Source organism: Pieris brassicae, chromosome 7 (assembly GCF_905147105.1).
Source record: "Pieris brassicae chromosome 7, ilPieBrab1.1, whole genome shotgun sequence".
Classification (NCBI taxonomy): Eukaryota; Metazoa; Arthropoda; class Insecta; order Lepidoptera; family Pieridae; genus Pieris; species Pieris brassicae.
Genome location: NC_059671.1, coordinates 4180239 through 4313895, shown reverse-complemented (window position 1 = coordinate 4313895; position 133657 = coordinate 4180239). Strand labels below are relative to the sequence as shown.

The window sequence follows — 133657 nt, the reverse complement described above, 5'->3', positions numbered from 1 at the left end:
ACACTAGTGTAACTTCTGAATGACCTTATTTTTCGAAAAATTATCTTGATCTGAATGAATCTTTACAGAAATTGGTTAAATAAAGTTAAATTAGATAAATTTTACCAAAACGCTTTTATTATCTTTATTTTATTACAAGAATACAAATAATACAATTATTTTTATTTCATTTCTTTATACCTTATTACTACTAAGATTATTACAGAATTTCATTAATTGTTATAGAATTATTACTATCATTGTTATCTCTTCAAATCAACTGTGGTAAGGACAAGAAAAAGATGGCTCGTTACGGAAGAATGTGACGCGTAACCGAAAAATGTGACGGCAATTTTTTTACAACGCATATAATATTTACATATAAAGATTAGGTTTTTATAAAAAAAATACATAATCTGAATTTTGTATTTAACTTAATGATTATATAAATGTTGCCGATTGACGTTTAGGAATGAGTCCTCAAAGTAGGTGGAGTCGAACTTCCAGCGATTGATTTAGACATTTTCCATGCCCATCTTTGTATTGGTCCCCGTCTAGTTTCGGAACTTAGAACATTATATGACGGCCAATACTATTGTAGGTGAATATCTAAACACTTATACGTTAAATGCCAGGTTTAAAAAAAAATATAATTGTGATTACGTAATTATTATATTTACTTTTTGTAAAGATTACTTTTTAGGGAAATAGTATCAGAATCAATTTATGGACAAACTTATAGACAAATATAATTAAAGATCATATGAAGAAATCTCGTCTCGTTAATATGGTAAATTTTTCTTTGTAATGTACTTCTTTGTGTAAGCTTAGTAACATTTTCTATGAGATTAAAGGAAGAGTGTGTTTATTTATGATAGTATCTCACTGCCCTTTACCCTAGAGACTAGAAACCGGTCTTATCTTTACATCTTAAGAAAGCTCTGCTACATTGCTGTACATTAGAGGAGTAATAATTAAACTTTGGTTTAAATTATTTTTTCGTAGAACTCTTGAGACTTACGTAATGTTATTTGTGTTTTCATTATGAAATTGGTAGTGTTGCTGGTAGGTAATAAAATTGGGTTAGTAACTATGTTGAGCTTCACGGATGTTGTGTCGGGAAGCATAGACAAATTCTATAGACTATAGACCTATAACTAAATTTATCAATACGCCAAAGGGCAACCTATCCACCAACAATTTAGAACAATTAAACCGACTTTAAAAACCCGTTAACATTATTATTATACCCCTCCAGAAACTTAAACGGTTTATTTACTTGGAATGTAAGAAATAACGATCGAAATGACTTTTAGTTTGCGAGAAATTTTGTAAACAAACACTTGCAATTTACCATGCGTGCTTGGAAGCCTATATAGATTATAATACTCAAAAAATTATCCAATTCAAACAATGTCATACGTACAGGACTGTATAACATTATATTAAATCGCAAAATGAGTCTTTGCTTTTACCTACTTTTCAATAAATGTCTATTTTTTATTTACCAATAAGGAAACACTGAAACATCACAAATACAATATATGTTATATTTACCAATAAGGAACCAGAGACACACATCACAAATACAATACAAGTTAAAGCCAAAAAGAAATTGTTTCACAGAGAAGATTGTTAAAAAAAAAGTTTGAGTAACACTTCTAAATAAAAAAAATAAACAGCAATTTAGAGTACATACACAAAATACAATTTTAAAGGACGCTTGAAAGCAGGAGCAACAAAACATTTATTTATATACATGTTCCTGAAGTACTGGTCATGACAATGGCATACATAAAAGTATTGGCGAATGTCATCGCATTATAAATTCAGTATTTTTAAAGATGTGTTCTTTTAGATGTGATCTTTTAGAACGAATAAAAAACTTCAATATTAGGTAATTCACGTAATGTTCGATAACTACATAATTTTAAGGCATCTTCAAAGTAACCTATATATATGAGAGTAAAGTTCTATTACTCTCAATTAGAATGTTCTTAAGGCAGACTGCTTTACTAAATCATAATTTCGTTTTATTTTTAATAGCTCCGAGCCGTGGCGAAGGGGCTAACCTGATGTTAAGTGATACTGTTGCCCATGGACACTCTCAATGCCAGAAGGCTCGCGAATGCGTTGCCTTTTAAGAATTGGTACGCTCTTCTGAATGATCGAATTGGTTAGGATTGGGCAGCTGGTTCTACAGTTTTGTTTTTCAGCACCACACACAAACTGCCTTAATAAAAACCTTAAGTCCTCAGTTGTCGAAAGACTAGCGTCGAGTCGACTAAAAAAATTGAATAAAAAGTACTATTCAATACTCTTACCAGGTTACAAAATATTGTATCACATTGATTCACAATAATAAACTAAAATATATTACGTTATAAAAAAAACTATTCGACTGTACGGAATCGTAGGATTTGAGGCAATACCTTAACCTTTTTTATTATGTTGAATAATGTCATTATAGTTCGATAGTTTTGTTATGAACAAATTAATAGTATAATAAATATACTGGATATTTGTTTATATGTATAATATAGAAAAGTATTTGATGCTTGTATATTACCGTGCCTGATATACGCATGTTAAACCAGGTCACTCACTGACAAACAAGAAAATAAACTAAGAGTATGTCAGAATAATATCGATAGGAGTGTTCTAGGTCTGCAATTGATAGGGTAAAACTAGAAGAAATAAAGGACATGACAAAGTTTAAAAATGCTGTTACTTCTAGTGGAAGATTGAAATGGAAATGGAACAGACTCATTATGAGAGAAGATAAAGATAAATGGACGAAGAAAGTAACGGAATATCGCTATAACAAAAGAAAACGAGGAAGACAAATAAAAAGATGGGAAGATGATGTGCGAAGAGTAGTTGGCCCTATGTGGATGCGTAAAGAATCAGAGAAGAGTGGACGCCCTTAGAGGAGGCCTATGTCCAAGGACAAGATGTTTAAGGAAAACCAACCGGCTTGCCGATTAATTATTAATACTAATTTTTATTTTTTTATTTTTAGTACTTCACGTTGCCTATGTTCTAGGTGTGAAAACTACAGCAATAAAGGCCTCAATTATTATTATTATAATAAATGAAACGTGTTGCAATTATATCAGTTTGGATAACCGCCACGCTGCACAGACGCTACCAGCATTTATTGCTTTTAATTCATAACTTCGAAGAAGCTTTAATCACAAAAACTTTTTACATCATAGCATATTTGTTTATGGCCATTGTTTTCTAAAAATCATTACCCCAGTTTTCACTTTCGAGAACATAGTCTTGTGACATAGGAACGTCGTATTTTGTGTAATTAAGTAAAAGTTATAAAAGAAGCGTGCGAACTTACCGAGGCTAAGGTCACTGCCTTTTCTTTGACCTTTACTTGAATTAGATAAACTATATCATATTTAGAAGTAGACGGCTGGGTTTCAGTATCTTAACTATTGACGAGTCGTTATTTTTCTATATAAGAAAACGGTTGTTACATGGGCTCTGCATTTAAATATTTACGACGAATTGCTGTTCGTTTGTCTCGCAATATCGGTCGAAAACAGCAGGGCAGGCGGGATATAATGATAATTATTATCCGTCACATTTTTTGGCTACGCGCCATCTTTTTCTTTTCCCTACCACGGTTGATTCGAAGAGATTCGAAGCGATTAATAACAAAAATATATAATAACGATAACAATGATAGTAAGAAATTCTGTAGTAATCTTAGTAGTAATAAGGTCAAATGAAATAATTGTATTATTTGTATTCATGTATATGATAATAAAAGCCTTTTCTTAAACTTTATCTAATTTAAATTTATTTAACCAATTTCTGTAAAGTTATATAGTAGATCATATAATAGATCATTTTTCGAAAAATAAAATCATAAAGAAGTTATGCGTGCACACTAGGTACACGCACACATTTTTTTTACGATACGTATGTATGTCACTGAACTCCTCTGAAATAGCTGGTCCGATTTGAATGCGTTTAGATTCACAAATCAGCCCGGCTGATGGCGCTGTAGTCGGTATCTAAGTTATTTATCTATACAGCAAATTAACAGCAAGTATATATAAATCATCTGTGCATGTGTTAATCTTAAACTTCTAAACGGCTGGAGATATTTTGATAAAAAGTATCTAAGAAGAGTGCACGGCTGCCGGATCCGCTAGTCTTTATATAAAACGCTTAACCAAAAGCATGATTTTATCTACAGCGTGTAATATGTTTGTGTTTGAGTTGCTTATTTGTAATCGAAACATTGAAAATTAATATTTATTGTATTATATATGTATTAAATGATATAATAGTCTTATCAAAATATATTCGTGAGACACGAAATGAAATCGAAAGTGGTCCCCGATCGTGTGATCGCTGACTCACTCAATAAATCTCATTTAAAATTTTCGTTTTTCAAAGTCATTCCCGTGAAATTAAGGGACATGTCGGGATCTAATCTTAATGGGATTATTAAATTTTACAGCTTTTAAGGAATGTGGAACGCGTAGACATAAATAATTATTATGAGTTTTAATTCAATTCATATGTAACGGAGCCTCAGGCTAGACTTATAAGTTTTACGTCAAGGTGGTATAACACTATAATGAAATGGCCATATTGAGGCATCGAATCTATGACGCATACAGTTAATACTTAATAACGACTGTAATTAAAAATAAATCTAGACTAATATTTTTTTTGGCACTCGGCATTAGATTTATTTTTCCGTTTCCCTTTTAAATCTACATATTTTTTTAATAATGATTATTGTACGCGCGTGTTAAGTGCGTAAATTTAAAAATCTCACAGTGTTCAAACACGATATCAAACTTGATTTTTTTATTATTAGGTACATGACTACCTAATAATAAAAATAAATCAATTGCGCACAAGCACTTTAGGTCTGGGCCTCAGATTTTTGAATCTGTTTCATGATCCTTTTTAAATCTAATTGGCAAGTAGATCAGCCTCCTGTGCCTGACACACACCGTCGACTTTTTGAGTCTAAGACATGTCGGTTTCTTCACGATACTTTCCTTCACCGTACGTGCGGGTGTTAAATGTGCACATAAAGGGAAGTCCATTGCTGCTCAGCCGGGGACCGAACCTACGACCTCAAGGATGAGAGTTGCATGCTGAAGCCATTAGACCTACACTGATTCTATGTACCTATAATGCTATGTAATATTATCTTGTATTCACAAAACATTTTTTTTTATAAAAAACATTTTATCAAACCAAAGAACTAGTGTCACCGCTTTGACACATTAGTCACACAATAATCTATGCGCTAAGGTGGTTTAATTACATCTATATATTTACCTTAGTGTTCCTTTGTTATCTTTGAACGAACATGCCATATATTATGGCTATAACAAACAATGATGCCCAACATTAAATTTACATACACCGTGTGTAATAATAATAATCGTTATTCACAGGTGAAAGGTCTACGTAACTGACATAATATTTAACAGCCATAAAATCTATTTTGGTCCATCGCGTAATGATAATGATATTTTGAACTACACTTTCCATTTTCAAATATTTTTGCTTTGTAAATTCGAATTTAATTTTAGAATAATGGACTTCCAAGAACTACTTGCTACTAGTCTATCTACTTTATGGTGACTAGGTCCGGTACATTTCATACTTCGAGATTTGGACTGGCTACTTATAGGCCTCAACTTTTTAATATACCAAATCACATAGCACTGACTTCGGCGATACTTTTAAATGAAAGCCATCAAATTACATGAATAATGTAATAAATGCGCGTTTATATTCCTTAAAGGTTTTGTTTAAATGAACCACATTAGACATTAAGCTCAATTTTACGTTTGGTTTCGAACTTAAAATTTCGGCTTTAAGTTCGAAACTTTCACGGGAAATACATATTAAACACGTAATACTAAATCATACCGATGTCGTATGCTTTTAATTCATCAAAGTTTATAAATCTTTAGACGCATTTGAAATAGGTCCACTGTGGTCACTAATTCTCGTGGAGGACATGAAGAAAGATTCTCAGCAAAGTTATATTTGTGTAACTATTTCCTAATTTAAGCAGATAAATGTTAATTTGTGTTAAACCGGCAACAATTTAAGTTAATTGATGTTAACTTAATCCTTGTGTTTAAATTTATTTGACTTAAATACAATTCCATTCAGGAGACACACTTATTAAGCACTTAAATTGTATAAATGTTGTCAGCACGCATGGTAGAACGCGAAATTTTAAACATTAAATATTATATCTTTTACGAGCTGGGTGAGAAAATACGCTTTCACGAAGGTAAAACAATTGTGTAGAACAATGATCTTCGAAGCCAGGCTTTGTGATCCAAGTTAAAATGAATCCACTCGTGAGGTATACGAAAATAGTACAAACACGAAACAAACATTAGCTCTCATTGTATACTCATCGATTTCTAAAACATTTAATTAATGTGTTGATTTTGTGCTATTATTAAAGTATGATGTACTACAAGGACTTATATTAATATCAAAATGATTAAAACAGGCTGAATTACTTGAAACATTAAAGATTATGATAAGTAATATCAAATTAATATGTTGTGGCGTTGGATATTATTTAATAGGCTAACGTACACTGTTCATAATAAATTAATTAATGACTGTAGGAATGTAGGTAATATAGAGATATCTATTAATAGAATTATATTCTTTTTCCCTGGAAGCTTTTAGGTTTATGCGCGTAAACCCTATCTCCTTGTAATAATAATTTCGTTTTTGTTTGAATTAGTCTATTTACGGATTACAAAATATTTATAATATCGATTTATAGTGTCCTCGTCAATAAATATTATGTGTATTAAACTCAAGCGGAATATACAAACAAATCAAGATTTTTTTTGTGTAAGTGCGTTGCCAAATTTTTATGAATTGTATTTATAATTTCGTTTATAATATATGGATAATATTTCGCTGTATTATTTATTGCCGTCCAATAGATGTATTGGCATATTACAAAACTCTCCCGGCCGAATTTATATGGTTTCACACCGAGGTGTGAATTTGTGATTGTGTGACTCCTGAGGAATGTTTAGGTAAATTAACTTAAATATAAATTTTCTTCACACGGCTGGACATTTATAGAGGTACTGTCTATGTTCTGCCGTCAACATTACAAAGGTACACTGCCACAGGGACCAAACTTTTCTATTTGTATTTATTTATTAAAGTTTACTACATCATACATTGTTCTTGATCTAATGCATAGTTTACAAAATCTAAAATGTATGACAATTGAAGTCAACATAAGTGTTTCAAAAAAGAAATTAAAAATTAAAAAATACAATTAAAACATATAATTTTAAAAAAAACATCAGGAAAACAGCAAATTAGGTTCGAGATAGGCTAGGTGCCTATGCTTGCCAATGCTTTCTCTAAAACCGATCAGCCCACAACGGAATATATCCAGCTCCGAGTTTTAAATTTGTTTTAATTTTCTACTATATTTTTGTTGAGGAGAATGTTGCCTATCACGAAATCCACGCGGATGTAGCTAAGGAAGCTATTATATAATTATAGATTCTTAGTTTCTTACCGGTAAATATTAAATGACTTTACACATCTGTCACATTTCTCTTTTCTGATATGACATAAATTTTTGTTCATATCATTGTTTGTGAGGCATAACTTACGTAATATACACGAAATTATTTTCTCGTATTGTCCTACTTGACGCCATAGTAAACATAGACCTAACAATGAATAAAATAATAATAGATAATCTTAGTATGAAAATGTATCAAATTGTTATGATTGTAATAATTTTAACGATCGCTATGAGCTTTAACAAGATTTTATTCTAAAGATTCGTAACGTAGTAGCTTCATAATAATTTGTGTTCTTTTTGTAATGATTAATATTTAATAAAAGAGTTTATTACGGTATTCTGATAGAATATATTGAGTCGGTCAAAGTTGAGGATTTAATAATATTTAAAGGTAGAATTATTTTAACAATTCCTATTAAATATTTGATTGCACAAACATGATACACGCTATCTATAATTATGATAACACGCCCTTAAAAGATAAAATTCTCAGAATCCCGAACTTACCGTAGACACAGCCATTTCCGTATATTTTCTCACTATATATTGTTCATCACTTGCACCCACTCACTTGTTAACTTATTGAGTACTTATCACATAACGTGTTATCAGTGTACGCTCTGAAGAGACATGAGTTCGAGTAAAGCACGAAAAAGTCGACAGTTCCCACGCAAGAGAAATGCGTTAAACGAACAATGGTGGAGGCTGCGCGTAAGTCGAAAGGTGGGCAAAAAGTGAATGAGTGCAAGGTGAAGCGATGCGCACGAGTCGAACGGGCGGGGATTTTTACCTGCTGACCTATTTCGTTACTGGAAACCAACCCCTGACCAACATAATTCAATCTATCTGTTTTATTTTAATCATTTACAAGAGAGTTAATTTATTACGTAAAATTAATCGACTGAACTAATTCTGACACCGGTTAAAAAATTACCTTTTACCGCTTATATAAATATCCTTCAAGGTATCTGCAGTGAGGCTATGGAATTCACTTACCGTCCCTATCCGCTAAGCTCCTTCTCCATCATAATTTAAAAGTTTACTGAAGAAGCTTTACCTGTCTACATCATATCCCTAACTTTAGTACAAACAGATCCGAAATTATCGACTACTTCTTTTTCATGTGTCATTTTTCTATGATTGTCCTTTTCACTGTTTACACGTGTTTTCATTGCTTTGTTTTGTTCTATTAGTTTTGTGTAAATAACTATAAGTCTTACGTATTTTTTACACAGATGCCTGGATGAGATGGCTCGAAAACGATAAGGCCGCCAGATGACTTTTGATTTAATTATGTTAATTGTACTATATTTTTTATATGCATGCAAAGAAGTGTTCATAAATAAATAATTAATTCGCTAATATTAAAACCTGAATCCCCTAAGCTAAACCTGATGAATAAGCGTATTAAAAAACGCTTGAACAATTGAGGTAAATACACACAGATGGTCATTACATAATAAATAAATGTAAAAGTATTGTTTCTACGTGTCGATGTTCATTCTTTACCATTTTCTCTTATCTGCTTATCTATGTAAATGTAAACAACATTCTGAACAAGACACCACCAACCCCTTGGGTCAGAAATCAATCCAGAAAGATACCTACCAAACCTGTACTTATCTTATCAATCTGTTTGACTAAGAAACTTACATTCTTTCTGGGAAGCTTAAGTTGTAGCTTGCTTTTTTGTACAGAAAAGGGGGCCCATGGTCACTCTCAATGCCAGAAGGCTCACGATTGCGTTGCCAGCCTTTTAATTATCTAAATATTCTAAAAATACAGAACCTAGATAAAGTTTCTCCCCTTATACTTTAAAATCGGTTGTCCATTTGTTTTTATAATTAAATTTTCTGGTTTAATTTTTTTATCTCTTCGTGGTATGTTTGCCTATTTCTTGTCACATTAAATACTGTATTTTATTTTTCTTGTACCTATGTATCAGGGTGCAGAGCGTTGGTAAGTTTTTATGAATAAATAAATAAACCTACTTTTTATCAAGAATATGTGCTGTCGAGTTCCAAGTTCCATGCAAAGAAAGTCACAAACAAAAGCCTTATAAAGTATATTTGAGTCACCTAAAAGGCTTTGAATGCTGTGAGCTTTTTAAGTGTGTCGGGAGTGTCAGTTTTGAGGACTTCGCCGCAATTAAGGCTCTACAAATATAACAATCGTGACGTGATTGTAGAGGAATGTGTGGGGTCGTGAACTCTTCTAAAAATATATATCTACAAACAATTTTACTTCGTTTTAAAAGACGGAGTAAACGACGTAATAATTATAACGAAGATGTTTTATAATTATTATCTTAAAAGGCTTTTGAGCTATTGTTTTGGTTGCAACCAGCTTATTATATAATATATACCACTACGAGGACTTGAAGTCGAGACTAAAAAACATTTATTATACTTTATAAATATTAAATAATTTTGCAGTAATTTTTACACATGTGTCTTTACTAAGACATCATGGAACATGGATTTTTAACACAATAAAGTGTCCAATAACACTACTCACAGTCCCTATTAAAGGAAAGACAATCTGTTCTTGTGTTCTATTCTTTCACTCACTGTTTAGCACTTAATACTAACCGTACACTAGTTCAAAAGATTTGTCCTTTTCACTCTTCAAACTAGGTCCGTGGTGTGAAAAACTTCGACACTCACGTGGGATGCTATATTCGTGGGCTCCAGTAGTCTTTTTTACTATTGTGGCGACGTCATCTACGTTAAGGTCCCGATGCAGGTCCTAAATGCGAATGTACCAGTAAGCATTGACTATTCTCCTGAGCAATTTGTTTTTGGCTATTACTGGTACAGCCCCACAGCTGGCAACCATAAGTCCATACGTCTGTCAGGACTTGTTGTTGTAGATCGATAATTAAATGTGTACTAATAACGTGGAATGCCTTCCGAGTAACTAGTACAATTTAATCTAACGGAGATCCAAGTCTTCGAGCTTCTTTATAACATGGACCTTCCATCGGAGTTTGGTATCCAGCGTCATACCTAGTACTTCGCTGAATTTTGGAACTGCACTTTGACGGTTTTAATATATACTGACTGGTAAATTTTGCAGTGACTTAGAAAGTTATTTTATCATCTACATAGTTTACTCACAAAAACACAATTCACACGTACAGTATAAAACTATTTGAAAAAGTTAAAAAAATGCTTTAACACCAAACTGTACCAATATTGGTAACGTTTCCATATACTTAACAAAAATTAATACATCTTTGCAAAGTCTCCCATATAACCAGTAAAGCATAATATTATTATAATAAAGCATTATATTTAGAGCATTCTAATGGTTTACATTTTTAAAATCGGGCCAGAAGTTGTTGAGTAAATTCGTTGAATTAAATAGACTTTATTAGTATAGAAAGTGTACGAACAAAATACCGGAATTACATGCATCATAGTAAAATTATAAACAAATCTTAGACAAGATAATCTTCTGCCTTCCTTACTTGCACTTTCCTTATTACCGTTTATACATTCTGTCACGATATATGATGCATGATTACTAAACTGCGTTTTTACATTATTTACGATATGTTCCGTGCAGAAAATGTTTTGCGGAAGCACGTTGTCCGCGTTACATTCGTATACATAACATTATTCCATTCATTAATCATTGTAATTATCCACAGATAGAGATCTATTATTTCGATTATGTCATCTGTCAAGTATCGATTATTTTTTGATTGACATTTCACTCTGTAATTGACCCTCAGAATTTGATGGAATCTTAGAAGAGCTTGTTTTTGACACCTCGAAAAGTAATTTATTTTTGTTGTAGTCGCGTAACATTATTTAATCGTTTATGAGTGCGTGCCTTTTAAGAATTAGTACGCTCTTTGTAGGACCCTAATTCAAATTGTTTCGGAAATACTTCAGTGGGTAGCTGGTTCCACATAATGGTGGTGTGCGGCAAAAGCTGTGGAACGACGGACGTCAAAGTAATAGAATTTCGTATTCCGCCTCGACGACCGATGTTTAATCCACTCGGATAGTAAAGTTACTGTTCGTCGACGATTCGAACCGCTCTTCTTTGAATACGGTTAACCGGGAGCTCTTACCGAGGAGCTCCCGCCCAGAGGTGAGAACCATCCATTTGCCGCCGAATTAGAACATAGAAATTACCAACAATCAAGGTACATATATGAGCAAAACAGCAAAAATTAAACGCAAATTTATCTGAACCTAAATAAAATCTTACGAACAAAATTACGGTATTAAATTAGGCCGTATAAATGCATTAAAACTTTGCATGCCAAGTTATTTAGTGAAATTGTACAATTTCGTTGCGAAGTGGACAGTTTACTAATCAGATACTTTGCGAAAGCTATACTGATTCCGTTCACGTATACTTGAGAAACTTTTACTTGTATTTGCCAGCTATTGACGGGTTGTTAAGTAAAATTATGCTTATTACGAAACTCAATTGCGTATTTAATGTATGAATTAATCAATAATTTTTACGAAAGGAACTGTGAATTTAGTTTTAAAGTTTTATTAATATTGCTTCTTTGCAATTTATAGTTTTACGCGTTTGTTGTGACAATTTTTAAAATGTTTTCATGCGTTACGTGAACTGTCGCTGACCGCGTATATTATGTTATCTTTAGTTTCGCTCTGTTTTGGTTTGAAAGTTACTATTTATCTTTATATGTTAGAATTTCAGTTAGCATAGTCAACATTTTAAAATAGAAAATGTCGATTTCTTTAATTATGTAGAAATATGTTTTTGTGATATTGAAATAAACTTTATCGTAACTAGATAATGCGTTATAATAAAACTTTCAATGTATTAAATACCTTTTTAATGAGGCGAAAGATACAATTTTTTTAAAGATTTTTATCTTATAGTAGAACTTCTAACGCGTGTACATAAGTACATACACATATATGTTTTTTAATTATTATTATTACATGTAACAAAAGAGTTACCATACTGCTTGCTATGCATACACTTAGCATTGAATGAATCAGTCCTGGTACACTAACACACTGGCGTATTATCTTGTAGAAATTTGGGGGCTATTCTTGGCGTATTCAATATAACTGATTTTTGAAGGATAAATGGATGGATTATTATTATTATTCTACTTTAAATTAAGTTTCGTACTTTTACACTTCTTGACACTTCTTTTTGTACTGTTTCGTTAGGGCTGTTACTGTTACTATTTTTAGAGTTAATTATCAATTATTATTTTATTCTTGTGCAAAAAATGATCAATAAATAATATAATAATTAACGTAACGTGATTTGTTTTAAAATATAATTAATGCTTATCTTGTCTTCTGAATTTCTGTCAAAACTCCGCATTGCTAACAAAAATATATATAAAAATCAATCAATAAGAATTTTAAGACACGCTAGTGAAAGCGTACATCATACTCACGATAGCGGATTAAAGTACGCACAAGAATGTAATGGAGTCGATACAAACTATACTTTTACATATAATAAAATATAAACTACAACTTTAACTATTATAGAATGTTTCCCATATTTATACGGCTTCATTTAGCCCTGTTTGAGTTGAATCTATTAATTAAAGTTTGACCGCGTTCCAGTTGACGTATTGATAGTAAACTATAGTTCTGACAATATAATTTAATATATTTGGTATCTTTATAAATCCAAGATAGCCGCGGCTACAACATGGCGGATTACATGTATATTATGCCTACTTCCTTAATATGGGAAGGGCTTGATAAGCAAAATATAGTTCATTACGTAAAAAAATAAAAGTCAACATAATGGTAGATTAATTATTCTTTTTACAACTCCTTCAATATGGCAATAAACTAAAAAGGGCTTGTCTAGTAGAATAGATCACACTATAAATAAAAATGAAAATCCAATATGGTCTCCAACAAAATGCCAGGGGATTAATTTTACTACCTCTTCAATATGAGAATCAAAAGGCTTTAGCAGTAGAAAACCGTAATATGCTTACACAAATTTAAAATCCTAAGTAAGTTTAGAAGTTATTTTGACTCTTGTTTGCCTGTTGTAGAGCACCAACACCCCCAAATACAGCTTTTCTAAGACAACAACCACAAAAACAATTAATCTAGATCAAAATAACTTTCGAATCACATGTGGTTTGTTATTATTACTGTTCAGAATGATGAAAGAAATCTATAATTTAAATAAAAACAGTTTTATCTAACATTTTCCCAGCACTTATAAAGAAAAATGCCCTTATTCATAAAACTACATCAGTTTTCACTCTTTTTTTTCTTTTTCATTCGTCTAATGCTCTCAAATTGCTTTTTCGCTGTGATAAAAATAGACATATATACATAAAATAAAAATGGTATAAGTTTGATTTAGTAAATATAAAGATAAAATGTATAGGCACAAAACATTTGCCTAGTCTCAAACCATATAAAAGAAACCTATACTAAACACAACAAAATAATCGAAATAATATAGTACAAAACGACTCATTAGCTTTTGTTTCTGTAACGGAAGCAACAATTAAGAATTATGTACTTGATGGCATTGAAAACAATAACATCGGGGACGGTCTCATGCTCGTTTCCCCGACAATTCACAACTTTTTACAACGTTCTACTAAAATTAAATATGATTAAGTATTGATAAAAAGACAAGCGAGTGTATGATCGTTTAATTATTGTATTTATTTATATATGTCCGAGGGAGTAGGCAGAGATCTCCACATGCTACGATACATACTTCATCCTTCATATTTTAATTAAATTAAACGACTTCACAAGGATCCAACCAACAACGCATTTTAAGCGAGAAGGCGTATGCGATAAAATAAAAGTTACAACATAATAATGTGTATTATTTTCTAATTTCGTATTTGGTATTGAATTTTGCATTTTAATGAAAATTTAATAAATAGTCTAATTATGTTTTCGTTTTTCAAAATAATAAACAAATAGGTTCACGGTGTTGGCGTATTAAATGGGACGAAGATATTTATTAAGCGTTAATGTATGTCCAAAGTCATTAGCAAGATCGTGTTAAGCGGGTTTTAGTGTAGGTATTATAACATTATGCTGCGACATAAAAAATTCAGTTCTCGTTACTATACAATTTGTAAAAAGGGTTTTTAATCACTGAGTTTAATAAAATGAAACTTAACGTCACTTCGACTCCAAATGCGCAATGCAAGTGCTGTCACAGATAAGTTATAATTTGCCATAGACTACACTAACAATATTCTGTAAAACTTTATAGACATAACCTATGACCGTTAGATGTCGTTATTATTAATTAAGTCAATATTTACATACAGTATTGGGATCCCCAATTCCATCTGATAGGAGTAAGTGGCGTTATTTTATTTCGTTTGATATTTAAAATAAGAGTTTGATATATAAATAATATTTAAAAAAAGAATTTAAGTAAATAAAATATTTGACCAATTATTATTTTTATGTCTACAGATGGTCTATTTAGAACGGAGGTTTTAAGTCCATTTACAACTGTTTGTCAATGTCAAGTTGACTTTGTTTTTAATGGTTATGTTAATCAATAAGAACTACAAGAAATGTAATGAATGTATTTAGTAAAATTCTTTCTCCTTTATCAGTACGTATTTAACACGCTTATAAACAAATGTAACACTGTGAAGAATTATCAAGTAAGACGCATTAATGATACAACATACTTAGTAACATGTTATCCAGAAATAGATTGTTTAGATTTCGAGCGGCAAATTGTCCCCGTAAACGACAAACGTTATACTGCGTTTGTCAATACATGGCGAGAACCCACAACAATAACAGTCGGGGAGAAACCAAAACATAAACCACCTCCAGCCTCTTTTATAAATAAAGTGCGAGAGAATTATTTTCGTCATTTCTTTGCCACGAAGAAAACGCCGACACCTAGTGATGTAGATAACACGTATGATGCGTTTTCACTTGATCGGAATATTCAGAAAGCAAGACGTTTAGCTTCTTTACTAAAAGCAGAGGTCCCGAAAGATGTGATCCAAAATCCGGAAGTGAAAATTCTCCGTAAGAGGGGAAAACGTCCTATTTAAATACACTTGATTTTGTACATAGCAGTTTTAGAATAAAGATATTAGATTTTTATTTGTCAATATAACGTATTAAACAATATTCTTTTATTTATAAGTATCTGTTCATAAAAGGCATTGATAATTAGATGAGCTTGTACAGATTCCGGAGTTAGGATTAAACACAGAGAAGGGTGGGCATGTATATGGATACGGTACTATGGACCCATCTGACGCTCTGATGCACAAAAAGTACCTCTGACAGGTAATGTCTAAAGGGTCAGCTATACGCCCTACTTTGTTACAGGAAGCTGGAGGGTCATCATTAGTAGAATCGCACTTGTATTTGTTAGAACAAACGGCGTTTGCAGGGTCGAATAACGTTTTTTCCGGACAGGTAAAGTTGTATGATTGGTAAGAACTGTCACTGGCAATGAAAACGCATAAATCGTAGAGTTTACAAGTTGTGTCTGTGGGGTCTGCAAATCGGCCGGCTCCTTTCTCCGTACAGTTCACACATAATGCTCCCCAAATATAGCAGCAAATCTAAAACAAAATTGTAAATGACGTTACAGTTGACGAATGTTCCTTTGTAGTCACAAATAGACTTCTGGATCTGTGTTGATAATCACAGACTAGTAAATTAATGTCTCTTTAATTCTCAGGCTAATATGTACTTTGAAGCCTAAGGTAACAGGAACGTACCAACAAAATAATAACCTCAATCTTTACGTTCATAGTTCTTTTGTAAACTGAATAAAAAATCAAAAGATGCTCTTTAAAAAGCCTTGATGTGGTTTACAGTAGGTAATAATAAGTGATTCTTCTGATTATTAGCTATCATAACACTAATTATGTGGACACGACGGCATTTTATAGCTTACCAAATTGAATCTAATAAAATGATGACGGTATTAAGTGCAAGCAAGATAAAATTAAATTAAAGCTGTAATGTAAAATTCAAGGCTATTTGACAGCATGGAAAATAAAAAAAAATCAATGGCGACTCACACGCTGAAGCCACTAGGCCAACACTGCTCATGGAAAATAAAGCGTTATTGAAAATCATCATCATCAATGGCTATGGCCCTTGTGGGCCTTAGCATCCCCAAGTACAGTTCGCCATCGGATTCGGATAGATTGTATCCAGTGCTTCTTGCGTCCAACTTCGAAACCCTATGTAGGAACCGCATTTTAGATCCTTAATATTATGAATGTTTAAAGTCAATTATACAAAATTATTATATATTATGTTCTATAGTTTTATAAAGTATCTGAAATTATTTTTTTAAATCTTGCCAAGTAGATCATTCCAGCAGCATAAGTAGTAATCATACTTTTTATCTCAACTAAGTTTACAAAAAATTTAATGAAACAACGCATTGCTTGCAGTTATTTATTTCTCGATTATAAAAATATAACATTGCTTAATAACATCGCATCGGTCATTTTTATAATATTCTTAAGATAGACTGAGACTGATAGATCTATATGCCAAAAACCAATTGATACTACCATATGACAAATGCGAAAAAACTAGTATGCTATATAGTATTGTCTTTTGTTAACATAGCTTTTACACATAGAAAGAAAACACTTTTTTACCGGATTGAAGGAAACCGGATGAATATAAATTTTTCCGACGTTTCGCGTGCTTTACAGCGTGCGTGGTCACCGTGACCTGTAGCTTCAATTCGGTAAAAAAGTCGACTTCAACGATTATGCTATATGTATATAAATATAGTATATAGTTATATATAATTAAGGGCAAGTATATGTAGTTGTACACAAATTCGAAACGGGACTAAAAACAGATGTAGAAGGGCACGTATAGGAATATTGTAATAATGTGCCATTCGCAGCAAGGACACACAAAAAGTATCTTTGACAGGTTGTATCTGTGGTGTCCGCTATTCTACCAACTGATGAACAAGTTACAGCTGAACTACAAGTATAACTGGCGTCACAAAGTGTAGTGTTGGGATTGTAAAATGTACCATTTGGGCAAGACAGGACCGTTTCGATGAAGGTACCGTTTATTTGGACGCATTGAATGTATGAAGTACAGTCAATGGATGATGGATTTGCTACGAACCCATCGATTGTACATGTTGAAGTAGTAGTTGTATTGGTTGTGTTACACACATAATTTGTTGTGCAGGTACGGGAAATAGGGCTGAAAAGGGAGGTTGTAGGGCAGGTGTAGTCGTAGGATATAAATGTGTTGCCCGTGGTTAATATACACAGGGAGTAGTTTTTGCAGGTGGTATCATTTGGGTCTGCATATCGGCCTGCTGAGGTACAATTGACAGCTCCATGAACCTGCCACACAACGCAGAATAGCTGAAACGAAAGTAATGATTAATATTACGAAGAATTTGAATTGTGTTCGTGTGAAAAGCACAATATAATATGGCTTATACTATATATACTACCAGCTGCTAATTCTTTGATAAGAAAGTTGGCAGGCCACCTCCATTATTTTTTATGTGTAAGCTGATCTTATTATTACTGTAACTCAATAGAAAACCAGGGCACTAGGGTTTTAACTCTCGCACCGACTTCAAGTTTTCGTTAAAGGCTGCCTTCGCCATATTCTGGGTATCTTCTGACCCGAGAAGATGGAACTGGATAGGCAACTCCGAAGAAAGTCCAATCATATCTTCAAGCAGGCGATTGATCTCGCAAGGAAAACGGGAGCGTGGCGAACTTGGCGTCGTACAGATGAGGCGAAGAGACCCCGAAAGACTTGAAGCGAGGTGAGATAGCGAGGCTACAGATCAAACGCGGTGGAGCCTCACGGAGGTGGAGACGCTCTCTATTCCATGTAGGGGCTCAAGGACATAAATTCAAGTCAAGTAAGTCAGGCTTTTAACTGGGTATTGTTAATAACTGGAGCTAGTGTGAGCGACCCTGGAGCCTTTCTAACACGTAACCTTGGAACTACCTGAGGTGGTTTCAGTTGGTATTGCCTACCCAGTCTTTGACAGCAGAGATTCTGGTGTGGGTCGACATACCCCTGCTACATTCCGGGGGTACATTCGCAGTACATTTAGGAGCAGTAAATACATAATGGTAAAGTGAAAGCAATATAATACATACCAATACAGCTATACAAATTTGATTCTGCATTTCAAATTCTTTCAAGTCAATAAAGATTGAAAGCAGGCTGGTATTTATAGTTTGGTCATTTAAGCCTAAATCTACATAATCATCTTTATTGCGACGCAGTATTTCTAATGTCAGTTTGTCCTTCTTTTCGTAAAACCAAAAGTACGCGTGCATTATGTTTGTGTTGTAATTAATATCCTTCTTAAACATTTGTACCATATTCTTGCAATAATTTAGTATTATTATTATTAATATCGCTTATGTTACCGACTTTTAAACTATAAGATATTGTTCGGGACAATATAAGTTCGCATATTCTGACTGAATTTCACATTATTAGTCATATGAATTGGTCAATTCTTATATTATTTATATCGTACATATCATATAATACGATATTAAATTTATATCAATTATAGTGTCTCACGCAAATAATCATTTACACATTCACAATCCTTTACGGCACAGCCAATTTCTCCTCATATCTACGTCTTACTTCGACTTAAAAATATGTTTGTTTCTGTGCACGAATAAGGACATTTCTAAAATATCTATACAGGGAAGGGATAAAATGTTGAGCTTCTTAGATCAAGACAGTTTGCTCCACAAATTGCTCTAAAACATTTCTTTTGAGCCTGAAATACCCTATTTATGTCAACTGAATTTCCCCAATTAGCAATTAAGAAGGCGAAATAGATGGTCTCTGATGGACTGGTCGAGGGGCAATCGTGCAGGAGGATCACCTGATGTTAAGCGGTACCGACGCCCATGGACAATTACACTGCCTGATGGCTCGTAAGTGTGTTGCACACATCTATGTGGGCAGCTGGATACACATAGTGGTAGTGCACAGCAAAAAGACCCTTAAAATGCTGTGGAACAACAGACGTCTAGGGGATACGGGTGGAATTTGCCTAGACCCTCGATGATAAAACTCGGCCATATCTATACGAACCAGTTCTCTGAACATTCTCAAGATGCAGAGGCTCCACACCTATACGCAACGCCAAGGGATGAAGTCGCTCGGAAAATGATAAATATAAATAAAATGTGAGTTCATATAATTAAAAGTTCTCGTTATTTGATTAATTTAATGCAATAACATTTTACTATCTACTAAATATGTCCTTTAAACGCGTTTATTCTATTTCATTCTGTGCTATTTAGTTTTTAATAGGCGTTAAATTTATCGTATGATTTGAACCTTTTACGATTCTCTTAAGTAATCAATTTTTCTTTAGTTCCGTACCAATAGCAAAGCCAAAGCACAAAAGAACAGTGTTAGCCCAGTAGCTTCAGCCACTATAACTAACGAGGTCGTAGGTTCGATTCCCGGCTGAGTAGCAATGGACTTTATGTTTATGTGCGCGCATTTAACACTCACTAACACAAAGGATACATCGTTAGAAAATTGGCATCCCTTACCGGACCTGACCTGACCAAGAAGTGTGTCAGACATAGACCGATCACCTTGCCTATTAAAAAAACAAATGAATATACAGAAATCTGAGGCCCAAACCTAAAGGGCTGTAGCGGCACTGTTTTATAGAAAAAGTATTTCTAGGATTTTAACATACGGCCTAAACTAGTCTGGATACAATATTGTTAATATATTTATTTAATACCCTAATCGAGAAACTATGACTAAGCCCCATATAACTCATGCAGTCATCAACATAAACTTCTTAATATAACCTACAAACGTGGAAACCTTTTATCTTAAACCAACATAGTGGTGCGCCAATTCACCGATATAAATAAAATATTGTTATATATTTTACAATTATAGAACTTTTATACGTACTGTTGTTATATTTTATAATTTAATTTTAATCTACTACACTAACTATTCATAGTCTAATTAACTGAAATTTTTCGTCTCTTTCTGTCGAATGTGTACGCTGTGTTAGTAAGCGACATGAGAATTTCAGTTTAAATGGTGGAAAAGGGATTTTTTGATGAATAAGGGAATACATTTTTATATTACAATCTATATATAAAGAAAAAAAATCTTTACTATACACAATTCAAAGAATATTTTCTGTTTCAGCATAGGAGAGCTAGAGAAGATATTACTTAAGATTATTAGTGCATTTATAAAGTTTTCAATATGAAGGCAACAATAGATCTTCAGATATGAGTGCAAACTTTCTCCTGTATCTCTAAATCCAATACATTTTGAAGTATAGGCAACGCACAACGCAGGATAGAAGCGCATAAGGATTTCGTGTGATTCCATGTGGTTCATAGTTGTTCAGTTCATAGTTGGCGGCGCTGGTGCCGCTCTCCATCTCTCTTGCTCTTGTACCTAAGATACACTGGGTTAACGTCCGTCTTTCTCGCTCTCTCTTCTTTATGTAGCTAATTGTTCAGTTACAAATACCGGCAAACTTCTTGAGCATTAAACAAGGGAGTGGGGGAAAGTTTGTGCATCGTACACAGCGCGGAACAGAAACGTCAACTTACTCACATAAATCACGCGATCTAAGTAATCGACATATCACTCTTCCGCCGCCGCCCAAGTGATACCTAAAAATCGCTTCTGCGCAGGCAAGGACATTTGTTCAACAAGTTTGCCGGTATCTGTAGACCGCGGTCATTAAATCCAAGCTGTCAAGCGGCAATTTGGGTCGCAGAAAGTTCGTTTTCAGAGCGCCCATAAGAACTGTGCTTCTATCCTACGTCTGAATTCGTTTGTATAAGCAACACCTAGTGCCGACTCTATGCTGAAATGCTTTTTCCTTATTTATCGATAATAATAGGCATCCTTACACTATCTGAAAGAGATCGTGTAGTTTTATCATTTATACCGTGCTGTATTAGTTGCCATAAAGCCTGGAAGTATCATGAAAAGTGTTTAACACAATGAAGGCTATTTTTTACTGCGCTATAGTGATATCGGTAAGTTAATGGCGTATAATCTTATTGCCTTATTATTTATATATTAAATTATGATTCAATAAACATTTTTACATTAGACAATCCAAATCAAATTTATATTTGTATGCAATTTTTACAGTTTTCGAGCTATGTTCAAACTACATGCTTGGTTAATGGACGATTCCCTAACAACTCGGTGGCTGACTGCCGTGGTTTCACAATGTGCTTGCAAGGCGCTGCAGGATTTATGGAATACAATCTTGTCTGCCCAGAAAACTCCATATTTAGTCATATAGACAGTCAGTGCACGAACATAACCGAGTATTCATGCGTATCGAATTACAATTGCACTCAGGAGGAAAGTATAATGTCAAAAAATTGCACAGACTACATATCGTGCATAAAAGATTTGAAAGGAGTATTTTCTGCTCGACGCTTTGAATGCCCACTGAATACAATTTACAATGGATCCATTTGCGTCGATAGGGACTTTTATCAATGCCCAAGTACTGAAAATCCGTTAATAGGAGTTACGGTGAAAAATTTCGAGGGAAATACCACAGAGAACTCGGCCGCGTCGGCATGTTTGCATTTAAGTTTCGTAATTCTATTTCTTGTGATATTGTAACAATAAATATGGTGACATCTACATTGTTATCATTTTATTGTCCGTTTCCTGCGTTTACTTTTGTTTACTCAAAGATGTGTCAAATAAACGAGACCAAGGCCGAGATGAGACATACAACTTATCAGATACTAAATGTTATTTATTTATTTATTTGAGTGAATAATGTAAACGTGTACGGATCTAAACACAATACCAGTGAATCAGTAAATCTAACTAAACCCTGGTTATATACCCTGCGTATACCCTTATGTAGCCTGCCTAATAAGGCAGATTAGTAATAATTGGTGGTAATAATTTAAAATTTTCGACATTTTTTTATACTCATGGGACAACGCATAAGGATCACCGATGGCATTGGCGGCCTTTTAAGCAATGATGCGCTCTATCCATGTCCCAATAAAGTCTATTTGTTGGCTCGTTGTGCTGCGTAAATCTCGTAAAACACAGATTTTTAAGTTATAATATCTTTACGCTCTATTGTTCTAACGAAATTTTTAATGCTTAAAGTCTTTATCAAGATTTGGAAGAGTTAACAAGGTTTATCATAATCAGTCGCGTTCTCAACCTTATTTCTGAACAGAATACAATATACATACAATTTTAACGGATCTCAAATATTGTTTTACCTAAAAGTTATTTTGTTTATTTATATATAAACCCTTATGTATAAAAGTAAGGGAGGGAAGTCCAAACTTACAAAACGCGTCACCATTGGTCAAAACAAAATGTGACGCCAGGAGGCACAAAATTGTATATATGTACTTATTTATATTATGTATTCCTCGGGCGATATTTAGTGAATCTAGAACTCTAGAACGATGTCGATATTTGCCATATCCTATACAACTATGCTATGCGTATTTACTTTTTTCAAATATAGAACTAGTACTATAACTATTACTAACTTAACTTAACTATTGATATAATTTACGTTAAAATGATCTTCGCAACAATAGAATAAATTCAAATAAATTAAAGATACATTATCCCTTTTACACATACATAATTTTCGTACTTGCGCATCTTGCAATAGGAAACAAATTATCGGGTGTACTTCTAATAGTATTTAATACTTGCAAAAATCAAACACCGGACGTGTCATATAACCTAATAAAGGCGCGCCGCCGTCACTTAAAATAAATTTCTCATTGATTTAAATTTTGTAGCGACATCTACATTGTACGGCTACAATTACAGCGATGGCGTTTTACTCCGAAACGAGCTAACGACATTTTTCCAGCCGCCAAAGATATATTATATTTCCATGGCTGAAATTTTAAGTTGTATAAAGGAGTCCAGTCCAGGACGCCAGGCAGTATTTAGACAATTCTAGAATCCTCCCTTTAGGTCGGAGGAAAAGCAGCACCATCCTTTCTCCATAATTTAAAATTTTGAATAATTGTAATATTAGGTTGGGGAAAAAGTCTTTTCGCATTATAGTATGTATGTAGTATTGAACTTGTAATAAAATCTCTTTGGCTATACTATTTATATCTGGCTGGTTTTGGCAACAATAAAAGTTTAAATTTTAAAGAAGATAATTCCAAATTCAAATTAGGATTTTTTTTTCGTACTGTCAAGATGAGTGAATCAAATGAAGATATTCTTCTGAAGATGCTGCGAAAAAAATTTGTGATATTTATGGACCTAGGGCAAGCGTTTTCAATCCGGAAATTTTGATATCAAAGATCGCTCGCGTCGCTTTGGCTGCCATATTACGGATAAAATGTATGAAACTTTTAAAAAAGTGAAACAAGATTTTCATATCAGTAATTACGACGTAGCTGGCGAACTGGGAATTGACCACAAAACAGTTAAGGCGCATTTGAAAAATAATGGGTACACAATAAAGCTCGATATTTGGGTATCTCACGAGCTCACTGAAAGAAACCTAATGAACCGTGTACTCATTTGTGATTCTTTATTACGACGTCATGAAACTGAACCTTTTCTGAAGAAAATTTTCGACAAAAACGTGCGAAAAAACTCGTAGTCACGCCAGTCAGGCTTCAAAGACTGTGGCGAAACCAGGGTTAACTCGCAACAAGGTGATACTGTATGTGTTGCATTATTCATTATACGCTGTTACCACAATGCAGAACCATCGATTCTGAACTGTGAAGTTGAGAGAAAGCGGCCGTAATTAATCAACAGAAGGAGTGTGGTGTTTCATCATGATAACGCCTAGACGTCACACAACTTTAGCAACTCAGCAAAAATTAACAGAGCTTAGCTGGGAGGTGTTAATGCATCCGCCGTATAGTCCTAACCTTAACATTTCCACCTGTTTCGGTCTCTTCAGAATTCTTTAGGCAGTGTCAGGTTAACATCATGAGAAGACTGCCAAAACCAATTGTCGCGGTATAATTTAATGTAATTTTGATCAGAAGCTCCAAATTCTAATATCAATGGGATCATGTCCCTACCTATAAGATGGCAAAAAGTTATGAAACAAAATGGTACCTACATACTTTAGTTAAATGTAAATAAACAACTAGTATATTAAGAAATGTTGTGAATTTTCGTAAAAAATACGTAGAAAAATTTTCTCCAACCAATTATTTCCAAAAGCGTTCATATATTATAATAAATAATAATACTTGTTTATTCAAAGACACTTCTGCTAATTATTGCCACAAACACGCCAAAATGTTTCATATATGTCTGTCTGTCTACTTCTTTTTTTTCACCCTAAGGGTGGCGTGGAAAATAAAAGAAATTAAGGCGGTATTCTCCGCTATTCTATTTTCTCTTAGTTAATATAAAATATTGAATACATACATTGAAAATAATATCTATAGGCTCTACTTGATTTAAGCTGACACTGACAATTAAATCTATCAAGACATAAAGGTTATTTCATATTTGTCAGTGTCAGTTCTCATTTTCACTGTCAATTTTCATGTGTCAAAGACATCTGATTCCAATTTTCATAATCCAAAACATAGATTTTTTGGTTATGTTGATTAAGCTGTATATGTAATACACTTATTTAGTTTAAAATTTGTTTTGTGGTTAATATATGCAGTGAAACAATCTCATAGATTATTTAAATAAGCTTAGTATTAATAAACTCGAACCGCTATGTATTCAACCATTCCAATTCAAAGGTATGTAAGTTTCTGTTCTAATGAGAATCCGAGGAAATATTTAGTATACTTAGATTGATGATATGTTCAGATTATTGATTTTTGGCTATATACATCTTGTTATAACAGACAGTGGGCGAGACTTGCACATGTCTGTCGAGCTTTATCGTCATTGGAGGGCCACAAGCTACCTGTAGGTAGAAAATCAATAGACGGTATTTCACCGCCATTGCGCATATCCCGGTCTCCTACCGACATACTGCAGGCGTTGGCTGCCACGGTCGGTGTCGATCCTACAGCTCCTCATTACAAGTAAGTTTTTTATTTCAATTTGCTTTTTAATTTTTTTCATTTTACTGTTGTTGTATCTTTGGCTTTAAAATTGAAGTGGAGACAACAAAAATACTAAATTTTAAAATATTTGTACCTGTTTCTTCATAAATCCTTTGTTCCCTAACTGGGTGTGGTCCAAATATGTCTTCCTATCTTTACCATTTGATAAGTATTTTCTAAAATTCTTATTCAATATATGATTAAAAGGAAATCAATTCCTTTAAAAACTAACTGAAAAAATTTGGGAAATGTCTATTCTCATAATCTCATCCACTTGTTGATTCTATATTTAGATTATTCAATAAGGCTATTGAAACATCTTTGATTTCATACTAAAGAATCTTTATGAAATAATTAAAATACAATAACAAGGGTCCTTTGTGTCCAAATCCCAAAGCCTAAAAGTGTTTTAATAATTTTCAAAAATAATTAAAGAATAAAGGACAAGAACAAGGACATTGTTTGGCCCAAGGTGAAATTTGTGAATCCCTTTTATTTCTACTATCCAAAAGTACTAAACCTAGACTAACTACTTTTTGTACTTTTAATATTAATGGACAAGAATCCATATTGTACGAGATACAATTAGTTCTAAGTCTATTTATTGGTCTGGATTTTAATATTGTCTGTTATTAATGGTTTTCCACATTCCCTATAATTTGAAAGAGTAGCAAAATAATTTTTGAATTACTTATATTATATTATATTTTTTTAATATTAGGGGTAGCTTTGAATTACCCTGGGTAATAACTAGGCGGGTGATAAAATTTTCTTAAAGTTAAAAAAAAAATTTTCATGGCCTATGAAGCCTACAAAAACCAATCCATATATCTCTGTTCCAAAAATATTTCATGCCCTATGGAACCTACAAAGAGCAATCCGTATATATCTTTGTTCCTTGTTACACAAAAATTTAAATACTAAAGACAAAATATACCAATATTAAAAGAAGATAATAAAAAATAAATATTTTAGGTATCATGACGACCCTTTCCTCATACCTCAGTCCAATTATCGAAAGCGAGCATATGCACTATCTGCTGAGGCAGGACGTAAAGCTGCCACCTGGATAAGGGATGAACAAGCACATTTATTTACTACTCGAGAATGGGATCCCCCAATGAAAATGAAGACTCCATATTTTAATGCCGACCCACATATTGATGCATTTACTCCAAGACCAATTTATAATGATGAAAGCAAGGTAGAATCTTACTTAAAAACAAAACTTTCTTTTTTGTGAACAATTTTTTTATTATTTACTTAAATATTTCATGGACAGGTCACTGAAGAAGATCTTTTATACACAATAAACAATGCCCTTCTAGATGATGCTATAAAAGTATACCAACTCTTAGCAGCATCGGAGGGTGTTAATGATGAACTGAAACTGTCACTGCTTCAATTATTATGTTTTTATAATGAAAAAGAACCCATTGGGGCTGAATGGTTGGAGGAAAGGTGGTTTGCTGCAGCTACAAGAGAACGACAAGCTGCCACATGGAAGTTAGTATACAATAATTCATATATATGAAATTGATGTTTGCCTAGACACCAAGACTCATCAAGCTGGATACTGTTATAATATTTTAAATCCGTCTACATGTTTGGCCGAATAACAAATATCGGATGTTATTATTTACATCAAATAATTACTAATGCAATAAAAAGTTTCTTCAGTTTTGTTGTTATTTCACCTTCATCCGGTTGTAATTTGTACTATTTCTTAAGGTTAGGTGGGCTTGCCGACAAGATCTTTGCTTCAATGGATCCGAAAACACCTGAAGCTTATTGCACTCTCATTCAAGGAATGGCAAAATATTATCAGGTAATTTTTTTTCATATAATATTTACTTGATCTGATATATATTGGTTTTTGATCATTTTTCTTCTGCCTAGTAATAGTTAGTATATATATATATATATATTATTTTATATTTTTTTGTTATTTTTTAGATTTAACTTTATTTTAGTTATCGCTAGTATTGCATGTTACTTGTGTCCTTTTTTGTTATAATTATGCTCTTCTGTACTTTACTCCTCTGTAGGTGTTTATTGTTCCATTAAGGGTTGCCTAGAAGAAAGTGCTTGCTAGAGATAAGGCCGCCCGTTGCCTAATTACATATGTAACATGTGTTTTTTTTTCATATGTATTTTGTAAAAGGTACTGAAGTGTGAACAAATAAATAATTTGATTTTTATTTTACGGTTTAAGATTAAATTTATTTCTCATAAGAATTCCATACATAATTCGCTTACTGAGAAACAATATATAACACTAAGATTAATAATTAGGGCGCACAGATGTAGGTATATAAAATAACATAAAACAGCAACAAAAATGTGGGTAGTAATAATAAACTCGATCATTCAACTAAGCAAAACATAGAACATTGTTCGAATTTGATTTTTTACTATATGTGGCATTGATGGCATATATTTATTTTATTTTTAGTTTTATTGTTATATTTATATGTTTTGGGTATAAATACATGGTATATAAAGCATTTTAAGTATTGGATTTTATTTGTTTTGTTTAATTTAAGTAATTACGAATGTATATTTTAACTTTAGAGGTTGTATACTTTATCTACATAGGTTGTGTTAGTTTGTTTTTGTTAGTATATACATACATATATATGTGTTTGTATATTTTTGTAAGCACTTATTTGTATGTATTATTAGTGTGAGATTTTAGTAGCTTTTTTTAACCGGGCATAACTTTGTTCTCCTTTTATAACTGATGGCAACTTATTTGACTTATTTTAGGCTGAGCGAGCGCATGCATTCGCTCAAGAGGCGATAGAAAAAGGTGTTCCCTTGTCTACCGGAGTTTATAATTCCCTACTCAGTTGTGTCGGTTTTCTTAAAGAAGGCACGGCCTTACGTATAGAGGCGTTAAAGGGACTTCTAACTGAAATGAGTGACCAGGTAAGATTAATAAACAAATATAGCCTTTATTGACAATCTTGTAAGTTACATTTTATCATATTTCTATTGAGTTATTAACGAAAGTAAAGTAAATGTAAATATTATCTTTTTATTTCCTATTAGACACCGGTTTCTTGACCGTCTTGATTTTCAGCATAGGCCTCCCCAAGTGTTCTCCACAAAGATCTATCTCTTGCTTTCGTAGTCCATGTCACTCCTGCCATATTTTTGTTATCATCTTTCCATCTACGTTTTATGTCTAGGGCACCATTCCATAACTTCTTATCAAAGTCCAGCCCATTTGCATCTTAGTTGTTCGATTCGATATTTTATGTCTATAATTTTAGTTTGTTTCCTTATTGGTAAGAATAAATATACAACAGTATTCAATGCTGTCTTTAATAACAACTGTTCCTTCATTTTTACGTTTGTATAATAGGTGTGCACCAATGGATTTATTTCTATGTGCGTATTTAACAGTGAAGAAAAATATATCGAGGGAACTGGCTTGCCTTATAACCAAAAAGCCTGCCATCACCTACTTGCCTATTAGATTGACAAATACTCATGATACTACAGAAATCTGCGAGCCAGACCTAAAAAGGTGGTTGCGCCACTGATTTATTTTATTTTTAAAATAGCTGTATTGGCCAGTTCATGATATTTCTTCCTACAAGTAAAAAAATATTATTACAAGGACGAACGCTTGAATCAAATGTTTGAGTTTAAAACTGCACGGTCGCAGCCAGCAGCTAAAAATAATTTGATTACTTAAAAGCGTTTAGAAAGAAATAAATAAAAAGCTTTATTACACATAATCCTTTTGAGTTAAAAGAGAAAGTGAGCCGCTAGGATTCCCTGTGTCGTGGAAAGCTAGTCATTTGACATAAATTTCTACATAACACTTACAATTTTATTATGAAACTACTGTTGCACAAGAAGAATACTTTCCGTTTTAGCATACAGCTTATTGTTAGTGAATCTATATAGTTTTGAACCGATTGTGAATGTTTTGCTCTTAAGAAAGTGGTTAAAGAGAAAAAGCTTAATATTTGTACGATCTTGTTAAATCGTTTAAAATAATATTTGTGACTTCACAAAGAGGCCAACATTCATTCATCTGTTAATTTTGTATACAATTGCACATTGTACTATTTTTTAAGCACTTGCGCTTGGAGAACGTCAATAGAGGTCACTTGATACACATGCCGCTTATGTGGTCCGAGATTCTTGATAGAGCCAAGAGTATTAAAACTTCTAAAACATTACTGTTTTGAAGGAAGACTATTGTACTTTTGTCAGAATATCCGTACTTGGGTCGTACACTCACGTCAGTGTTAGTTTTCCCTTATGCCGTTAGTACCAAACTTTATATGAATGCTGCTAAAAGTCATTAGGCAAAATATTGTTTGCGGATCTTTGATGATGAGCCGAAACTTGAAAAGTGTAATAAAGGGACGATCCTCGACCAGGCTAACCTCTGACTACAAAGGTCCCAGTGTCTAAGGTCGATATATATCTTTATCGGTCGGAATATTTTTGCTAAAGCGTTTCAGGGTATGACGTCAATGTGTGTCGTAGTGATTGTAGGCATACATTGTAGGTGCATATACTATATCACAATTTTTTTAGGGTATCTCGCCAAACGCAGATACGTTAACAGCGTGCTTACGTTCAATATCTGCTTGGGGTGGAGGACAAATATTGCAAACGATTGCATTACAAATAATGGCAGAATTCAAAGAATTGAAGATTCAGCCGAGCCTTTCCGCTTATTACTACATGTTGTGTTTATTCTGTAAAGAACGTAAGTTATATTAAATAACTCTAAATTGAATGTTAAGTTGAATGTGGTGGCGTCCACCAGTCATCTTAATTTCTCCTCCTGTTGTCACCGCGAGCTTTCTTTATCTGTGACCTTTGTCTATGCGAGTTTTCATTTGTCAAAATCACGAGAGTTAATGCATACAGTGTTACTGTCATTCCAGTGTTGACAACACTTTGACATGTAAGAAATTAAAATTCTTGTGTTTGTTGACGTTGTTTTTATGGTTTTTTTTTGTAAATATTACTGAATGCAAGGATTTAAAATTCACATATTTTTTTCAAAAATGATGACGGAACAGATACAGAAATCTTAGGCTAAGACCTAAAAGGTTGTAGCCAAAGAAGCAATACCAATTTATTTGTAAGATCAAATAAAAAAGTCACACACACACAGCAAGTAAATTATTAGTACAATTGTCTTGGTTAGTATATAATGTTATTCGTATGACTTTGGCTATATTTTTTATTTTGGAACCTGTGGACTATTATTGAACTCTTAAATAAATAAATAAAACCTTCTTGCAGGTGGACAGCGCATAGACATATTGACATCTATATTGACTGATTTAGAAAATAGAGAATGTTTGGAGGCATCAGATGCTATGGATACACATTTCTTCATCACGGCTATAGGAGTGTGTAGCGACCATTTACAGGTAAATTTATAATAATGCAGCGGGGGATTGAACCTATGACTTCAAGGGCCGCACTTAATGAACTTAATACATTCATTTAGTCTACTAAAAAGGAAAAAAATCTATTTTTGTCCTAAAGCTGGAGGCGATTAAAATAATTATTTCCTATTAGATTTCTACTTTTCCTGTAAAATATATAGTTACTCCCATTATGTAGGATGTTTTTTATCCTCGTAATATTTATAAATTAAATCACGCCCGACCGCTTGTGGTATAAATGAGAATTAATATTTAATTTATGTAAAAATAATGTGAGGGTAGGATACAAAATTTTGTTTATTTCCAAAATATTTTTAAATGAAATCAGGCCCGACCGCTTGTGGTATAAATGAGAATTAATTTATTTAAAAATAATGTGACGGTAGGATACAAAATTTTGTTTATTTCCAAAATATTTTTAAATGAAATCAGGCCCGACCGCTTGTGGTATAAATGAGAATTAATTTATTTAAAAATAATGTGACGGTAGGATACAAAATTTTGTTTATTTCCAAAATATTTATAAATTAAGTCACGACCGCTTGTGGTATAAATGAGAATTAATTTATTTAAAAATAATGTGACGGTAGGATACAAAATTTTGTTTATTTCCAAAATATTTTTAAATGAAATCAGGCCCGACCGCTTGTGGTATAAATGAGAATTAATTTATTTAAAAATAATGTGACGGTAGGATACAAAATTTTGTTTATTTCCAAAATATTTATAAATTAAGTCACGACCGCTTGTGGTATAAATGAGAATTAATTTATTTAAAAATAATGTGACGGTAGGATACAAAATTTTGTTTATTTCCAAAATATTTATAAATTAAGTCACGACCGCTTGTGGTATAAATGAGAATTAATTTATTTAAAAATAATGTGACGGTAGGATACAAAATTTTGTTTATTTCCAAAATATTTATAAATTAAGTCACGACCGCTTGTGGTATAAATGAGAATTAATTTATTTAAAAATAAAGTGACGGTAGGATACAAAATTTTGTTTATTTCCAAAATATTTATAAATTAAGTCACGACCGCTTGTGGTATAAATGAGAATTAATTTATTTAAAAATAATGTGACGGTAGGATAAAAAATTGTGTTTATTCTCAAAATATTTATAAATGAAATCAGGCCCGACCGCTTGTGGTATAAATGAGAATTAATTTATTTAAAAATAATGTGACGGTAGGATACAACATTTTGTTTATTTCCAAAATATTTTTAAATGAAATCAGGCCCGACCGCTTGTGGTATAAATGAGAATTAATTTATTTAAAAATAATGTGACGGTAGGATACAAAATTTTGTTTATTTCCAAAATATTTATAAATTAAGTCACGCCCGCTTGTGGTATAAATGAGAATTAATTTATTTAAAAATAATGTGACGGTAGGATACAAAATTTTGTTTATTTCCAAAATATTTATAAATTAAGTCACGACCGCTTGTGGTATAAATGAGAATTAATTTATTTAAAAATAATGTGACGGTAGGATACAAAATTTTGTTTATTTCCAAAATATTTTTAAATGAAATCAGGCCCGACCGCTTGTGGTATAAATGAGAATTAATTTATTTAAAAATAATGTGACGGTAGGATACAAAATTTTGTTTATTTCCAAAATATTTATAAATTAAGTCACGACCGCTTGTGGTATAAATGAGAATTAATTTATTTAAAAATAATGTGACGGTAGGATACAAAATTTTGTTTATTTCCAAAATATTTATAAATTAAGTCACGACCGCTTGTGGTATAAATGAGAATTAATTTATTTAAAAATAATGTGACGGTAGGATACAAAATTTTGTTTATTTCCAAAATATTATTAAATGAAATCAGGCCCGACCGCTTGTGGTATAAATGAGAATTAATTTATTTAAAAATAATGTGACGGTAGGATACAAAATTTTGTTTATTTCCAAAATATTTTTAAATGAAATCACGACCGCTTGTGGTATAAATGAGAATTAATTTATTTAAAAATAATGTGACGGTAGGATACAAAATTTTGTTTATTTCCAAAATATTTATAAATTAAGTCACGACCGCTTGTGGTATAAATGAGAATTAATTTATTTAAAAATAATGTGACGGTAGGATACAAAATTTTGTTTATTTCCAAAATATTTTTAAATGAAATCAGGCCCGACCGCTTGTGGTATAAATGAGAATTAATTTATTTAAAAATAATGTGACGGTAGGATACAAAATTTTGTTTATTTCCAAAATATTTATAAATTAAATCACGACCGCTTGTGGTATAAATGAGAATTAATTTATTTAAAAATAATGTGACGGTAGGATACAAAATTTTGTTTATTTCCAAAATATTTATAAATTAAGTCACGACCGCTTGTGGTATAAATGAGAATTAATTTATTTAAAAATAAAGTGACGGTAGGATACAAAATTTTGTTTATTTCCAAAATATTTATAAATTAAGTCACGACCGCTTGTGGTATAAATGAGAATTAATTTATTTAAAAATAATGTGACGGTAGGATACAAAATTTTGTTTATTTCCAAAATATTTTTAAATGAAATCAGGCCCGACCGCTTGTGGTATAAATGAGAATTAATTTATTTAAAAATAATGTGACGGTAGGATACAAAATTTTGTTTATTTCCAAAATATTTATAAATTAAATCACGACCGCTTGTGGTATAAATGAGAATTAATTTATTTAAAAATAATGTGACGGTAGGATACAAAATTTTGTTTATTTCCAAAATATTTATAAATTAAGTCACGACCGCTTGTGGTATAAATGAGAATTAATTTATTTAAAAATAATGTGACGGTAGGATACAAAATTTTGTTTATTTCCAAAATATTATTAAGTGAAATCAGGCCCGACCGCTTGTGGTATAAATGAGAATTAATTTATTTAAAAATAATGTGACGGTAGGATACAAAATTTTGTTTATTTCCAAAATATTTTTAAATGAAATCAGGCCCGACCGGTTGTGGTATAAATGAGAATTAATTTATTTAAAAATAATGTGACGGTAGGATCAGGCCCGAATCAATCAGGGAAGACCGCTCGTAGTATAAATGTATAAGTGGGAGTTTTTTTTTTAATTATGTGAGGGTAGGATACAATTTTTTATAAGTAAGCGATTATAATAATAAAGCCGGTTTATTTACAATATTTACAAATGTTGAATATAAAGTTTTTATTTGTTATAAACATTATTTTCTTATTACTCGGAATCTTAACTTCCTTCGTGGAGGGACCACGGGTAAAAGCCTCTTCTAGTTTTTTCCAAAAGCCTCTATTACATTATCCATTTGCTCACTAACGCTTCTATATTCACCTGTTTCAGGTCATTTCTCCAACTTCCCCTTGGAAGGACATCGCATACCAATTTAAAACAAAAATAGCAATGTACAAGAGAAAACTTCAATTTTTTTTAAAATAAATTAATTTGTTTTTTTTTTCACAGGACATAAATCTTGCCGAGCGTGTACACGCATTACTAATGAAAGATGATAACTACAAGTTGGTAGGAGACGCGTATAAAGAAAGTATTTATTATAGGCATTTGGTCACGGTGACATGCAGGTATTTATTTATTTATTTCGTTACCTTAAACATAGATGTACAGATTCATAAGCTAGGCAACGGGTGGGCTAAGATGACGATTTATTTCAGGCTTTAGTATGGAAAAATTAAAAAAAACAACCTTTAAGGGCATAATAAATTACAAAAAACATACAGGGATGTAACACTACAAATATACTAACTAAAAATAATAATAATAAAACAGTAAAAGCTAAATTTATGGTTAATTAGTTAATAAATAATTAAAATATACAAATACAGTGTAAACTCTTCACTAAAGTATTTCCGAACCAATTTGACTTAGGATCCTTCAAGAAACGAGCGTATAAGTTCTTAAAAGGCCGGCAACGCACTCGCGAACCCTCTGGCATTGAGAATGTCCATGGGCGACGGTATCATTTAAAAACAGGTGAGCCTCCTGCCCGTTTGCCCCCTGTTTTATAAAAAAAAAATGACACTGAATGGACTGCATTTTAAGGCGTTATCGAGAGTTTTCGTTAAATGAAGAGTAGAAAAACGTATTCATGACTCTTACTTATTAATCATGGTCAACAACAGTCTACACGTGCAAGCAATCCCAATTTGTAAACAAAAGAACGTGCACAGCTGCGTCGTTTAACTAAGTTTAACAACTTAAAAATTACTATAATACACAATAATTGTCCTTATTGAGAGTGGATGTGAGTGCTATGTAGAATGTATCATTGTATGGAAAAGAAGCTAAACCAACCAAAGCCAATTGATTTTGACGCCTTTAGGGAGTTCGTCGTTAAATCGAGAGACGTTCATGGAGTTTACACTGTACTTAAATTTTCAAATACAGAACAGTAATCTCTTACAAAACATTCACACTCTCGTCCCTTATTCCCATGGTTCAAAATCAGCACAATTTTCCAAATTCCTTCTGTAAAAACCAACCTAGGAGTTCAGACACCTCTCATTTGAATTATTCGCGCTTACAAAATAAACACTTAGCTTAGCTTACTAATCCTTAGCTTAATATATTCGGTGGTGGGGTGATCAATAAAAAAAAAATGTTGTAAAGTGCCTAGATTTACTGCAATTTAGGTATTACGTTGTAAACGTATGTATTAAAAACTCTATAAAAAAGGATCAATAATCACATTTAGATTTCTCCTTTTGCATATGTTTGTATATATATATCTTCTATATTTATTATAATTGCTTTTGTTGTATTTAATTTATGTTAGCTGTAGGTTACGAAATAAATAAATTTATAGAAATAAAAATAATTAATATTTGATGAACAAAACTAATTTACAAAAGTTTAGTCCTTATGGCAGTGTAACTTTAACAGGTCACCGGTACTATGTACATGCGCCATCATAAAGCTTTAATTAGCGCTTTTGCACTAATTATATCAATATAAAATAATAATTATAAAGACACTTTAATTCGATACCGATAAAAAATACATATCAAGTTGTTGTTAGTTTTGTAATTTAGTTATTTCCGTTTCTGTGTTCTGCAGTATGGACCACTTTTGGTAAAAGCCTTCCTGAACTATCTGGATCTGTTGTTAGCTACCGTATTAAAACTACAAGTGTACACACACACAATTAATTTTTATTGGGTTGTATGCCTAGACCTAGAAAGCGGTCTTATATATATACAACTAGGTGTAGCTAGTAAACTAAAAAGTATTAATTTGATATATTTTTAACATTCCATAAAATAAAATAAAATTGAAATATTTGCAAAATGTTTTTAGACTAGATCTTAAGAAAATTAATTTTCAGACACGCCCCATTCGAGAAAACGGCACAGTTGTTGGATATGTTAATACCAAACATATATGTGCCAGAGCCATCTGTTATGGAAGAGGTGAGTGCGCATACGCATGTTTATCGCGATATAATGGTTTTTGATCACATAATATTTTAACCAATAAGGGAAATCAGTTAATTCAGTTACACTTCGTCACCTTAACATATACAAAACAACTAAAACGAACTTGTCGATAAAAAGCTTTCAGGGATCTAGTATGGATAGTAAAAAATAATACCTGCACATATAATTAATATATGTGATATGATAATATTAAAGTAAATTTGATGATACATTTTGTGTATGTTTGCTGAGACATTCGTTGGAAACGAAAAGTCATGATTAGTAATTAGTCCAACTTTCATCAATATTGGATTATTCGTTTTGGAGGGTAATTTTGGAGGCGTAATTTTTTCCTATTTCGATTTTTTAAGTATTTTTTTTTTCAGATAATAAATACATTGGAAGTAGCTGGGGCTGGTGATAGACTCGCCGAAGTTTGGTCCCAACTTGTTGTATTTGGTCTCGCGAAAAGAATTAAAATTGTTGAACAATTACTGAATGCACTCTGCCAATGCTATACTTACCAAGGTATGTGAAATCTATTGTAAATATTTATTTTAACTAAAAATAATATGGGGTAATAGAAAAATCACGTAATCAAATTTACGATTCCAATATATAGCTGTCAATGTCGTAAAAGCAAAATATATTTTTCATGGTAACTACACATATACAAATATATATATGAAATGAAAGCTATTTGTTTCCTATTCCACGATATATACATTGTTCTCGGGGCAAGCGATATATATAGAGTATAGGAACATCCATCAATAACGCACTTATAGCGAGACCAGTTTCCGTAGATAAACATATATGTATGTATATATATTTAAGCTTAAGTGGTATTTATAATTATAATGTAAATAAATCTAAATAAAATACTATAAGATAATTATTAGTGTCTTTGATGCTCGCACTTTACCCACGTAAGGGAGCGTTCAACTATTACGTCACGCAATTTTTGGAGAATCTTGACACGGTTTCGGAACCACACGTGCTTTCGGGATGTGTATTTGTGTGTGGAAATATATACACATAGGACAGAAAAAGGGGTGAGTTCACAATGTTGGGATTACGTTTTTTTTATTATAGAACAGTGATAGTGATACCGCTGCCCATGGACACTCGCTATGTCAGAAGACTAGCAAGTGCGTTGCCCGTCTTTAAGGAATTCGTACGATCTTTTCTTGAAGTACCCTAAGTCGTATTGGTACGCTTTTTTCTTGAAGTACCCCAAGTCGTATTGGTACGCTTTTTTTCTTGAAGTACCCCAAGTCGTATTGGTACACTTTTTTCTTGAATTCCAAAGTCAATTAGTCGGGTAGTAGGTCCCCAAGTCGAATTAGTTCGAAAATAGTACTGTGGGCAACTGGTTCTACATCACTATGTAGTTTTTGTCGCACCGCAAAACTGCCTTAAGAAAAAAACGCTTAAATAATTAAATTTTTTTTTGCAGATGATGAAATCAAAGAGAAAATCCGAAACGCCGCAGCGGATATGCTAAAGTTTGGACAATTGATTGAAGAACAGAATGAAAATAGAAGGACACCCACACAACAGTAATTACATGTTTAATAATTGTTTCGTTTATCAGGAATTCCATGTCAGGAAATATAAAATATAATTAATAAGTATAACCAAAATTATCTGGAACTTACAAAACATATCAATTACAATTTTTAATTTAATATGTAATTCACGGGCTTGATCTATGTCGTAACCTCAAATCAGCCGTTGAATTCCCAAAAAAAATTTCTTTAAAAATTAAATTGCTTTAATCACAGCTAAATGACAATAATAATGTATTTTTGTCACCGCACTCTTGCATTTGTTGTTTTTCATTCAACTTTGAAAAACACATGTTGTGGTTTGCCGACTACATATTGACAGTTTAAAGAGTTTTGTTTCGAGATCATAAAGTTATCAGTTATGATAAAGCCGCTAGTTGAACGGCGCTCTTTGGTTAAGAGGATTGAACATCTAAGATGGCTGCGCCGTGTACATCGTTATACGTTTAACAGGTTATCAGCAACGGCTTTAGCGAATATAATAGATTTGTGTGCTGACGTAAACGATAAAGCCGATCCCAGCTGGGAGGTTGTTGGAGAGGCTTTGGGAAGGCTTCGATCGGAGCAGGCCGTTGGCGTACCGGATAAACCTGAAATATTGGCGTCGGTCGCGAAAAAGGCTGCTAACATCGGAAAACCGGGCATCGCAGCTGTAAGTATATAATATTTTTCATGTTAGAAATAAGAAATCGTAGCCATTGCGTTAAGGTTTTAACTCCCGAAGGTAAGACTGAAAATATGTACCGAACGTTGCTAAAGTAACGCTTTTTTGATAAATGCTGGTTGGATTACAGGTAACTAGATACAGGTTTATGTCTCTTAGATACAGCCTGTGAAGTATCCGCAGGGTTGCTACTGTACAATTTTCAATTAATAAAACCATTTGCGTGCGTTTGCGATTTGCTTTTAATATTGCGACTTCTCCTGCCAACTTTTGTGTACTTTTTCATTATGAATATAGAAACATATTCCACAGTTGAGACGTGCTTGGCGAGGCATTGCGTCGGTTTCCACGGAGCCGGTGCAATGCCTCGTCAGGTTCGTTTTAACTACAATTCCACTAAAGATTCAGTTAACTGCAAAAGACACTCCAAAATATTCCTTTTCACATATATTGAGTAAATTATTAATAAATGTATCTATTTTAATCTGTTGAATGTAGTTTGTTAATGATTCATCGTATTTGTAATAATTATAAGTTGGGGCATAGCTCGTTAGCCATTGCATTGGCCGTAATACATCGTGCCCAGGTAACGGCCCACCGAGCATGCCCTTACAAAACTCATCCTAGTGTTCTAATGTTCTATGTAAAATGTATATTTGCATAAAATCTGATGTATTAAAGTTATAAAACGTGTTCGGACATAGCTCGTTAGCCATTGCATTGGCCGTAATACATCGTGCCCAGGTAACGGCCCACCGAGCATGCCCTTACAAAACTCATCCTAGTGTTCTAATGTTCTATGTAAAATGTATATTTGCATAAAATCTGATGTATTAAAGTTATAAAACGTGTTCGGACATAGCTCGTTAGCCATTGCATTGGCCGTAATACATCGTGCCCAGGTAACGGCCCACCGAGCATGCCCTTACAAAACTCATCCTAGTGTTCTAATGTTCTATGTAAAATGTATATTTGCATAAAATCTGATGTATTAAAGTTATAAAACGTGTTCGGACATAGCTCGTTAGCCATTGCATTGGCCGTAATACATCGTGCCCAGGTAACGGCCCACCGAGCATGCCCTTACAAAACTCATCCTAGTGTTCTAATGTTCTATGTAAAATGTATATTTGCATAAAATCTGATGTATTAAAGTTATAAAACGTGTTCGGACATAGCTCGTTAGCCATTGCATTGGCCGTAATACATCGTGCCCAGGTAACGGCCCACCGAGCATGCCCTTACAAAACTCATCCTAGTGTTCTAATGTTCTATGTAAAATGTATATTTGCATAAAATCTGATGTATTAAAGTTATAAAACGTGTTCGGACATAGCTCGTTAGCCATTGCATTGGCCGTAATACATCGTGCCCAGGTAACGGCCCACCGAGCATGCCTTTACAAAACTCATCCTAGTGTTCTTATGTTCTATGTAAAATGTATATTTGCATAAAATCTGATGTATTAAAGTTATAAAACGTGTTCGGACATAGCTCGTTAGCCATTGCATTGGCCGTCATACATCGTGCCCAGGTAACGGCCCACCGAGCATGCCCTTACAAAACTCATCCTAGTGTTCTATGTAAAATGTATATTTGTACAAAAATGTGATGTATTAAGTTACAAAACGTGTTCGGACATAGCTCGTTAGCCATTGCATTGGCCGTCATACATCGTGCCCTGGTAACGGCCCACCGAGCATGCCCTTACAAAACTCATCCTAGTGTTCTAATGTTCTATGTAAAATGTATATTTGTATAAAAATGTGATGTATTAAGTTACAAAACGTGTTCGGACATAGCTCGTTAGCCATTGCATTGGCCGTCATACATCGTGCCCAGGTAACGGCCCACCGAGCATGCCCTTACAAAACTCATCCTAGTGTTCTAACGTTCTAAGTTAAATGTATATTTGTATAAGACCTGATGTATTATATTACTAAACATGTAACCACACTCTGGATATTAGAAATAATAAATGTGACATTTCGATACCATGCATGTTTTAGTTATTTTATGATTTGGGTTCTATGTTTCTCAGCGTTGGAATTAGCATAATCTCTTTTCCTAGTAATGAAAGTTGTATATTAGTAAACTGACAGTGTTGTAACATTGTTAGTTTATGGTGCTAACGCTACCGCTGATATAGATAGACTCGACATGCAGAGATCGAAATGCATTGTAATTAAAGATAATTTTCGGTTTTATGTAATGAGCTAACTTTAAAGGCCTCGTCGAGCATTCCCATACAAAACTTCTCCTAGTAGTCTAACGTTCTATGTGAAACGTGTACTTGTAAAAAATGTGATATGTTATATAATCAAACCTGTTTGGACATAGCTTGTAAGCCGTTGCATTGGCCGTCATACATCGTGCCCAGGTAACGGCTCACCGAGCATGCCCTTGCAAAACTCATCCTAGTAGTCTAACGTTCTATGTGAAATATATACTTGTACAAAAATATGATGTATTAAATTTTCAAACCTGTTTGGACATAGCTTGTAAGCCGTTGCATTGGCCGTCATACATCGTGCCCAGGTAACGGCTCACCGAGCATGCCCTTACAAAACTCATCCTAGTAGTCTAACGTTCTATGTGAAATGTATATTTGTGTAAAAATGTGATGTATTGTATAATCAAACCTGTTTGGACATAGCTTGTAAGCCGTTGCATTGGCCGTCATACATCGTGCCCAGGTAACGGCTCACCGAGCATGCCCTTGCAAAACTCATCCTAGTAGTCTAACGTTCTATGTGAAATGTATACTTGTACAAAATTGTGATGTATTAAATTTTCAAACCTGTTTGGACATAGCTTGTAAGCCGTTGCATTGGCTGTCATACATCGTGCCCAGGTAGCGGCTCACCGAGCATGCCCTTACAAAACTCAACCTAGTAGTCTAACGTTCTATGTGAAATGTATATTTGTGTAAGAATGTGAAGTAATATGTAATCAAACCTGTTTGGACATAGCTTGTAAGCCGTTGCATTGGCCGTCATACATCGTGCCCAGGTAGCGGCTCACCGAGCATGCCCTTACAAAACTCAACCTAGTAGTCTAACGTTCTATGTGAAATGTATATTTGTGTAAGAATGTGAAGTAATATGTAATCAAACCTGTTTGGACATAGCTTGTAAGCCGTTGCATTGGCCGTCATACATCGTGCCCAGGTAGCGGTTCACCGAGCATGCCCTTGCAAAACTCATCCTAGTAGTCTAACGTTCTATGTGAAATATATACTTGTACAAAATTGTGATGTATTAAATTTTCAAACCTGTTTGAACATTGCTTGTAAGCCGTTGCATTGGCCGTCATACATCGTGCCCAGGTAGCGGCTCACCGAGCATGCCCTTACAAAACTCAACCTAGTAGTCTAACGTTCTATGTGAAATGTATATTTGTGTAAGAATGTGAAGTAATATGTAATCAAACCTGTTTGGACATAGCTTGTAAGCCGTTGCATTGGCCGTCATACATCGTGCCCAGGTAGCGGCTCACCGAGCATGCCCTTACAAAACTCAACCTAGTAGTCTAACGTTCTATGTGAAATGTATATTTGTGTAAGAATGTGAAGTAATATGTAATCAAACCTGTTTGGACATAGCTTGTAAGCCGTTGCATTGGCCGTCATACATCGTGCCCAGGTAACGGCTCACCGAGCATGCCCTTGCAAAACTCATCCTAGTAGTCTAACGTTCTATGTGAAATATATACTTGTACAAAATTGTGATGTATTAAATTTTCAAACCTGTTTGGACATAGCTTGTAAGCCGTTGCATTGGCCGTCATACATCGTGCCCAGGTAGCGGCTCACCGAGCATGCCCTTACAAAACTCATCCTAGTAGTCTAACGTTCTATGTGAAATGTATATTTGTGTAAGAATGTGAAGTAATATGTAATCAAACCTGTTTGGACATAGCTTGTAAGCCGTTGCATTGGCCGTCATACATCGTGCCCAGGTAGCGGCTCACCGAGCATGCCCTTGCAAAACTCATCCTAGTAGTCTAACGTTCTATGTGAAATATATACTTGTACAAAATTGTGATGTATTAAATTTTCAAACCTGTTTGGACATTGCTTGTAAGCCGTTGCATTGGCCGTCATACATCGTGCCCAGGTAACGGCTCACCGAGCATGCCCTTGCAAAACTCATCCTAGTAGTCTAACGTTCTATGTGAAATATATACTTGTACAAAATTGTGATGTATTAAATTTTCAAACCTGTTTGGACATAGCTTGTAAGCCGTTGCATTGGCCGTCATACATCGTGCCCAGGTAGCGGCTCACCGAGCATGCCCTTACAAAACTCAACCTAGTAGTCTAACGTTCTATGTGAAATGTATATTTGTGTAAGAATGTGAATTAATATGTAATCAAACCTGTTTGGACATAGCTTGTAAGCCGTTGCATTGGCCGTCATACATCGTGCCCAGGTAACGGCTCACCGAGCATGCCCTTGCAAAACTCATCCTAGTAGTCTAACGTTCTATGTGAAATATATACTTGTACAAAATTGTGATGTATTAAATTTTCAAACCTGTTTGGACATAGCTTGTAAGCCGTTGCATTGGCCGTCATACATCGTGCCCAGGTAGCGGCTCACCGAGCATGCCCTTACAAAACTCATCCTAGTAGTCTAACGTTCTATGTGAAATGTATATTTGTGTAAGAATGTGAAGTAATATGTAATCAAACCTGTTTGGACATAGCTTGTAAGCCGTTGCATTGGCCGTCATACATCGTGCCCAGGTAGCGGCTCACCGAGCATGCCCTTACAAAACTCATCCTAGTAGTCTAACGTTCTATGTGAAATGTATATTTGTGTAAGAATGTGAAGTAATATGTAATCAAACCTGTTTGGACATAGCTTGTAAGCCGTTGCATTGGCCGTCATACATCGTGCCCAGGTAGCGGCTCACCGAGCATGCCCTTGCAAAACTCATCCTAGTAGTCTAACGTTCTATGTGAAATATATACTTGTACAAAATTGTGATGTATTAAATTTTCAAACCTGTTTGGACATTGCTTGTAAGCCGTTGCATTGGCCGTCATACATCGTGCCCAGGTAACGGCTCACCGAGCATGCCCTTGCAAAACTCATCCTAGTAGTCTAACGTTCTATGTGAAATATATACTTGTACAAAATTGTGATGTATTAAATTTTCAAACCTGTTTGGACATAGCTTGTAAGCCGTTGCATTGGCCGTCATACATCGTGCCCAGGTAGCGGCTCACCGAGCATGCCCTTACAAAACTCAACCTAGTAGTCTAACGTTCTATGTGAAATGTATATTTGTGTAAGAATGTGAATTAATATGTAATCAAACCTGTTTGGACATAGCTTGTAAGCCGTTGCATTGGCCGTCATACATCGTGCCCAGGTAACGGCTCACCGAGCATGCCCTTGCAAAACTCATCCTAGTAGTCTAACGTTCTATGTGAAATATATACTTGTACAAAATTGTGATGTATTAAATTTTCAAACCTGTTTGGACATAGCTTGTAAGCCGTTGCATTGGCCGTCATACATCGTGCCCAGGTAGCGGCTCACCGAGCATGCCCTTACAAAACTCAACCTAGTAGTCTAACGTTCTATGTGAAATGTATATTTGTGTAAGAATGTGAAGTAATATGTAATCAAACCTGTTTGGACATAGCTTGTAAGCCGTTGCATTGGCCGTCATACATCGTGCCCAGGTAACGGCTCTCCGAGCATGTCCTTACAAAAGTCTTCCTGGTAGTCCAACGCTCTATGTGAAATGTATATTTGTACAAAAATGTGATGTATTAAATTTTCAAACCTGTTTGGACATAGTTTGTAAGCCGTTGCATTGGCCGTCATACATCGTGCCCAGGTAACGGCTCACCGAGCATGCCCTTTCAAAACTCATCCTAGTAGTCTAACGTTCTATGTGAAATGTATATTTGTACAAAAATGTGATGTATTAAATTTTCAAACCTGTTTGGACATAGCTTGTAAGCCGTTGCATTGGCCGTCATACATCGTGCCCAGGTAACGGCTCACCAAGCATGCCCTTTCAAAACTCATCCTAGTAGTCTAACGTTCTATGTGAAATGTATATTTGTACAAAAATGTGATGTATTAAATTTTCAAACCTGTTTGGACATAGCTTGTAAGCCGTTGCATTGGCCGTCATACATCGTGCCCAGGTAACGGCTCACCGAGCATGCCCTTACAAAAGTCTTCCTGGTAGTCTAACGCTCTATGTGAAATGTGTATTAAACATTGTGTTTAATGTGATTATTGCGTTTGGGCTTGCTTGTGAGTGAGGCCGTTACACATCGTACCCAGTTAACGGCTCACTTGGCAATTCCTTAACGCGGCCAACGAAACCTTACAATTTACTAACCACATGCTTGGGCTTGCTTGGATTGCTAATGGAACTAATCCCCAAGTGAGTGTATTGTTCTAATATTTTGTTTTATTTACACAACAGGTTTTGCTACGCGAAGATATTTGAACATTGATTTTTTTAGCAGAAGTTTTTTTTAAGTTATTTAATTTGACTTTTTTTTATGTATGTTGATGTTATCTGTATTGCACTACGGATTGTATACATAAATTTCAATGTATTCCACAGACTGCACTAACCTACCTTGCCGAGTGTGGTTTTGAAGAAGCAACGAAAGCATGTGTGGAGACACTTGGAGTTATGTTGAATAGACCAACTGATGAAGTCCAGACGTTACTGCAGGAGCCGAAATCTGCCCTTGTAGCTTCATTGCACCCTTCGGCCCTTGTCATCGCAGAAGCTTTTCATCTGTAAGTACCATGATTAATTTAACAGAAATTAATGTCAATCTATATCTTATATATATAATTCTACTGTACGTGTGTATGTCACTAAACTACCCTTAAACGGCTGGGCCGATTTGAATTAATTTTTTTGTATGCGATCACGTGGCGTCCATGGTTTAGATTTACAAATCAGCCGGGCAGGTGGAGCTGCAGTCGATATCTTAGTTATTTATTTATACAGCAAACAATAAGTTCTGAACAGCTGGACAGATTTTGATGAAATGTTTTGTGTGTTCATGTGGAATCGAGAATGATTTAGATTATTTCGTATGTAAGACGTCTATCGGATCCACTAAAGATCTTAAGTATATAAGTAGTAAGTAGCCCTATTAGTAGTTTGCTAGTTATGTAGCTTAACACTGCCGAATATTCTTAGATATTCTTCTTATAGAATTATGATGGAACATTCGCTATGTTTATCCTTTCACCACTCAAGCATTTTTTGCAATTTGCAAAAAATAAATGCATTTTGTAAATATTTTTTTGTATTAATACTTTTCAGAGCTAAAACTGGTGCATCCATGGATTCCTCGAGTTCGGACAGTGATAGCGATTCTTCGGACAGTGATTAGATTTAGTTTTTAGTGAATAATAATTTAGTTGGAAATAAAATAATAGTCAGTATATCATTTTTTATTTAAAATACATGTTCTACGGACTTTTTCTATTGATGCAAGATTAATTGTCGGACCTATGTCAAACACTTGAGCAGTGTTGGCCAAAGCATCCCTGAGGTCGTAGGTTCGATCCCTGGTAATGGACTTTCTATATGCTTTTAACATTCGCTCGAACGGCGAAGGAAATCTTCGCGAAGAAACAAGCTTGCCTTAGACCTAAAAACTCGACGGCCGCGGTGTGTGTCAGGCACAGTAGGTGATAACCTACTTGCCTAATAGGTTGACACATGATCATGAAACTGAAACAAAAATTTAAGGCCCAGATCTGTAGCGCTACTTATTTATTTTTTATGTAAAATAATTACAAATTTGAAATACTTTTTGGTTAGTTCAAAATTTATTATTTTAAAAACTCCTGTTTTCATATGATTACCTTACTTTAGTTAGATTTTATCACTTTGCCGAACTAAAAAATAAATTGAATTACATCAATTTATAATCGGATACAAATAAAAAAACGCCCTAACAAAGATTACGATATAGGGTACGCCCTACCAAATTTAATATATTTTGAGTGCCCCACTGATTGCAACATTACGCTACATGGATACAGCATAATAAGGATCTTGTAAATAACACTGCCTTATAATGCCTATTGCATATGAAAAGATTTAAGCACTCAAAACGTTGGGTTATGTAAATAGCGTAATATAGATTTATATCTGTTAAACAAGTTCCATTACAATCCTAACTTAAACTCGGCCACTATATTTATCACAACACAATGAACCAGTGCGACGAACTCATTTCTTCAAGAAGTGTTAAATATGATAATTGGATGCGAAAATCGTATTTGAAAGTTTTCTCCATTATGTCTCAGTATTCGTTTGGATGTCACCAAGTTACAACTAATTTATTTAAAAATGGAAAAGTTACTATTTGGAATATTTGTGATTACGGTAAGTTTTTTCAAATTCTCTAACCTTGACAGACAAAAGCTTCGTCCGTTCCCAACGGAAGCCAAAGCCAGCTTACTAGGAACTGCCAAAGTGTCAACACATGGCTGTAAAATCATGTGGTGATTTCATACGATCATGTTTATTAAAACATTTGGATCGGGCTTAACGCACTAATTAAGTGTACAAAACTAAATGAACTTAAGAGTTTCCGGATCTCAATTGGCTAATTAATGTATTGGAAAATCAACGAATTCTTATCTGCAAAGTAATAAAAAGTATCTTTGCCTTATCAAATGTATACATACTATAAAAATTGTTTATCTTCAGGTTTTTCCGGCTGTTCAGTGCAGAGGACGTAACCACATATCCAGTAGACTCGAATGTGGTCCTTTTGGGTTTGTTTGCGACGGGATTACAAGAGTGCGTATTTGTGAAGAGGGCAATGTTTTAGGACCCAGCTTTCGTTGTCCATCTAACACCGTATGCAACGAAGAGTCAACAGACGTGTGTGAAAGCACTATGAATTATATAGATCCAATCATCACCAGAAACATCCGGTGTTATCGCAACGAACGTCTTGCTGACACCAGTGTTCCAGGCTGCAAAGGGTATATCATGTGCATTCCCAATAAAAATAGATTCCAAGGCCTGAAATTCCAGTGCTCTGGACAAACAATATTTAACGGATTCACACGAGCATGCACGTCACCAGAGAAATATAAATGTCCGCTTACAAATAGTACTGTACAAAATAAATTCTACTCGGAACCTCTCGGCAACCGCAGACCTTTAAATGCATACGACCAGCTTCATAAGCCTATTGAATGTGAGAACTATAAATTCGCAGTGACAAGTGAAGACAGTCCATCACGTGTTACGTACTTTTGTCCTCAAAGACCAGCTCCAGGAGAAAGCAAAATTCGATGCACTGTATTTTCTAATAGTTTCTGCCTGGCACTGGAAAGAGACGATGAGGATCAATTTTTACAAGGAGCTGGCTCCGCTTTTCGAAAACCAAGAAATAATAACTAAGCTTAACTTTTAAGGTTTTCTGAGAGTACTTTTATTTATAAGACTGAATTGTACCTTAATATTAGAAACCCCTTTAATTTTATGTTATATAAAACATCCCTCACTTTGTATATGAGTTCATTCTTCTTATAAAACATTCTAATAAAAATCATACACATTTAAACAATTATAACGTATAATATTGATTAAATCAGATGTTAAATAAAAACGATAATTAAAATATAACCTAACTGTGTACACTTATGTTTCACATTCATAGCTATCTTCATCCACACATTTTTTCTTCTTTTTATTAAAAACCTCATCCGAATCGCATTTTTTCTTCTTAAGTCGAATTTTTGATTTTGATATCTTTTTACAAACGTAGTATTTCCTACAATGGTTAGGATCTGGGAAAACCCCCTCTTTTTCACATTTAAATTCAACATCCGTATCCTTGCTCACAATTTGTCCTGAATTAGAATCTGTGCTATTACTACTGCTTGATGTTGAATATGATTCCAATGTAAACTGCTTTACAATAACAGGATCTTCAACACATGTGATGGACGTTCTATTTAAAAAGTATCCTTTGTGGCATCTTAGCTTAAACCTTACAAACTTGCTTTTGTGTTTCACACAAATATAATAAGTGTCTCTACTCCAAAGATCACTGAACCTTCCTGGAGAAACACATTGAAACTCGTTGTGTCTTACACAATGGGATAAATTTCGAGTGCACTGGTTTAGGATGTCACTGAATACGGAATTTTGAGGGCATTGGCCCACTATAGGATTCATTGTTCCAATACACATGTAGAAAGTTTGGCAGTTGTTTTGATCTGGATATTTACCGCTGTATCGATTCAAACAAGTAAAATTTAATTGTTCTAAAGTAATATCAGGTGATGTTTTGTTATTTCGTGTAGTATTATGTATGGTTTTATTGCAAGGCTTATTAATCTGTACTGACACTGTTTCTTTTTTATCTTGTACATTTGGTAAAACGCTTTGCTTTTTTCGTATAGTTTCATGTCTCACTAAAGTTATGTTATGAGCCAATGCAATGGATGGTGAATTCATTTCCACGGTGTTATTTATATGTGTATATGACGCATTTGATATTAAGGGTACTTTACTATTCAGCTGAGATAAATTCAGCGTTTTCGTACTGTGACTTACTAGTACTGTTGTGCTCCTTGTAACGTTAGTATTATCTATTTCCATGGTAGATAATTTAATTGCTTCACCTGCACCTTCAATCTTTGAATCTTCAGAGTTAATAACAACTGTCTGAGTGCCATTCATTATCGCAATTATTGGGCCTTGAGGCACTCCCGTTGATAACTTATGAATTGTTTCAGTTGTTATGTCTGGAATTTTTATTGGCAATTTATTAACCATTGGGTTAGTATTTCCAACAGAAGAGGAGTACTTATCTTCATACTTTGTCGTATTGGTTGGTTTTGATTCTTGTATATAATTTACACTCTCTGTGATTTCCTTATCTTGAAAATTACTATACGCATAACTTTCTGTAGCATTCACATAAGAAGTAGTAAACATGTCATTAATAAATGTAAATATATTGTTTACACTAGACTCATCTTGTGATATAGATAGTGTTGATTTCATTTCAGTTGAAGGTACTGTTACAGTTTTCTCTAACTTGTTCTTACGATCTATTGTCACTGTTCCTAAGTTATTAACATCAAATATTGATGGTATTGTAGAGACAGTATCACGGCTTTTATGATCATATATGACATTCATCTCTTTTGTAACTTCATATTGGTTGTTATTACTTTCAGCGTTCTTTAGCCAGGATGAATTCATAAATTCCGTTGTTATACGACGATCTTCGATACCGAACGTATGAAAGTCTGTGTTACTTTGTTCACTGATTGTAGTTTCTTTTATATAAGTGTCCATAGCTTTCAAATTAGTTTTTAATTCCGTAGATGTTGTTTTTGGATCCTTAAAATCAGGAAAGGTTATCTTTGTATTAGATTTATAGTCATAAACTGGTAAAGAACTAGTAGATGCATACGACTGTGTGAAAGTGGTATAAAAGTTCGTATTTGTTTTGTCTTGATTTTTATAGTTGCTCTGTTTCGTATTATGGTCGTTATATCTTTCAGTAAAAACTGTATCATTTATTTTGATTTCAGTTATATTATCTTGGGCTGTGAATAAAGGAACGATTAAATTATCTTTAATAATGGACGGAGTTTCGATTGGCGACAAAAGTGAACTATCAGTGGAAATTTGATAATCTAATGCCTGAGTTGATCCTAAATTTATTTTTTTAAAGTCATTCTGTGTTGAAGACGACACATAGTCATTCAATACAGTTATATTTTCAAAGCTAAATAGGGATTGTTGCTCGATGTTAGGAATCGTTCCTTTATGATCATATGGACTTGTAATATCTTGCATTATGTATTCTGTATCTGGAACTTTTGAAGTTGTTTGTTGCATCTCCGAGAAATCTTTGTCGTTTTGAGATGACATTTCGGTCACCATTAAATCTAAATTTAATACGGCAGTACTGGTAGTAACATTCTGAGTATTTTTTAAAATAATATTGATATTTGCTTTTGGTGAATAGCTACTTGAATGGTGTGTATTTTCTTCATCCTTATATGTTATTTGATTAACATCGTTATTAAATATTTGCGAAACATATGGGCGTGTCATATATTTAACAGAACTTTCGTCTATTGTAGTCGTAAACTTTGGAAAGTATTTTGCCTCATATTCTTCATTAATTATATTTTCTTCAGTTGTGCTAACTACAGTATTTATATATTCGTGTATATCTGTAGTTGTTGGATAATTTATATTGGCATCGATAATATTACTATAATTAATTTCAGTGTCTTCAGTTTTTTCAGAATTTATTGTAGTATCTTCTTCTGGCACTTTAGTTATTGAATTATTATTTATATAGTCCTCTACATTTGAAACATCACTAATATTGGTCATTAATACATCTTTAACTATCAAATTTTCCTGTTGAAGTGTTGTTAATGGGGTCGTTGTGCCAAATTTATTATTATTTTTGTAATTATTGAACTCTGTAGATATTTCATAATTCATAATTGTGTTAGTTACTTCGCTGGGCATCTCCTCTGCCTCCTTCAATGCCGTTATTGGACTAAATGTATCTACATAATCTGAGTAAGTATTCAAATATGTATCTATCTCTGTAGTTAAAGTAGTTATTTCGCTGTTAGTTGTTCTTTGAATTTCCTCATTTTTTGACTCTTGCGCTGTTGTTATAATCTTATCCGATTCAAAATTTCTTGTTAGAGTTATTCCACCTGGCCCATAATTTAAATTTAGAGGTGCATTTGTAGTGGCTTCTTCTTGATACGTATAAAAATTTAGTATTGGAGGTTCTTCTTTAGGAGGTTCTTTAATTATGATATCATTGCTGGAAATATGTTGATCGATATAGCCAGTAGTAGATTGTGTTTCATCATATTGCGTTGTCGTTTGTGTAGTACTTTCCGAAAGAGTAGTTGTACTCACAGTATCAAAATGATGATAATATTCGTCGGCTACTGCATTTTTTACTAATTTCACCTGTTGACTAGATATAGTTGCATCTTCTGTTATAGTATAAACAGTCGGAGGTAGAGCAAGTTCTTGTGTAAATGTAGTTCTCTCTGTATTAATTTCATCGTTTATTTTTGTTTCAGTTGTGGATTCCTGATTTGTCGATGTTTCAGGTATTGTTTTTCTTGTTATCAACTGATCATCGAATATATCGTAATATTTTTCTGATTTTACAGAATCCTCTTTATTAAACCAAAACGGTAAGAACGTCGTATAATCACTGTCATCCCGCCATGTTTGTGCATTTAATTCAGTTACAGATACTTCACTTGGCAAAATTGGTTTTAGAGTGGTCGGTGTGTGATATTCGCATTCAAAATCGTTGGTTTCTATACATATTGTCGGCGGTGGGCACGGTATTATAAAATCTTCAACAGTTGTTGAAACACCGTCGCCTAAATCCAGACATATCATGAAGTGAGTTGAGTTGAGACAGTAGAAAGCTTTTCCTTTGCAATCAGAATTTATGGCACTGACAAACTTCACTTGGCTAATAACCACTGCCTGAAAATTGAAAAGATTTTAAATAAATACATTTGCATAGTTAAAAAGGAGTTAAGGTAAACTCACGTACTTACCAAAAACAAGAGCACACGCGACTTTTTAATTTCTTTTTCTTTGAAAGCCATGGCCACATTGTTATCGTTATAAAACTTACGCTATTAAACACTCGGTTGTTTATAACGTCGTTTTTCTGCAGACTTTCCGTCAAATGTCTACCTCGCTTGTTGAACTAAGATAATATGAATCGTCAAGGCAGTTATTAGCTCAAACATCATTTACATACACTGCCACATATAGATTACGAGTGATATTAAATAAATATATCTTGACACATAATTTCCCGTGATGTGTTAAATATTGATGAAACACATTCTTAGCTGTAACACTCATCAAGTTGTATTGCAAACACAGTATTATATCAATTCTAACACACAAATATACAGTATTTACAATGTTCGTTTAGTAATTAAAAATTCATAAATAGAAAATTGAAACAAATTTAAAAAGTTTGGTCCCAGTGGTGTACACAGTGTACCTTTAATTAGCGCCTGTGCAAGCCGAAAGGCTTATATATATTATTCTGTTAAAAATTAATAAGGTTAAAATATTAGTAGCCCGAGATAACTGAAGTATACGGCAGTATCATTTATATTTGCGTTCGATGTTTACTAAAGTTATTACATTTTGGGCAATCATTTAGAAAACAAATTACACTCCACTAAGTATGAGGCTTATCTATACTACCATTATAAAGGGAAAACATTTGTGTTTTTGTTTGTATGTTTGTATTGCTTGCACATTAAACATGGCACAAAAAACATTGGACCGATTTTAAAAACTGCTGAAAGCTGCAATAATAATATAACACAAGGCGTGAAAAAATATCCATAAAAATCTGTTATCGCGTGCCCATAAATAGAACAAAAAAATATTGTACAGTATTATACCTATAGAACGTAAGAATATCTATAAAAAGACTATTTCACACATGGGCAATTGTATGTTGGCCTATCCCGAGTCAGAACTCCAAAACATGACATTATTTTGCCGCCACAAAACAAAACTACGTCAAATGTTGTGTAAAGCTGAGTTATAAGACACTAAAGTTCTACAAATAAATCTCTTTTCTAATATTATAGGAGAATGTTTTATTTTTTGAATTTTTGTTTTTATTTTTAACAATTTAAAAAGCTAAAAATTCCTAGACTGATTATAATATTTCTAAATTTACTTTTTCCGACATTCTATGTAAATTATGTTACGAAATTTGAAATGTATTAGATATAAATATTCGTTGTAAAGTAAAATCTGTATATTCACTTATGAAAGTAAGTGTGTATCTAATAATCTAAAACGAAGTAATAAAAACTAATTAAAATAAAACTTTGATTATAATAAAAATATATTTAGAGTCCGACTTAGTAGACTCCACTACCACGAGATCGGTGTTTATGCGAGCGAAACCGCGGGGCATTGTTAAAAAATAAAGGTGTTAAATATTATTGATAAAGATAAATAAAAACCTAGATGCCTCTTCAACTGATTATTATGATTAATTTTATTCTGCTTTTTTAGACTTTAAATCATACGTTGTCTTCTATATTTTATATTGACTTAGCAGAGAACTCTGTTTCGCCTTCATGTTTTTATTATTTAACCTACGTTTTTAGTTGCTACATTCTTGGAACATTTTTTGAAGAAAGAGACTGTTCGTTTTTCCGGAGTAGAAACCTAAGCACTAATGAAAATTTACTTTTATATTTATCTAATTTTCTCTCCATAAAAACCTTCTTAGAGTTAAAGGAATAAATAAATAAAAAAATACTTCAATTGGTCCAGCCAGCGTCTTCGAGTTTTGAAATTAGAGATTTTGCGAATCATTTATATTTATTTATTTATATTAATATAATTTGAGATTTTCCTTTGATTTTATTTTATTTATATAGAAATTATTTAAATTGGTAATGTATATCGATTTATTATTATTTAGGTAATAATAAATTTATAATTTTCTTTGCAACTTTAAATCTTAACTTACTGAATGCACATTGACAATCTTTATGTTTTACGGGGAAATTCTATTTACGATAACTGGTATCGTGGATTTTACCACTCTTATTATTTCATTACGTAAATATTTATTCTACGCTAGTGTAATCTTAAGTTTTGCCTGATAATTACATCACCATGATTTGAATATTTTATAAACCGGTATACTAAAAAGATAGACTTCTAAGTTTTTCCTTCAAAAAGGAACGAAAGAACCTATTATAATTTATTGAAGTCGTTTGAAAACAATATCGTGGAATTTCAATTAACGTTTAAGGCATTTCACCGTATTTAACGAAAGGCGATTCAAATCGACAATAGCCGCCTTTCATACGGATTGATTCCTTGATTCCTCTGCATCTTCTACCGTATTTACCATGAAGAAAGTTCACAGGGGTTGTTTGTATAATACCTGCCGGTATTATAGTGAGTTTATCATCGGATGTCTATGTAGGATACGTTCTTGCCACTCACCACCACTATGTGGAACCAATTAAGTATTTCTGAGCCAATTAGACCTAGGGTCCTTCATGAAAAGAGTGTACCAAGTCTTAACAGGCTGGTTTAGGTTTGGCCCACTAAAGGTTTTTAATGTATGTATATATTTTTCTCTTTAAACTAACATTTTTTTTTAAGGAGAATAATAAACCTTAAACCTAACTCTGTTAAACCACTAATTGCATCATGCAATTGTATTATATTTGCAAATTTAGACCCTTGAGGATTGTTATGCTCTTTCAATGGTCCATATAAATACGGAGATTTACATGTAGGCGCATTTTTGTAACCCCTATTTTTGGACAAACAATGCGCAATACGCCTGATTGTTTGTTTGTTAGGATTTCAAAATTGTTAAGTTACATTTTAAGGCTTCGCCAGGAATCGACATTGGGTATACACCATGTGCCACTGTTAGCCACTAAGCTGGATAGAGAAATAGCCAATATTTTTCTCGTAAATGCTAATATTTCATTTCTCCTTACGGTTTATTACGGAAACTAAGTGCTAGTTGTTAAAAGGAAAATAACCAATAATTTAGAATTTTATATAATTTCTTAAATAAACAGTATTCATACATTAAATTATATACATCTTTTCATATATTAACCAATTTCTTCATCAAGGTACAATAAACACAGTGGTGATACAACCTTCTAGGTCTGGGCCTCAGATTTCTAAATCTGTTTCATTTGTATTTGTAATAGTCAAGTAGGCGATCAGTTTCCTGTGCCTGATACATATGGACGACTTCTTGGGTCCAAGGCATGTCTCCTCACGATTCCTCACAGCCACAGATGCAGCCTACGACCTCAGAGATGAGTCACACGCTGAAGCCACTAGGCCAACAATGCTTTTTTAAAATATTAGTTTACTTTTTAAATGCATATGAAACCTACATTTTGTTCAGCGATTCATGTGATCCAGCCAACTTAATCTCATAAACAATCTCTAAAATTATAGACGTTATCTATAGGTACATTTTTATATTATGAGTTTGAAAGTAAACTAATTGTCCTTACTTTAGTGAAGTATATCGCTACACACGCAATGGCGAACCAAACCATCGTTATCACAGCAAAAATAATACCCAATATAAACATGACAAGTTTCAATCCTTTCTCCACGTCTATTAAAAACACCAGCGCTAAGAGAAATACAGCTAACATAAATGCGGAGATGGTTTCTAGGGCGCTGTGGAGTTTAGGCCATTTACGGGCGCCAACATAATCCTGGATTGCCCCTTCCCAACATGACGTTACAGCGCCGAAACCAAAACCGGCGACGATGCAGCCAATAGAGTATGAATCGTGGTTGTTGTCTGCTGCCAGAACTGAAAAGTAATCATTGCGATGTACCGTTAGTCTCATGTGATTTATGTTCAGAGAAGTGCGTGTGTCTATGAAATTGGTAGGTTTGTTCTAGAATTATTATCTATACTAATATTTTGTAGATATATTTGATTATATGTTTTCATTGAATACGTTACGAAACTACTGGACTGATCCAAAAAACTTTTACGATTAGAACCCTACGACATCTCTGATGAATATAGGCCTTATATAGGCATATCTAAAAAGTTGGCGTTCTGTATGAAATTATAATATGTAATCAAACGTATAAAAATACTAATAAAATTCGCGTTTACTGTGGAAACTATTGAGAATAGAGACTACAGTTTTATAGAAGACTTATCTACAAAACACCGCGATATTAATGTCTAACACATTTTTCTTTTCATTTAAACGTCTATTTACCGAGAAAAGCTTTATGAACATCGTGCTACCAACGTGCTTGTAGGTTTTATTGTTAATATAAAATTGTCATAATATTTCTAATACATTATTAATTCAAGTTCATCAAATTATAAAAAAAGTAGTTTCCACGTTGAGGTTCGTTAGGTAAGGTAAACACACTAAAATAGAAACCAAACTCGGTAATCGGTTCCACCCCTTATTAATAAAAATAAATCCGTTAAACTAACGTATAACTGTCTCTTTTCATCACATCGTAAACATAATTTGACAGAGACAATGTTTCTATTAAAAGAGTGCAATTAGACTAATTTAATTTTTATAAATAAGAAGTAATGACTTTATTTACGAGTATAAAAACAGTGTCATAAAATACTTACGAAACGCTGATGCTGTAGATATGAGCAGACCCAGCACTACTATATATTTATAATTCCTTTTAGGCGTCTGCGCCAACCACGGAGTGCAGATCAAAAAACATAACCACGTAAACCCATGAAGAGACATCAAAAAGTTCATTTCCAGAACCGAAATCTTCGGCTCCACCTCTGACGCCAACATTGGCAACAACACTAACGATATTGATAATAAACTTAATCTAGAGAAACTTAAAAGTAACGCTGGATAAAATTTCCCACACGTTAGAGATCTTGTTAATGGTTTAACGAATGTATCGATTACACTATACATAAGATACGTGAACCTCCGTCTTATTCTGTACATTTTATATGACGGCAACCAAATCTTTCTTCTCGCATTTAAATACGCTGATTGGCATCGAAAACTAAATGAATTCAGTAACCTCTCCGTCCGTATATCTGTTATTGGTGTCACAGTTTCGTATTTTACTTCTAAGAATTCTACAAATGATTTATTGCTATCCTCTGGCTGTGAATCTCGCCTCACTTGATTTGTTATACACCCGTCAATATTATCTCCTAAAGTGCTCAGTCTTTTAATGGCTACACTAAGACGTCTCATATTGTTGGTGTCTTTAGTGTATTGTTCCTCGCTTTCCTCCTCGCTTTCTTCAGGTATTTGTGGAAGAATATCAACGCCGAATATATTCCGTCGTTTCTCTTCAGGACTAGGAGGAGGTGTTACAGTCTCCGAGACGTAACCATCATCGCAAATCTCTCCGACCTTATGCAACTGATCATCTGAAGGACTTTTCCAACTTTTATCGTTTAGGTTGTGTAACTGCAGTTCGGTTCCATAAGTGCTTTCCATGACTTCATTTCTGTATACCATATATGATTGAGATAGGTCTTTATATCGAGAGAAAGACGCGGGCCGTCTAATGTTTTCGTCTATATTCAGATACATGATTGCTACCAGCGATTGTAGCATGATGCCTGCTATCACAATATGTGAAAGGGAATAGCTATAGGTATCAATTAAGGCTGTTAGTATGTGGGGAAATATTGACAGTCCAATTGCTTGACCGCAATAGCATAGCCCCCGAACGGCTACTACGTGAGAGTCGTAAGTTTCAAATATAATTGCATCCATTTGCGCTGATATAAGCGAGAAACCTAAACCTGAAATAAAAATCAATATTCTATTTTAATCGTTATCAAAAGATAAGACTATCGCTATAAATGTTATTACGTCATTGACGCCTGATTTCTTTTAGCAAATTACATTTCGATAAGTGATTAATTATTGATGAATGAATTATTTTATTGTAAAATAGTTATAAATTATTCAGAAATTCACGCATAAAGGTAATTTTTATTTTTTCCTGATATTCCTATATTAAATTATAGAGGGTAAATAAAATATTATGCGAATCACTGACAAATAAGCGAAATTGTAACAAATTCTTACCGCAAAAAATTCCATAGACAATTGACTGCAGTTCATAAGGTATGTAAGCGCAGATAAGAAGAGCAGAGACTACAAGCAAGAGACCAATAGTTGCCATCACTCGATAGCCTACGGATCCGCCCCAAGAGTCGGCGGCTTCCCTGAACCAGCATTCTGTAAATGAGACGTAAAATAAATCTATAAGTTACCTATGCCTAATTCAAATAAATATTAACGAATAATCTATCATCATTATTGCATTTCAATACTGCTAGATTCAAAGTCGTCTAGCTATTTTTAGACTTTTAAGACACGGTAACGAGATCCACAATACGTAATTTATTTTAACATTATTTTCTGCTATTACAGCGACCTAACCCTAATTAGATAGGTTTTTTTTTAGGAATGTAATATCGCTTTGGCCTTAAGGGCCTTTACAGCTCAGCTTGGGCTGTTTTGGAGAGCGTATCATATACCTCTACCAGTAAAGATTCAAATGGGTACTGACTAATAGAGATTCCCTTCCCTTCTTAGGGAGCGTTCAAGTATTAAGTAACGAATTTTTGGGGTCAGATTCCTCTTGTAAAACGTACAATGCGGGGCGGAGATTGAATTACGCGTTTTTGTTAATATTATTTTCCACTTTACACCACAAAGTGATAAGTTTTAGGACTCACTGGGTGGTCACGAAACGTTTTACTACTGGGTACAGAAGAATCTCCAAAACTATTAAACGCTCCCTTACCCCTAACTGAGTGTACCCAACCGAACCTGAAATATACGTAAGCGGGTAGAACGATTAAACTCCATACTCGTATAAATAGCGCACGCTTAATGAATTGAGTCCATATTTTTTTGGAACAATCGCCCATTGCTAGTCCCTGACCTTTCCTAATAATATGCAAACTGAATAGATCATGTAACAATGGCATATAACTTACGTGTAAGGTTATAAGTAACCATAAAAATAGATGGTGTGATGAGACCAAGCCATATTGGTCCTTCGAAACTGGACAAACTGTGCACCCACAAGACGCCATAAGATAGTACTAAGCTCGACAAACATATCTGAAATAAAATTATTAAGACAATTAACCACGCTATAAGGGTCTTGACTTCAGATTGCATCCGTTTCTTTGGTTTCTTTGACGTGATGACGTCTAATAAATTGATATACCCCAGTAGCACGCACAAAAAATGTACTCATTGTCCCGTTACGCTCATTGTACGCTCGGCTCTTCCACTCGAATAGTCTTAAGGCGTACGGGAATTCACTCCTTCTTTGTAGGATACAAAATAGTGGTAATTCATTAAAAATGATTCAATTTTATGAATGTTTTAATATAACGTTGTAACGTTAAACTATCGTCAGTAAACCGATTTTGGAAACAACCATTTTTTATTAGACAAGTAGGTAATCCTCTGACACGTGGAGATTTTTGGAGTTGAGACATGCCTGTTGCCTTCCGATATCTACTTTCGCCGTACGAACATGTGTTAGATGCGCGCATAGACAAAGTCGGTGCACGGCCGGGGATCGAACTCACAACCTTATTGATGAGAACCGAACGCTGATGCATTGCTTACTCTCTTTTTTTCGTGTGTAGTTTACGCAGTATTGTTTGTTCAATAGAGAATTTGACATCGTTCTTGGACAGTTAAGATAGAATATTTTTATTTTTATTCCATTTTAATTAATTGTCATTGTTTTGTTTTTTTTTTAATTTTGTTTTTTATACTGATTCTGTAATGAGTATTTGTTAATATATATTGTGGATACTGTAAGTGTGAGTATGTATTTATTGGTAAAAATATTTGTACTAAAATCGGTATAAATAATTTAAAAAAAATAGTGTACATTTTAAACTGCAAAGATTAGAATATACATAATTTAGTAAATATATGTAATAACTGAAACTCAACGCCAGGTATTTGTCAGGTAAAAACTACTTCTAGTAGTAGCAAATTTTTAAACCGCCAATTTACATCATTGGTCTTTATTTATTTAATATTATTTTTCTCCTGTTTTTGTGATATGACAAAAACATCATATTGTATGTAGTAAAAATACAATGGATACTTCCCATTGATAATTTTTACAAGAGACATTGCCGTAAAAAATTTCATAAATTCCAAACACTACTACGTTTGTAGATAACCATTTCTTTATATTAATAATCTTGACGTCACCAAAATATGTAATTATCCATAACCAATTAATCAAACCTTATATTATCATGTTTTAGTTAACGTATAACGAATTGCACTTTAATTATACAAAACACGTGATCACATGTTTTTTTATAGATAAACAATGAATAAAGCTAAATGATTGACATTTTAATGAGTAACAAATTACTAAAAGAATTACTTGAATTTTCAATTGTATAGAATCTCGCCAGTATAAGACGGTTAAATTAACTTCTAATAAATTAAGACGCTTTAAAATGTCATATCCTTATATACATACTTATAAATAATTCTAGATATTGATGAAAATCACAATAAATTCCGTGCCATAGTTTGTGAGTTTATAGCGAACAGAGTAAATAATATAAAAGTAAAACATATGCTATCTGACCTTTCTGTATATAACTATGTATATTATCTACATACGAGTATTTACTCATCGTTAAGGCAGGGTTCGTTTTTCCTTCTTTGCCATTCTAACAACAACTAAAAAGTGTTTTCATGTCAGGTTAGTATATAACCTATGACAATCACAAACAACGGGGCTTTTGAAAACTCATTACCCATAGATGTAAAGAATTTTCAAAATCGGTTCAGTAGATCCAGAGATTACCGCCAAAAACCCCACAAGGTTTACCTCTTTATAATATTAGTTTATTACAATAGTTACATGCGTAGCACATACACATAGGCCTTCGTACAGTTCTTTTAGGTTAAAATCATAATTATTTTTGAAGAAAAATCATAAGGAAACCAGAATGCCTTGGACCAAAAAAGTTGATCATCTATTTGCCTACTACAAAAAACAAATAATCACTTTTAGAAACTATTTTTTGTCTGATATGTATACTTTACACGGTTGTCAAATTAGAACCTGATTATATGTATACAGCATTAGTTTTCGTAGAAAACCAAGTTTTTAAATTTACTACACTATTGGTTGTAAAATTTACGATACAATTTTTTTTACGTAATACGTTTCCAGTACTTTTCAGCAAACGTCAGAAAAAAAATATCTAAATCTTTGGTACTCTAGGAACTAGGATCTATAAGAACATTTTTGTTTAGCATCAAATGTTTTGAAACGCCGTCAATATTAACAGTTATTTTTCAATTGTTCATACATTTAAGAACAGAACCGCAAATATAGTCGTTACACTTGTTACTACACGATTAGTAAGTGCCTATTAATAATTCATTAGTTCAACAAATAAGATTGCGATATTTTCTACAACTTGTTATCTGTCACCTGTGTATATTGACGGCATGATAACGCCCGACTGACATGGCCTCGGCAAGATAAGACCATTAGCCATTAGATCTAAATAACAAATGTAATATTGTTTATGTTGGAATGTCATGCAAGAATATACTCGCAAACAGCTTTACAAGTAATCTAGAAATAACTAGTCACAGCTTAAAATTAATTTAGACTCAGTTTAAAAGTATTTTTAATGTTACTCGAGACTTTTAGGAGCGATAAATAAGGGTTATCTCTAAATGAACGACTCTGAGTTGGCTGTGAGGCCTATTGTGTTTTCGAGAACGTATAAGAAGAGATGCTTAGAAATACACCAAGCTGTTCTTGAAATAACAATTATGTACTGATACAATAATGATTTAAAAACATAACAATTATTTTTGTACAGTTTACACCTTCTAAGTCCGTAACAATTGTATGTCGTATAATATTGTAAAACTGTTCAAGCCGAAATTATAAATATATATTAAATTTATTCATACCTAAAATCTGAGAATCATCGAGATGCGTGATTCCCTCATAGTTACGAAACATACGTCGTTCTAATTATCTATTGACGTCAACTTTTTGACAACAAATATATCAAAATGATATGATTCAGGACTTCGAAAAAAACGAAAATTGGCTCGCCGCATGCCTCAAGATTCCGTGTTAGATTTTGATTCCTATTAGATTTTATCTAGCGTTAAATTTTATCATTATTTCAGACACGATATCTTTCAATGTTCCTTTGTGTTATTTGTTTTAGTACGTCGTTAATAGTTGTTATTTAATAGTGACGCATATGAATTTCCGCTAGCATACATAAAATATTTATAAAGGATTTGCCTGTTTACATTTCACTAAGTTAATATTTTGTAATTGTTACTCACGTTCAAGAATATAGCTGATATAAGTAGTGACCAGCGCCACCCAGCGCTTTCTTGTTGTCCATTGAAATCCATTCAGAAAGTTCTCACGGGCATTTTACTTTAGCACTGAATTGACGTATCACTAGGCGGATCTTTTACATTATACTATTGAAAATAGATTTTAAGAGAACATGTCGATGTATCGACGCTCTTTAGATGCATTGACAGAATTATCGGGACACGGCTACTTACTGTTATCTTATCGTAATTATTTTGTGGTTAGCATGTGTCTAGGGAATGCATTGTGTAAAATAATTCTTTTCCAATAGCTTTAATTTAAATCCAAGTTTCACAAAAGGCTTTTCACTATTGCGTCAGGGTTCATTGTCAGTCGCTAATAGCGAATTGTTGAACGTTGATATCCAAAATTTAAATATTCGCGGCTGTTACACTACCTTATCTTACCAATGTATTCGGGCTGAAACTAAAATTAGGGAGGGGCTTATAGTGTTAGTTTTTTCTGAAATATCGCAATTTTACGCATTCATTGATTCGATTTCCTCGACCAAATACTTTTGGTGATGCATCAGTACATACTTTTAAATCCGCTAACATACTCGGACATACATTACTAGGACAAGCGAAATATTTTCTGTACTTTATAAGCATTAAAAAGTATTGCTATAACTTCGTATATATAAACTTTTTTTTCGATGCGTCTGACCTGTGCCCTTTTTTAACGTTGGAGAACCCATATACAGTGATGCCAACATGGGGGTTTTCCCCCCAAATTTAGGGGGAAACAAGATGTCCAGTCCAGGGTTTTTTGGTGGGTACATTATTCAAGATTTTTGTTCGCAATCAACAAACTAAACTAAATATAAACACCAAGCCTGGCTACAGCTTAAATGTCGAAAAACAATAATTTAATCCGAACGAATTACAGCGAACGAACGGCTTAACGGCCAACATGCTGGTCTACCACGTAGACGGGGTCGGGAAGCGAACCCCGGTGAGGTTCTTTTAGGCTAATTTTTTTTTATTAGACATTGTATCTCTTGATTATCATTTAATGCATACTTCAGCTATGTATTTTGGATACGAGTTTCAGTCAATCGCAGAAAATATTGACGGAAGAGATTTACTCGGGTGTTAAAGAGAGGCGTAAGAAAATCAGAACAGCAAAACGCAGCGCGATATCCAGGCCGATGCCTTCGACGAAATATTAGAAGCTTATCCCAATGACATTTAATAATATTGTGTTAGAAGGAAAAAAAGGAGACATTGAAGCAATTCGTTTTTTATTCGTGCAGTTTATACTAATTGTTGTCGTTACTTAGAGTGGTTTGTATAGAAAACAAGCTAAACGAACCAAAGCCAATTGATTTCGAAGCTTTAGGGATTTAGTCCTTAAATCGAGGGACGATACATGGAGTTTACACTAATTTAAAATGGTTTCAAATGCATAAATGTGTCTTATAATTTCAGTACAGTTTTATTTTCAATGAACTATATGAATATAACAATAAAACAAATGAATGTATAATATTTTTGTATAGGAAATTGTAGTATTGTTGGACTAAATGTTCTAAATTATACAACAAAGTAAATAATCATTCTCACGGAATGTACATTTAATCATACTATCAATTCATCTAAAATAAATTAACTACAAACAAAAATAGTTATTCAAACTTTTTCTTAAGTTTTTGCTTAAGTAAAACAGGTACTAAAGAGATTATGGCAAACAGAGCAAGTACAGTCATCGAAGTCCATGACCATGCATCACGCGTTGATGTCAGAGTGTGCAACGTCTGACCAGCTTGTATGGCAACAAATGATGGTGGGGCGACACCTAAAAAATATTATTGTAAAATTATACTTATTACATATATATTACTTCTTAAATAAATAGTGAGCATTCTGCCAGTGACTTCAGCATGCAATTATCCCCTGGTTGAACCACTGGAATAATTGTATGAACATTAAATGCTTGCTTGGATGATGAAAGAATACATATACAATAGATCATAATGAAACCGGAATGCAATCAAGAAGGCTTAGACCTAAATAGTTACTATTTGAAAAAAAAATCACAGAACACATACACAAATTCCAGAGGTTGTAGCGCTACTGCCTTGTTTTCTCACATAATTGATTGATACAGAATTGATTAATTATGTCTTTAGTTACTCTGAACCTTTAACGAAGTTTATATTTCAGTGTCAACAATTTTATTACAGCTCGGTTTTAGCACATAACAGTTCAACAATAATGGAAATAAGGAAACATTGTTGAAGGCTTAGGCTTTATACTCACCTATAAACGTTCCCAAAGCAAAAGGCACCAATGGAACTCCAATGACTGGTGCAGTCAAGTTAATGAACCAGTTAGGTAAAAATGGTGTGACCCTCAAAAATATCATGTAATTGAGCAAATTGTGTTTGTGCTTTTCAACAGCAATGGACCACTGTGCCGCTCTTTCAGGAAAAAAATTTTTCACAACTCTCTTGCCTAGTATGTTTGATAAGAAGAAACACAGACTCGCTCCAATAGCAGAACAACAACATACTAAAATTAAGGCAAAATAAAATGGAAACAGAAATCCTGAAAGAATACTGAGGAATAAAGAGCCTGGGATTGCAAATGTTTGCAAACTGAATAATAATTATGGAAGATTATTGAAGCATTATAACTTTTGAATTGCTTATAACAAAACTTTGATATAGTACATCATGTTTCTACATAAAAGCTTTAATATAAAAAAATCTCTAATTTTAACATAACCCACAGCTTTATATCTTATTCATTATATTAGCATTGAATATTAAAAGGATACAATATATAGACCAAAAACACTCCTAGTAATACTTCATAAAAATACTTTTCTTTATATCTATCTAAAACAAGACCAAGGTGTTTTGCTTCATCAAGATCCCATGGTAATTTCAAATGTTGTCTTTCATGACTGGAATGCCAAAATAATAGTTGAATGAAGTTTATAATACTATACATTAGTATAAGTAAGTAGTTAGTTACAGGAACAAAATAACTTAACTTTGACATTATGTCAATGTTCTTATTATATTACATTTAAAAAATTATATATATATTTATATATATTATTACAAGAGCAAGACGGCCTTAAATTTTAAGAAACAATTACAATATATTTTATTCCTCCTTGATTAACAAAAGTGATTGAAAATTTAATAATCAAATATAAATAAATTAAGAAAATAATATATATTATAAAAACTTACTCTTCCAAATCAGGAAATTGTTTATAAAGAAATCCCAAAGCCAAAACAGAAGACAAAAAGAGAATTGTTACTATTATTACAGCTTTTGATGTTGACAAACTGTTATTGTTCACTGAAGTTTGTGGGTCTGTAAAAAACCACTTTATTAAAATTTACTATTCATGATAAGTATTAAGTAACTAACTACATAAAAAATCTTAAACAATCAATCATTATATTGTGACTGTTTCATAATCAAATACAGCTCATTTTAATTAATATATGGAGTGATTCCATTTTAGAAAATTGGTACAGAAAAGTTATGAATTTTAATGCACCAATATGCTCTCCTACGACAAATAAGGCTAGATAGATAGGAAAATAGGAAGAGGTAGGTACTTTGAACAGGGTAAAGCAATCCAATGCTATCCTTTTTAATAATGTGAGCTGGACTCTTCATAGTAGAAGATATTGATGGATCTTGAATAATAACTTCACCTTTGAGACTTCTCAATGCCCGATTATGTCTTATATTTGAAACATTCATTTTTGTAAATTTATAGGCAAAAGAGCTATGCTAGTTCCATGCGTTTTAAGAAATTTAGCTAAAATAATATATAAAAGTTCAACAATATCTAAATAATACAAAATTGGAAATAGAAGTGAATTGCTATTACTAGTACTGATTAGTAAACAAAAAGTAATTAGCGGCTCCCGGCTTAGCCAAGTATTAAGTATATGCCTTATAGAATATGGTATGGGTATGACACGCAGAATTCAGTAATGACAAACTGCGCACATTTGTCAATTTCCAATCACAGAAAAGTATATGCCACAGACTTTTTTTAGAACAAGTGGCAAGGCTAACTTGAATTTTAGTGATATCATCGCTCATAGACACTCCCCTTCATTGACTGACACCGATTTGGCGCAAACACAAGGTAAACACATACTAAACAACATCTGTTTCTATGGCAATTATATTCTGACATAATATGTTTTCTATAGGTCAATTAATTCTAGTCTACGTTATTCTTTAGCACATACCTACCTGCCTGATACTCTATATTCTACCCATTTCCGGTGAAACAATAATGATATTTCGGGCAGGCCATCGATCAATTTCGATCCTCTATCCCATTTGCATAAAATCGATTTATACCAATTTGGTTGCAAAAGAGTATTTTAAACATGCTAGTCTTATTTTTAAGGCATAAGGTAGTATAATATTAAAAGCAATAATAAGTAAGTTGTCAAATAGGGATAACAAATTTATACAATTGTAACACAAAAAGTAACTTCTACCCGATATTTCTTACCGACATTTTGATTCCAAAGTATAATTTTTGAATCAGTTTATAAACAACGGAACGGAACGTACAAAGGAACGTTCCAATTTGTACGCCGGATATCTCCTACCTAGCAGGAAATATCAGCCGGGGAAGATATCTGATTTTCGGTAAGAAAGAGTCAAACTCTGGTTTACCATTACAGTTTGAACCTTCTCTTTGCATAGTCTTGTTTAATAACTTTATTATTAAAATAAAATTTAATTCAATATATTAACTCAAAGTTGCGCTACACAATATCTTGATAGCTGGTTATTGATGGTTAGTGGATATAATTGATTTAAATCTAAAGAACATTTTATATAATATCAACTATTTATATGAGATAATGTATTATGTTAATTCATGTAGTAAAGACCATAGTTACAAAATATAAACTTGACGTAAAAGTTAGTGACAAATGGCAACTAAAAAGTAAGCTGACGCACGGGCCCACTGCGCAGGGTAGTGAGTTAATTCAAAGCGCGAGTTTCGATGCGCAGCTAACTGTTACCATAGCTCTTCATTCCTGCAGTCTGTCGTACAAGACACTCGGGCGCAAACGCATCAATCGAACGGACCAACGCGTTTAATTATTATTATTTACATAAATATAAATTACATAAACAGTAGTTATCTTCCTTAAGGAACTGTATGTTAAATAAACTAGTGATCTTTTAGTTTCACTCTAAGATGAGATGTAATGTTTTAAAAGTATCAGCTAGGATTGATTTAAATTGAGATGCGGATCTTCCTGAAGACTACAGCCAGCCAGCCTACATGAATCTAAGCATTAAGGTAATTAAAGTCTACTTTCAAACATAGATTTATTTTTAAACCGTTTAAGGTAGCGAATTGTAATATGTAATATTATAAAGTATATACATTTTTGGGAGTTCTTGACCATTTTCAGTTAAATTTAAAAAATTATAATTAACCATATTATTTAAAGTTGTTCCGATCATGTATTATATTATTTAAATCTACTCATAGTTTATGAAACATTTCTACGTTAACAATTAGTTGTAAACATTCATATTTTACGATTCCTTTTTTAAATCCCTAAGAGTACCATACTGAATAGTACAAAGCCTACAATTTATTATTGTTTTGTTTGTTACTCTATTTGATTAAGACCAATTTATGTATTTTCTATCAATTAAAGCGTTAATAAAGAAAGTACTCACTACGAATATACACGTATAGATTACAATAATTGTGCCATTATTTTAGGGCAAACCCCTATTTCAATATCTATATGGGCTAAGATTGCAAAATTACAATGACTATTCTGGTAGCACCATACTCAAATTATGTAGAAATTACAATTTACAGACAATCTAGTCCGAGACTTAATACTAATTGACTCCCATTTTTCTAAAGCGAGTATCTATAGATAGAAACATATAAAAATATGCATTTTTTTGTCACAGCTCACGCCGTCTCGACATTCAGAGTAGACTGTGACACTGAGACACTGTACCTACTAAGCGACAAGTATATCTTATCATTAATAGTGTCATAACATTAGACCAGACTAGAAAGTGTACCTCAACAAAACTTCCTAACTAATTGAAAACCAGTATTTTGTCTCGTTTGCACTATGTTACTATGGTACTATTTTATTCGATATAAAATGCGAAATCGAGCACAATGCATTTCATTACTAATATTAAATTTAATATTACAATATTAGTATTGTTGTACTGTCTCTCAATTATATAAGAAAAATATTTTTTTAAATCGAGTCTTTGCATTCAAATGCCTCACCCAAAAAAAACATTTTAATCAGGGATTACATCGTTGAGTACACTACTCACTGCAATCAAGGCCTGCTTCATGGCTTATACACAATTTCATTTCTGAACTTCTACAGGTAATGCGAGGTGGAATATCAATATGCCTGCTCATCAGCACTCTGTCGCTCGCGCCTGTGCTCGGTAGCAGAGCCTGCGAGCGTGGAAGAACCTGGTGGCATCGCGAGAATGGCGTCTGTATGCCATGCACTCGCTGCGACCCTCGCCGCCTCGCTGTCAAATATCCCTGTGAAGTACACAGGGATACTATATGCCAGCCTTTATACGAGGTCCGCATATGGCCTTTCAACACACCCCGAAAGGAGGACTCAAACGCGAGTGACACAAGTGATTACGAATATTATGAATACGCGGACTACGGTGAAGTGACTGAGAGTGATGATATCGTGTGGGACGTACAGACGTCCACCTTGACCCTGGCTGTTAGTGGATGTGTAGTTTTCTTTGTGGTGGTGCTGACTTTATCCTTCTACCATGCTCGGCAGTGGCGCGCGCTCAAACAAGCTCTTAAGTCAGGTGAGAATGGCCAAATAATTATTGATATATTGATGATGATGAAGTTGACTTCCGCTGAGGAAAGTTTCTCTTCGAATCGTTTAAGTACCAACAAAACGTTTTATGTATTTCTTTTACCTATTGAGGTAACGGCGGTTTTTGTGTGCATTTCATTATACCGAAATAGAATTGTGATGTTTGTAGTCGTTTCAGATTATACGGTTATGCATTATCACTGAAAATATTTTGATATACTGTAAATACAAACTTGTTTGTTTCAATAACGTCTTTATTCTATGGTAAAAATAATCACGTGAATGTCAAAGTTATTCCACTTCTTGACATCACAGGTCTAGTGTGATTAAAAAGGACTTATTGCTAGTGCAGGTCAGTCTTAGTGTTACGTAGTAATAAGTGAAAAACTAGAACAAGAATTCTTCCCCTTACTAGAGACTAAGTGTTATTGGACACTTTCTTATGTTAAATATCCTTATTAGTAGATCTAGAAAGCTAGATCTCAATGTGCCATGATGTCTCAATGAAGAGACAATGATAAAAAAAAATATTATACAATTCACTATACAGGCTATATACAACACACATAGAATAATATAGGTAGATTGTTAAATGAAAGTTAAGAAAAATGTTTTCGAAACATTCATTGATTCATTATCGTCTTAAAATGCGAGTCACAAATGCTCTACCCTAAAAGGCCAGTAACGGACCTATAGATCTTCTGATAATATGAATGTTTGTAGCCTGTGGTAGCCATTGTTACCTACAAGGTATTATTACTTAACACATTTTATATAAAATAGAAATACATTTTGTGCCAAATCGAACAAACTATTCTATTTGCAAAATTTTTACCTATATACTTCTCTATTCGCCCCAGTGGGAACACAATTTGAAAGAAAGAGATAAAATAATTCCTAGTATACTGAACCGCGCCATTTCTATTCTATATAAATTGACATATTCCTATTTTTATCTGTGGTAGCGTCCGCTTTAGCGTTTGCATTTTGGCGCCATAGATATTCGACGAAAATAACTCGCAATTTTTTACCAAGCTACGTTGAGACGAGACTTATTCGACCTAATACGCATTATGTATAAACCTAAAACTAATAACCTTAATAAAGAAGTGTATTTAATTGAACATAAATAAATTTGAAGAAATAAAAATACATAAATAACATCAAAACCATATGATAGGTTATATTTTCGTACTGTGTCATTTAAAACATTTTCTATTTTGACATGAATTATACTATAAATATATGATAATATAAATATTATTTATTCCTGTATCTACTTCATGAACGTTTACGTTTAATTCGTACATTTCAGATGTGCACGATTTATCAGCTAAGCTGAAATTGATGGAATCAGGGGAAACACGGGCCGAGCCTATCGTTCCCAGTGACCACATCTACTGCAATATTCACATGGGCAAAGATGCTTTACTTGGTAAGTGTTTGCAGTGATCTACTTAAATAATTTTCTGTGTTTTCATATTTTTTCCTAATTATTTAAAGAATCGGTATGAATATTTAATTACGAGATATCACCACAGTATGAAATAAAGAGCATAATAGACGAAGGAATTTTAACAGGGGAAATATTTGAAGTTATGTTTGCTATAAAAAAGCAAAATTTGGAAAGAGATTCCATAGGTAGAACAAATGTTTACAGGTAGAAACCGGAACAATCCAAACATACAGTATTTTTACTTAGAACCGTTGCTCTCTTTAGTCGCGTTCTTCATTACTGAAGGTCGTGTTGGTGTTGTATATCTTTCTCCATTCCTTCTGTATTCACGACGCCAAAGCCAGTGTGCCTAAGGCCTGTCTGAAGGCAGGGGATCCTCCTCGGGGTCTTTTGCTTTCCACTATACCGGTCGGCTTCTCTAAGCTTCTTCAACTTATCGGGTCCTTTGCGTGCTATATGTCCAAAGACGTTTAGGATCCTTTTGTAAGAAAGACTCACTCAAAGTGGTCACTTGTAATTGTCTGGGAGTTGACAAATCAGTCTTTTTGTTGTCCCAAAATCCTAGATCCCAACTTCAACACCACATATCCTTTCGGAAGCTCGCACAGTCCAAGTTGCGCCCCGAATAAGATTATCACTAGTGATTTAACCAATCCGATAACCGCTAACCACAGAACTAATTCATAGACTACAGAAATTATAATAATAATCTTTTTGGAACGTCAATGTCTTTTATCTTAACTAGACAGGTCACACACGATACACTGGCGTCGTAAAATGTTTAAAGAACTTTTTTATCATTAAAAAAAGTATTTTATTTACATGAGAAACTTAATATATACGAACGAGATACAAGACGCCGTCAGCCGTCACTGACTGACACAACTTCAGTCTAATAGGCTCATTCCGATATGTATCTTTAATGCCCTTTGAATGAATTAAACGCGGTAATATTACGAATTTTAGACGGTAATCGATAAAATAATTGCACACCCTCATACTTAATAGACTTCTTCAAATCGGTTCGGCTTCGGCAAGCTAAGCAAAATTTGATCCACCTTTTAAATTATACATACATTTTTTATATAAAAACGTGGTCTTAATAAGTACATTCCGTTCTAAATAAAATATAACAAGAGAAAGTGCAATAACCTACACGTTATGGCATTCCTACGCCTAACGAACGATGAGGATACCAAAAAAGAAATCCTAAAAAGGAATGTTTATGTGTTACAGTCATAACTTTCTTTAAAGGCATACCTGGCTACACGTCTAGTCAGACTTTTACGCTTTACGGAGAAATATAGTTTGATATAAAAAATCCTAAGAATGTTTTGTTTAAAACAATTTATTTCTTTGGTGAATATTTATTTTTCGAATCCGAGTTTGAAATTGCTTGTGCATTTTTTATTAATAAATATACTTCTACCCGAAGAGCTAATAGCCAATGCGATAATTAAATATAGTGTAACTTTGTACTATTCTCTTAAAAATTTTTTAAGGGAAGTTAAAGTTAGACGCAATATCAATACTAAATATAGATAACTTATAATGTTCTTAACGTACCTAAATATATAGTAATAATGTTATTGGATAATATTTTTTGTAGTGGCGTTGGAAAAAATTACCGTCACATTTTCGGTTACGCGTCACATTTTTCCGTTACGCGCCATCTTTTCTTGTGCCCACCACGGTTGATTCGAAAAGATTCGAAGCCATTAATAACAAAAATATATAACAACGATAACAATGATAGTAATAAATCTATTACAATTAATGAAATTCTGTAATAATCTTAGTAGTAATAAGGTAAAATGAAATAATTGTATTATTTGTATTCATGTCTATGGTAATAAAAGCTTTTTGTTAAACATTATTTCCAATTTCTGTCAAGTTGCATATAGTAGATCATTTTTTCAAGGCCATAAAGAAGTTTCACTTCTTACGTGTGTACACGCTCAAATTTTATTTATTTATCACGTCTTCCTCAGCATTTTTTTTTAAATTAATGAATTTAGTATAGTTTTGCTTTGTTAATGAAGAAAAAAAGCTTAAAATGATATTTTATTTGGTCGGGTTCCTATAGTTTTGATATCGGCTTATAAAACACTTTTTTGTCATTTTATTATGTATACGGAAACAATTCTAAAACATATTTACTTACATTATACAATTAATATATACTGGGACAATTCAAAAACTTATTTCTATCAGGTACAGACACGCAAAAAACGCTAAAAGCAGACTGTAATGGTTGTTAGTTGCACTTTTTGTTCGTAATTCCTAGGTCATTCAATCCCATTGCATTGTTTTTATAGTTAGGTTCTGAAATTGTTAAGCCTGATTTACAAATGAAACATTTTTAAGGGTTCATGAAAGCTTGCAACCTTATTTTATAATATATTGTACAATAAACAATAAAAAAGTATAGGACAAATATTGTCACCGACCACAGATTAGTATGGACCATTACATATATTAAAATAATATAACTAGCATATAGTAGCAGCGATGGTCGTGCGCGACTCTCAATAGGTAGTCGATTCGATCTCGGCTGTGCACCAATGGACTCTCAATGTGCGAATCTAACACTCGTTCGTACAGTGAAGAAACCGGCATATATCAGGTCAACCACGTGAGTCAGACAGAAAGCTTTTTATGAAATAGAAGCTTAGGGTTATAGCGCCTCTGGATTATTAGTTAAATATTAGTAAGCTCTTATTTTAAATTTTACTAAGCGCGCGATATGCCTTAAGTTTTGATTATACACAAAAAATCACACACTAACATAATTTTCCTAGAATTAACGTACTATACTGACGTGAACTTTGAAAACACGACGGGGTAAACAAACAGAAAACTCAGCTATGCTAGTTCCAAGGAAGATATATATTGGCCTATTTATTTCATATCCGATCTAATTTAAGATGATTTATTGAACGACCCGATAACTGACGAAGAACAATGTTGGCTAGCACAGTAGTAATTGGGTGGCCATAATATATATTTATTAATGTATATATAGAGAAGATACATGCAAGCATTGAAGCTTAAATAGAAATGGGCTGGTCATGTAACAATAGATAGATTGAATACCTGGACAATAGATGGAAAAAATACAACACAGTGAAGTGGAGGGACCACGGGGGAAAGAAAGAGTGGGCTGGCCCAAAAAATATTAATAGCAGTAAAAGACTGGCAGACTATTAGTAAAGATACAGTAATCTGGAAATGGTTGGAGGCCTGTACCCAAGAGGGGTCCATATCCACAGAGGAATAACATTTTGCTATAAGTAAATACTAAGACAGTAGACAAAAAAGCCTTTATTATTATTATTTTATATTCAGGGTTTGCAAGGAATATTTTTAAGAGGCACGGAAGATTATTCAACCCATAGGGTCTTCAACCGGTTCAACAACTTCTTCCTACCTATTTAAAGACGTTTCTAGAACAATCCTTGGTATAGAACAACTTTCGAAATTTAACTAGAAGTAAATAATTTATAATTTTTGAGCAGTGTTGGTCTAGTGGCTTCAGCGTGCAGCTGAGGTCGTAGGTTCGATCCCCGGCTATGCACTAATAGGCTTTCTTTCTATGTGCGCATTTAAACTTTGCTCGAACGGTGACGGAAAACATCGTGAGGAAACCGGCTTGCCTTACACCCAAAAAGTAGACGGCGTGCGTCAGGCACAGAAAGCTGATCACCTACTTGCCTGTTACATTAACAAATGATCATGGCCCAGACCTAAAAAAGGTTGTAGCAGCAATGTTTTTTTTAAATAATTTATTAAGTATAGCAATACGGGGAGGAAATGCTGCCAGCATAATGGTACACAACCACAGGTACCAAACACAAACTATTAAATTTGATTTAATTTTCTATTTAATATTTTTTAATTATTATTACTATGTAGGGTTAGAATATTATAAATGTACATTTGTTAGAAATAAATTATAATTATTAAAGAAAGCAATATGAACTTTATCAGTATGTTACGGGACTTACAATCATGATTATACGTTTAATATACCACTAGTTCTCTTCCGGTGTTATATGAGTAGAGATATATATACGGTGGGTTCATTTATTAATTCTCACGACTTTGCTATATTCTTGATAAAAGCTAATATGATAGAATTTTGGTCACGTTTGCATACAGTGTTTTATTATAACCACCCCGTAAATGATAAGGATGATTTGATTAGGTATGATCGTAAAAATATTTGTTAATTTATTTATGAACTAGTGGACCCCACAGAGTTCGTTCTGTCAAAAAGATTTGAAATGTGGCAGTTTTTAGTTCCTACCAATTTTATAATCGGCGCAAAAAAATCTTATGGCAGAACTATCACCGTGATGATAGGCCGATGTGTGAGGTTCAGCTCGGGTAACCAAATTATCTTCGTTTCCACGAACTTTGGCCACTCTTCTGTGACTCACTAAAAAACCCCGACTGGGATGTCTGCTGGAGGGCTTCTAAGAGGCGAACTTAGGGTTCAAACCTGATAGGAAAATAATCTTAAAAGTGACAAATATTTAAAAATTGTGTGCCTCATAGATATATTTTCCTATTAGTATGTATTCAAATAATTTTGCTCAGATAGGGAAACTAAATTAATAATTCAAAAATTACATTGCTTAGACATCAGTGAGTGCTTGTAATTTAATATGAACTTTATTGAATAACAATAAAGTTCAAATTGACTCTACATTTTATTTACAAAACGTTTGTATGGGTAAAAGAAAAGGGCAGGTTTCCCGAAAATTATTCAAATTTTTCTCGCCGTAAAAACCATCCATCAGACTTCAACGAACATTTAAAAAAAAGAATTGGTACAATTGTTCCAGGCGTAGTAGAGTTATGCGCTTTCCAATCATTTTTATATTATAGATAGAGGTTAAGAATGTTGTCAATTAGGTTTAAAACTTTACAGTTGGCCACAGTTGACAGGCAACTGTTGTTTCTGATAACTGTCAATGTGCTGAACTGTCATACTTTGTAAAGCGCAATGCCTAACTTAATGTCATAACCGAATGATCTAAAAACTGTAACAGTATTCAAACATTGACGTAAAAATAGTCGCGCCAAATTGTAAAATTTCTTCTTCGGGGATTTTTAGTTTAGAAAAAAGGTCTAACGTTGATAAGAATTGCTCTTCAACATGTAATCTCACTTTGGACATTTAACGTCGATAAAAATTTATGATTTACGACTGCGTAATTGTTAGACTCCTGTCCACTTAATAAGTTTATTTAATAGATAAATAAAATAAGACCTTTTCAACATTAACAATTATTCATAAAACACTAATACATTTTCACCATCACTGTTTTGTCTAAAGTACTTACTGTCTTTCTGATAATTTGTCAGATTTTAATGCAATTAGATTTCTATAAATAAATACAGACAACTCGATACAGTTAATAGTTATAGTAATTTGTAATGCAAGCATTGCCACCGAGCACTTCCGCTGTTGAGGTTTTCACTCGGCCCGCCGGGAAGACTCTTCCTGCTCCTCGATTTTTGACCACAATAAAATATAAATATCGCTCCTAAATTGGTTAGGTCGTTGAACTGTTTATTTATAAAGATTCTGTGAATTCCCGCTTAAATGGTCAGCATATAAGAGAGCCTTTATTGACAACAGTAATGTTCGAATTAGTAATACAGTGCTTTTTACGTAATAATTAAAAAATATTTTATAATACAAAAGAAATCGGAAAATATTAAATATAACTGAGAAATTGGGATAGTTTGATAAAGTTGGAATTTTAATAAATAAGTTGGATTCTTTTTTATTCGTTTTTATTTTTAGGTTTTAAGAATATCTAGAAATATTTTAGTTATATAAGGTAAATAATCCAAAGGGTTTACCTCCGTCGTTATAAGGTATCAAATGCATTATTTTGCCCCCCCTTAGGAATTAATTTAGAGTCTAGACTTAAGGCTAAGTATAGCTGACACATTTCATGTATGTATTTGACATTGGACGATTTCTTAGTCTAGTAATAATAATATGCGAAGCTGAAACCAAAATCATTACAATGTTGGTTTAATTCAAAATACTTTTTCTATAACGAGAACTAGAGCCCCAAATGTCTCTTTTAGTAAGTCTCGTACAATTCTATTCATACAGTGAGGTTTGCGTGCCTAAAATGCCTAACAAACGGTTTAATTTCTTTGTAATCCTTGTTTATTTATAGTCTGGCCAGAAATGTTCCATTTATATAAACCAGAATAAACAGAAATGCTATAGCAATGAACTCGGTGAAGTTACCTATTTATTATTCAACAGAGAACATACATATATCGTGGGATAAGGTAGCTCTGAGCAGACTCCATTATGAAAGATATGAAAATTATTGGAACTTGAGTGCGATTTCTTAATATAAGTAGAATTGTTTGTTACCACATTCTAATATTTTATTTAATCAACTGTCTTGTGTCTGCATAGTCAAAAATAATAGAAGCAGTAAAGTCATTTATTAATTTAGTGTAATGTTAGATACGTAAAATATACAGTTATAATTCAAATAAATTTTATCTAACTAACAAAAATAAAAATAAATCAATAGCGCCTTTTTAGGTCTGGGACTCTGATTTCTACATCAGTTTCATGATCATTTGTTAATCTAATAGACAAGTAGGTCATCAGACTTCTGTGCCTGACGCAAGCCGTCGACTTTTTGGGTCTAAGGCTAGCCGTTAGAGCGATGTTAAATACGCACATAGAAACAAAGTCCATTGGTGCACGGTTTAGGGTCGACCCTACGACCTCAGGGAAGAGAGTCTCACGCTGAAGCCACTAGGCCAACACTGCTCTAATCTAACATAAATGCCTTTTGAATTAATAAACTAACCTACTAAAGCTAAAACAGAACAGTTTCTATGCTCGGTTTCACCTTTCAAATAATATTAGTAGTACACAAAACGGAAGCTTATGAATCTTGACACATTAAGTTACTAAAAAAATTTAACAATTTATAAATATGGACGGATGTAGGTAAAAACGTGCGTCATGGCCCGCCCCATTTCTCTCAGGAAATGAGCCGAAAGCTTCCTTCAAGATGTTTGCGTAGTCAATAATAGAATCAACTACACTTCGTTTAATATCGATCTATCGAGAGTTAAGTCGTTATGTTTTAGATGGTGTATTGTGAATAACATTGAAGATTTATGAGAATTTCGTTTCTTGGTTATTGTTTTTGTACTGAATGACAGATGTGTTTTCGTATCGAAATCCTCTCAATGAATATACTTGTATTCTTTAGTCAAAGATATTTGTTTCTGCATATTCTGTAGTAATCATTAATTCTTAATAGACGTAACCAAAACTCCAGTGTAGATTTTGTCTCTTTTCGTCACTGAGGTTATGATGGAAAGGACAGATCAGTAATTTGTTAAAACAGTGTAACTGGACTTATTTAGTTTTTATCAATCAGTCTTGGTTGTTAGTCAAATATTATTTACTATTGTTGAAGTGTGTTTTGTTTCTTCTGATTATATACCTACATTGAAGCTTCATATATATAAACTTTGATAAATATTAAGTTTCAATTTTAATAATTAATTAAACAGTTACCTATGATCGTCGGTTTAGCGTTTTAAATACATAATTAACGTGCTTTATCCTGGTAGTTCCTTCAACTTTAGTGAAGCACGGTTTCCATGACAACACGCTACTCAATAAACACGTCTCTGCATAATTGCTAATTCACTGGTGAATTTCCCTTCCTTTTGGGTCACGGAAGTGCTGCGATACGATCCTCTTAACATGCGAATCATACACAGTTTATTGTGTGTGATTGTTATGGAATTATGTTGATATCAACAAGGTGGCAACTCCCAAAAATTAAATATGTATTTTGTTCTATATTTTATTCATATATCTATATATTGTAAAAATAAATAATTGGAATATGAACTTAAAATTGGTAATGAAAAACTTTAAAAAGTTTGCTCCATTTAATGCTGGCATTATTTTCATGCTGTATTGCTAAACTTATTTAGATATTACATATAAAGATTATAAGTCGGTATATATAAGCGCTGTTGTATATTATATAGAGAATTATCTTATGATATTTTCTCATAATAAGAAAGATATTTCAATAAAAATAATTCCTTAACTTTTACTTGAGGTATTTTAAACGACATTCTTCTAGGGAATAAAGTAGGGAAATAATGGCACCGCAACATGCTGTAAATATACCGCGTATATAACCATATACCAAAAAACAAACTTTTAGGTCTGGGCCTCAGATTTGTATATCTGTGATCATTTGTTTCTTTTATAAAAGACAAGCAGATGATCAGGCTTCTGTGCCTGAAACGCCATCGACCTTTATATATAAGCCATGCCGTTAACTGCTCACTTAGAAAGAAAATCCATTGGTGTATAGTCGGTCTTCGAACCTACGATCAAGCCTAAGCTGCCACCAGGCCGCTCGTATTTTTGTTTTCATAATCACTGGTTCAATTGAATACAATTTAGTATTAAAAACGTTTACAAAAAAAAACGTTCATTAACTCTAAAGCATCTACATGTCATATCATCATACTTAGGTATAATTGTATATTAATTAAACCGGCTTCGTAAGTTACATACCAGACTAATCAAACATCTCAACCGATTGATACTGCGCAACCGTATAATTTTATTTTCTAAGCACGCGTTGGTACCTATCCATGCTACAATAATATTGTGATAATAATGAACACGTTCGATCCTATTTAAGTAACTACAAACGTGTATAATGTACTCTGTATCTAGAGCTACAACTCAGTGAAGTTGCATACAAGTATAGAAGGCTTTTACTAAGAATTACCGAGTAAGGTATACATAAATGAATACATGCTACTTTAAAGCGTAAACTTTAGTGACGTGATTTGACTGTACATAGTTGATGCTTTAATCAAATGTGGTAGAAAAGGCTGGTTGTGTAGAAGTAGTAGTAGAAGTTCGCAATTCGCGTTCTTCGCTGTCTGCGTTTAAAAAAACAAATGAGATAATTATACTACTCCCATATATCGAAAACTAATAAATTTTCTTTGCTTGCCGTTAAGTCTCGTCACTGAATCTTAAACCAGTAGCCATAATCTTCTCAAGACCTTGAAGTTCAAAAGTGGTATAGAGTTTATTGCCAGTGCAGTGCCAGATAATATAACATACCGACATATTACACATTATGCCCTAAAATAGAAGTGGCATTGGACGGTGCATACAGCAATATACGCAGATAATAAGGTGGACTTTAAAGACGAGAAAGTGGAAGGGGAAGAACGAAAAGAGGGTGCCAAAAGAGTTGGATAGAAGAAATACAAGCGTTAATAGGAATGAAGAAAGAAAGCCATGGCCAGAGGTTATTTGTATAAAGCTGGAGAAGGCCTTTACCCGTGCAGGGGTTCCATCAACGGTGCTGAAGGGTGCTAGGATATTAAGATAACAAGAAACAAATGTACATAACAAATCTAAGTATATTCCACTTTTGTAATAATTGGAAATTATACAACCTTTAATAAAAATGATTATTAGTACCGACATAGTATTGTCTTTTGTTAAAATAGCTTTTACACATTAAGAAAAACACTTTTTAAACGGATTAAAGCTATGTATTATTATCAATGTATCCGTGACCACGTACTCTGAAAAGCACGCGAAACGTCGGAAAAAATTAAAATTTACATTTATGTAAATAATTATAAGTTTTTAATAATAATACATAGCTTTAATCCGTTCCAAAAAGTGTTTTTCTTAGTACCGACATATTGTTACTTTTCATATATCTCTCTCTAAATTTCTGCTAAAACGTCTTATCGACTTTATAACATTGCGCTATTGTGTTCAATACGTGTACACGACTAGGCTTCGTATTGAATACAAATGTATTAATCTCAAATTTCACACAACTTTTACCTGCGCCGGCTTTATAGACAGTAAATCACGATGGTCGTGGGTCGTTGTAAGTGTGAGGTATCAATGATTGAGCAAGCGATATGGGAGGTCGCTGCCCTAACAGAAATTGTATTATTTAGATTATGTAATGCGTAATAATCATTTGCTTTGGTACGTAGGAAATAAGTATAATAAAATGTACGAAAAATTATTGTTTATATAATATATCTTAATATTAAAATTTACATCATCGTTTGCAACATCTATGTCACGAATATATGAATAGATTATAGATTCCCAGTTATTTGCCTGAATGGATTGTAATAACTGAAAGCATTATTATAGAATTATGTACTGCTTATAATAATTTACTTTAATACGTATTATATAAGTTTAGTAAGACGTTTATACAAAAACTCATTGTTTATATAATACATTAAAAATTGACATTTATTCGTATATTACGAATAAAAATGAACAGCTTATTTTAATTTCCCAGTCTGGACTAAAGAAGTTTTAAACTTGAAATGTTGGCAGTTGATTCATTTCATGATCCTGTTAAGAAGGGTTTTAAATAATTCACCCTCATTTCATAAAAACCCCGTTATAGAATTGAATCGCAATTAATAGCTACTTTCAGAACATTCCTTATATAAGTAGGTACACTCATTCCCAATTGAAAAATAATACTATTTTAGCAACCTTGCAGTGTTAGTTATTTACTATTATTATTTCCTTTTGTCATGTTATATTCCTATATAATTGCTATTTTTGTATTTACATTGTATATTCGCGGACTGGGACCCATGCGCCTTCTTTGATACAAGAAATCCCCACGGCAATCCCTGCTGCGAATTGCGGACTCGGCTGTGAGGAAGTTGCATGGTTAACAAATTTTTATAAGTGATTGTGTGTCCTCCTTTTAACACGTGCTGATGTATGAGAGCATGAATAAATAACAAACTAAATACTTAAAACAAATCTGTTTAAAGCAACAGATAATTACATAACTTGGCTGCATTGTACGTAGTTATCCAATTAGGAGCTATACATTTCATTACGAGTAGTCTCATGTGGTTTGATGAATGGCCCTTGAAGATCGATCATAACATGAGAAATGTCTGCATACAATAATATAATATAATGAAAGGTGTTATTTTATATAATTTACTATAATAATAATACTTATAAAATCTGTTACGAATTGACATCGTTTTTAAACAGAACTAGAATGAATAAAGATCTGTTATCTTTCTGACATTTGATAATAATTAACCGAAACGCAATATCTGTCAAAGTTTACACAACATGCGATTGTGTAGATATGTAAAACTCTTCATATTTCGTTTGTTCTAGTAATTTCTAATGATGTATGCATTATTTCATGATACGTACATAAATAAGAAATTCTACCCCTTGTACGATATTGTAATTTGTAGCTGCATCATTTTTATTAAGATTTTAACAGGTCACAGGCGTTAGACTGATTTATTGCGCAAATTGTCTCAGTTCGTAAATAACTTTTAAATAGTCTCGCATCCAGACGAATAGTGGGCACATGAAGGTTAAATTATATACTGTTTGTTTAGATGTTTCCTGGAAATCCAGACTGAAATAGGCATCTCTCGCACGTTCCCGATAATCTTGCCAATATCGTGATGTTTATAAACAACGCTGGTTATAGCGACTATATATACATATGTTGTTCGAAAAGTTTTCCTAGTTCCTTATCATTAGTTATTGGGACATAGGAAATCACGACCAGAGCAAGCTAACGCGCTTGTACTCCCTGTGTCGTTGATTGTGTTTATATGAAATCCCCAGTTTGATTTCTGCTATAAAGTATCTTTTGGTTTGACCAAAATTGCTGTTAACGTGTATTTGAAAAAAACTATCAGTTCAGCAGCTCCTAAAAAATCCTCAGCAGTGTGTATTTTTTTATATATATTAAAACATTAGTACAATTCTCGGGTTAGAACATAGTATCTAAATTCTACTTAGACGCAACTGTACAATGATATGCTGTGAGCAGCTGCGATCCATTTACAATTCCGTATGCAAGCACGCACGCCATAAATTCAAATGTAGCCACAAACCGCAATTAGCATTGACTCTGTGGAACTTTTTATATTGCGATCGTTGACGTAATGCAATTCTCAATGCATAATGTTTTGTACCGACTTTACAAAGGCTTTGTATTCGACTCTTAGGTCTAGGTCTAAAACATTAGGAATCTAAAGCATATTCCTACAATTTTATTATAGACATATATTAATTGTTCTTGTACGAAAAATGAGCGATTTTTTTGTTGTTTCAGGTCCACCTCCAGCTAAAGGCGGGAACGTGTACACTCAAGAAAAACACTGAATTACCATCGAATCGACAAAATCCGTTTGGAAGTACAAAGTCTGAAAACCTCGCACGACATTGGAATTGTTAATACATATTTATAAACCTACTGTTTAGGATAGAATAACATAGTTAGTTAATTAAACATTTACAATACATAATATGTGTTTCTGTTACAAAAGATCAACATATCCACTGTTATAGTTTAATTTAAGCTAAATGCATATTAAAAATATTTAAAATTATTTTAGGAGATTGCCCGTATTATCGTTTTTAGGGACCTTCGTAGATAATTCTTTGGACCAAGAACTAAAACAATGTACGAAGTAAACAATACATATTAATACAAATTAAGCAAAATGAAAACCGAACTAATTGGTTTCTTTAATTATCTATTAATACGATAATAGGTTGCGGTACTGAAGCTATATTTTTCCAAAGTGCAGGTAATTTTGCATACGTACGTTATTATCTACTCTTAGTAGAAAAAAAGGTTTTTGGAAAGCTATATAGTGGTGACGGGGTTCCAATTTCATAAATAGGAAGGCTTAATTAAGGCACTATAAAACTATTGTTTAGTCAGTACATTTTTCTGTTACTTTGAAATATATTTTTTGTATTTTACTGTATAGCCGCTAACACTGTGCTAAATTTTGCACATGCGGTTTCCTCGTGTTTGACATCGCAATTTGCACAGCCGAGATCAGTAGCCCGGAACGTGACGCCCATTCTGCGAATAGATTTTACTGCTAGATTCATTGTCTGGCCAATTTGGATTCGAAAAGTCTATAACTATAGTTTACTAGAAATCCAATTAAAGGGTTCTAGATTCAAGTGAATATTGGCAGCATTCAAACGTGAAATCTGCAGTCAGCTGTAATTCAACCTTAGTTTAACTAGTACCAACCTATTCTTTCAACTTCGAAGTCAGTTTTAAGTACATTTGTATTCACATGCAAATACGTCATCAGCCTTCTGTGCCATACATACAGTAAGTGTCCATTAGTGCCTCGGATTAGAAAACACCACTTTAAACAATGACAATTCCCGCTTTGCTAAGAACGAACTGTGAATTGACATTGCTAATGAAAACTATTTTTAATTTCAATTTTAGAACTCTTTGGTAACCTAATGTAGTATATTGGATTCATTTGTCATTTGTTTTCGTGAATTGGCGGCAAATTTAAAACTCTTGTTGCACGTGAAAATGAACATAACGCGAAATAATTTTCGGTCAATGATTTATTATGACTTTCGTAGTGGGCTTACTCAATAATAAAGATATGATAGGCTGCGATTAGCATTTCTTAAAGATGCCGCATCTTTTCTCACTATTTACAATTGGTTTAACGCGTTTAAGCGTGGACGTAGCAATCTCAATGATGATGATCCGACGTCCTTTAACAGCGACTACAGGTGAGAACATCAGTGCTATGCGATGTATGATAGAGGAAAAAAGAGAGTGACCTAACAGCAGATACGGGCAAGCCTAGGCATTGGTATATGTCAAGCTCAAAAAATATTACAAGAACATTTAGGCGTCAGGAGGCTTTTTCCAGATGGATTCCCCATACTTCAACCGACGACCAGAAACACCTACGCATGGACTGGTCAATATTTGACTCTGGCAGGTGTCGAGATAACGAGTCATCCGCCATACAGTCCTGACCTGGCGCCCTGCGACTTTCATTTATACCCAAGAACTTAAGATAAAATTCGAGGTATTCTCTTTACGAGCCCTGAAATTGCGGTGAAAGCGTACGAAAATGCCATATAAGAGATCTAAGGAAGAATGTGCCCACTGCTTTTCTCAGTTGTCCCATCGAATGCGACGATGTGTAGAGAGCAACGGAGATTACTTCGAAAAATAATAAAACATTCTCCATAAAGCCGTTTTTCTAAACATTCTCAGTGTTACCTAGGTATTCAACGAAAGAGGAAATCAACCGGGGCACAATAGACATCCGAAAAAAATATTTAAAATTCCGATATTTTTTTTTGCTTTACCTTTGTACAAACATGACTTGTAACGTTCTGAAATATTAACAGAAATCATTGATCTGTATTTATATTTAATTATTTATTGTGAAACCAACACAAATTTATTAAAGAACTCGATTGAATTTTTTTTGTAATTTTATTTGGGGCCAGGGGCAACTCCTTTGTCATCTAGAGGCCTACAGGCCTCTAAATCCTGGCCGGAAATCAATGCTTTTAGATTATACAGTGTAAGGCTATTTTCTATAGATACCATCAAAAACCTGAAAGAGTATTCCTCCTTCTGCCGATTTAAAAGACGTATGCGAAATGCCTTTATGGAAATTTATATGTATAAGAATTTGCATCACTGTTTTACGTCATTTGAAATCATATATTTATTTCTCCTCTTGATAAGGGAGCGTTTAAATATTACGTCACGAGATTTTTGAACCCCCCCCCCCCATGAAACGTACCGTGACGTTTTCTGTATGCAATAGTAAAACTATAACAGTTTCAAATGACTCTTTATACATAAAACTTACCATTATGTGGTTTAAAGTACTGGAAAGTCGAAAATAATATTAACAATAAAGCGTAATTCAATCCCTGTCCCGCATCTTAACGTTTTACATGAAGACCACCCCCCCCCCCCAAATTCTTTATATAATATTTGAAGTAGAAGAATAAGTGAAACTAAATAAAACACCAAATTATTTAAATACCATATATTATCGTTATAAATAGCTCAAACTTGGCTCCACTAGAAACGCTGAATATGCAGATTTATTATATTAAAATTATTAAATTACATTAAATACTACTTATCAACATTAAAAACATACCTTATATCTCAAAAATAATAATAATTTACTAACAAAGTGAGCGAACTAAGTGTTGGCAGTTGAAATATCCACGAAGGTATAGAAAATGCATTACAACCACAAATTATACTAAAATAAGCCTAATTGACTTTAAACCTACATCTAGTTGGTCCACGAAGGTTCCATTTAACCGCCTCAATGTAAATGTCATTTAAGTTCCTCAAAACCGTCACAAAAATATTACAAGTCATTAACAAACGTTTACACAATTTATCATAGTACAAGAATGACAAACATAATACAAAATCATTGGCAATGTAATTATATGAACCGACTTAAAAAAAAGGAGGTTATCAACCTGTAATTGCTCGCAACATGATTACAAACATCATTAAATATGAACATTCGTCAATTGCCTTTAAAGAGAAAGATAAAGATCATAAAGATTTTTTTTTAATGTAATAAACACTTAAACGCACAAACATTTCTATTGTAATTCCAGTATTTTGGAACATGATTCAAGATTCCAGTCGTGCTTCAATACTCGTGAGGATTAGTTATCTCAACGATGATGAGATATCCTTAAGCATAAAAAGTCCAGATACATGATTAATGGTCCGTCGTAAATTGTATTGATCCTATCCAGTGCGCGCAGTTTCGTTATTCCGAGCGGCAGGAGGCGCCGGTGGTTGGTATTTTCCTACTGGGTACATTGGCTTCGGTTCAATCGTTGAAACTGCATCATATCTGAAATTGAATTGTATGAAATAAAGGGGCCGTTCAAGCATTACGTACAAATAGGTACCGGCAAACTTCTTGAGCATTAAAGCGATTGACGCGTCACTCTCCCCTAGTGATACCTAAAAATCGCTTCTGGCATGAACATTTGTTCAAGATGTTTGCCGGTATCTGTAAGCACATTTACTGCAATGTATCACCCCCCCTACCCGCCCTCTTGACACCAGTAAGTAAGCAAAGCTCTCAAAAATAATAGTACATAAACATAATAATTTTTTGTAGGAATCCTAGAAAATGAATTTCCTTTTCAAGCATAGACAAAGCTACTTAAGTACTTACGGCCCCTAAATACTTTTTCTAATGACTAGATTTTGTAAATCTAAAACATAGTACTAGATTAGATTCCTAGCAAGTGTATGCCTAGTGGCTAATTATATGATTTTGTATTTAAAGGTAAAGTGTTATAATCCTGACTTTTAGTATTTTATTTCTATGGTAAGTCATAATAATTAGTATTGTTTGTATCAGCTGCTTTATGACAGTGCCAATAATTAATATACAGTAAGATTTAGCTCAGGTGTCATGTCAATATAGGAAACTAGCTCATAATAGTGATACTAACTTATTGTTGGAGTACTTGTCGGGAATAGCGCGATAAGACTGCGCTGCTGCGTGCGCATGAGTGCGAGCCAACTCACGGGCACAAGGTTCCAACTCACGCACAGCGTACCCCGTGCTTTGCGCCAACGCCGCTGGCCACGCTGGAATTATTTCAATAATAAGGCATAAATACAGAAATGATAACTTAAAATCTTAGTTGGAAGCCAATATTTAGTAATTGCAAAATAAACATTTACAAAATCGTTGATATATATATATATATAGACGTAAGAAAACTTATTTGCTGTAAGCGCCAAAATAGCAATGTTTTCGAGCTAAAAACTTTTTAAAATTATTTTTTCCTTCTACATATTGTGGTCAGTCGCGCTTTCGTTTCTTAAGGTCGTGTTAATGGCGCCACAGAAATTCTTCCAGTCTTTGTCAAGCCTCTACTTGTTACGTAATTTTTAATATAATGAACACTAGCACGCTGTAAGGAGTTTCTATGACAATAAAATATTTTTTAAATGGATAATTTAATTGTGTATGAATTTTCATTCGGCTTGTTCATACTCAAATCTCCTTGACCCAATTAACTTGAGCTGCCATAAACCTCTAAAAACAGATTGATCAAAAAATCTCGTCCTGTCGTATAAGGTATGCTTCTGTTATAAGCTTTAGTCATAGAACAAACATATCAATTTTGTTCAAAAAGCACTTGACTTTTTTGGTCTAAATAGATATTTTTTCTGATGAAATTTATAAACAAAAATTATTTTAGTTTTTTTGGGTTACAACAAATACGAGTTATATGAGTAAGTTTTTTAAGTCAGCAAGTATAGGCACAGGAATCTGAATTTATATCTTCTTCGCCAAACACCAACTTATAATATAATTATTACAATTTATGTGTATATATATAAAGCCCATAATCTGTCAAAACAGTTGTGATTATACTCAAGAGTGGCTTGAATTAATAAGGACAATACTTTTTTATACAGTGAGATAAATCTCGGAATTGGCTATGAATTTGAACACCTACTCTATAAGTTTCACTTTAACTCACCTATGTTAGCACATTGAGGCCGTAATCCCTGGTCTTCCTCTCCGGTCCTTAGACAGCAGTCCTGTCTTTCACAAAGAAGACAATGGCGTGCTGTGGCCAAAGCACTAGCTGCTATTATCGAGGGTCTGAATTGAAGGTAGGGGTCTGATTCCAGTAATGACAACTCTGCTATGTACTGGAAATAAATAATTTTAATCATTCCAAAGTTCCTTTACAAAATAACTATTTTATACAGATGCCCAGACTAAAGAAGCATGTTCAATTACAAAAGATTAAAATAACTAAAATTGCTGTTCTGCTTGATACTACAGTAAACTATCACTATTTAATGTCTGAAATAAATTATTATGTCCATAAAGTACAAATAATCAATATACTTTCAGTGTTCAAAACAGACAGTTTAGCCAATGAACCACCAAACTTTTAGTGTTACCAAACCCTAATAAAATTCAGTAATTATAATCTAGGCATTGTCAACATAAATAAGGCTGCAATAGCTTATAATTTATTTGTTCTAAAAAAACAGTATCACTAAATCAACAAAACAGTAAAATGACTGACAAATTTCATACATTGGAAAGCTTTAAATGTTTAGCACACTTGCACTGCTTTTACTGTACAACCATTATTAACAAATAATAATTGCAGTCATATAGATACTAAATATACTCACCGCAGCTAAATGAAAGATTTTCTTGGAGAGAGCATTAGATATGCAGTAGAGTGATAGGAAAGCCAAAGATGTTGGTGTTGAGAGGTCAAAAGACAGCACTTTCAGTATAAGATGTTCCATACGCAACACTTCCTTCTTTGTGTATGTGTCATCAGTTATGTAGACAAACTCTGATACTTCCGGGGGGTATACTTCTTCATATTTCCTGAAGGTTTTGAATGTAGCTTTACTCAGGTAAATTTAAGTGGCATGGGCATGGGACAGAAATATTTTGGCAATAATTAAATACACTTACAATTAACATATTTAGCCGAAAATGTATCAAAAACTTTGCCCTGCTGTGTAATAAGCTATAATACAGCCTAATTAAGGCAGTTTTCACATGAAACTTAGACAAGGAAACTTACATTAACATTAAGCAAAATTAAGTGATAAAGCATAGGTAAATAAAATTTTAATTAGATATAAATAGTATCCCCTATCTTACTATTAACAAAGAATTAAACTTACGAGGCAATGTATGTAGCTGCAGTACCAACAAGCTGAAGTTTTGTGCGTACCACACTCATATAAGACAGGAATCTGTCAACATATGAGACTGCCAGGTGCAATGTCTCACTCTGCTGATTGTATTCATCACACACCTCAACAAGCCAGTCAATAAGAATGGATCTCATAACTTGAGTGATATCCGGTTGCTTGCGCATGTAACGAGGGTTGGCACGATTCTTTACCTGTATTAATAGAATGTGCCAAAGGAATTAAATTATTGAAAGAAAAAAATGTCATTGTTTTTATTTCTTGAGTTTTTTCTGATATAAAATAAAGAATATATTTTTAGTATGGTTGTTTAATCTAAATGAATTAAAAAAATTGCTATTTAGAATGTTATAAACAACTGAAAGGAGCTGTTGACAAAACTATCCCATGTTATAAGACTTAAAATTTAAATATTAAAATTTAACTTGTGTATGTACATTTTAATATATTCTTCTTCTATTATGTTTATATGTTCAAAGTTCTCACATATGTGTAATATCTGATGCTTACCTCTATCTCTCTCATATAGTCATAAATATCTTGTCTATATTCCACGACATGAAAAAACAATTCCCTGTTAGTCTGAGCTCTTGTTGCATCTTCATCAATCACATCTAGCTGGCTCTCATTCTTGGAAATTGACATAGACAGTATACTTGAGTCTACTACAGACATGGGAGACTCAATATCATCTTTAAGAGCTTTCTGTTCTTTCTTATCTTCTACCTCTTTCTTTTCTTGTAGGGGTTTTCTAGATAAGGTAATAAACCAGATTCAGATTTAAGAAACAGTTGAAAAAAGTGATTAAGCAGAAAGGCAACCTAATAATCTGATCTATAAGGTGCCTTAATCAATATCAATCAATGAAAGTATTTATTTTTATGAGCAAGCCAGTATGCATATTCAAACCATATGGTATCAACAGGCAATGCCACAAACATTCATAGTCATGACTGCTTAGTAAAAACATGTATTTTGATAATCTAAGTTACATACACAAAAAAAACACAAAATGACTTAGGTATTTTATAAAGGTTAAACAGGCAAAGGCTACATTTGTAGAAAAGAGTACAAGAATTACTTACAAAATAAAGTCCCAACACAACAAGAGTTATGAAAAAAATTATTAAATCTTAGATATAAAGTATCCACTTGTATGTTAAATGGCTTTAACATCAAATTTTTCAATAAGATTGTATTATTTAGTAGTGCAGTAAGAAAAAGTTTGACGATTTGACAAAACCTTGACACATTGACATACATTAAGTTTTACATGTATAAGCATTTTTATCTTTAAATATTATGGTGTGATGTAAGAAAGCAATAGCTAACAAGTATATCCTAAGTCATGGTTTTGAAAATGCATAGTAATCATAATTTTATAACAAATACAAAAACCTTTACTATTTACATATTTAGCTTTAAATCAGACTTAATTTAAGGTCAAGCCTAAACTTAGTCAAACCACAATTTAGGCCAAGTAAGTCATAATCTGAAAAATTATTATGTAAAAACCAAGTACATCATCATTACAGTAGTAAAAGAGTATATACATATTATAAGGTCTAACTTACCTAACAGGAAGAATAGGCTTATCCTTTTCATAATGCTTCTCAGCTTGAGCACAAAGTGCCTTGACATTTTCTGCAGCATTAAGGAAAAAGTTATCCTTTTTCAATTCTTTGGAAATGAAAGGCTTGAATGCTTGCTCTCGTTTCTTTAAATCTACTTCCAAAGGTTTAGTGGGATTATCTTCATATACACTGAAGGCGCGAAACTGAGCTACAGGGGGGACGATATTCTTCTCGTTCTTGATATTACGCACCGTTCTATTTTCATCTTGGCCCTTGTAGGGTCCATTCGTTATTCCAACCTAAGATAAAAGTTTAAATTGCTTTTCAAGAAGTTAATAAAAATTGAACTAAATTGAAATTCGACTTACATTTTTCACGTTGCGGTTCTGGTTACATTTGAACTGGCTCAGATCACCTAATGCACGTCTCTGAGTCGCAGCGGCAAATACTTCTGCTTCTTTCCTTGCGGCTAGTGAAGAATTTTCTTGATCCTCGTGAATTCTGAACGATGCCATTGCCCCTGTTTCCGTAAACACTAACCGTTTAACGAGTGTTACCTCAAAGCGGGGTTCGCATACAGGAAGGCAACTCTGCGGAAATACGTAATGAGCAGTGCATTCACAATTGCATTTTGACAAAAAAAGGATGTAGGTTTAAAAATATTTCCGCAAATCTGTAAAATTCACCCTCAAAATGAGAATAGCGTCAACGGAAAAAATGCATTTTGATAGATTCAGCTGTTGCAGTTTTTGTTCCTCTTTAGTCTATTATATTTTAAATTTTAACCAATGGCGTCAGCCCATGGACAACAAAAGTAAACTGTTTTCGCACAGATAAAGAATAATTGTTTTCTTTTTATAATACATAATTATATTGGGATTTTAGTTATTTTAGTACTGTTAAGTTCAAATGTCACATTATTTTTTGTTAATTAATGTAGAGACTTTAATTTAGAGCCTTTTCAAATCAATTTTATTTATAAAGACAAAAGAAAAGCAAAAGGAATAAGATAGTGAGAAATATAATGTTATAAAAAGCAATCTTTATAAAGCGTTAAAAAAACTTGATGGAGTAAACGAACTAATATATAATCATTAAATTAAGTATATCCATCATACATAATATCAATTTCATTTTTTTTATGTCTGTCACGTGACGCAAAACGTTGTCTTTTATTTGCTAAAAGTTTGTTAATAAGAACATACGTCTTATCCTAATACTTTTATGATGTATAGTATAATTTCGTCGAAGTCTGTTATCGAAAAATACAGTATATTGTATTTTGCAAAAAATTCACGCAATAAAGATCAGAAATACTTAAATTATTAAACTAAAAACATGAAAAATCCTAAGTATGATAAAACCTTAATTAACAACAGAACTTTGTCTGGGGTGATTAAATAATTATGCACTTTCACATTTTGTATCAAGTTAGGTAATCTGTTAAAGGTAAAATCTTACAGGTAAGTTTTTATCAAATGGAGTATTTACAGTATTTTTTTTACCATTGTAAACCATAAAATTGTCTGAACTCTAAACCCACAGTATAGTGTATTATTTATCAATGTTTAAATACATGATTTGTACCTATCATTAGTTAGATAGATATATATATATAGATAGATTAGATAGTTGGCACTTGCCACTTGGCAATTGGCATTTGGCATTTGGCAAGTTTTATCATAGACATACACCCGTGGAAAAACATAATATTTAATTTATATTTATCAATTAATATTTATTATCAACATAGTACGTAATTTTTAACTATTTTGTATAAGTTGTGCTTAATTGAATAAAAAATATTAGATTTAAATAAATAATATTTAACATGTAACCTATTAAAGCCTACTTCTAGTATAATTAATGGAAAGTCGAAAATACGATATCTGATACCTAATAGTTCTGTTACAATGCATTTCGTACCAAGATTCCATATATATTTTATTACACTTCTTAGTTTAAGTCATTTCTGTTATACAATACGCGAATATAAAACGCAAGACATAATAAAATTGCGGTAAGTTTACAGACCTTAAATGTACCTTTATATGTAAGTTTTAGAAAATAGCCACGTAATTAATAAACACTCTTTCAGAGAGGAGGTTCGAGAAATGTTCCAGCATGCTTATGATAGTTATTTAAAATATGCATATCCGTATGATGAGCTGCGTCCATTGAGTTGTGATGGCATGGATACTTGGGGTAGCTACTCCCTAACTCTCATAGATTCCTTGGACATGTTAGTAATCATGGGAAACTACACTGAATTCAATAGAGTGGTTGACATAGTGTTGCAGCGAAAAGACTTTGATACAGATATTAATGTTTCTGTGTTTGAAACTAATATCAGAATAATAGGTGGTTTATTGAGTGCACATCTTTTATCTCACAAGTAAGTTGCATAAATGACTTTGAAGAGGTTTTTAATTTTGTAAATACTACATAGTGGTATTGCTAAAACCATTTATATTTCAAAATCACATCATTGCAATTGTGATTACCATATTATGAAACTGGGAAACCATATTGGGAAACCAAAAATAGAGTTGTTTAAGTATTCTTAATTAAAAATATATTTTTTTAAATTACATATAATAGAGTATGAGGTTTTATACACATTGAAGAAATTTTTCAAGGTTAAAATTTGATAAGAATGGAGCCATATCTAAAAGAAATAACATATTTCAATTAATTACTTATAAGTTCTTATTTGTCTTATTAGTTCTTTTTGTTGGAGCTTAAAGCACATGCTTTCCATAGTTAAACTAGAAACTTCTATATCACTTTTATCCTTATAAACCATACTTACCTTTTATTATGTATGTCTAATGACAATATTGCTGTACCATGCCTCAGACTGAGAACCTAACTATCGGCTTGCATGGCTAAATAGCTGAAACTTGAAAGTTTTACAATTAACTTTACACATATCACTTCTTTTTCGTCCTTCACTAATCAACTGCAATTTTCTAAAGCAGCAATGGCTACTAGTAACAAATTCTTTATATTAAAGTAGGAACAAAAACAGATTTTGTAAAAAAGTTCTATTTTACATTAATTGACATTATAGGTCTGGTATGAAATTAGAGCCTGGTTGGCCATGCAATGGCCCATTGTTAAGATTAGCTGAAGATGTTGCTCATAGGCTAATAGCTGCATTTGATACAACCACTGGTATGCCATATGGAACAATTAATTTAAGATCTGGTGTTCCACCTGGGGAAACAAGTATCACTTGCACTGCTGGTGTGGGTACATTTATCATTGAATTTGGTACTTTAAGCAGGTTGACTGGGGATCCTTTGTATGAAGAGGTAAATGTGTATTAGACTGCTCTACATTCGACAAAAGAAAAATAATTTCAAGTAGTCATTTTTAACAAAACAGAACATGATTTTATGTAATAAATACACCATGAAAACAATATATTTATTCAATCATAGAGTTCAGATTGTATAAATAATAAATTTAGAATATATTAAAAATTTTAGTTGTTGATTGATCTCGATAACTTATTAAAAATATTGTTTTGAATTGTTCATAATTGCATTTTGTGTGTTTTAGGTTGCATACAATGCATTGAAAGCTTTGTATCATCATAGGTCACCAATTGGTTTAGTGGGTAATCATATAGATGTGATGACCGGACGTTGGACAGCCCAGGATGCTGGTATTGGGGGCGGAGTTGATTCTTATTTTGAATATTTAGTTAAAGGTAAAATTGCATTCTGGTTAGATATTTAGCCATAGTGTGATGTTAAATGACTGAAGAATTCTTAGATAAATATCAGGCAATAAAATATTAGACAGCACCACAGAACAGATTTGTTCATAGCCTTAGGGCTGATTGCAAATACCCGCAGAATATATTAAGGCTCTAATTTTATGAATATATAATGCCTAAAAAATTTAATTTAGGCCTTAGTTGAGTAATAATTGTAGAATTTGTAATGGTGAAAGAATTTTTCAAATGTCCCTATTTATATTTTGGACATTATTCAATACAAACAAACCATATAAGCCTTCCTCTACATAATATTAGTGAAGATTAATATTTGATATTAAGTATCGCGATGATATTCATAGAGATAATTGGAATTCGGCGGTTTGCGCAAATACGCTTTAATCTTTTAGTCACTAAAGTCAATTGTCTGATTGACCAGTGACACACTACAATATTTTTATAATATAGTTTCAAATATAATATATATATTACATAAAATTTGCATCTATATACAAATCAACCTGCACTACACATTCTATGAGAGTTAGGTATGGGTGTTTTCACTTTAAGTACTTCTAATATGCTTACGGTATCGATTTCGTAAAATCGTTAAACTTTACGCTGACGACTTTTCATACATTTCGAACTTTTAAGGACTGAGAGGCAATTGAGCATGCTCATAGACACTTCCAACGCCTCTGAGCTTACGGGTGTCTTGTGGACTTTTGGGGAAATGGTACTGAAGACTCAAGTATTATTGCTTTATAAATACGTATGACGCCTTTGACAAAAAGGCGCTGTTAAAATAAAGCTTAAAAAAGTCAGTGGCGCTACAGCCTATTTAAGTCTGGGCCTCAGATATTTGAATATGTTTTATGATCATTTGTCAATCTATTAAGCAAGTAGATGATCAGTCTCCTGTGCCTAAAACACGCCGTTGGCAAATCACGGTTTTCCCTCGATGTTTTCCGTCACTGTTCGAGCGAATGTTAAATTCGCACATAGGAAGAAAGTCCGGGGATTGAACCTAAGACCTTCGGAATGAGAGTTAAGCGTTGAAGCCACTAGGCCAATACTGTAGCCATAAATAAAGTTGAACTAATTTTATATATGTGAAATCTTTAAGGCGCAATATTGTTGGAAAGGCCGGAATTAATGTCAATGTTTAATGAAGCTCGTGTCAATATCGATAAATATTTAAAGAAAGATGATTGGTACGTGTGGGCCACGATGCTGCGAGGACACGTCACCCTGCCCGTCTTTCAGTCACTCGAGTCCTACTGGCCTGGTGTACTGAGCTTAATTGGTGAGCATACTTTGTGTTTTAAATGACCTCTAAAAGGAAGTTTTGTATGCGATATATTTGGATGGTTTTAGCGTTTGTCCAAACATTTTACGGAAACTAATTCATATAGATGAAACTAAATCGGGAATATTATTTAGTAAGAACGTAGTCTACGTTTTATCAAAATATTTCAAGAGTATAAATATTTTTTGTTGATAGGTATGATTATTTAGACTTCCAAGCCTGTGTGCTTGTATGTTTGTCTAACAAATATATCTACGTCATATAGATAAAACTTTAAATAGGGAATATTTCTTAGTGAGTATAAGTTTCATCAAAATTGGTTTAGTATTACAATACTATTTACATATTATACTGTTAATATTTGTTACTTGAAATATGAAAGTTCGTACTATTTTAATGATACTGTTTTTAATATTTGTTTGTGCGTTAATATTATTTTGTTTATTTTTATCAGCCGACTATTATTATATAAAAAAGTTTGTATACTACACTTTACTCACCTATATTGCCGCACATGGACACTCAAGGCCCGAGGGCTCGTAAGTTAGTTGTCGGCCTTTAAATCAGTAATTGAAAAAAATATTTTGCGTCGGAGTGATGTAGTATAGTATAACTTTGTATGCCATAAAATTATCAAATACACGCCGAGAATCATTTAGAAATGATGACACTTTTTTGAATGACAACCATACCTGAATCTAGTGCTGTCAAGAGCTGTCAAATCATTCTTCCTTATTAAGTTTGACATATTTGACAGCGCTCAAGACGAACGCTACAAACGTAAAAAATCGTTGCAGGCGAAAGCGATACAGCGATGCGAATCATCCACAATTACCACAGTGTATGGAAACAGTATGGTTTTACACCGGAAGTATATAATCTTGGTACGGGAGAGGCATCTTCTTCAAGGGAGAGTTATCCCCTAAGGCCGGAGCTTATAGAGTCAATAATGTATTTATATAGAGAAACGAGAGATCCGATACTCTTGCAAATGGGTGAGGATATTCTGAGAAGTATTCAGCACAGTGCATGGACACCCTGTGGCTATGCAACGGTGAGTATTTTTATTAATGTTTTTTGTGTAATTAATTAAAACATTTTGTAATTTTAATGGATATTGTTCTCGTCTTCCTTATACAAGAAGGTTTTTTTGTATATCATAATAATTTATTAATTTAAGACAATCTTACGTCAATCTTGTGGTTTTAACAATATTCCCTTTTAAAGCAAATATTCAGAAATTTAAGTTAATGTGAACGTAATCTGTCATAATTTGTGTGTTTGACATATTTATTTGTTACGTAATTGTACAGGTAACAAATCTATAATATAAAAATTAATCGCAAAATGTGTTGGTAAGCGCATAACTCTACAACGCCTGGACCTATATATGAGGATATAAATTCTTTTTTTTTAATGTTCGTTGAAGTCTAAGGATGGTTTTTACGGCGAGAAAAAAATCGAATAATTTCCTGGAAAACCCTAAAACAGCCCTTTTCTTTTTCCCATACAAACATCTTTATTGCTATTTAATAAAGTTCATATTAAATTACAAGCCTGTTGTCTAAGCAATGTCGCGTTCCGAACACATCGGCCTATCATCAGGGTGATGGTTCTGCCATGAGAATTTTTTGAGCCGACTATAAAATTGGTAGAAACAAAAAACTGCCACATTTCAAATCTTTTTGACAGATCGAAGTCTGGAATCTGCTAGTATTATACATAATAAACAGTTACACCAAAAAATATAGACAAAAATTGAATAAGTTAATTATGTTAGATGTAGGATTAAAGCAGTGTTGGCCTAGTGCCTTGAGCGTGCGACTCTCATCCCTGAGGTCGTAGGTTCGATCCCCGGCTGTGCGCATTTATCATGAGCTCGAACGGCTCGCCTTAGACCCAAAAAGTCAAGGCATATGTCAAGCACAGAAGGCTGATCACCTACTTGCCTATTAAATTAACAAGTGATCACGAAACAGATACAGAAATCTGAGGCCCAGACCTAAAAAGGTGATAGCGCCATTTTTTTTTTGATGTAGGATCACGAAATAAATAAAATAAATTTCCCAGATAAAAGATGTCCGCGACCATCGCAAAGAGAACCGTATGGAGTCGTTTTTCTTGGCCGAGACGACAAAGTATCTATACCTCCTATTCGACCCGGATAACTTTATTCACAACCCGGGTGTGCACGGCACGGTGATAGACACACCGAATGGTGAATGTATAGTGGATGTTGGTGGATATATATTTAATACCGAAGCTCATCCAATTGACCCGACAATGTTGTATTGCTGCCATGAAGCAAGGCAAGGGTATGTTTTTGACCTTTTCTTTGACCTTACCGTTTTCAGTGGCGCTGCAGCGTTTTAAATCTGGACCTCAGTATTTTTGTATTTATTTTTTTCTAGTAGCCAAGGTGCGAATCCTGCGCCTGACGCGTGACATCGACTTGGGTCTAAGGCAGTGTTTGCCAACGGGGCCTAGTCCCTACAGTGGGAATTTGATTGTTAAGGGGGCAATTCGATAGTGGACTCGACGTTTTTCATTATGTTTTGAAATTTTATTGTGCCAGCGAGTTTTATATGCGCACATTTAAAAGTATATTGGTGCTGCCGAGGTTCGAACCTATGACCTCAGCGATTAGTCAGCACCAGAAAAACTAACTTAACTAAATTTTGATTACGGCGACGCTCTGTAAAAATCTGGTTAAATCTTGGTTATGATGCTAGTTAAATCTTTGTTTATAATAATAATAGTAAAAGCGAAATTGTGTATTTTCCGCATATCATTTCCCTCAGACCGTATGTAACAAACAGTGAAAGAAAACAGTTATGAGAAAATATTGTTGGAATGGTAAATTTGTACAGGAAAAATCACATTATTGGATTAGATTTTTATTTAACACGCACTACATCGTTAGAAGCGATGGCCAAAAAGATTACCAATAATAAAGTTATTTTTACTTTGTAATTACTTATTTAAATATATTTATTCGTGTAATGTGGTTACACGATAGTTGGTTAAAAAGGTTTTTTTTTTAATGAATCCTACACTATTAATCAAGCTCTGATTAAAAAGCATTTTGCTTGCTTTATTCACTTATACCACATATTATACATTTATCTTCAGGGTTATTCTTAGGTATTTGACCATACCGCCTTCGCTCATGTATATTTTTTCTTCTAGAAACTTCCATAGTTACTTGGGATAACGTTAGCTAATTGATGAGCGCTTCGACTTTTTCTATAATAAATTGTCACTTATAAATATTTGCAGGATAAATATCAGCGAAGTACACAGAATATACCAAATGTTAGAAGAAGAAGACAACATACACTTCATGACTATGATAGATAATTCAACTAATGCAACAGTACAAACTGTAACTCAAATGGTATCGGAGCCTATTGAAGTTGAATCAATCTCACGAACAGATTCATTACGGGATACAAGTAAAAATGAAGTGTTCATCAAAACAGAGACAAGAACGGGCTACGTAAACATAGACGGTACTGAGAGAGAGAAAACCAAAAATGAAACAAAACTAAGCGATGTTTTGAAAGATCGTATCAACAATTTCTATAACAAAACGGATAATGAAGATACAAAAGAAGAAAATTTCACTGAGAGAGTCGATGTGGACGATATTATCATCCCAGAAAAACATGAAGATACATTAGAGTTGCCGAGTACAACACGAGCGAAGGAAACAATGAAATTGCTGCCCAAAGTAATTCAGGACTTTTTAAATAACGACTGGAAGACGAAGCAGAAATGCGAACCGCAGCATATGTTTGAGAGAATGAGACGAGAGAATAAATACCCCATTCACCCAGATGTGGAGAAGTACGAACTTTTGTTAACTCCGGTGCCATCTTTCTTACAACGAATATCGTTAGCAGGAGAGTTTTTAAATAAAAAACAACTAGAAGTCTAGAAAAATATGTTTTGTCTTTTGTTAACATAGCTTTTACACATTAAGAAAAACACGGACGGATTTAAGATATTTATTATTATTAAAAACTTATAATTATTTACATAATTTAAAAAAAATCCGACGTTTCGCGTGCTTTTCAGCGTGCATGGTCACGATGACCCTTCAATCAGTTCAAAAAGTGTTTTTCGTAAAATATGTTTTGTTTAATATAGGATTAACAAAAATCAAATTTTTGTGAGTTCACTAACGAATAAATTATGTTTTCTTTTCATAAATTTATTTATTTTTATTTCAAGCAAGCACCAGACTGGTTCAAGAATTATTTTTGTTATTTTTTATTTAAGACAAATATTTAAGTAAAATATGTTTCGTTTAAATAAAAGACTGATGTAGAAAATTTTGTCTTATTTCAAAATCACATAATAAATCTTCTTTCATATTAGGGACAAATAGACAAGTGATCAAAGGATCTGTCACGTTAGCATGTCAAAATAAGATCAACATGTTCATCCTTCGTTAAAATTAATAAGTAAAAATAATAAAACAATTATAACAACACAAAAATGCTCGGGTTCCTCTCAATGAGTTTGAATCGTGCTATGCTAGGAGTGAGCGCTGCTCTGTCCCTGGCCTCATGCACGATCTATCATGACCGATCTGAAAACAACAGCATCCGAAGAAAATACTTTGTCTGCTAAAGGTTATAAACTAATGAAATTCGTTGGCGAAGGTGCTTACGCAAAGGTTACACATCGTAAAGTTTTTAAAACCATAATTTAATATTCGTATAGACTCCATTATCATGTACTCTTCCACAGGTATATTTAACAGAATACGCCGCAAAGGAAGGCTCCAATAAAATTACACTCGCGTGTAAAATCATTGAAACCTCCAAAGCCCCAAAGGACTTTGTCGTAAAGTTTTTACCCCGTGAAATAGACGTTTTGATACGATTAAACCATCCTCATCTTATACACGTGCATAGCATATTTCAGCGAAAAACGAAATACTATATTTTTATGAGATACACTGAAAACGGTGATCTCTTGGGTTACATTTTGAAAAATGGTTGCGTTTCTGAAAATCAATCGAGAGTTTGGTTCCGCCAATTAGCTTTAGCTCTCCAGTATCTTCACGAGTTAGAAATAACACATCGAGATATAAAGTGCGAAAACGTATTACTGACAGCAAATTTTAACGTAAAGCTTTCCGATTTCGGATTCTCAAGGTCTTGCGTTGACGAGGAAGATCAACCTATATTAAGTGAGACCTATTGTGGGTCTATGTCATACGCAGCTCCGGAGATCTTAAGAGGCAAGCCGTACTTGCCGAAGCAAACTGATCTTTGGTCGTTGGGAGTTGTACTATTTGTAATGTTAAATAAATCTATGCCGTTTGATGATACACGAATGAGAAAACTATATGAACAGCAGATGGGAAAAAAGTATAGATTTAGATCACGTGTAGCAAGTGCTGTATCGTTAGAGTGCAAATCTGTGGTGAAGCATTTATTGGAGCCGGATCCTGGCTTACGCCACTCGGCGGCACAAGTCCTCAATTCCGAATGGATTGCTATGGACAGTAGACTTACAAGTATGTTGTATTTTGTACAAATCGCTTTTGGCATTGTATTTTAAATGTGTTACGATGTTCTGTTATAATTTTTTAGCTCTTAACACAGTTGAAGCAGCGGCATTACAAAAAGCGCGAGAAGAGCGTCGTCGATTATCGGATTCACATCGAAATCCGCCAAAACGACAAGGTGATATATTAAGCAGAGACACGAGAGATTCCTATAGGGTGGGTATAGTTGTTTCTATCAGTATATTTTAAACATTATATACTGTACGTTATCTTTATTTTCAGGCAAGTGAAATGATAAAATCTCTAGCTAATATAACTGCCAGGCAGAAAAAACACGATTAAATGGAAGCGAAAGCAAAGGTATTGTTACTGTTAAGTAACTCATTTATGAATGGTTTACGCCTGTAATATTTAACTTGTAGGTTCATGTTGAGGAAGATTTAAAATTGAGTGGCTCTGAACAACTAACTCTTGCAACTCGGGGATATAAAATGATAAAGAAAATAAATGAAGGCTCCTATGCTAAGGTATATTACATTAATAAATACAAAGCTATTAATGTAAGCGCCATTAGGAAAACTTGAGTAGGACGAGTAGGTTTGGTCGTATTACTAATTCTACTAAGTCTTACAATTTAATTACTATATATGTGTTAACAATTGTTTGTTCAGCGCTATAAGCTTTTTTTCTTGTTTCTAGTTTTTTAAACAGCCCATCTGTGTCCTCCACAGATGGGCTGGACCAGTACCATTTTAATAATGATTACGCAATGTTTTCATATTTTGGGATACATGTTTGGTTTTCTAAATAGATCGTTTTTGTTAACACATTTCTTTTTATCTAGGTTTATCTCGCAGAATACAGAAATCCTAATAAAAAGGATCGTTTGTCAGTTCTCGCTTGTAAAATCATAGATACCAATACGGCTCCAAAAGATTTTGTTAAGAAGTTTCTACCGAGGGAGATAGATATGCTAATCAAATTGAACCACCCTCATCTCGTGCATACTCACAGCATCTTCCAAAGACGATATAAATACTTCATATTCATGCGATATATGGAACACGGGGATTTGTTAGAGCATGTTTTGCAAAAAGGTGCTGTTCAAGAAGACCAAGCCAGAATTTGGACGCGTCAGCTCGCTCTCGCCATTCAATATATGCACGAGTTGGAAATAGCTCACCGCGACATAAAATGTGAGAACGTCCTTCTCACCGCTAATCAAAACGCAAAATTATCAGACTTCGGTTTTGCCAGGATGTGCGTGGACAAACGATTCAAAGACATTCCCAGCGAAACGTTTTGTGGATCACTCTCATACACTGCGCCTGAGATTTTACAAGGATCTCCCTATTACCCGAAGCCCACTGATATTTGGTCCCTAGGCATTGTGCTGTACGTTATGCTTAACAGAGCGATGCCCTTTGAAGATAAGCATATAAAGCAATTGTACCAAGCTCAGATAAACAAAAGTTGGAGATTCCGATCGCGATACAAAGAATCGCTTTCAGAGAATTGTAAACACCTTGTACATTTAATGTTAGAACCGAATTACAGAAATAGAATCAAAGTGGACAATATCATTAACGGTGCATGGATCGCTATGGATTCGAGATTGTTGGGTAAATACATTTTCTCTCGTGTATTTCATTATGCAATGCTTTATTTTAAGTATATACTGATATTTTTAGAGTGGAATACACAAGAAACATCAGCTTTTAAGAAAGCACGAGAAGAGAAGATTTTAAGCATGCAGAAGGTGGAAGTGACCGAGCCTATTAGACAGGAAAAGGACACATCCTGCCTTCCCGACCAATCTCTAGTAAAAGCTACGTATGATATAGACGAATCCACATCGTCTTGGTAAATAAATAGTACCTAAAAACTTTTTTGATACAATTTTTAACACTGTCATTTTCCATTTCTTGGAATGTCAGTTTATGACATCAATCACAAAGATGTAGAACATGTAGCATTATTTTTAACGGTTTTTTTTACACAAACACAATCGCCAATATGTAAATATGTTAATAAAAGTAAAAATAAAGTGAAAATGCGCGCGTGGCAGTCAGTCGCATAAATGCCAGCTACAGAAAAATTTGAACTCACAGCCACACAATCCGACATCGCTGTTTTACAGGAAAAGGGATTTATATTAGAGAAGATAGTTGGAGAAGGCTCTTATGCTAAAGTAAGCGGTTGCAAAAGCAAACTTAAACTAAAACGTGAACAATCGTTTAAAAAACTTACTACTTTCAGGTGTTTAAAGCGACTCATATGGTCGACGAGACCCGGCACACGGTCATGGCATGTAAAGTAATAGACACAGCACAGGCGCCACGTGACTATCTCACAAAATTCTTGCCACGCGAACTAGATGTTCTAATTCGAGTCAATCATCCACACATCGTACACGTGTCTAACATATTTCAGCGTCGCGCAAAATACTTTATTTTCCTCCGATTCGCTGAGAATGGCGATTTATTAGATTTCCTCACTCAGAACGGCGCAGTTCCGGAGAACCAAAGTAGACTTTGGATGCGTCAAATATTGTCGGGAATTCATTACATACACACACTTAATATCGCGCATAGGGATCTGAAATGTGAGAATATACTGATCACCGCTAATTATAATGTCAAAATAACAGATTTTGGTTTTGCTCGCAATGTCAGACAGCGGGACCGTGACGTCTTAAGTGAGACGTACTGTGGTTCGCTGTCGTATGCCGCACCAGAAGTGTTGAAAGGCGTGCCGTACCTCCCGAAACTGGCGGATATGTGGTCGATTGGAATTATTATGTACACAATGCTCAATAAGGCGCTGCCCTTCAATGAGACTTCGGTTAAGAAATTGTATGAGAAACAGGTACCTACCTAGTATTGTCTTTTGTTAACATAGCTTTTACACGTTAAGAAAACACTTTAAACGGATTTAAGCTTTGTATTATTATTAAAAACTTATAATTATTTACATAATTTTAAAAAAAATCCGACGTTTCGCGTGCTTTTCAGCGTGCGTGGTCACTTTTTAATAATAATATATAGCTTCAATCCGTTTAAAAAGTGTTTTCTTAAGGTACCTACCTACTACTCTGTCCGAGGTGCCATTACAACTCTTCCAAAACACACAAATCATATTGTTTCTTTATATGGAAAATGAATGGGCCTTACGAAATGAAAGGATGTTATTTTTAGACTAATAGAACGGTAAATTATAATAATAATCTCCTGGTTTTATAGTGAGTTTTATAGATTTTTTCTCGCTTAATTTTAGTAATAATACTTGAACATGTTAGGTTTAACAATGTCGTCTTACGGAAAAGGACTTCTTTTAAATAAATATTTGTCTATACAGTTTTTAACATTCTAGGTGATGCGAAAATGGCGTTTTCGCACTGGTGTAGTGAACCAATTATCGTCGGAATGCAAGCTACAGGTTACGCAATTAATGGAGCCAGAAGCCAAAGCTCGACCCACCGCTGCCTCCATCTTCAATGGACCATGGATCGCTATGGACCCCAGATTAACGAGTATGTGTTTGCATTTACCCAGTTATGATGTCTGATGATAAATGTTTTATGCTCTCTGGAGTACCTCTATTTAGTCTTTATAATTTTTAACCAATAAATGTTTAACAGAGTGGCTGAGTAGGGGTTTTAGAGTATTGTATTTCTTCTTAATCAATAACTATACTACTACTGCTATTTAGAAAAAAGAGTAACCTTCTTGTGTGCATAAGCATGTTACTGGATGATAAAAATCTTTTATTAGCTCGTAGTTTATGAAGCCTTAAACCGAATCACGTAAAAATTGTATTTCCAAAGTATTTAGGCGATTCCGGTGCTAGACGGGAGTCGAAATCTACATTCTTTAAATAAAATTTTCAGAGCTAACGTTTCTTGAAGAATCTCTTCTAAAGCAAGCCCAAGAAGAGTCGCAGAGACGCGAAATGGAGCACTTTGAGGACGAGAGCGAAGTGGAGCGACTCGCGGAACTACGGCGCAAAGGGCGAGGCAAAGGTCATCTAATTTTCTGAAGTATTTATGTTGCTATTACATAAATACTATGCCAAATAGTTATTAATTTATAGGCTAAGGTTGATATGATTTATATATGTTAAACATAGTCCAAAACTAGCTGGCACCAAATTTCAGCTAGTCTCAGAACTCAGAAATCGAATTTATAATTTACTGAGTTTACTATAAGAGCAGGAAAATTCTTACAATGCATAGACTGAAATTCGACTTCAAAATTGAACGTAATTGGTCAATTTCCTAGCTGATTTTATTGAAAAGCATATTTTTTTATGTTATAGGAGGCAAACGCGCAGGAGGCTCACCTGATGTTAAGTGTTACTGCCGCCTATATACACTCATACTGCGCAAGTGCATTGCTACTCCCCTTTTTTTAAACTCTAGCATTTTTATCTTTTTTACCAAAAAAATAATAAGTTCGAAAAGGGATAAAAAATTTCATCTTCCAAACAAAAACAAATGATTATAAATATATGTTTATTCAAATTCTAATATTAAGCTCAAAATGGTCGTTATAATTTTATGACATCGTAAGAATTTTTTGAATTGTTTTAATTTTCATTTAACTTGCATAATAAAAACTATTTATATAAATCGTTTTCAGAGGGCTTAAAAGTATTGAAGAACGCCGACTCAAACTTCGCAAAATCTCAACCTTTGTTCGAGGAGAGGGAATGAAAGACAAATATATTCAATCAGTGTTTATTAATTTATATTAACCATGATATTAAGTTATTGTAAAAATTATTTAATATATTTATTGTATAAACAAGTTGTATTTCAACTGGATTATAACACTTATTTCTAGTTTTACATTGTTATGGAAGACAAGGGTTCATATGGGCATCGCACAATGTATGCTTTTTGGCACAATCACTAGGAACAGGATCATTAGTAAACGCATCAAAAACATTAAATTAACTGCTTAAAAAAATCGAAGACAATTGACTTGTGACAAAGACAAGCTAGATAAAACATTGTAAAGAACCCTCGAAAATGCATTTTTTGGTATTGTGCGATATACAGGCATTTCATAAATTGGCAATTCATACTTAATAAATACTTATTTAAATACGTTATCAAACTCTAACGATGAAAACTCTTAAAAAACTCAACACGCATCTGTACAAGGCAAAGATTACATTTATTGTCTATTTCTGGACGTGACAGATGACAGCTAAAATTTTTAAACTATAAACTAAAAACTTCTTTTTATTCGAAAAAGTTTTTTTTTTTAATTTTTGTTAATTTGTTGTGACAGATCGAATATGTCAAACGAATTTGTATGGCGCCAAACACGACTATAAATGTCATCTCCACCTTGTACTAATAAGAATGAAAGACAAGTACAAATCATAGGATTTTGACAGATGGATAAGTTCGGACTTGTCTCTGATTCTTATAGTACTTATAACAAATTTTACCAGTAACTTTGTAATAAATAGCAGCGAATAGAACGAGACCAGTTTAATATTGTCCTTTATCAGTCATTTTCTAACTACTTATAAGTACATTTGCGAAGATTTTTCTTTTATTGACAGTACCCAGAAATAGCACTGGAGTCAATTTTTCAGTTGGGCGTTACAGCCTTATCAACGTACTGCGAGTGTATTGGTTAAATGTTTTGTCTATTTTGGAGCGTGATTGGGACCACAGATTTAATATTGCTTAGCCTATACGTCAAATTATGACTTAGCGTCTATAGTCTATATGGTGGTGTTCTATTATTTTTGAAAACACAATATCGAATTTTTGTTATTATCACGATACTATAGGCATCAACAGTACTTCTTAATAAAATATTTTGCAAACTAAATATAAATTACAGTTGAATAAAGATGTGATTAAAATATTGCATACACTATTGTGGAATGTCTATTTCTTGAATAGATTTGTGCCGATAGCAGTAGCTTAAAATAAAAACCAATTTAAAATAATATTTGGCTTCAGCACCGAATGCTTTTCATTAATTCTCATATTAAATAAACAGTTTATTTTTAATAGCTTTTTCTTAAAGTTCTAAAAATACATTAAACGAATTTCTTATATAAAGACAAAACACAAGTTGTGTTTTGAAAGTCGACTTTAGAAACCCCAGATGTGGTTGCCTTTTTATATCTTGCATTTAATCCACAACAAAATAGGTTGACAGAAATTTAACTTTTAAATTTAAATCAGTTCATCGTGAATTCATACCGTATACGCACAGAACAGTATTCAGATTTTAAAAAAAATTACATCTCATAACGCAAATGCAGTTATACGCAATGCTATACGATTATTTTAAAAATCCTAAATCTTCCAGAAAATTATATAAAAGTTCTATGCGTATACGCTTGTTTATTTTTTTTATGAAAAGATGACATTACGTCCATATATTAAATAGAGTATTACAAAACTTAAAAGTTCATCAAAGCCTTTGTTATTAAATATTTAGTCCCTCCTGTCACCACATGACAGTCACTCCATCCGCAGAATTTGTATTAATTTCAAGTCACGAGAAATGCTAATGAAAGTTATTTTCAAAAACAAAATCTTATTGCATTATTACGCTGTCTCTTTTCAACACAGCACAGACAATCATACAGAAAGAGAGGAGAGAATTAGATTTTTTTCGTTTTTTTTTCAATCAAAATTATACCTAAACACAAGGCAATAAAGTCGAAATTACAGAGTCTCGATGTCGTAACTTGAGGGGTCTGGGATCCTTATAGCACGGTCTCCGTAGCTGCGTGTTTTGCGAGCGCTAATGTCCGCGCGTGACGTCACGCGGGGGACAAACACCCGACTCGACGTCCGATGCTGAGTTTGCTTTCGTCGTCTGTTTCGAATAATATTCATTACACACCCTTAGTTATAACATTCAGTCTGTCTCACTCAGCGTACATATGACAGAAAGAGACGAAAATAGTTCAAATGAGCCAGTAATTAGTTGAAGTCCTGCAAACCTAATAAAGGAAATGTATTAACACAGTCCTCAGTCCTGTTACATAAAATGCTGATAATGTAATTTAATTGAAATCAGTTTACCATTTTTCAGTTTAATCAACAAAAAATACGGGACCTAGTTATAACTAACAGCATAATCAAAGAGTACCATTTTCTCGTAAAACTTTTATATTTGAAAAATTGTTTTGTTTCAAAAAGCATGATATAAATTTAAATAAATATAACCAAACCACAAAAGCCCATTGAACCATCCATTAACCCACACCTGTTATTATTGTTAAACTATTAGATACAAAACCCTTGAAAAAACCTGATATTCGACGATTAAAACGTACTAGCCTCGCTCCCATATGTCAAAAACGTATTGAATTTGACATACGAGCTACTTAGCTAAGTCTCGACGCTGAATTTTACCTATATAATATTAAAATCAATAAGCATTTCGTAACCTTATTATTCATAAAAACTAAACAAGCCTAATTGTACATGTCTAATACTCCGTCTCTTTCTCTCAAATTGTATTTACACTGTGAGGAAAAGAGACGGATGAGTTAAAACTGTGCAATCACTGATTTAATTTATAAACCTTCAATATATACTTTATCAACTTAACATTGGCTGAGGCACCTTGAGCGCATGGTCCAAGATCGTCCGGTGAAGGAAGCCTACTTGAGTCGGCCTAATGGTCGGAGGACCTAATGCTGCTAAAAGCCAGAAATTGGCGGGAGGTGGCGCTGGAAGTATCTCAACTCGGAGCAGATATCGCAGAGCCAGCGGAGTGAGGCACTATCACTCTTGATCTTCATGCACATTCTGACCTTGGTAGTGCTTGAAAATCACATTCAAGGTCTCCCATTCATGTTAATCCTACTTATTTTGAGACTCAATCTCCTCCACGAAAGAACAAATACATGCTTTTCATTCACGATTTTGTATGTAATAATACTTTCACTTTAAAAAGGAGGCAGGGCTCCTTCAAAATCATTTGCATCAATGTTTTGCCGTAAATATTGGTTTCGTTCCGTTTTTATCACAAGGCCGGAAAGCCCGAAGGACCATTTTTATTCGAACATTATAACATACCAGTATAAAACTTAAATTTCAGTGCTATAATAAACAAATTTCCTTTCTCGTGTAAAGAGCCTTGGCAGCATATGTCGGCGCTGAATCAAGAGGATCAAACTAAAAATGGTTAGGGTTAAGCAGTTAGTATGGTTAGTGCGACTTACGGGTTTAGCGTCACCTGAGCAGTCGTCGTGCAGCGGGCACACCAGTTCTCCTAATTCCATGTCATCGCGACTCTTCTTGCGTTTCAGGGAGAACTGACTCCTCTTTGGCACCTGGATTGGAGCATTCAATGTTCAGTCAAAACTTAGAGTATGACATCCGTATGTCAAAATCTTTGACACATGTCGGAACTCGAAATGTAATTAATATTTGCGTGTTTTGCGATAAATATTCTCCGTTATAATGAATAGTAATAATTATAATTTAACTCCCGATTATAAACCATAAAAATATTTAACCTTTTACATAAGGTAGTTTTTCAATGAGAATATTTTCTTGCTTGCTAACATATGTGTTAATGAGTTTACCCATATGTTTTTAAATAAACTAGACTAACTAATAATTGTCGTGTAACTGTTACAATGGGCTAATTGACAGTATTGTTACGAAGACGGGTCGACTGTAATGGTTCTAGATTTTTCCACTAGTTAGAATACTTTTCAGCAATACTGACCGTTTCACGAGAGGGTCAATCACATGTTAGAAAATTGTAATTTGCATAAAGTTACACTAGTTTTCAGGAAGCTGAAACATTTTTTCAGGCCGTTTCAGAACATATGTGGTGCAGTTTTCAGGAGTCCCGTTTTCAGGCGATTTTATGCCTTGTTATACCCACCCCTAAGATAAAGGAATATTCTAGACGGAATTTTCTACGTGTGGGATAAGGACGGAATGATATGCGAGAGAGAAGTAAGATCGGAACCTTCCGGAAGCTAGACAGCACTCTAGAACGCCGTACGACAAGGACGGAGCAATGTGCGAAAGAGACAAAGAGTACGGACGCTCTAGAATTGTAGTAGTAGTAGTTGTAGTAGCACTCCCGCATAGAGAGTTCTCGAATATTGTACAAGATATATCCCAAGGGATATATAAGCGAGCCGAAACGCGACGAGTTAGTTTAGTTTCGAATGCGGTATCAAGAGATAAACACCGAAGCCATAATGTGCGAATAAAGTGAAGTGATAAAGTACAGTGTGAAGTGTACATAATTACGTAATTAGTGACTGTTTTTGTAATAAGTGCTTTTCTGCGAGTAATTTGCTCTCATAAATTCCTCATTGATTTATCAATAAATACACCCTTGACGTAACAGTATGAATAATAAAGTGTTAATATTTATAATACAGTCTATAGAAAGCGTTCTGTATTAAAATGTAAATAATCACTAATCAAAAAAAAATCTCTCATTAAAAAGTATTTTTTTTAAGATTTTTGATTTCTTTTGCGGCTTGTATAGAAGAAATGTCCTCAAATGTATAGAAAAATGAAATTAATTAAATATTTTTTATTATGTATGTCGCAGCAATGGCGCTGGTATCAGCTGCCATTGTCATTATAATTTAATGACAATGGCAGCTGTCAAAGTCAAATTATTTTAAAACTGTTCTGTGGTTTATTCGATTTGCCAATATTCCCTTCATAAAATTAATATTTATTTATCAAGCAATTTCACCTTGTATTTGGTCGTAGCTGTGAGTGGCTGATACCCTAATGTTTGTTCCGCAGTACGTTTCTGCTGAATCACATCTCGGCCTAGGAGATCGTTGAATCTGAAAATTTTGATATAGAGCAATAACTCTTCAAATAACGCTGAATAAAAATCAAATCAGTCAGCACTCTTTTGTCTCTTTCTGTCGAATTCTGTTCACGCTTTGTTAAAAGGAGACAAGTGATTAGTAATGTAAAGAAATATTACAATCTTCTTATAAAGTTAAACAATCTTTAATAAAAAGTCTTATTGGTTATTTAGTGAATAAAACTAAAATAAAAATAACTTTTGGTTACAGTTAAACAGAACAATATATACCTTTGAGTGAGATGCCGTCTAAGAAGAGTCTTATTAGCGGGGATGTTCAGTAAGGCAGCTAAAAGCTCGGCCGTGAAACGGGGTTCTAACAGCATCAGACCGCCGTGAACACCTGGAATGTTTATATACAAAATCAATGTATCTTCCTGATTTATATAACAGGGCAAACGGGCAGGCTCACCTAATGTTAGTAATGCCCATGGACATTTTCAACAGAGTTCTCGCGACTGCGTAGCCGGCTTTTTAAGAATTGGTACGGGCTATTTGATTTACAGGAATGTGAGAAACTTACCGGCTCCCCTCAAATTGGGCGCGTACTCAGCCAAGTCGATCTCCTTCAGCCACTGCATCACCCTATGAGAGGACCACCTGGCCAATTCCCCTGCTGGGGTACTGCCTCCCTGACTCTCATTTTCCGTCAACTCGGCTCCGACAAGGGAGACTTCACTCTCAGCTGCACGACGTATCATTGTTTCAGGGTTGAATTTGTTGTCTCGGAGTACTTGGATTCCTGGTAAGATTGAGAAGGCACTGTACATCTGCTGGATTTAATGGTTAACAAACAATGTTAGGCCACGCCTCTAGGCGTACAACTAAATCCCCATTTCAATACTGAGCTTCCGTACAACGGTATTTTAAAAAATCGTAAAGGTTCATTTTCTATAACTACCTCTCCGTATCGACAACGCGTGTAAGGCGTGCGTGACCCTCAAATGAGTGTAAAGGTCGGAATGCGTAAGCCGATGCAGAAGCCTGGCGTCAAGGGCCGCTTCAGCAGCCGCTGCGCGTGCGCCGCACACGCCAACGTCTTCTAGCCAACGCAACGCCCACGCGCTGTCGAGACGACCCGACGCCGTTAGTAAGGGATCGCCGTGGCCTCCCTGGAAATTTAAATAAATTTTGTAATAAAAATATAAAGTTATAAATAAAAAAAATATCTTGTCTATTTCGGTTATTTTGAAACTGCCACTGCAAAAAATTTAGTGACAATTGAAGCAACGAATCCCAATTGAATTTTGCCAGAAAAGAAAATTTCACCGCTAAGTATATATATTATTTTCTGATTTGCAACAAGACCAAAAGCGAGCGTACAAAGTGCACATGTCAGAAGTGAAACTTTATGTAAATTAATTATTACAAAGGTAAAAGCCTCAATAGGTGATATGATAACTTTTACACATTTAAAGAAAACACTTTTTTACCGGATTGAAGTTATGTATTATTATAAACTTATAATTATTTTACATAACTGTAAATTTTTTCGACGTTTCGCGTGCTTTACAGCGTGCGTGGTCACGGTGACTGAAGAGAAAAGGTGTTGAATGTCAAAATTATTACAGCTGCAGAGAAAGTTGTGTTATCTGTATTTATTTCCCCGTAGTTGATATTGACTAAAAGATGAAGGGTTTTTGCAGAAATGACTCACTGTGTCCTCTATTTTCGCGGATTCAATTCAATCCGGTAAAAATGTGTTTTCTTTAAACTTCTCACTATTCAACAAACAAAAGTGTGCCTCAACTTTTTTGTGTGATGCCTAGCTTTCTACCATTCTTAAGACCCACCACCCCTTATGTAACATACAAATTATGTAATAAATTACTAGGAAATTGTTAACGAAACACACTAAGTGGATTTTCATATTATATAATGAAAAAATGTATTTTAAATTACAAATATTTTTTGGAACAATAATATCGGGCCTACTCCACACGTCTAGAAGCACTGCTCTAGACTAATTTAATATTATAAGTTCAAACAATGTCTTAGTTATATATAGATAAATTGTACATATGTACAATGGGAAATATTTCCCATAACAATTTCCGAGACTCACCAAGAGATCAGTCAATGCGAGCACAATCTTCTTCTTGTGCATGGGATGCTTGATGGCCAGTTCCTTTTCTATTGCCTGTTGAGAAGCCGCAGCAATTACTCCCTTCGCATCAGACGCGCCAAGCCAAGTTTTAGCGGTTGGCACGTATATCTCTAGACCAAGATGTTCCAGCCAACCACAAGTGGTTTCACAGTCCCATTGGCGAACATCGGTCGTTTGCCTATGATAAAAATAAACTAAATGTTAATTTTAGAATTATTTTAATTATAAAATTATTAACTAGCTCTTTTATTATTGTCTTTTGTTAACATAGCTTTTACACATTGAAAGAAAAACACTTTTTAACCGGATTGAACCTATGTATTATTATAAACTTATCACTATTTTATATAATTCTATTAAAAAAATCCGACGTTTCGCGTGCTTTACAGCGTGCATGGTCACGCATAGCTTCAATCCAGTTAAAAATTGTTTTCTTTCAAGATATTTTATTAATTAATTTATTACACTACAAATAAAAATATTTATATGTTATAAGGATTCAATTATGTCTTTTATAATTACGTGTATACTTTAAGATCTAATGTAGATTCTTTGGGTACAACAAACAAAATGACTTATAGGTAAAAATACTTCTGTAGTCTGTGCGGAGAGAGTTTTTTGTTGATCAAAATTCAAAATCATTTATTCATATAGGTAACACAATGTACACTTATGAACTTCAAAAAAGAAATATATATGAAATGCCTCTAATTTTACATTTACTGACAGTTCTCAAATCAAGAGCGTAGAACGGAAGAGAAGAACTGGCAATAAACTCTCTGCCACTCTTTTTAACCGCCAAGTTTTTTTGTCATACACAACGTTTGTAAGGAGCTGCAACCATTACACCATGTTCCACATGACATCGTAAGTAATTAACAATAAGAAAATAATTTAAAAACAAAGATTTGTCTCAAGATTGTCAAAGATCCTCTATCAGCTGGAGACATGGTGAAATAGGAGCGCATGTTAACTCTTACGTCAGTATAGTTCGACCGTAATTTTGTCACTTAATGGGGTAAGTATGTAGTATAAACAGGAATTATATAACTTCATAAAATATTTTTTATATAAACTCACCAGGGCATATTCTGCGTCCGCTGCCTAGGCGCAGACGCCCTTAGCGACGATCGTGAGAGGTCATCTCCTTCCAGCCTCACTCCGCCACTGCCAAGTCTTGCTCGAACTTCCCGTAACGAGGGTGATGGACTGCCACGTGGTATTGCTTCTTCTTTCTCCGCTACATAAATCAAAATTTATATAATTAAAAAAAAATAGTCTACATAAATAAAACTTCTGCTAAGCTAAAACTCGAATACGGTCGCAACAATTCGATTTTTCTTAAATTCGATTTCGATTCGATTTAATTTTTTGAACTCTGAAAAAGGTTGACATAAAAATTGTAGACACAATATAAAAATTTAGCTTTAGTAATATAATATTGTTACGAAAACGGGTCGACTGCAATGTTTCTAGATTTTTCTACTACGAACTTTTCAGCAGGCTGTAATATGATTTCTGACCGTTTCAGGAGAGGGTCAATGACATATTAGAAAATTGTCATTTCCATAATGTTACCCTAGTTTTCAGGAAGCTGAAACCTTTTTTTCAGTCGGTTTCAGAACATGTGTAGTAGAGTGGTGTAGTTTTCAGGAGACCCGTTTTCAGGCGTTTTCAGGCCTAGTTATACCCCTTTGATGAAGGAATATTCTAGACCGAACTTTCTAGGTGTGAGACAAGGACGAAATGATACGAGAGAGAGAGAGAGAGAAGATCAGAACTTTCTCGAAAATAGACGAGCACTCTAGAACGCCGTACGACAAGGACGGAGTAACGTGCGAAAGAGACAAAGAGTGCGGACGTTCTAGAATTGTGCAATCGCTACTCAGTAGCAAGCCCGCCTAGAGAGTTCTCGAATATTGTTTAGAATTATTCCCAGGGATATATAAGCGAGCCGAAACGCGACTAGTCACTTTTTAGTTTTGAATGCGATAACAAAAGAGAAACGCCGAAGCGATAAAGTGAATACAAGTGATAAAGTACTGTGTGAAGTGTGCATAAGTGAAGTAATTAGTGACTGTGTTTTTGTGTGTTAGTGCATCTCTGCAATTAATTTGTGCCCATAAATTCCTCATTGATTTATCAAGAAATAAACCTTTAAAGAAATCCACGGCATTTTCTATCCGATCCCCTAGCTCGTAACAATATAATAGTAGGTTTTAATTCTGGGAAAGCGAACACTCTCTATACGGCATTGTATAAAGTTCCATATACTAGTATGTAGCTACTAAAAAGGTAGGTTAAGTAAAAATTGTATTAAGGCGAAATGAAGTTCGCGGGAGAAAATGAATAATAAAAAGAAATATATATATACATCAACAGTGACCTTAAAACTGAAATAACATAAACTATTAATAAACAAACAATTGTTGTTGAGAAAAAAAACTTTCCAACTATTATATTCAAAATTTACTTTATGTCTTGAAAATAGGATTTCGTGTTTCTAGTTAACTTTAGAACTTTAAGAAGTAGTCACAAAGTTTCAAAAACATTTTTATTCCTTTTCGATACAATTGTTTTTTTTGGCCCTGGCACGGTTTGTGCATTAGCCAAATTGTTTTTTTAATCGTCAATAAAATGTCAAATTTAAATAATATCCATAGCCTTAAATAGCCTGCATCATGAATACGTATACACCATCACACAACACACGAATTTTTTGATTTTCCTTTCTAAGTTTCGTAAACGTACCTATATATATATATATAATGTATTCCATCGTTGGCTATATATAGCCTTGTTTTTTAAGTTAGCTGTACGAAATAAATACATTGTTTCCTATTACAAAATAGATGGTATAACTTATTAGATAAAAATATACACCAAAAACCAATGTATAGTCTACAACATTATTAATACGTCCATACATATCTTTCATATATATATATTAATTATATAATTGGTTACGTATTGGGTGTTCCTTTAAAATCAGCCTCATCAAATCATGCACATTTATATTACATAAATATATAATGTCAGTATCGCCACTGCTATTGGAAGTTATTATTAGGTTCTTACATATGAAATTGGCGTTTTGTATGGGAGGAACAAAAAGTCGAATATTTTTCATTAATCAAAGGATGAACCACTGTTTTCTATGCACTTTTGCCATCTCATAGGTAGTTCATTGATCCCTTTACTAAAAAAAACAGTCGGACGGGAATCAATAAAATCTGTGAAGGCGATTTGGACTGCCCCATCAGAGTTAAATTTTTTCCCTTGTAAGAAGTTGTCCAAATTTCGAAATAAATGGTAATCTGTTGGAGCAAGGTCCGGGGAGTACGGAGGATGTCTTAGACATTCCAATTGAAGCTCTTCTAATTTGGTAGCCGTCTGGTGTGCAGTGTGTGGTCTAGCGTTGTCGTGAAGTAGCAGTGGCGTGGAGCGATTGACCAGCCTAGGTTGTTTAGCCGCTAGCTTTTCCATCATGGTTTGCAATTGCTGACAATAGACATCAGCCGTAATAGTCTGGCCAGATTTAAGAAAACTCCAATGAACAATACCGGCACTAGTCCACCAAACGCTTACAAGTAACTTTTTTGGGGTTAATTTTCGCTTGGGGCAGGATTTGGCTGGCTGGCCAGGATCCAACCATTGCGCTGAGCGCTTCCGATTATCGTAAAGAATCCATTTTTCATCACAGGTAATTATTCGGTTTAAAATACCTTCATTATTGTACCGGTTCAGTAATGTAACGCAGCAGTCGACGCGCATTTGCCGGTTTGCTTCAGTCAATTCGTGAGGTACCCACCTTTCAAGCTTTTTAATCTTCATAATAGGCTTCAAGTGAATTAAAAATAGTTTTATCACTAACACCGCAGCCTGCAGCTAACTCGGACGTGGTTTGCGATAGATCCGCTTCCACAATGGCCTTCAATACTTCATTATCAACTTGGGTCTCAGGCCGTCCACGGGGCTTGTTCTGCAGGTCGAAATTTTCAGAACGAAAACGTTGGAACCAAAAACGAACTGTGTTTTCTTTTGCAACATGACCGCCATACACATCATTCACCCTTCGAGTCGTTTCCGCAGCACTAGTGCCACGGCGGAACTCGTACTCGTAAATAATGCGATACTTTAAGTTTTCCATTTTGTAAAATGAGTGACGCAAACAGAAAAAAACAGAAGAAAAAAACAAATGAATGGCGGTTATCGAAGCACAAATTAAATAGTAAATAGCTGTACAAATTTTAATTTGAAATTCCTAACCAAAGAGGAGGTATTTAAGGTCAAAGTGGCCAGTACGACAAAATCGCCAATTTCATATGTAAGGACCTAATATATATATAGTATTGTCTTTTGTTAACATAGCTTTTACACATTGAAAGAAAAACACTTTTTAGCCGGATTGAAGCATTATTTTTTTACATACATAATGTATAAACTTATAATTATTTAACATAATTTCGACGTTTCGGTCGGCGTCGTCGTCGACGACGGTCATCGTGACCATGCACGCTGTAAAGCACGCGAAACGTCAGATTTTGTTTCTTCTTCAATCCGGTAAAAAGTGTTTTACTTTCAGCTATTGGAAGAATACGCGGGATATAAGCAGAGGGTAAAGCATGCCGTAGACCCTAGAGACCTAAATTGGGTACGGAGTGACCCTTTCCACGCGCCACCACCATGTTGTTTTTACCGAAGGCCAGCCGCGCCTCCACAGCCGCCGACGGAAGCACAGACGAGCGTGGTAGGGAAGAGTACATGTGCGTGTTACGCTCGATTTGACGCCCGTAGTTTGCTGGCGGAGTCTGAAAATGGTATAGTGAAATGTGGTTATTCGGTAATTTCTCTGTGACAAATAAGTCAGACTTGATGTTGCTTACAAGCTTATACCTATCATTAAAAATGTGAAATAAAGAAATCTTGTCAATACGAAGTATCTGAACGACGGCCGAGGTTGAAAAATTGCCATGTAAAATCCAGACGATCAAATACCCTGGATTCCCTGACCTTGATCCCTTGGATGATGGGACGGGCTTTGGTATGGCATGCTACGTTACACGTTAGCCTCACCTCCCTTGGACCGGCACAAAAGCTGACCGCAAAGCCGAGAAAATAATAATCGGCTCATATATAAGTTTTTCCTCCAACTTTGATTTTGTTTCCTTTGGAGAAGAGACTCTTGGACCGCGAGGTTCAAGATTTAAGAAGATTGACTGATTTAAGAAGGCGGTTGTTAGATAGTCCTAGATCCTTTCTTAACGAATATGTATCGCAATACAACAAGGAAATGCTGCCAGCAATAACGGTAAACCAAAAATCTTCAATTTGTTTTAATTTTCTATTAATTTTTTTAATTATTATTACTATATAGGTTAAGAATATTGTAAATACTGTATATTTGTATGACAAATTTTGCAACGGACTAAACTCATAAAAATATAAAAAAATTCGGAACAAAAACAGTCGCCAATAGGCGTAGTAATATAGAACAAAAATCTAGGTTAGTTGGATACTAAAATTGTCGTGAACGTCTAAATGCCTCATTAGGCCTCAATTTGAGAGCAGAGCGGCTCATTAGTCCCCTTGTTACTGCTGGTTGATAATATTGTTTAGTATTCGAGATACGTCCTACATTTATGAGAGACTATTGCATCCGGTAATACATGTACATTAAATATTAAAATAACATATAATTTTTAAGCCCTTTAACAAATTTAATATTCTTTGTTAATAATTTCACTCTAGTTTTATGCTCTCCCGCTCTAGACTAGCCCTGCAGCTAAGTTTCATCATCGGTCGTCGTTTCAAAATTAATCGCTTTTTAAAGAAGATTTTGCCGCCACCATAGTAGTGGAACATGCTACCCATTGAAGTATTTCTGAACCCATTCGACTTAGGGTACGTCAAGAAAAGAGCGTAACAATTCTTAAATGGCCGGCAACAACTTGCCAGCCCTTTGGCAATGTGAGTGTTTATGGGCGGCGGTATCGCTTAACATCAGATGAGCCTGCCCGATTGCCACCTGTTACATTAAAGAGTATGATCCTTGTCATACATCATATTCGGGCAAATAGACTTCAGCATAGTAATGCTATAGTATAGTTTGAATGGTCAAGGGTTTTCAACCATTGCTACAACTGCTTTTTATCTCACGCTTAATCAGTCAGTATAATCATATTATGTCTACCAAGCTAATTTTATGAAAATTAAGGATATGATTTTTGTATTGTAGGCTCCAAATGTGGACTGATTTGTAAAATTCTTTCACCATTTTGTAGTGGAGGAACAAGGTACCCAACGTTATCCCTTATGTACATAGTAAAATGGTTTTGTATAAAATTTCAATATTGTACCCTGAGGTTTGAAAAAGAGTAATAAAAATTCCTATAACGCGTGCAGAAAATATTGACAATAGAGCAATGAGATGTAATACAGTTGTATCAAACTCACACAATTACACAGTCATCACAATATATTCATATATTTATTATTTTTACAGTACCCTCGTTTTTTTTAAAACCAATTGTGTTGATGAAACTTTGTAAAATTAAATAAGAACGAAGCTTTCCTGTCACAGGTCCCTGACTTACTAGGGAGGCCTCAATCTGAATTCTATTGTACATATAGCTAAACAAATAAAGATTTTTTTTTTTTTTAATTTTTGAATAGTAGACATGAATGTCTACAAAAAAATTCCGCAATACCACATCTAACAAAACATAATCCTTACATTTAGTAGTATACTACGACTGAATAAATGCTGGGTGGAATCATATATAATTGTAATTTAATCATTAAAAAAAGTACTATAACATACCCTCGGAGGAGCCGGTCTAGCGACAGGCGTGGAGTCAGGGGGTGGTGACCGCTCTAAGACACCTCTTTCCGCTGCCCGTAATCTCACTTCACTTAACTTTGATAACAACTCCAACTTCTGTGTTTCGAGTGACGAACGTTGCAGCATTTCCTGTTGACATACATAATATTATACTTGCTGTCCCCAACGGTTTCAGCTGTTTAAGAGTGATATTGTATAAAGCCTATCCCGGCTTTCTTTGATAAACGAAGTATCCAACACAAAAATAAAATTTTAATTCAGACCACTGCCTAACATTACCGCGTTACTCTGCGTGATTATTCGATTTAAAATATTAGTATATATTCTATGCAGACAAGGTCGTTACTAGGCGAGGAGCCACTCGACAATCGAAAAAAACTAGTATTCAATTATTAATTCGTCAATGTTAATAGATCTTCTCAAAACACATTTCCTGGTTCTACTGGTCACCCTTTTCGATCAACTGGCGACGCACTTGTCTACATTCTTCTATTTTCGTTGCTCAGAGACACTCCGTTAATTTATTCAATAATTTTGTACCGATCTTGGAACAATGTATATCAGGTATAAAGGATCAATTGGCCTTCAAAAAATGTTCGTTGAAAGAATAACGCCTGTTTCAAAGTACTTCCGCGATTTACGAAATGATTCGTAAGCATCATATAAGTAAGTAAGATAAGTAAGTTGGTAGCAAGGATAAAAATCTAACATGAGAATCACAAACGTTAACAAAAATATATTCTAAAATTATCTTAATAGTTAATAGCCGACTAAATACAAGTTCGTAACAATCCTTATCATCGAGGAGTTACGTATTCGTTTTGGCAGGTCACAGCAGTGGGACCCATTTTCCAGCTTGTAATAAAAACTGTGCCATAACCCACGGAAGCAATTAAAATACCCACTCCGCACTTGCTAAGCTATGAAACTTGAAAGCATTCAGTCCATTTTTCTTTGTTACATTATGAACTTGCGTGCTCTCATTTCACTATATCAATATTATACTTATTCAATAGATATTATATTTTTTATTCAATATTACTGCCAATTGTCTGCACAATTTTAGGATAAACCATATTTATTTTTAAGGGCCCACGATTACTATGACGTTTCCTCTAAAATATGAGTTTGAGAACACGATTGTGAATTAAGTGTTTGCATACTAAGTAAATAAGTAGACAACATCGCAGATTATTTAATGTTTATAAAAGAAATAATTCGTAATTGACCACTATTTTATAAAGTAAAACTCACACGACACTGGGCTAAAAAATTATGAAATTAAATTAGTATTGTATATATATATATATATTGTATTATAATCACCGTAGCCACGCACGATGTAAAGCACGCGAAACGTCGGAAAAAAAATTATGTAAAATAATTATCCGTTGAAAAAGTGTTTTCTTGAAATTAAATTAAATATTATATTTAAGGATCTAATTTTAAGCCTACATCTGTATAAATTAAAATAAATCAATCTTTTTAGGTCTGGGCCTCAGATTTCTGTATCTGTTTCATGATCATTTGTTAATCTAATAGGCGAGTAGGTGATCAGCTTTCTATGGCTGGCCTAAGGCAAGCCAGTTTCCTCACGATGTTTTCCTCCACCGTTCGAGCGAATGTTAAATGCGCACATAGAAAGAAAGTCCAGCCAAAGAAGCCACTAAGCGAACACCGCTCTACATCTGTTAAAAGCAACACTAATTTAATTCTAATGCCTTCAGGAACTTCTCATTCGAATTCTTCGCTTATATAAGAGAAAAAACACACCCAGATTCATATATTCGGTAGTTGGCTGATCAATTTAAAAAAAGCACTGTTACGTACCTCTGACAACTAATCCGCATTATTAAGTAAAAAAATTACTAGTAAAAACTAAAATTGGAAGTGTATTTCTCTGTATATTTAGTAAAATGTTTGTTCGCCATAGCTGTCGTGTATTTTTGAATAAATAGATTGTAACTTATACTATAGAAAATACATTATAAAAATATTGTATTAAATTTTTTTTGTATTGTATTCAATTAAACAATAATTACAATTTTCATAACCTACAAATTAATAATTAAAATTATTAAAAAGAAACTTAATTAAATAAATATATCAATCGAGTCCGTGGCTTAATGATTAACATGGCATGTAACTTGAAAGCCCTGGAATCGATTCTCACAAAACTTCGGGCTGCTACAGAAGCTTTAATTTTTAAAAATCTCTACAATAAGCTATATTAATTTAATAATTGTGACATGAACATATTCCTAAGGTATAATTACCAAAACCCAATAAGGTTAAGATGTCTTTAATATGCAGAGCGCTCTTGAATGCTGTTGAGGGTTATTGCCACCTTGGTTCTATGAAAATTACTCAAATACTGGATAAGGTAAGTTTTAATTTATATATTGAATGTAAACATAGCTTTGACACATTGAAAGAAAACAATTTTTTAACCGGGTTTAATAATACAAATAGCTTAAATCCGTTTAAAAAGTGTTTTTTTAAGTCGCATATAGAAAGTTCATTGGTGCACAGCCGGGGATTGAACCTAAGGAATGCGAGTCGCTTCTGAAACTAGGCCAAGACACTCGACTGGCAAACGGGAGTCATAATTCGCGCTACGTTCGACTCCTGAACCTCATCCTTCTAGACGAGTTTATTTACGAAACACGAGCCATAAACTCGGATGCAATGTTTATACGTAAACAGAAATTCCTCTAGAATATAAACAGAGCAGCTTTATCAATCCGACATTTTACAACTTCTACTCTTATCTCGTTTAAAATGCACGCTGCAGGCAAATTGAGTACGAAACTTGAAGCTATTAATTTTATCTGTCTTGCTATATTGTGAACATAAGGACATCCTACGAGAGAGATATTCTACCAATAATTACAAATGTACACGAACATCAATAAATAATTTTTTGAATTCCGAAATATATTTCATCAATTCAACACATTACATACATAAAGAGAGAAAACCCGGAAGACCGAGGCCGCGTAGGATGGAGTTATCAAGGACCTTAAAAACAATTGATGTACGAAGTATGAGGCAAGATAAATTGCGAAATATACTTGCAGAGACATGCCCCGTAAGGGCCATATACAGCCATTGATTATAAGGCAAAAATGTGATTTTATTATATAACAAACGGGCAGGAAGCTCATCTGATGTTAAGTGATACCCATTAAAATTGCCAGAGGGCAAAGACTTTCTTTATTTAATTTTTTCCTCAGTACTCAAATCCGAATGTACTACGAAACATATTACTATTTATGTTATACACAAGTATGACGAGCTTGAGTTGAATGAAGGTAGGTAATCTGGATATAAATGACATGACTTTTTTTTTTTTTTATAAAATAGGGGGCAAACGGGCAGGAGGCTCACCTGATGTTAAGTGATACCGCCGCCCATGGACACTCTCAATGCCAGAGGGCTCGCGAGTGCGTTGCCGGCCTTTTAAGAATTTGTACGCTCTTTTCTTGAAGGACCCTAAGTCGAATTGGTTCGGAAATACTTCAGTGGGCAGCTGGTTCCACATAGCGGTGGTGCGCGGCAAAAATTGCCTTGAGAAACGCTCAGTCGTGGAACGTCGGACGTCGAGGTGATACAGGTGGAATTTTGTATTTTGCCTCGACGTCCGATGCTGAAACTCAGCTGCAGGTATTAATCCGAACAACTCCTTTGAACACTCTCCATGGTAAATGCGGTAGAAGATGCAGAGTGACCCCACATCTCTACGCAACGCCAAAGGATCGAGCCGCTCGGAGAGGGATTGGTCATCGACGATTCGAACCGCTCTTCGTTGGATACGGTCAAGTGGAAGGAGCTGGTACTGGGGAGCCCCCGCCCAGAGGTGAGAACAGTATTCCATGTGGGGCCGTATTTGCGCTTTATAGAGTTGCAAGCGGTGGCCCGGAGTGAAGTACCGTCTCGCCTTGCTGAGCACACCAAGCTTTTTGGAGGCTAATTTAGCCTTTCCCTCCAAATGACCGCGAAACTGAACGTCGTTCGATATGTCAACGCCAAGTATTCCGATGCTGGCTGTGGCTTCAAGAAGAGTGTTTTCGAAAAGAGGAGTAGCGACAAAGGGTATTTTTTTCGCGGAAAACGCGCAAACTTGTGTCTTCTTGGGGTTAAATTGGACTAGGTTTAGTCTACCCCAGTCCGAGACTCCACGTAAAAGAGTTTCGACTTCAGACACAAGTTTGTTCCGGTACTCATCGACAACTGCCCGAGAAATACCTGCCCGGCCAGTGTAAAGAGTATCCCCAGTGCTGTCGTCCGCATAGCAATGAATGTTGCTAAGTTGCAACATGTCATTGATATGCAGAAGAAATAGGGTCGGGGACAGAACACAGCCTTGTGGGACCCCAGCATTCACGGGTTTAAGGTCGGAACATGCTCCGTCGACGACGACCTTGATGCTCCGATCGGCTAGAAAGCTGGAGATCCAGTCGCATAATTTCTCAGGAAGCCCGTAGGCTGGTAGCTTCGAGAGCAGTGCTTTGTGCCACACCCGATCGAAGGCTTTCGCTATGTCCAAACTAACCGCTAGTGCCTCCCCCTTGGACTCAATTGCCTCTGCCCATCTATGAGTAAGGTATACTAGAAGGTCACCAGCTGAACGACCACGACGAAAGCCGTACTGATAATCGCTAATCAGCTGGTGGCCCTCTAGATAACTCAAGAGCTGGCCATTAATAATGGATTCCATTATTTTGGAGAACAAGGAGGTTATTGCGATTGGGCGATAGTTGGATGGATCAGTGCGATCGCCTTTTTTAGGGATCGGATGTATCGAAGCGGTCTTCCAGCACTTCGGGACAGTGCCGAGCGAGTACAGGTACCGGAAAAGGCGCGTCAGGACCGGAGCCAACTCAGGAGCACAAGTACGCAGCACAATTGGAGGGATACCATCCGGCCCGCTCGACTTATGAATGTCCAAGGAAGATAGTGCTCTGCGAACAGCACGTTGCCGGAATGTGATTTCCGGCATTGAGTTATCACACCGCGAAATCGCCGGTGGTGATCTCCCCCGGTCATCCAAAGTCGAGTTGGACGCGAAGAGACAGCCCAAGAGGTCGGCCTTCTCCTTCGCAGTGTGGGCGAGCGAGTCATCCTCTCTGTGCAGCGGTGGTATCGATGGCTGACAAAAATTCCCTTGTACAGCTTTGGCGAGAGACCAGAAGGCTCGGGTCCCCGAAGGGAGTTGGGCCAATCTCTCGCCAAATCTGGCGATGTGCTCTGACTTTGCCTTAGCGATTTCCCGTTTGAAGGACCTGGAGGCTGAGTTATATGCTTTTTTATGTTCGCTGGTATTGGCATCACGAGATATCGCCGCTTCCACCCATGCATTAAAGCATTCTCGCTTTCGACGCGATGCCGCCTTGCAAGAACGCTTAAACCAGGGCTGTGACTTGCCACCGATCGGCACCGCAGAGAATGGAATAAAAAGTTCCATGCCCTGTAGAACCACTTCGGCGACAGAGGCAGCGACGGAATCTGGAGCTTCCGACGAAAAGCACATAGGCCCCCAAGGGTAGGACGCAAAGAAAGACCGCATCCCATCCCAATCTGCTGACCGATAGTGCCAAATACGACGACAACCCGAAAAACGGGGCCGAGGAGGGCGCGTAGTAGGCACAGTACTCCGGACCACACAATGATCCGATGAACCCAATGGCAGGTCAACAGAGACTTGATAGGTCTCCGGATGTGAGGGCTGCAGAAGGTCCAACAAAGAGGGTTTATGACCATCCACATCTGGTATTCGCGTAATCGCAGGGACCATTTGTGACAGGTCGTAAGCTAAAGCAAAGTCGTGAAAGGATCTTCCCGCGTGATCGGTGGTTTCCGAACCGAGCCAATCGGCATGGTGAGCGTTAAAATCGCCAAGTATCACGATTTCAGCGGTAGGAACCCCTTCGAGCAGGGAATCTGTAGCCATATGGATGTGCTCAATGAGTCGCTCAGTTTCGGTATTTCCGCTATGGGACCTATACAGGCATGCGTAGAATCGCGGATGGTCATCGCAGTCTACGCGCAGCCAGAGGCTAGATAGGTCCCTTCCTTCAAGCGTCCCGAGGCGACGAGAACAGATATCCTCTCTGACGTACACGCAAACTCCCGCCCGCGGCACAAATGAATGTTCCAATTTGTACCCCGGGTAGGAGAGGTAGGAAGTATCAGCCGGGAAGGATATCTGAGTCTCAGTAAGGAAGAATAAGGCCGGCTTCACAGTTTCGAGGTGAAAGTGAACCGCGTTAAGATTAGAGTTGAGCCCCCTAACATTGGTAAAGTCCACTGAGAGCGTGGAAGGGGATGCCTTCGGTAAATTCTTCCGTTTGCCCCGAGATCGAAACTTATAGTTTTTTGAGCAGTTTTTGCCCACCCCAGAATACGAAGGGCAGCCTGTGCATCCACCACCGAATACTGATTGTTCCGATGATGGACGCTCAGAGGGGTTTCTCCACAGCGGAAACGTGTGGTACCCCCCTGGGGTAATCTCTGTTTAAACTGCATCTTCATATTCTGGGGGAGGGGGGAATTGATGGGCTCCGGGAGTCCCACTCACCGCACGAAACGCGAGTACAATAAGATGAACCTATTGCATCACTTCACGCCGGTTTTCTATGAGACAGTGGTACTGCCCCTGAGACTACGTGAGACTGATCTTGAATTATCGTGATTTATGTGCACTTTTTACTTTTCACGTATCCTAAACTAAAAAGATTTAGTTTAAGTCTGTTTATTTTTTTTGTTCCTGTCTAGATTTGTCTTAACAACTACGTGTAATAAGTATTATTGTCCAATTATCCATTCTTATCCAATTTATTTAAAAAAATCTCTTCCCATAGTGTTTGCCTGAAAAAGATCGCTCGAAAGCGATAAGGCCGCCAGTTGCCCTCCTTTTAATTTAATTATGTTCTCTTTTTATATTATTTTTAATAAATAAAATAAATAATAAATGAATGCCAACAAAATTTGCCAACCTTACAGTGTAGTGTACGCTCACTACTAAATACTAAAATTAACTCCAATTATCGATACTAACATAGCCTTACGTTCTATTGCAATTACTATAACACGTAACTTCTTTAATAACACGGTATAATGGTAAGGAATTGTTTTACACTACCTGGGTAATTAATTAAAAACCGTACAAATTTATGAAAGAATTCAGTTCACTTTGCTCACTGAATTGGAAATAAACTGTTAAGTAAACATTTTTGCGCAAGTCTTAGGGTCAAATGTAGTCATTGAAATTTAAACCCATTCATGTTGAATTGATTTGAAATTCGTGAATATAATTAATTACATCAATCGGTACGCTTGGTAGGTCCTAGGTACCAGTACACCACTTTCTTCATCAATCTTGAATATTAATCAGACAAAAAAAATTTTTTTTTTGGCGTAGCCTGTAAATAGTATCCGTAAATATGTTAATAGTATTTATTGTGATATAGAGTTAAGACTTGATAGAAATTTCACACGCCCCATGATTTTATTTTGTCTGATCAATGCCCTAGACGAGGAGAGCATTATACATGAGTGGTACCTAGGACCTAACGAATTATTTTCAAGCTTTTAGTACAACAATCTTCCAATTCTTAAAAGGCCGGCAACACACTCGTAAGCCCTCTGGTCCATGGGCGGCGGTATCACTTAACATCAGATGAGCCTTCTGCCCGTTTGCCCCTTTTCCACATGTACAAAAAAACATTTTCTTCACGATTTTTTTCGCATTTTTATTTACCTTTAAATCTCTTTGGCTATTTTAAAAGGCAGCAGTATTGGCCTAGTGGCTTCAGCGTGCGACTCTCATCCCTGAGGTCGTAGGTTCGATCCTGGCTGTGCACCAATGGATTTTCTTTCTATGTGCGCATTTAACATTAGCTCGAACGGTGAAGGAAAACATCGTGAGGAAACCGACTTGCCTCAGACCAAAAAATTCAACGGTGTGTGTCAGGCACAGAAGGCTGATCATCTACATGCCTATTCAATTCACAAACAATCATGAAACAGGTACAGAAATCTGAGGCTCAGACCTAAAAAAGGTTGTTGCGCCATTGATTTTTTTTAAAAGGCCAACTGTATATACAAGTAAGACATTCGTAATATTAACTTACTATAACGTATAATACTTTGTAATACTTATAACCAAATCTACACAGAAATCGCAAGCTCCTTCAATTACGGCCCATACAAATCCTGCCTACGCCTAATAGAAACGGCTTGAGTCATCATTACTTTTAGTTATATTACGTACAACGTTGTAAACGGTCCAAATCAATCTGACGAGAAACAGATGTACTCTGAAAATAACGTCTAAATGTTCTTAAATGATTTTTCGTTTTAAGGCGATAAGGAGTTTTAATGCCATCATAAAATTAGTTATCAGCTATATTTTGCCCTTCTAAAATAGACATGTAATTCGCTGTATTACGAATATTCATGTCAACGTATTACATATGACCTATTTTGTCGTTGATTGAACTGAAAAAAGTTCTACTATTTGTCAGTTAATAGTAATTAATTTCTGTCTATTTCGTAAGTTATTTTTTATTAGATTTACATTCCTGTTGATTTAGGGGGTCAACTGTTAAGACAAGATTATGTATAATGGATAATTGTTTTATGTAATTAGTAAAATAAAAACACATCAAATAACTTTTATGAATGCTGAAAGAAATAACTGGATGCTTAGATATTTATATAGAAAAAAGTATTTATCAAATTAAGTGGCGTTACCACATATCATAGGTAATTGTTGTCATAAAACGACAAGACAACATATAGTTTTAGAATATATAAAAAAGACAAATGTCAGAAATTATTAACTATTCGAATGCATCATCCGTTTGTAACATACATAAATTTACGAGGCTTTTTTTTGTAGGCTACTTACTTATCGGATCACCCTCGTATAAATTAAATAATCAAACTCTTTAGGTCTGGGCCTCAGATTTCTGTATCTGTTACATGATCAAGAAGTATAGCTATGGCTAAAACACACCACCGACTTTTTCGCTCTAAGGCAATCCTGATTTCCTTACGTTGTTTTTCCTTCACCGTTCGTGCGAATGTTAAATGCGCGCATAGAAAGCCCATTCCACAGCCTGGGATCGGTCCCACGACTTCAGGGATGAGATTCTCTAAATCTGTATATGTTTAAATACTTAGTAACAAAAATATTAATGAGAATAAATTCATTTCACAAACGATTATTTGAAACACCAATTGACCTATTACAGAGCGCATTCTTCTAATTCACTTGTTTACTAAGTACGTCAAGAAATTGCACGGCCCAATCGTGTTTATTGAATCACGATTCTCAGTGTGCTTTAAATGCTAAGTAGATTCACACCTGATCTGAATAATTCAGTTCTAGTACCGTTACTTCTCAATCTAATTTTCTTCGTACAAATGAATTTCGAGACATCAAAGTACAAAGTAAATATATCTTATTTCAACGCAAAATATATGTATATATTAAAGCCAATGGCTAAACCTATTACCAACATCTTAAATAAATAAAATGTATCCCACCTTACTTGCGAAATTGTATTTTTTTTTTTAATTTAGATTACCTTTTGTAGCCTCTGTTCCGTGTCATCCAGTCTTTGCCGTGCGTCGTGTAGTGTTCGCTCCAGGTCAGCCATTTTTTCAGTCTGCGCTGTGATCTGCTCTGACAGCACCTGAACTTGCAGCTGTAAACTGTCTTTGTCCGACTCCAGGCGACGCACACGATCTTCAGCGTCATTCTGAAACATTACAAAGCTCCATCATTATACATATACTAATAAACAACGAAACATTTTACGCTTAGGTCATCCAGTTAGAGTTATTCACTACTCACAACACCCATATTATTATTATTTTTTATTTGTAGCGGTATACCGTCTGTATTCAGCATTCATAGAAATTTGTTTTGTTTACAAACAAAACATAGTATAATATTGTGTTAATTGTTCGTTACACTGTTAGACCACCTACAACCAGCAATACCTTGTACGGACGCGATGGCACTGTCGCAAGAGACGGATGTGACGGCCAAGAGTGTTCAGAATGCATGCAGCATGGTGGTGGAGGCGGCGGTCCGTGACACCAGCACATCGGAGGCCACCAACCACCTTCCGGCCAACGGAACTGCTCGTAGGAGTTCCAGCGTCGCTGTAAATCTGGTTGGGCATCCTCATCGCGTGAACGCCTTGGTCTCGGGGAAACTCTAAGGCTCGATGGATGTTGCGGAGGTTTTGTGGATAACGAAGACCTTGTTTTACGATCTCGCTCGACACGGTCGCTTGGCGTACGACGTCTTCTTTCTAAGCTCGCCGAGTTGTAATTATCTCCGCGTGAGCCAACTGAATGAACGTCCACAGGATCGTCCATTATTTCACCGCTTTGTAACCATTTAAAATCACCATCACAACGTTTACTATTATTATTCGGTGTAAGCGTCCGATAATCAGCTTCACCATCACGTGTTACATATTCCTGACCTTCAGAGTCATCTTCACTTGTTGTTGTATCGGATTCAGAGGAATCACTTTGCTGATGTGGCACTGTTTGATTTTTCCATCCAGAACATTTTACCGTAGTCTCATCAGGGCTGTCCGAGTCACCACCTATTATCACATTTAATTAAGAAACAGCGTTGCGCTGAAAGTCTCATACGCGACAGCGAATCATCACGTACCCATAGGAGAATACATGTAGGAACGAACCGCAGGATGGACACATCCCACTGCAGTCCGTTCCTCATCATCCTCATCCTCAAAGGGTTCTGTGAGAAATTCACGGTCGGACATGAGTCTTTACGACAGCGACACTGTGCGACAAGCTCACAGTACGAGTCACAAACGCTCCTCTATTTTAAAGCTTGGCGACGTTCCAGTGTACCACGTCATTGAAACGTTTACGAAGCGTATTACGTACTCTCGTGTAAGGAAGGTTCCTCGCTAGATTGAATGGAGACCGAATCGCGTTCAGATGTTTCCGATGCTGTTGACAGAGGACGTTCACTGATCCCAGAAGCACGCCGAATTCTATCGTCATAAATATTATTGCCTGGAGACCGCAACACGTTTCTTTCCACCTCGGCTGCTGGCCGTGTATTGACCGGTTGAGATTTAGCATCGATGGTCGAACGATTATTCAACGTTGCAATAGTGGCAGCCACGATTGATCCCCCGCGGCCGAGCTCACGCATGTTTCACTTCGAAATGAGTGGCGCCTAATCGAACACGGTGAACGTAAGTCGAAAATAGACCACGGTAAATCCGAGCCGTTCTAAACACCCTTCACACTTTGATCCTTTTATCGAGCATAAGTGTTATAGCTTTTTCACATAAACAAGCCGTTAGAGTTGAGACACACGAGGATTATTATTACTAAAATTTGCATTAGGTAAACATGGATAATGTTTTGCGTAAGCGCATGTATCGTGCGGCGCGATGCACACAAGTAACAACACTTGCGCACTCACCGGTTGCCAGTTAACGCCTTCGTATAGAGACCGGCCCCGCCCATCGGTTTCCTCGTCATAGTTTAATGTACGCTGCACGGTGTATCGCAGACCTCCGGGGAAATAGTAACTTGTTTTGCTTTCAAAGTTTTCATACATGAAGTCAGGATTGTATGGAGGTTGCACTGAGTAGTAGGATGGTACACTTGATTCGTCATTGTTACGTCTCTTGCTCTTGGGGGTGAGACAGTTCATTCTCTTCGTAAATCTGAATGAGCCTTAACGAAAATAAAAATAAAATCAAATATTTATCATTACCTATGAACTATAGACATACAACATAAGAGTAGCACACATTGGTATAGCTATTTTACGCAGTTACGGAACGACGAATCACATGTTCTGTTGAATATTTCGGATAATAAACCTCCCCTCGAGTCGGAAATAGACGACAGCTGTCTCCTTCGTTAATGTTTATAAAATGGATTTTTATACATTTGTAATCTTATTAACTCATAGGCGGAAATAGTCATTTTGCTTCAGAATGCTAGACAGTTTTCGAAATATGTCAAAACTTTTGATATGCAACCGAGCTAGCGTATATTTAGAATTCATGTTATCGTCAATGGAGTGGTAAAATTGTTTTATCATTTAATTGCAAGCATCTGAATTGCAACTGTGTCGGGAATCGATTCTGGGAACTCCAGGTCCGATGTTATGCGTTCCCAACTGTCACAGAACGAAATAAAAACCCCATGAAAATGCGAAAAACGTCACATCCCTATCAGTTTTCCCTGCTTTAAAAAAAACTAAAATTTTCTCTTATATTTTAGCTTTTAATTATTTCTTAGTAAAATTTAACTGCCAATGTGAGTATAATTAACTTAAAGAAGTGAAAGCATATTTTAATTAAATTTCTGGGCTTCGGGTCGATCATAATAGCATTTACGAGAACGGCTTCAATTCCTTAATGTATTGGAAAATTTAATGAACACATTCAAATACTTCTTTTGAGCAGTTATTAGTAAATACATTGTATTGTCTTTAGTTAATATAGCTTTTACACATTAAGAAAACACTTTTTAAACGGATTGAAGCTATGTATTATTATTATAAACTTATAATTATTTACATACGGACCTAGTGGGAGTCTCAGTGCGGAAACCGAGTCCACAAACCGTACGATACCATATTTTTTAGTAGTTACGTCCTCAAATTAATAATTGAGTAGTGTAATTAATTAAGAAAACACTTTTTAAACGGATTGAAGCTATGTATTATTATTATAAACTTATAATTATTTACATACGGACCTAGTGGGAGTCTCAGTGCGGAAACCGAGTCCACAAACCGTACGATGCCATATTTTTTAGTAGTTACGTCCTCAAATTAATAATTGAGTAGTGTAATTAATTAAGAAAACACTTTTTAAACGGACTGAAGCTATGTATTATTATTATAAACTTATAATTATTTACATAATTTTAAATAAATACATTGTATTGGTTGTTGTGTAACACGGCAAATAATACGAGTGCCCTTTTAT

General features: G+C 34.3%; 13 protein-coding genes and 1 long non-coding RNA gene across 23 annotated transcripts; 6 read left to right on the top strand and 8 right to left on the bottom strand.

Moving 5' to 3' along the window:
* Window positions 1–15114: 15114 nt before the first annotated feature.
* Window positions 15115–16319, bottom strand: LOC123711975. Its single transcript, XM_045664872.1, has 2 exons — window positions 16287–16319; window positions 15115–16127 (listed from the first exon to the last, which is right to left on the bottom strand). Exons 1-2 carry the CDS (start codon window positions 16317–16319, stop codon window positions 15708–15710), a joined length of 453 nt encoding a protein of 150 aa, XP_045520828.1. The 3' UTR covers window positions 15115–15707.
* Window positions 16320–17064: 745 nt separating this feature from the next.
* On the bottom strand, window positions 17065–18718 carry LOC123712044. Its single transcript, XM_045664969.1, has 2 exons — window positions 18684–18718; window positions 17065–17924 (listed from the first exon to the last, which is right to left on the bottom strand). The coding sequence occupies exons 1-2, from the start codon at window positions 18711–18713 to the stop codon at window positions 17343–17345; spliced, it is 612 nt and encodes a 203-aa protein (XP_045520925.1). The 5' UTR covers window positions 18714–18718; the 3' UTR covers window positions 17065–17342.
* A 6412-nt stretch (window positions 18719–25130) lies between these two features.
* Window positions 25131–46164, top strand: LOC123711660 (protein PTCD3 homolog, mitochondrial). The gene is made up of 15 exons (XM_045664326.1): window positions 25131–25310; window positions 25419–25601; window positions 26598–26826; window positions 26905–27128; window positions 27354–27450; window positions 28392–28553; window positions 30186–30360; window positions 30906–31036; window positions 34515–34633; window positions 36394–36478; window positions 36871–37012; window positions 37944–38046; window positions 38509–38707; window positions 45323–45504; window positions 46043–46164. Exons 1-15 carry the CDS (start codon window positions 25285–25287, stop codon window positions 46110–46112), a joined length of 2127 nt encoding a protein of 708 aa, XP_045520282.1. The 5' UTR covers window positions 25131–25284; the 3' UTR covers window positions 46113–46164.
* Window positions 38702–44426, bottom strand: LOC123711661. Of its 4 annotated transcripts, none has more exons than XR_006754000.1 (5): window positions 44364–44426; window positions 44048–44205; window positions 43100–43889; window positions 41678–42941; window positions 38702–41519 (listed from the first exon to the last, which is right to left on the bottom strand). It is a non-coding gene; the product is annotated as an uncharacterized LOC123711661 (long non-coding RNA). The 4 variants fall into 4 exon arrangements; XR_006753998.1 differs by having other exon boundaries at window positions 41678–41993; window positions 42152–42941; window positions 44048–44407; XR_006753999.1 differs by having other exon boundaries at window positions 43100–43257; window positions 43416–43889; window positions 44048–44407.
* An 853-nt stretch (window positions 46165–47017) lies between the features above and the next one.
* On the top strand, window positions 47018–48148 carry LOC123711735. Its single transcript, XM_045664466.1, has 2 exons — window positions 47018–47116; window positions 47444–48148. The coding sequence occupies exons 1-2, from the start codon at window positions 47081–47083 to the stop codon at window positions 48146–48148; spliced, it is 741 nt and encodes a 246-aa protein (XP_045520422.1). The 5' UTR covers window positions 47018–47080.
* Window positions 48149–48388: 240 nt separating this feature from the next.
* Window positions 48389–52515, bottom strand: LOC123711734 (DEP domain-containing protein DDB_G0279099-like). Its single transcript, XM_045664465.1, has 2 exons — window positions 52330–52515; window positions 48389–52255 (listed from the first exon to the last, which is right to left on the bottom strand). The coding sequence occupies exons 1-2, from the start codon at window positions 52378–52380 to the stop codon at window positions 48389–48391; spliced, it is 3918 nt and encodes a 1305-aa protein (XP_045520421.1). The 5' UTR covers window positions 52381–52515.
* A 2826-nt stretch (window positions 52516–55341) lies between these two features.
* LOC123712415 lies at window positions 55342–63034 on the bottom strand. Its single transcript, XM_045665496.1, has 5 exons — window positions 62689–63034; window positions 59307–59433; window positions 58387–58539; window positions 56937–58097; window positions 55342–56135 (listed from the first exon to the last, which is right to left on the bottom strand). The coding sequence occupies exons 1-5, from the start codon at window positions 62758–62760 to the stop codon at window positions 55792–55794; spliced, it is 1857 nt and encodes a 618-aa protein (XP_045521452.1). The 5' UTR covers window positions 62761–63034; the 3' UTR covers window positions 55342–55791.
* Window positions 63035–64273: 1239 nt separating this feature from the next.
* LOC123712534 (transmembrane protein 41 homolog) lies at window positions 64274–66787 on the bottom strand. 2 transcript variants are annotated; one of them, XM_045665675.1, is made up of 5 exons: window positions 66309–66787; window positions 65931–66057; window positions 65507–65635; window positions 64987–65324; window positions 64274–64522 (listed from the first exon to the last, which is right to left on the bottom strand). In XM_045665675.1, the coding sequence occupies exons 1-5, from the start codon at window positions 66454–66456 to the stop codon at window positions 64353–64355; spliced, it is 912 nt and encodes a 303-aa protein (XP_045521631.1). In that variant the 5' UTR covers window positions 66457–66787; the 3' UTR covers window positions 64274–64352. The 2 variants fall into 2 exon arrangements, with proteins under 2 accessions (XP_045521631.1, XP_045521632.1); XM_045665676.1 differs by having other exon boundaries at window positions 66408–66782.
* Window positions 66788–67695: 908 nt separating this feature from the next.
* LOC123712521 (tumor necrosis factor receptor superfamily member wengen) lies at window positions 67696–83448 on the top strand. Its single transcript, XM_045665654.1, has 4 exons — window positions 67696–68035; window positions 69114–69570; window positions 70900–71019; window positions 83256–83448. Exons 1-4 carry the CDS (start codon window positions 68018–68020, stop codon window positions 83303–83305), a joined length of 645 nt encoding a protein of 214 aa, XP_045521610.1. The 5' UTR covers window positions 67696–68017; the 3' UTR covers window positions 83306–83448.
* Window positions 83449–85977: 2529 nt separating this feature from the next.
* LOC123712114 (cyclin-A2-like) lies at window positions 85978–92015 on the bottom strand. The gene is made up of 8 exons (XM_045665070.1): window positions 91648–92015; window positions 91280–91578; window positions 90216–90456; window positions 89676–89899; window positions 89166–89370; window positions 88493–88667; window positions 87449–87587; window positions 85978–86835 (listed from the first exon to the last, which is right to left on the bottom strand). The coding sequence occupies exons 1-8, from the start codon at window positions 91792–91794 to the stop codon at window positions 86727–86729; spliced, it is 1539 nt and encodes a 512-aa protein (XP_045521026.1). The 5' UTR covers window positions 91795–92015; the 3' UTR covers window positions 85978–86726.
* A 965-nt stretch (window positions 92016–92980) lies between these two features.
* On the top strand, window positions 92981–100335 carry LOC123712122 (ER degradation-enhancing alpha-mannosidase-like protein 2). The gene is made up of 8 exons (XM_045665084.1): window positions 92981–93299; window positions 93378–93674; window positions 94353–94596; window positions 94847–94997; window positions 96133–96312; window positions 97113–97369; window positions 98386–98630; window positions 99595–100335. The coding sequence occupies exons 1-8, from the start codon at window positions 93193–93195 to the stop codon at window positions 100253–100255; spliced, it is 2142 nt and encodes a 713-aa protein (XP_045521040.1). The 5' UTR covers window positions 92981–93192; the 3' UTR covers window positions 100256–100335.
* Window positions 100336–100731: 396 nt separating this feature from the next.
* Window positions 100732–104647, top strand: LOC123711556 (testis-specific serine/threonine-protein kinase 1-like). Of its 3 annotated transcripts, none has more exons than XR_006753974.1 (6): window positions 100732–100999; window positions 101074–101848; window positions 101925–102055; window positions 102122–102199; window positions 102262–102366; window positions 102684–102717. XR_006753974.1 is itself a non-coding variant. In XM_045664141.1 (6 exons), coding segments are annotated over exons 2-6 (1074 nt in total). In that variant the 5' UTR covers window positions 101925–102055; window positions 102122–102181; the 3' UTR covers window positions 104516–104647. The 3 variants fall into 3 exon arrangements, 2 of the variants coding, with proteins under 2 accessions (XP_045520097.1, XP_045520096.1); XM_045664141.1 differs by lacking the exons at window positions 100732–100999; window positions 101074–101848 and adding exons at window positions 103531–103702; window positions 104515–104647 and having other exon boundaries at window positions 102684–103461; XM_045664140.1 differs by lacking the exons at window positions 100732–100999; window positions 101074–101848 and adding exons at window positions 103531–103702; window positions 104490–104624 and having other exon boundaries at window positions 102684–103461.
* Window positions 103782–106651, top strand: LOC123711555 (testis-specific serine/threonine-protein kinase 3-like). The gene is made up of 5 exons (XM_045664139.1): window positions 103782–104030; window positions 104099–104707; window positions 105212–105371; window positions 105729–105860; window positions 106480–106651. Exons 1-5 carry the CDS (start codon window positions 103920–103922, stop codon window positions 106551–106553), a joined length of 1086 nt encoding a protein of 361 aa, XP_045520095.1. The 5' UTR covers window positions 103782–103919; the 3' UTR covers window positions 106554–106651.
* A 1638-nt stretch (window positions 106652–108289) lies between these two features.
* On the bottom strand, window positions 108290–132072 carry LOC123711553 (liprin-beta-1). Of its 4 annotated transcripts, none has more exons than XM_045664135.1 (13): window positions 131583–132072; window positions 130653–131272; window positions 130235–130408; window positions 120618–120767; window positions 118440–118605; window positions 114875–115034; window positions 113753–113972; window positions 112589–112799; window positions 112211–112429; window positions 111919–112030; window positions 111565–111661; window positions 110054–110164; window positions 108290–108696 (listed from the first exon to the last, which is right to left on the bottom strand). In XM_045664135.1, exons 1-13 carry the CDS (start codon window positions 131854–131856, stop codon window positions 108622–108624), a joined length of 2589 nt encoding a protein of 862 aa, XP_045520091.1. In that variant the 5' UTR covers window positions 131857–132072; the 3' UTR covers window positions 108290–108621. The 4 variants fall into 4 exon arrangements, with proteins under 4 accessions (XP_045520091.1, XP_045520092.1, XP_045520093.1 ...); XM_045664136.1 differs by having other exon boundaries at window positions 110068–110164; XM_045664137.1 differs by having other exon boundaries at window positions 118494–118605; window positions 131583–132071.
* Between the last annotated feature and the right edge of the window lie 1585 nt (window positions 132073–133657).

Coding starts and splice junctions, on each gene's coding strand:
- LOC123712122 (XM_045665084.1), top strand. CDS start 93,193: ATGCATTTCGTACCAAGATTCCATATATATTTTATTACACTTCTTAGT. Junction 94,597..94,846: donor GGGATCCTTTGTATGAAGAG/GTAAATGTGTAT, acceptor TGTGTGTTTTAG/GTTGCATACAATGCATTGAA. Junction 97,370..98,385: donor CACCCTGTGGCTATGCAACG/GTGAGTATTTTT, acceptor TAAATTTCCCAG/ATAAAAGATGTCCGCGACCA.
- LOC123711660 (XM_045664326.1), top strand. CDS start 25,285: ATGTATTCAACCATTCCAATTCAAAG. Junction 25,602..26,597: donor CCTACAGCTCCTCATTACAA/GTAAGTTTTTTA, acceptor TAAATATTTTAG/GTATCATGACGACCCTTTCC. Junction 38,047..38,508: donor AGAAGGACACCCACACAACA/GTAATTACATGT, acceptor TACGTTTAACAG/GTTATCAGCAACGGCTTTAG.
- LOC123712415 (XM_045665496.1), bottom strand. CDS start 62,760: ATGGATTTCAATGGACAACAAGAAAGCGCTGGGTGGCGCTGGTCACTA. Junction 59,434..62,688: donor TATCAGCTATATTCTTGAAC/GTGAGTAACAAT, acceptor ATTTTATTTCAG/ATATGTTTGTCGAGCTTAGT. Junction 56,136..56,936: donor ATCTACAGCATCAGCGTTTC/GTAAGTATTTTA, acceptor ATTACTTTTCAG/TTCTGGCAGCAGACAACAAC.
- LOC123712044 (XM_045664969.1), bottom strand. CDS start 18,713: ATGCAGAATCAAATTTGTATAGCTGTATTG. Junction 17,925..18,683: donor AAATTTGTATAGCTGTATTG/GTATGTATTATA, acceptor CTTTCGTTTCAG/CTATTCTGCGTTGTGTGGCA.
- LOC123712114 (XM_045665070.1), bottom strand. CDS start 91,794: ATGGCATCGTTCAGAATTCACGAGGATCAAGAAAATTCTTCACTAGCC. Junction 91,579..91,647: donor AGAACCGCAACGTGAAAAAT/GTAAGTCGAATT, acceptor CTTTTATCTTAG/GTTGGAATAACGAATGGACC. Junction 89,900..90,215: donor ACTATATGAGAGAGATAGAG/GTAAGCATCAGA, acceptor CTATTAATACAG/GTAAAGAATCGTGCCAACCC.
- LOC123711556 (XM_045664141.1), top strand. Junction 102,367..102,683: donor ATGAAGGCTCCTATGCTAAG/GTATATTACATT, acceptor CTTTTTATCTAG/GTTTATCTCGCAGAATACAG. Junction 103,462..103,530: donor TATGGATTCGAGATTGTTGG/GTAAATACATTT, acceptor TGATATTTTTAG/AGTGGAATACACAAGAAACA.
- LOC123711555 (XM_045664139.1), top strand. CDS start 103,920: ATGCCAGCTACAGAAAAATTTGAACTCACAGCCACACAATCCGACATC. Junction 104,708..105,211: donor AGAAATTGTATGAGAAACAG/GTACCTACCTAG, acceptor TTAACATTCTAG/GTGATGCGAAAATGGCGTTT. Junction 105,372..105,728: donor TATGGACCCCAGATTAACGA/GTATGTGTTTGC, acceptor TAAAATTTTCAG/AGCTAACGTTTCTTGAAGAA.
- LOC123712534 (XM_045665675.1), bottom strand. CDS start 66,456: ATGAATGTTTCAAATATAAGACATAATCGGGCATTGAGAAGTCTCAAA. Junction 66,058..66,308: donor ATTGCTTTACCCTGTTCAAA/GTACCTACCTCT, acceptor GGTTTTTTACAG/ACCCACAAACTTCAGTGAAC. Junction 64,523..64,986: donor TGCTTTGGGAACGTTTATAG/GTGAGTATAAAG, acceptor AATATTTTTTAG/GTGTCGCCCCACCATCATTT.
- LOC123712521 (XM_045665654.1), top strand. Junction 69,571..70,899: donor CAAACAAGCTCTTAAGTCAG/GTGAGAATGGCC, acceptor CGTACATTTCAG/ATGTGCACGATTTATCAGCT. Junction 71,020..83,255: donor GGGCAAAGATGCTTTACTTG/GTAAGTGTTTGC, acceptor TTGTTGTTTCAG/GTCCACCTCCAGCTAAAGGC.
- LOC123711975 (XM_045664872.1), bottom strand. CDS start 16,319: ATGAACGTAAAGATTGAGGTTATTATTTTGTTG. Junction 16,128..16,286: donor TTGAGGTTATTATTTTGTTG/GTACGTTCCTGT, acceptor ATTTTGTTTTAG/ATTTGCTGCTATATTTGGGG.
- LOC123711735 (XM_045664466.1), top strand. CDS start 47,081: ATGGAAAAGTTACTATTTGGAATATTTGTGATTACG. Junction 47,117..47,443: donor TTGGAATATTTGTGATTACG/GTAAGTTTTTTC, acceptor GTTTATCTTCAG/GTTTTTCCGGCTGTTCAGTG.
- LOC123711734 (XM_045664465.1), bottom strand. CDS start 52,380: ATGGCTTTCAAAGAAAAAGAAATTAAAAAGTCGCGTGTGCTCTTGTTT. Junction 52,256..52,329: donor CGCGTGTGCTCTTGTTTTTG/GTAAGTACGTGA, acceptor TTCAATTTTCAG/GCAGTGGTTATTAGCCAAGT.
- LOC123711553 (XM_045664135.1), bottom strand. CDS start 131,856: ATGCGTGAGCTCGGCCGCGGGGGATCAATCGTGGCTGCCACTATTGCA. Junction 115,035..118,439: donor TCACTCCGTACCCAATTTAG/GTCTCTAGGGTC, acceptor TGATTTATGTAG/CGGAGAAAGAAGAAGCAATA. Junction 108,697..110,053: donor GCTCAGGTGACGCTAAACCC/GTAAGTCGCACT, acceptor TATTCGAAACAG/ACGACGAAAGCAAACTCAGC.